The sequence below is a fragment of the Canis lupus genome, chromosome 3 (assembly GCF_003254725.2).
Source record: "Canis lupus dingo isolate Sandy chromosome 3, ASM325472v2, whole genome shotgun sequence".
NCBI lineage: Eukaryota > Metazoa > Chordata > Mammalia > Carnivora > Canidae > Canis > Canis lupus.
Genome location: NC_064245.1, coordinates 7,597,901 through 7,742,079, shown reverse-complemented (window position 1 = coordinate 7,742,079; position 144,179 = coordinate 7,597,901). Strand labels below are relative to the sequence as shown.

General features: G+C 40.5%; 1 protein-coding gene and 1 long non-coding RNA gene across 2 annotated transcripts; both read right to left on the bottom strand.

Moving 5' to 3' along the window:
- Positions 1 to 37,517: 37,517 nt before the first annotated feature.
- LOC112653376 (uncharacterized) lies at positions 37,518 to 137,877 on the bottom strand. The gene is made up of 12 exons (XM_025437485.3): positions 137,793 to 137,877; positions 133,385 to 135,688; positions 126,613 to 126,804; positions 116,484 to 116,651; positions 109,896 to 109,997; positions 97,274 to 97,384; positions 88,026 to 88,204; positions 51,977 to 52,134; positions 50,118 to 50,160; positions 48,104 to 48,290; positions 39,916 to 40,051; positions 37,518 to 37,932 (listed from the first exon to the last, which is right to left on the bottom strand). The coding sequence occupies exons 2-12, from the start codon at positions 135,537 to 135,539 to the stop codon at positions 37,833 to 37,835; spliced, it is 3,531 nt and encodes a 1,176-aa protein (XP_025293270.1). The 5' UTR covers positions 135,540 to 135,688; positions 137,793 to 137,877; the 3' UTR covers positions 37,518 to 37,832.
- On the bottom strand, positions 80,844 to 84,525 carry LOC125754820 (uncharacterized). The gene is made up of 2 exons (XR_007409682.1): positions 83,298 to 84,525; positions 80,844 to 81,137 (listed from the first exon to the last, which is right to left on the bottom strand). It is a non-coding gene; the product is annotated as an uncharacterized LOC125754820 (long non-coding RNA).
- Positions 137,878 to 144,179: the final 6,302 nt, after the last annotated feature.

Genomic DNA, 144,179 nt, shown 5'->3' with positions numbered 1-144,179 from the left:
AATAAAGCCAGGTTGGTCAGGTCAGTACACTAACTGCAAGTGAGTTTATATTGGTTTGGCTCTAAGACGGGCTGCCCCTTGGTGGTGGTGGTGGTGGTGGTGGTGGTTTGTAACTTGGAGAACCTCAAAGTCTTTAAAAATAATATGTAAGACAAAAATGACTCACCGCAAACTCCATGGTATTTGTGAATAGTGCTGTAGCCAGATTCTGGTGTTATTTTGCACATAATGTTTGAGCTATAGCTGGGTAGGCTTCTGCAGGCCCTGAGGAGTGGGGTGTGTGTGTGTGTGTATGTGTGTGTGGTCTTTGATGGGAAAGAGGAGTGAAAGGCCGTGGTGGGAGGGGGGAGAGGGGAACAGGTAGGGGCAAAGCTGGGAAGTATATCTGAATGGGCCTTGCAGATTTAGTATCCAGGGCATCTTGGGAGACAATTAACCACATTGTATTTATGTGGTATACATGGGCTGGAATGTAGCTGGTGGTAGTGCCTCGGTAAATATGGATTTGGTGCTGAATACTACCCAAGAGGTTGCCTGCTTTAAAAAAATAAAATTAAATGTAAAGGGTGGTTTCATCCTTCCTGAGTACTCTTAGTACAAAAAAACAAAAACAAAAGAACAACAACAAAAAAAAATAGAATTTGCTTCCTGAGTCCAGTGTTAAATCTGAAATGTGGTCTGAGGCAAAGAGAACCAGATTCCCTGCAAAGCCTTAAGTGAGCCCTTTGTGCTTGCCAGCTTTCATTGAGTACACGGGTTGCCCTAGTGATGAATGTCCTGCTTTGTGTGGTCTCAGCATTTTTTTCTGGAGAGGCTGTTTTTAATGAGAAGGTGAATAGAGGGGGCTTCTTTTGAAACCAGGATAAGAGGAGGGCCACTTCTGAAAATGCAAGCATAATGGTGCCATTCCTTATCACCGAGAGCTGACAGTCCCCAGAGACTGCCTGCCTCCCCCTACCCGCTCCCCCCCCCCCCCCCCCACACACACACACCCTTCTCTTCTCTTCTTTTGGCTAATTGCTGTTTTGGTTTGGCCTAGGGTCTCAATCCCTGGAATCTTCTTTTGGAAGTGAAGAGTAACCAACCAATCAGATCCCGCTTTGTCCCCCTGGCCTCCCGTTCCTTCCTGCAGAAAGGGAATGTACTCCTGGTGTTTCAGGGAAGGACACACCCAGGCTCCTTTCTCCTACCTATTTTAAAATGCTGCGCTTTTTCAGATTTACCCACGCGCTGAGAATTCTGCTTCAGCCTGTTTGAACACCCTTTCTCCTTCAGGATCCATTATGCGGGGCAGGAGTGGGAGGAAACCATATAATTGCCATATTTTAAGACTCGCTTGGGGCTAGCTTTGATTGAACACACACAGCAAACTCTTGATTATCCATGCTAATGGAAGGAATAGTAATTCCGACCATACCCAGGGTTTCTGACTTTGAAATGTGTTATGGGATTTTTGGTTTTTTTCTTTTTTGCAAGTGGTAGCAGGTGGCTTACTTAGAATGATAGTGAAATGACTTTTGTGTTGCCGATGTTTTTGGTAGGCAAAAGGGTGAGAGGCGCCCTTCTCGCTCCTGCCCCCACCCCACAAACTCACCTTGCACGGACTCCTATGGCCTTCAGATTACATGATCCTTTTTATTGCCCCCCCTTTTCTTAACTAAATGAACTCTCAGGAAATGGGTGAATGGGGAAGGTTTACCTGACAGGTAACCAGTACAAGGAACATACTGTCAGATATTTACATTTAAATAGGAGTTACCTCCAAAGCTAAGGAAACAAAACTTCCTAATATTTCTCCAATATTTAATAATTCCACAAATAGGGTAAGCTCCACTCTGGTTGGTATTGATGGTGATGATTATTCTTGTTTTGACGGTATGCATTCTTATTTGTTTTGTTTACCAGCATTTATGATAGTGCCGGGAATACAATAAGGCACTTGCTGCATTTTTGTGGATCACAAGAAAAACCTGGTAATTTTCAAAATACTTCTTCATATACCTTTCTTGGAATTCCTATCGCTCTTCTAGAATACAGGTCTCAGAGTTGTTGTGATGCTTGAGATAACTAATTCTTGGTTTAGTCCCTCCTTTGTACATAGTCAACTGCCTAATTCATTGCAAATTTTCAGTGGAACATAGGATGATGGAAGGGTTGGGTTTTTGTTTTTGTTTTCATGGATGGTCTTGTTGAACTTTTACTACTTTGTTGATTTGTCAGGCAAACTTGTCATCATCTTTCTGGAGACAACTCTCTTTTGGAGCTACGTGGCGCAGTGGCATGCTGCTCACGGGCCATTCCTACCCTGGACCCGATCCATCACAGTGTGTCCCTGCGCAGAGTGACCCCAGCTGTGCCTCACTCCAGCCTGTTCTGCTTAATAAACACAGTTAACCAAGAGGTCTTTTTCAGCCTTGCACCATGTGAGTTGAAAAGAAACCAGAAAGGAGGGGATCCCTGGGTGGCGCAGCGGTTTAGCGCCTGCCTTTGGCCCAGGGTGTGATCCTGGAGACCCGGGATCGAGTCCCACATCAGGCTCCCGGTGCATGGAGCCTGCTTCTCCCTCTGCCTGTGTCTCTGCCTCTCTCTCTCTCTCTCTGTGACTATCATAAATAAATAAAAAAAATTTAAAAAAAAAAAAAAAAAAAAAAAAGAAACCAGAAAGGAAGGGTCAACATGGACTCGAACCCCTTTTCCTGGAGGATCCTCGCAAAGGAAGCTGAGATGACTGTGGAGCCTGGAGGTGGACAGCTTCTGAGTCCACCTGGAGGAGGTGGGACGTGGCCTGGGATTAGAACTTTCTTCATGCCTGTGCTGAGCTGGGGACGTGGGTGGATGGTTGGTGGTGGAGCCAAACTAGGGCTAAGTCTGGCTCTGCCACTTATGAGCTCTACAGGTGCAGCAACTGCTTTACATCCTCTGGGCCTCATCTTTAGAATGCTGATAACAGTTGTATCCATTTTATGGTGAGAATACATCTTGAAAAGTTTGCAGAGGGCCGAACCTCATGCCTGGCGCGCACACAATTGTCAGACACTCTGAGGGATGCTCCTCGAGCACCTATTGTGAGCCGGGAACTATGCTGGGTGCCTTTGGCAGGCTCTGTAGTGTCATCCCTCCTTATATCAACCCATTCTTCCAGGTGAGAAAACTGAGGCTCCCAGAAGCTCAATAACATGCTTAGTAACATGTAGCTTAGTAGTTACACAGCCATCCAGGTGCTGGAAAATCTGAACCTGTGTCTGGCTCTTCGTATACACTGGGGCCTCCATGGGGTTGGAGCCAAACAGGTTGAATCCATTCCCCAGTCATGACTCTCAGTAATAAATAGCCCACCTCAGATTATGGGGGAGGGAAAATGCAAGAGCATTCATCAAGGCAGAGATGAGGTACCTCTGGTCAGTTTTCTTCTTTGGTGTTCCTTGGAGTGTGTACTTGGGCCTCGACCCTGGGGCTTGGCAGGGCACAGCTTGGCGACACTTCCTGGCCAAAGTTTTCCCTCCCCAGCCTCCCTGGGCTTGCTGTTGGTCCATACCACGGCCTCCACGAAGATGTGATCGTGGCCTGAAGGTCTGTGTGAATCTGTCTGACACTTCCTCCCAGGGTTGGCATGAGGTCTTTCAGAGAAGGGACTTGGCTTTGGTCACCGCTGGCCCTTCCACAGGTGGCATGGGAGGGACACAAATATTTGAGCCGATTTCCAAATGAAGAAGTCCATCTCTTGTGGGCAGGGTGTAGTCCTGGGATGCATGCGTGGTACATGGGCCACCACAGGGGCCCAGGCTTTCAGTGACAGATAGAGGGGAGGGTTTGGGGAGTAACAGGGGCCCGGGTGCTCTCTCGTAGGCCCGCGTTGTGCCCTTTTGATGTCAGGAGGGAGCTGTCCTGATTCTTTTGCCAGAGAGTGAGGCCATGAGGTGCAGCCTGTGGCTAAATGTGTCCCAGCTCAGCTGCTGCTTCATCCTCATTAGCTCCACTTCAGAGCCGGCCAGAGGGAAAGATTAATTTAGTGACCAGGCTTAATAAATAGATGCTTCTGGTCTTCCATTTCATACATTGCTCTCAGAGGCGACGAGCTCATTGAAGTGCCAGTTTCAAGATGTCAAGGGCAAGCAGCTGGGCTTGGGGAGTGGGGGTGGGGGGGTGGAGCGCAGAGATATTTCTGCCGGGCCTTTGTTCCTCAGCCCAAACTGCAATCACCAAAACTGCAGCGACGACAGGAAAAGCCTCCAGTATCCATTTCCTGCGCAGCCCCCAAAACCACATTTCTGAGCTGGATTGCCTCGGTGAGGCATGGCCACCTATGTGCCTCCCCAAGCACATCCAGCCACCCTGGCCTAAGCGGAGTTGTCAGAACATTTTGATTCTCATCATCATATACAGTTTTTTTTTGGGTCCCTGCCTGGCATCTGACGTAGACATCTAGAATCTTTTCCCACTGGAGAGCGTTGGCAAAGAGTTTCCATCTTGGAGGAAGAGGCTTGTTTCCGGGCAGCCATCTCCAGAGAAAATTGAGTGTGAGGCCGTAGATGGTAAACAACCTCGCCTCCCCCAGGGCCTGGGGTGACCTGAATAAGTTCCAGAGTGAGTCCACGATCGCGGCGTGATCGTTACAGAGCGTGTGCGGGCCCGTGTGTGTGTGTGTAATTGTGATGTATAATTAATACAGAGCTAAAATTAAACTCCTGCATGAGAAGACTGGCAGGCCGAAGAGGCTGAGGCATGGCGGCCTCCCAGAGGCGGCTTGTGTGAGCACACCTCGGCTTGCGGGGCTCCTCTTCTCAGTGGAATGTGTGCCATGGCTTGTCCCTTTGTGCTTGTGCTTGAGTAATGAGGATTTTGCAGCTTGCGCACTCCCCGTCTCCCCTGGCCCCAGGAAGAAACCTTTGTTTCCTTGAATCTAGTCCCCTAACCACTTAATAACTCATTCCTCTCAAGTGGGGAGACTCCCAGAAGGACATAGACATCCCTCTGGCCTTTGCTGGCCCTGACCTTGTCGCAACTCCGTGAGGCTGTGTGGAGCCTGAGAGGACTTCCAGGCCTTGCTCACAAACGCTGCTTGCAGCCCCGGCCACCCTCCTTGTGACCTTGATGACAGGTGGTTGCAATCATTGCCCTTGATTGTTAGTGAAAGTTTGGATTCCTGGAGCAGCTGTTGGTTGGAACAAGCGTCCAGGTAACTGAGCTTAGTTTGCAAACCCAGGCCTCACTTTCGCCTCTGTGTGATTTGTGCTAAGGGTTCATTACTGAAGAATTGAGAGAAAAGATGGTTTCACTTCTCTTCTTCTTCCCTAATGGGCTGTTTGAAACTCACTGACAGCCTTGAACTAAACAAGCAGCTGGCAAGACATGGCTTCTCATTCCCACTTTACTGTTGTCCACACACAGACCCTCTGTTCCTCCTCTGAGCCGAATGCTCATTTCCTGCCAAAGGTCGTACCAGTTCTTTGTGTCATTGCTAGTTGTTGCTGTTCCCCACTTGGCCATGATCTTATTTCTTATTAGTGTGAATAACCTTTGGCTCCTGGTTTCCAGGGAAGTTTTCTAGTAAACTCCCTGAGCATCTTCTGGCAAGCTGGGGTACAGGCTAGTAGCCACAGCATTCTCACATCCTCCTCCCAGACTTCCAATTGGGGCAAAGAGACCCAATTAATTCTCTTCTGTGTCAGTAGCAGCAAGTTCTAGAAGCGATTTTCAAACTCTCTTGCTTTTGTCACTGTGATCTCGAGCAAGCTGTGAAATAACTCTGAACCCTGGGCTACTCATTTGTAGGGGAGACAGAAGCAAAGTGTAACTCTCCCTGCACGGAGCGTTGGCCGAGCACCCAACACCGCTGAAAATCCTCAGTTTATTTTCTCTTTTATGTCCTTGCTGACGTAGGAAGCCCAGCGCTGAGGTTTCAAAAATAACGCATCCTGGAATTGATCAATCAGAGCGTATTTTTTTCAACTGATGGGAAAGTTCACTTGACAAAATTGGTTTGAATCCTACATCCGGTCGGATGGTATTAAGCTGTGAATGTTGACGAGAGAATTCTCCGTGTGGTTTCATGAAAGCAAATGTTCTGGAAAGGGCCCAAGAACTTCTTGAAGAATTTCACGTGGCGATAATAGAAAATAAAGTCCTGAAAACAGTATCACGAAATAACACCGTCGGCTAAATGTGCTGATTATATTTTTCAGCTCACCTGTGATATTTAGAAAACAAAATAAGGAGTGATCGTGGGGCCCAGCGTGTCTACAAAAGCAGACTTAGGATGACAGTCTAGGTGGAGCAAAGGGCTAGAGTTCATTTTGAAATTCTGTTTTATGTAGGAAGCCTGGTGGTTTTATCCAGGCTTGTCACGGATGACTTTGATGCTGATGGAGATGTGGGGCTTCCCTCAAAGCGCACTTGCATAGCCAGCCCAATGCCCTTGGCTTTGGGGGTACTGATAGCCACCGTGGTAGGGCTGCGATTCATTTTTGCCACCAGTGTGCCTAAATTCCATCCAAGATATATTTAGGGCTTCTGTTTTAAGTTTAATTTGTTTAAAACATAGTGTTAAGATTAGACATGTGAAGAATCCCAATGTTGCCAATTTCACTCACCACTAATTCCTAGACTTGGAACGATTTTTCTCTTTGCAGAAACAAGGTGTTTGAAAAAGTAGTTGAGAATTGCAAATGTGGTATCAGAGCTGTGCACGTGCTGTGATTTCTTTCCTAAGACACGATATGTTTGCAGGATCTGTGATGTTTGCTCTCTTTAAGCTTGAATGTTTAAATAAGGGTTGTTTTTTTTCTTTTTAACTCTCTGTTGAAGAGACAGTCAAATTATAGTATTTTCCATACTTTAGGAAAGGTAGTATCAGCATTTCCAAGGGGCAGTAATGTTCATCGGGGAATAAAAGTAGGTCTTGCCTGTAGGTGGAATACCTATATGATTTGATTTGAGGTCACTCTGTCCCCAAAACCTCTTCCTCTGGTTACCCACAGTGGCTGAAACCCTAAGATACCTCACATCTTTGGGTAAAATCACTACAATGAAAATGCAACCCGAGAGAAGTTGCAATGTCTACACTGATTTTGCAGATTCGAATTTTAAGTCTTGTCTCTATGTGCTTATCCTGGGAACTAAGTCTACTTTTAACTGTATGGATCAAGCAGCCAAGCTTTGTATAGACCGGAAGGGCTGACGGCACAGACTATCCTCCAGTGTAATATGCTTCTTAATTGTCTTTCTTTAGTCATCCAATGATATTAATCAAGCAATACTCTGTTAAAGTGGGAGATCTCCATACCAACACTTGAGTGTGACTTGTATTTTTTTACACTCGGTATCAGCTGTTAAACCTCTTTGTTGATCACTACTTCTCTTAATCTCTGTGTGAAAGTGGTTATTCCCCAAGGGCCTTAAGTTTTAGAGGAAGCCACGTTCTGAGGCCTTTGCACGGGAGGTGGTGGGAGTAGTTGGGAGGTTGAGGTCTTTGACAGGACTCCCCCCCCCCCCACCCCAGCTTACAGAGGAAGCAATGCAGAAAGGGTGGGAAGTAACTAGGAAAGAGGGGAAGAACGATTCACCAGGACTTTGCCAGGATCTAGGGACCGTGTTTAGTGCTTCCTCTTTCATTATTTTGTTGCTGCTGGACCGTGTTCTTTGAGGCTGTCATGTCTTAAACCATTTATATCCTCAGACGTCTTTCTCAAGTTGACAGTCAGACACTGGATTCATTATGACACTTTCTTTGGATTTCCATGAAAGTAATGCCTGAGACCAGGACTTGGGTGTAGGCAGTTTATTTTGGAGATGATCTCAGGCAACATGGAAGGAATGAGGGGAGAGCCGGTGTAAAGGTTGAGGGCATTGCTCTAGTCAACAGGGGCTCGATTCTGCTGAGACTTGGCGAGACATGTGCAGAATGCTTCTGAGACGCATCTGCGTGAGGGTAGGAGGCTAGGGCTTCCACCCACTGCCTCTCACATCTCAGTGGCTGAGGACTTCCCTGGGGTGTTACCTCCCCTGCACATCTGGACTGGACCGTGCCTGTGCGTGGGCCGTATGGGCACCCGCAGTGTCAGAGAAGGCCCTGATCAAAGCAGTAAGACGTGCAGATGATGGTGGGCAGGGAGTGCGGTGAGAGGCCTTGACCTACTGCCCACTGAGCGTTCGTCTGAGCATTGACCTACTGCCCGCTGCAACTGTCCTAACATCAGAGGGAACTGTGATGCAGGTACTTAAGGCGTCCAGTAATGCTGCTTCTGGTTCATTCATCACTCTTTTTGTCCATCTATCCATCTCCAAAGAGATGACCACCCATCTCTTTGACTAAACGCACTTATTTAGTGCTCATCCTATCCCAGCCATGAGCTAGGCCCTAGGGATGTAATGGGAAAGCAAGGCATGATCCTTAGCTTTAGGGAGCACATTTTTTTTTAAGGGCACAAGAGTTCATAAAAATTAGCAGGAGTCAATAAAAGATTCTATAAGAGGGACCCCTGGATGGCTCAGCGGTTGGGCATCTGCCTTTGGCTCAGGTCATGATCCCCAGATCCGGGATCGAGTCCTGCATCAGGCTCCCCACATGGAGCTTGCTTCTCCCTCTGCTTGTGTCTCTGCTTCTCTCTCTGTCTCTCATGAATAAATAAATACAATCTTTAAAAAAAGAAAGATTCTGTAAGAATGACAAGCATGGATATTTAGTCTTGGAAGCTTCTATTAGAAACAAAACACGAAGGTGGTTTCGGAAGCCTGGAGAGTAGCCCATTAGACTTCATTTTGACTGGCTTTATGGCGCTCAATAAAACTTAGCTAAATTGGTTGGGACTCTCAGTTTTACCTGGTGAAATTTAGTCTTGAGCAATTTCCACCAAACTACTTGGCACATGTTAGAATTAGTTTTCTGCCACAATATAAATATTTGCTAGAAAAATTTCTGGTTGATGAGGATAGCGTTTCCACCCCATGGCCATCTTCTCTCAAATGCCATTTTCTTTTGTGGCTCTACACACGTCGTTGCTGAAAAACCAACAATCCTGTGAGTGAGATGCCTTGCATATTGCCGATTGTTGAACTTCCAGGCAACTGTGGATAAATAGATGCCAAAGAGAAAACCCTTCGAGGAGGCAGGAGGCAGGGATTAATTAGGGGCTGCAAGCTGTTTGTGATTAACAAGTTTCAATAGGTTTCTTGCTGTGTGAGTGGATTTCCTAAGTTTTCCTGGGTTGGGTCTAAACATGAAACGATTTGGGCTGCCGATGTCCTGTTGAGAATGCTCAGGTGTGCTCCCCTACAGCGCAGCCTCAGATGGAGCCTGTTTAGCATCACTTGCTGCTGAGAGTGGGTTAAACTTGCATCCGAGGTGTCACTTTCTGCCCACTGTGGGAAATTCTTCCCAAATGGTCCTGGGCTGGCAGCTTGCCCCTGCTGCAATCAATGCAGTGTAGTCCTTTGAATCTGGGCACGAGGCCAGCATAGCAGGAGCATAATTCTCATGTGGCAGCGAAAGACGGACATGGGGGGGGCTGCGCAGCATTATCCCCATCTCACGTGGAAACTCTGAAATGGCAGGATTATACTGAGGAATGGACATAAGTGCTAGTGACCTTCCCCCTTGTCTTCAAATAGAAAGAAGATTCCCTGGGTATATGTGGAGAAATTCATTTACCTTTTTAAAAATGCAAAGTTCCCACACTGTGGGAACTACTGCCAGCTGGGATGGTGGCGAACAAGACGGAGAAGGTACATGCTTTCCTGGAGGTTACAGTCTTCTGGGGGAATTGTGAAAGAAACAATAAATTAAAAATAATAATAATAAGGGGATCTCTGGGTGGCACAGGCATGACCCTGGAGTCCCAGGATCGAGTCCCACATCGGGCTCCCTGCATGGAGCCTGCTCCTCCCTCTGCCTGTGTCTCTGCCTCTGTGTCTCTCATGAATAAATAAATAAAATCTTTAAAAAATAAATAAACAAAAAGCAAATGACCGGGTAGGTGCTGTGGGGAGAAGTAAAGCAGGCTGAGGTAATAGGGAGTTCCTTGGTGAGGGGTTCTGAAGGTGGGCAGGGATGGAAAGTTGAATCCATTTAGTGGAGCCACAGAATAGTTGTAGGTGAAAGTCTAGGTGGTAATGGATGGCCTGTGTGGTGACAATGATGTGACTGTAATGGGAAGATTGTGAGTCATCAGGATTTTCAATAGGGTGTGAAGAGCAAAGGGGACAAGCAAGTGCTACTTGAGGCTTGGGAGCGTGAGCCCCTCAGCCGCCCCAAAGTCCTGGGGTGTCGCCAGCAGGAGAGGCAGTTCCACTTGCTGGTAGGAGGCTGGGGTGAGCCTCTTTGCATACGAGGCACAGCGCCGTGTAGGCTGGGACCCTAGACGTAGATGGTGGCTCTCCCTGGGCAACTGGGTGAAGCTCTCTAATTTCAGGACTATGAACCCCCTTTGCACAGTCTGTCATCATCCTCTCCTCAAGGGATCTATTCTCATAGCACCTGCTGCATCTATGGCTTTATCCCGGAGGGAGGATTCATGAGCCAAGACATGCGTGATTTTTCCATTCTATATATATACCTGCTATGAACTGCAGACTGGTAAGCCAATTTTCTGGCTCATTCCATGGTAGGGCGGGATGCAAAGTGTGCAATATGGTTATTCAAGAAACATTTTATTAACATCTGACATTTTCCCCTTTCGCATATTTCTGTTCAAACGGCCTCTCCTTAGGCCATTGTTACCATCCTGTTTAAAATAAAAAGCCACTTCCGTCCTAACCATCCACTCTCTTGTCTTTATTTATTTATTTTTTACTTTTACTTTTTTGGGATTTGCCTTTTCAATTTTACACTGCCTTTTGAATTGGATGCTTAACTCATTATTCTTCCATTTTCTTGAATTTAAGATGGGTCGTGGATTCCCCTCGAATGACATCATCTGTATTCCATGAGTTCTGAAATACTATTTTTTTTTCAGAAGTTGTTGTTCAATTCTAAATTATTTCCCAAATTCCATTATAATTCAGTTTTCGAGCCACAGATTATATTTATTTAACATGTGTTTTAAGATTTTTCAAACATGCAGGATTTGGGGATGATTTTGTTGCTGATATCTCGTTTCATGGCAGGATCAGAGGATGAGATCTATATTATGCTAATGCTCTGGTGTGTGTTGAGTTTTGTTCAGTTGTATTTAACTTGATCAGTCTTTGTGAATGTTACATACATCGTTAAAAAGAATACACATTCTCTAACAGTGCTAGATTTTATGTATATACATTTTAGATTACCCTTGTTAATGTGATATTGAAATCTTCTATATTCTCAAGAGTTTTTATTCACTTGATTTCTATGTTCCTGAGGGTGGTTTAGGAAGTTCTGTCATTACAGTTTTGTATCTTTTCATTTCTCCTGGAAGCGTTTCTCTCATATTTGTTATTATGAATTTTCAAGCTATGTTGTTAGGTGCTTAGAAGTTCAGGATTATTTTATTTATAGTAAATGTCATCTCTCATTATGAAATGCTTCTCCTAATCCCTGTAACATTTCTTTGAAAAAAGCCTAGATATTCAAAACGCAACCTCACTTTCATGAAGTCTAATCTTAGAAAATATTTCTTCATAACTTGAGTTTTGGGGGAACGTAGGGTTAGGTGTTTCTCTTCTTATCATATACAGCTTGATTTTTCATAAGCTCATATAATAGTTTCAGTTTCATTGCCAGTTTTATCACAATTCCTTTGCTTGGATTGTTCTGCCGTCATAAATTTTGCTTTTTAGTTATCTCACGTTTTTCTTGCTCTCCATTTTCTTCTTTTATATTTTTATTAGATTAATCAAGTTCTCTTTACACCTCTCTTCTGCATTTGCAAAAATGCACCCTATTTGTAATCTCTAAGAGTTTGTCCCCATCTTTTAAACCCGGATTCTTAATAAAATGTAAGCCTAACCAAACTATCTGGCAAACTCGGTCCTAATGTTCATTACTTCCTCCTATATTCAAGGCTCATGTTGCTTGGTTACTTTTGTTCTGCTTTTGTGCAAATTTGGCTTCTCTATGAAACAAAAGTCAAGGCAGGATTAGATATGCAAGAGAGTAATCGGAAGAAATGAAGGATAAAGAGGGGGAGAGAGCAAGAAGAGACAGAGAAAGTCTTCAAACCTCATGCACAGCTGACAACCGCGAAAGGAGAGAAGGAAGGAAGGATTCAGTAGCAAGAACCTTAGGCTTGAATATAGTTCTGGAGCGGCTTTGAGGAGTTCCTGAGCAAAAATTTCCCATTTGAGGAATTTCATGTTGTGCAAGAAAGGCCTGGCTCTCATTTCCTGGAGACTAGGCCTCAGAGAGAACAAAGTGGTATATCCAGAGGCTCAGTACCTGGGGCTAGTGATCAACTATGCTCTCTTCAACAGGGTATTTTTTTTTTTAAGATTTTATTTATTTATTCACGAGAGACATACACACGCAGAGATAGAGACTTAGGCAGAGGAAGAAGCACGCTCCCTGTGGGGAGCCTGATGTGGGACTTGATCCCAAGACCCTGGGATCATGACCTGAGCCAAAGGTTGATGCTCAACCACTGAGCCACCCAGGAACAGAGTATCTTGAAGGGCATTCTGAGTGGCACACCTTCATGGGAACATTCAGATCATTTTTCTACTCTGCTAATTCTCTCTTTAGTTCTGCTTAGTTAACAACAATGGCTGTTGTTAACCTAGACATTGAATTTTTACTCTCAATGGTTAACATTTTCATTTTTAGGTGTTCTACTTGTGTTTTTTTTCCCCCCAAATCTGTCGTTTCCTTTTTTTCTCAGTATCTTAGTATTTTCTTATAGCACCTATACCTTTTTTTAAATCTCTTGCATTATTTTAATTATATTTATTTTATAATCTCTTCTGTCTGCCTTGCACTCATCCTGGATAGTTTCCTAATACGTGTCATAACTTGAGAGCTCATCTTCTGTTGGTGTCGTTCTTTCTTGAGGGAATCTAGGGCAGACCGATTTCCTGCTGCCTGATTCTTCTGAGATATTTTGGCTCATGACATATTTACCTGAATTATCATTTTGAAAATTCTGACACTACCCAAGTAGAACTCCAAAGTCATATGTGGTACAGTGTTGGGCATTTGGCTTCTTATGGGATTATTTCTTTCTCCTGCTTATGGCAGAACCATGAGGGAACAGGCTTTTCTGTAGTTTTCAATGACAGATGGGTTGAGTTTTTCTAGTCCCTCTTCTGCTGAGGACGCAGCTCTTTTAGGTTCTCAGGTTTATGCAACGTTAAGCTCCAGATTGTGCTTCACATGGACCTGAGTTCTTTTCTCTTGCCCCTGTGTGTGCATTAAAATCAAAGCCCCTAGCATCAAGTCCTAATTCTAGGTTCCACTACTTCCTAAGCCTCATCACAATGTCAGCTTACAGTTTTATTATCTTGCTTTTCAGTTCCACCTTTGTTTCTTGCATTTGGGGATAGGTATTACTTCCACACAAACTTAACCATAATTTTAAAAGAACAGTTACTTTTTATATGATCTTTTTGAGTCTTTGTAGAATGACATTGCTTATGCTATTCCATTTCTCTGGGTTGCTATCCTAGACACTTATCTCTCTCACCTGCCTTAATTTTCCTATTAGTACTTACTACTCTGTCACAGGGTGAATTCTCCAGAAGCAGTTGCTGAAGTAGAGTGTGGGGTCCAAATTGTTGATTAAAAATTAGTCAATGAAAGGAAACAGGGAGTGGAGTTGGGCACAGGAAGGTCATTTAACCTGCAGTGTGAGCCTGAAGTCTCAGCCAGCCCTGTGGGGAGCTCTGGGGTGCACACTGCTTATGAGAGGGGCCCCTACTGAGCCAAGATGTCTGGGCTTCTCTGCTCCCCTCCCCCACTTAGTTACCAGATACAGACTTCTTGGGAAAAGGTATGGTTTTGAGGAAGGTGGCTCTCTGCCGCTCAAGTGGGTCCTGAAAGAGGTGACAGCTGGAACTGCCTGCTGACTGCCCTTCCCCATGGCTGGATAGTTCTTTCTGAGGACGATCAGGACAGCACGGCTCTGCGTCTACCACACACTTCCTGAACTTATACTGTTTAGTCATTTCTCTATCGTCTTTTAATTTCTTCACCAAAGAATGGAAGCTCTGTGTACAAGGCTGAGCTTGGCCTGGCAGAAATGAAAAGCTGGTATTTGTGGGCTGAGGGAAATTAGTTGGGATTAGTGAAGTGGGCCTAGACTTTGATGTGTCTTGAAGAGGAGGAGGGTTGCATTTATTGGCTAGTGCAATAGTCTTCTGTTGCTGTCATAACACATGATCACACACTCCCTGGCTTCCAACAGCACAAACTTATTATCTTATGGCTCTCTAGGTCAGAAGTCTGGTTCCTCTGCCCTGGGTCTCACAAGACTGAAATCAAGTTGTTAGCTTGGTGGAAGCTTTGGGGGAGAATCTGTTTCCAAACTCATTCAGGTTGTTGGCAGAGCTCATTTTCTTGTGGACATAGGTCTGAGGTCTCTTTCCTTGCTGGCTGTCAGCTGGTGGCTTCTCTAAGCTCATTTGGGCCCCAGGCATCCTGGTCACCTTGCTCTTCTTTCTGAGCTGTTAACGGTGAGTCAAGTCCTTTTCATGTTTTGAATCTCTCTGACTTTCTCTTCTGCATTTCTTCTGTTTCCAGCCTGAGAAACTCCTCTGTTTTGTTTTTTTTTTTTTTTTTTAAAGATTTTATTTATTTATTCATGATAGTCACAGAGAGAGAGAGAGGCAGAGACACAGGCAGAGGGAGAAGCAGGCTCCATGCACCGGGAGCCCGATGTGGGATTCGATCCCGGGTCTCCAGGATCGCGCCCTGGGCCAAAGGCAGGCGCCAAACCGCTGCGCCACCCAGGGATCCCAACTCCTCTGTTTTTAAGAGCTCATGTGATTGGATGGAGCCTACCAGGACAATCCAGGATAATCTCCCCATTTTCAAATCTGTAGCCTTAATTACATATGCAAAGTCTTTTTGTCACATAACATGACATGTCACAGATACCTGGTGTGGACAACTTAGGGAGACATTATGCTGCCTACCATTGCTGAGGAGCAGAGATTATGGAAATTCCTGACATAATGAAAGTGATATTTTAGGAAGATTTCTCTGCAGTGAGGTAGAGAATGGCGAGGGCTAGGGAGACTAGAGGAGGGTGCTACTCTAATAGAAAATGAAAAAGGAATACCTAACCAGATTTGCTGGCAGATACAGAGGGTGGAGGAGCGTAGTGCGTTGCATGAGATACTGCATTTGAAAGGAGATGAGTCTGGTTGAGGAGTTTGGGTTCAGTATTATCACCCTAGTGTGAGGCTGCATAATCCAGGTCATCAGAGGCTTACCACAACTTACCCTGTGACACAGTGGCAGGATTATATGGAGCAGACCCTATATACATACATTTCTTTTCATTTTGAAACTAAAGTCATTCTAGAATGACTAAAAGCAGTCATTCTAGAAACTCTGAGAATGGACAATAAGATACCAATTATCCAGATAGAGAGTAACATATGCAAATCATCCAGAATAAGTTTCTAAGTCCTAAATGACCTATCTGGCTGGAGAGCTTGTTCTGTAACTGTAGGCAACGTATCTTCTACAGCGTGTTTTTCTTAGGATGATGTTAAAAGAAATTTGTATTCTCTTAGTAAGTCAATTGGTGCTGGAGGAATTTCCTTTGGAAGCATGTTGAAGGGAAATCCGCTTAAATACTAATTGTTCAGGAAAATAGCATATGTAGAGATAATTAAGGAATCACTACATTTTTTATTCTTCTTGTACAGATGGTAGAAACAAAGATGAGTCATTGAAGGGCTTAAGGGGAGTCTATATAGGTAGTATCTTAGTTGTCACCTGCTTTCACCAGTGAATTCCCAGTAGAACTAAGAAAAAAATACATTGAACAAGTGGTATCCCAAAACAGAGAGGTCATGTTTCTTTGTTTTCAGCACTGAATTCTCCAGAGTATCTGGAGTGAGTCGGTTTTTGGCAGCCTGCATGACCAGCAATTCTTCTTTTAAACCTGCGGGCCTTAACCTTCAGGTCACTCAAGTTCATGTTGTAGAAAGGACAGAGAGATGTATTTTGAATTAAAGAATGGCTAGCCACAGGGCAGGAAACATTGGGAGGAGAGAGAATGGATTGACCAAGGTGTTTAACTGTACAGAAATGGCATACTTTTCAATATTTGGTGGATTTGCTCTGTTTCATTCACTGTGCTTCTTTTGCTCATCAGCAAATGTCAATTTTTATCCTATCCAGAGAGAAGGCAGCGTTGTCCCCATTAGGCTGTATAGGACAGGTTGTATGGTTCCTAAAATGATACCACTGAGCAACTTTGGCTGAAATTTTGGGCAGAAATAGCTTGTTTGGTGAGTGAGAGGCAAGAGTTTGGAAAAGTGGGAGGAAAGAGAGAAGGGGCAGTGCCAGTGTTCCAGGTGAGGTGTCTTAGAAACAGCAGTAGGGGGTGGGGTATTGACTGGCAAAGGCTGGGCGTGACTCAGGGGCCTGAACCTGGGGTCCCGGCGGCTGTTGAGAGATCCACCATCCTTCTGACAGACCTACGCATGATGTTGTAGTCGTTGCACAGATGTGTGCCTTTCCTGGGAGCTTTCATTAGAATTCTAAAGGTTTAGGACCAGGAGGGTCCAGAAGGGAGATTAAAGGAGCAAAGTAAATGCAAAAGGAAGTAAATACTATCTGGAACAGTTCCTAAAGCAATCCCTAGTAGGACAAGGGCATGGGATGAAAAGGAAGAACTTTTTAAAAACATCTCCTCTTTTCTGAGAATATCAAAATAGAGAGATAGTGAGTCCTCGGGGCTATGAGGAGAAGGAATGTTTTATATTGAACATCACTGGAGCAAAAGGCTGTAGAAGAATATGAGCCTTATTCACGTATTTTTTGGAAATGTGTCAGGAAGAAGGAGAGCATCTCCGTATGCCAAACTGCAACCAAAATAGATCATCTGAGTGAAGGAAATATTATTAAGGAAGCTGGCTTGCCTATTGACATTTATTTAACTCTTTTAGAAGAAAGTATACATTGGCAAGAGCTTTTGGGGAAAAATGTATCTTATTTCCAACTATAAGAAAAGGCAACCGATTCAAAGCCAAGGAGTATTCTTGGACTGAACTTTTGTAGTGCCTTAATTTAGCCAGCTGGCGAAATGCTTTTTTTTTTTTTCAAGTATAAAATTATTTAAACTTTCCAAAGGAAAGTGTTTCATTTTGGTTTTAAATCTGGACTTTATTGTAAAGTTGTCCTGCTGTGAGTTTGCCAAAGTAACCTCCATTTTTCATGATGTGAATATATTTAAGAGAGGTTTTCATGTGGATAAAGGAGGTATGCTTGTCCCTATATACTTAGCAAATAGTGCTATCTTAGCAAGTAGTGAGGGGACTTTTGACAAAGATATGAATGACAGTGCCCTAGATCTATATAAATCATCAGGGATCTAACTCAAAAATTTAATGTTGAGTTAAAAAGCAAGTGGCAGAAGGATATGTATAGTGTGTTATTTCTGGATAAGTATGAAAAATTTGAAAAAATTATGTATATTGTGCTACTGGTTGCCTGGTGTGGGGGAGTTGCCTGTAGGGCAGAGAATAAAGAGAAATGAGAAATGAGGTTGATGGTTGTCAAAGAGAACTTTAGTCCTGCCCTTCCCTTCCCTTCCCTTCCCTTCCCTTCCCTTCCCTTCCCTTCCCTTCCCTTCCCTTCCCTTCCCTTCCCTTCCCTTCCCTTCCCTTTCCTTCTCTCCTTCCCTCCCGGCCTCCCTCCCCTCCTTCTTTCCTTAAAAGAATACAAGCACAAATTGCCTGTGCAGCTTTATTTTAAATTATCCACACAGGGAACGTATTGGAACAGTTGATTCAGTATTAAAAGTTATTAATTCTGAGAGTTGATGGTAGGAACATATGTGTTGTTTTTTCCTGTGTTTTCGGGGCAAAAGATCATTTACTAAAAATCTATATGCATCAGTATCTCTATCCATCTATGTATCCATATCAACGTTCAGTGTTTTTAAAACACCCGTGTTAATTGTGGCACATCTGGTTTCCTTACCAGGTATTCCTTAGAAACAAACAGGTGAAGAAAAGAATGAGAAAAAAGAATCAAATTCATATTCCATGTTCCATAACCAAGGTAAAAATGAGATGGAAACTCTTAGGACAGATGATTCAAAGTGAGAAAATAAAACACGTAAGGGGCACATGGTATAGAAGAAAAAGGGGAGAGAATATGAGCAAAGGGAGTAACAGGGGACAGTTGAAAGCTTATACATATTATAAAGTGAGTTAATTATGTTCAAAGTCAGTCAAGCCAAGTTGCTCAATATCTTGTAAGCCAAATCATGCGAAACCTGTGAATTTTAAAATTTTAAATAAGTGTCATAAGATCCATTAGGCTGAAATGTGGAGAGAATGAGTGTGTAACATCCGAGCCACCTGATGCATGTGTGTCATAATTAGAATAAAACATTCTTCTGTGTGCCTGTGTTTTCTGTGAAGTGAGGTCCTCGAGAGTCTTCTTGAGGTTGAAAGAAGCCTTCTTGAGGCTTAAGTCACCATCAACACATATGTTCCTACCTCTCCTTCTAAGAGAGTGTGGGACCCACCCACAGAAGCTTTGACCTACGAGCATAGACGTCAGCCTTGCAAGGACGTCTCAGACACTCCTTTCTGGTTAGAAGGCAGTTTTTGTCTGGAAAGTTCCCCTCTAGCAACACATAGACCAAAGCAAAACTAATAATAGGATAGTGTGGCCGTGAAGACATGGCCTCTGCCACTGATTATACTGGTCTGTAGTCTCACACTGTCCTGGGGCTTGTAAGTGAAGGTTGTGTAAGTGAAGTCACTTCCAGGGCGGCAGGGGATTACGTGTCGGGTCACGTTTTATTCTTCGGATTCGTATCCCTGTGCTCTTCCTCTCTCTGCCAGGACTGGTCCCGTCTAATCTCAATGCTTCACATGAAGATAGACAGGGTCGTGTTTGTAAATTATCTTGGAGGCCTCTCCTTATCCACTTTCTTCTTCCCTTAACCGGCTGTTTACTTTGAGTAATTTATGCTGAGTGCCAAATGGGGGAGTCTGGGACGAGAAAAGATAGAGTCCAAAGAAAGGGGAGGGACTAACAGGTTCTAGTGAGAAAATTATCTTTGGTACTTTGGTGCTTCCTGCTGAATACATCAGTCTCAACTGGGTTTCGCACTGGTGACCTTGAGTCCCTCCTTTGCTGCAAAAGCTGAACAGCTATTCTGCTGAATAGAGCAGAAATAGAGCTCCTCATGGCGAGTCGTACCAAGTTGAATAAATCATGCCTTCAGAACCTGACCTGATTTTTTTTTTTCCAGTAGAATTTTGTGATCCCCCTAATGGAAAGGCTTTCGAATATAAGGGGACATATGATTTCCTGGAGACGATGAGAGGCTCTGTAACACAGCACATGTGACAAAAGTAAGAATTCTATGGCAAAAGCAAATAGGTTTTATTGATAAGCTGATGGCTTCACAGAAACACCAGGCCGTATTGACTTTAATAAAACATTAAGTGGTTTAATTAAATCATTAATTCCGCCCCCCGTTCCATTTGTCAAAAGACAGTCAATGTAAAAATAAAATGGCTTCTTTTTTTAGCTGCTTCTCTTTCCTCTATAATTTATTAAGATGAGTCTATAGATTGACTTATTGCTATCCCGTCATAAAGCACTTGCTGTCATCTCAGGAATATAGCACTTTAAGCAGGATACAAGGAGGTATTGATCTTAAGGTGACATCTTCCTTCACTTTTCATAAAAGGATTTTTTTTTAGACGAATCTATAAAAGGTGTACAAATGCAGAGGCTTAAGTCACAACATTATTGTAATACCACTAAAATAATTACTGGCTTGTTTCTCTGATTTATGAGGAAAACTCATGAAAGGCATGTGAGCAGTTTTAAAGCCATATAACGGTAGTCATTGCCGATTTTCCCTTAGCATCAATTTTTATTTATGCAAGTAGAACACAGAGATAGTCTTAGAAATCAGTAATATCAGAAGGCTTAGAAATAATCTTCTGGGTCACCCTCCCCATCTGGTAGTCCCACTTCCCAGGACGAGGCAGGCCATTTCTTCAAGTGTTTATCTCTATATTTAAGGGTAATATGCTGTCTTAGCCTAGATTTTCTAAAATCAGATTGACTCAGGAATTACTATTCTGATGCCTTCTTGGGGGGTGGGGTGTAAGCCCAGCGAGGTGAAGGCAAGGCACAAGAGAATCTACAAAGCATTGCCATGTGACGCATTAGGTGGTGGACATCTGTAGGCACGTCGGCCCTGCCTGGGGCTTCTCCACATGGGCTGTGGTGAGTCACCCCAACCTCAATGCTGCGTGGATGGGAAAAGGAAGGGAGGTGTATCTGCATGGTTTCCTCTTGTCTCCTCTTTCACTTTGGTCACTGTAGCTCCACAGGGAGCTAACTCTTCTGTTCCTCACTGTCATGCCATGTGGCCTTTTGGTGCCCCCCTCTCCAAAACCTTATTCCACACCCTGTGGTACCACATTCCATTGACGCTCAGGAGTGGAGGGGTGACGGGACATGGATAGGCGCTCTGCAAGTGGGATTTGTAGGCCATCCAGGCACTGGGTTTTACCTCAACTCTGGCCGGTTGGGGAGCTTGGGAAAAATGGTGGAGATAGGAGTGGGGGCTCCACCCAGGAAGCAGACTGCATCTTTAGGAAGGAGCCAGTAGGGTCATTGTGACTGGTTGTATAACACACATATTGTATTTATTCCTAGATTTACTAACTTCAGACGTGACACGTTGACTGCTTGATATGAGCTGATGAATATTTAACTCTCTTAACATCCCTTTTCTTTTCATTCCCACTCCAATATAGTTATATAGTGTTTTTTTTTTTGTATCAAGTAACAGGCTGCGTTTGCATTATCATGACCAGATAAATTATGTTACTGCTAAGCCAAGTAGTGACTATAATTAAATCAATCTTTCTTTTTCTTTCTTTCTTTCTTTCTTTCTTTCTTTCTTTCTTTCTTTCTTTCTTTCTTTCTTTCTTTCTTTCTTTCTTTCTTTCTCTTTCTTCCTTCCTTCCTTCCTTCCTTCCTTCCTTCCTTCCTTCCTTCCTTCCTTTAGATTTTATAGATTTTACTTATTTTTTTGAAAAAGAGCACAAGAGAGCATGAGCAGAGGGAGACGCAGAGGCAGACGGAGAAGCAGCAGAGGCCTGAGTGGGGTTCAGTGTGGGGCTCCCTAGGCCCTGGGATCATGACCTAAGCCAAAGGCAGATGCTTAACCCACTGAGCCACCCAGGCGCCTCTAATTTTCTTTCTTATATAACCTGTATTTTCCCTAATTATCACATGTTTTTATTTACATTGTTTTCTAAGAACTTGTTCGGATATTTTTTATTGCTGACGGTGATCTTTTTTCCCAAGTCCCCACACATAGGCTATAAATTCCATCCCTCCGCCCGCCCCTTTCTGACTTCCTTCCCAGAGCCCTGGATCTCCCTGCTTTAATCTGGACTGATTGCTTTCCAGGCCTGATGGTGTGGAATGCCTGTTTTCCAGGATTCCAGGAATGCCTATTTTCTGAATTTCATGTTTTCCGTTTTCTTGGATACTCCTTGGTTTTGCTTAAGCGCATCTCACTGGGGCATCCTAAAATAAATATGGTAGACATGACTAGTACCTCTCCATAATCTGCTTTTCTTCCTTCCTGGACAGATAGAGGGTGATGCCTCACTGCCTCTTTGCAGCTATATAGGTCACATAACTGGTTCTGGTCAGTGGGTGGAGAGTAGAAGTGACTTGTGCCAGTTTGAGCCAAAGCATTATCTTTCCCCAATGGAAAAAGATACACCTTGTGTAGAAAAGGTCAGAAGACCAAAATTAAGACTGGTTGATAAATTGCCATGGAAGATGATTGACCCGGACAATCTCTTGTACTCCCATAAATTCTGAGTATTCCAAGAGAGAAACCTTGGCTTTATTAAACAATTGAGATTTTTGGCATTGCTGGCATTCTGGTTTCACCTGAATGATACAAAAGGGTTCATGGAAATGCATTTCTGAGCCATTCCAATCTGAAAAAAATTGTTATTCCCCCCTCAGCTTTAATTAATAACATGACTCCATATAGAATTCTAGAGTATAGACAAGTTTGATTCTATTTTAATTACTATTCCTTTGTATGCAACCTAGCTTGCTTTCTCTGGAAGATTTTAGGGTGGTCTTTTTATCTTCAGTGTTTAGAAATTTTACTGTGATGAATCCTAATGTGAGAGTTGTTTGGTGTTTTGTTATGTTTTTTATTTTTGTGTGTGTGTGTGTGTTTTTTTTTTTTTTTTTGCTTTTAATAAAAACCAAGTCTATTGACTTTCAATAGAGAGTCAATGTTAAGATCTATGGTATTTGTCTCTGATAAATTTTGTATTATACCTTTAATCATTTTCTCTGTTTTTATTTCTGTAATTCCTATTTACTCAATGTTGTAGAGTCTGGAGTGATCTTTTTTCTCCATCTTTTCTGTCTAATTTTATATTTCCTTGTTTTTTTTATTTTTTTGCTCTATTTTGTGGAAGAAAGCATCAAATTTTTTTGAAAGCCTCCATTTTGACTTTCATCTCCTCTACCGAATTATTTAATTATTTTTCTTTATTTTCCCTCTTGTTTTATTGATAAATAATTGACAAAAATATATACATTTAAAGTATACAACTTGTTCATATATGTATACTTTGTGAAATGATCACTGCAATCAGTTTATTTAATACATTCATCATTTCACATAGTTACCATTTTCCCCTCAATTTTAAAATTCAATTTTATTTTAATTTCTGAAAGCCATTTCTTGTTGTCTGTTACAGAATTCTATTTTTCTTTTTCTGATAATGTATATTTAAAAAATTTGTTTTGCTGTTCCCTGAATTGTCTCTCTTTTTTTTTTTTTCAGGTTCTTTTGTCTTCTTGCTATTTAATAAAATCTTTAATTTTGGAGATTTTCTTGAATAATCTGGTGACATCTTGCTTTCTAATCAATCAAGTTTTATTAGTCAAGACTCTAATCAGAACCTGTGTGCCTGGGTAGTACCTACTGACTTATAAGCAGTGGAATAAGTTTTTTGTTGGGAGAGTGCCCCCAAATACTAGTATCCATAGGTGTCCTCTTTGAGGCTATTCACTTTCTCCATAGAAGACTCATCTAATCTCTTCCCTGGTTGGATGCAAGACTGATTGCTAACCTTTTTGGAGGAGGGCAGAAAAAGACACTCCTATCTTGATTATGAAGACTTTCCCTTAATCCCCTCAGGTGCCTGGTATGCACAAGTTTGAGAACTGGTTCAATTTCCCAGAGAACAAACATCTGGCCTTCTATGAATGGGAGAGAGAAGGTGGTTATTGGTTGCAAACTGTGGGAGAAAGGTGTTTCCAGGGAGAAGTGGATTGGAATGGTCATAGGGAAGGAAGAACATCTGTTCAGAAAGGCAGCAGGTGTGAGGCAAGGTGGGTGGGGATCTCAGCGGGGCGGAGAGAACGTCTATACAGAGTGTGGCCTGGCATGAGGTCTCTGAGTCTGAACAGGATAAGAAGGCCATTCTCTAGGGGAACTTTTTGCTATAGGACATTGGAACCCAGCAGTGTGAGGAGAGTGGTATCTGAGTCTGAGCTGGATGAGGAAGGCTTCTGTGTCACGATAGAAATCCAATTAGTTTCCTGTGGCTGCTGTAACAAATCACCCAAAACTCTATGGCTTAAAACAACAGAAATCTAGGGGCACCTTGGTGGCATGGTCAGTTAAGCATCTGGCTCTTGGTTTTGGCTCAGGTCATGATCTCATGGTCATGAGTTGGAGCCCTGCCTCAAGCTCTATGCTCAGTGGGGAGTTTGCTTAAGATTCTCTCTCCCCCTCTGTCTGCTCCTCCCCTGCTTGTGCTCTCTCTCTCAAATAAATAAATAAATTTTTAAAAACAACGATGATGTCAACAGAAATTTATTTTCGTAAGGTTTTAGAGGCCAGAAGTCCAAAATCAATTTCACTGGGCTGACATCAAGGTGTTGACTGGGCCCCATTCCTTCTGGGAGCTAAAGGGGAGAGTCCATATCCTTGCTTTCCCAGCTTCTAAAAGCTGGCAGCATTCGTTGGCTCGTGGCTCTGTATCACCTTGGCCTTTGCTTCTATCGTTAAATCTCTGTCTCGGATTCTGATGCTCCTGCCTTTCTTTTATAAGGACTGTTGTGAATGCATTGTGAATCCAACCACTTGCATCATCCAGGATAACTTCCCCATCTCATGATTTTTAACTTTATATCTATAAAGATTCTCCTTTTTTTTTTTGTAACAGTATAAGGTAACATTCACAGGTTCCAGGATTAGGTTGTGGATAACATATTTAAGTCTATATTTAAAGCTACCACAGATATATAAAAGAATATGCTTGTAAATGCATTTGTGTACAGACACACAGACACACATGTATACAGACACAGTACCTCTGCCCCCTGAAAGGGCCCGGGAGCACCAACACCCAATACCAATGGATACAACTAGTGACTAAGCCTGTTGCATTTGGGTTTTCCGGGAGGTATACTCTGACACAGACTTTCACACCTGCCTCAGTTGGGCTGCCCAGGGGAGTAACCTTGGGCAAGGTGGCTTCTGAGCAAAGGTATTCTCTGAAGTGACTGACGGCTGACTTTCAACCACAAGAAACCCATGGCTTCTTGGAGAAATGGCTGATTCCAGGCTGAGTAGGGAAAAAATGAATCTAGAACATCTTTTTGTGCCAGAAAGTAAGAACATGCTCAAGGAGTGAATGGTATCAACTGGCTGCAAAGCCAGTTCGCATGAACTCCCACTGACCAAATCTGAGATAGTCTGAACATCCATGTAAGTAATGAGAATAATGAATAAAATCAGAAACCATCCGTCCGTACTGATATAAACAAATCGCAACCTGAGCCAAAGGCAGACGGTCAACCACCGAGCCACCCAGGTGCCCCCCAAATTTGAGATTGTTTAAAAAAAATTAAAGTGGCTCCCTCGGCTTTTGCCAGACAGCTCATAGCATTACTTCTAGATTGGTTGTTGATCCTCTCTTGGGCAAAGGGGAATGAGAAAGCAGGCTGATGTAAAGTGCGAAGTGAAGGGATAAAAATCTCCCCTGAGATCTGTCTCCCAAGATTATTTTCCCCTGAAATCCATTCCTTTCTCCTTTCAGCTCCTAGTAGCCTCACCATTGCAACTACAGGCCACTGATCCACTGATGTGTTTTCTGACGTTTTATCCCTGCTGCCTAACCCAGTGCCTGGCATGTGCGGGGCTCCGTAGCCATTTAAAAGATTAATTAATAAAAATCTCTAGATATGAAGCTAGCAATGAAGTCTTTAAAAATGAGTTAGTTCAACCTTCTTTTAACATTCTCTATTAATTAAAGAACTAGGCAGCCAAGATATTTTTTGTTTATTTTGCTTTCTATGTTATTATGTTGAAGGAGGTATTTCTATTTATGGCCTCTCCAGCTGCATACATTTTCCTCAACAGTCCCAGGTAATTAGCCTCCTGGAATGTAATGCTATGTGGCAGGTTCCTCTACTTCAGCTCCCTTATGCTTACCTGCTCGAGAGAGTTATCATCTCCTAAGAATTGACGGAAGAAGATGCGTCTCTAACTTCTCTTCAACCTGTGCTTCCAGATTAAGGGCTTCTCTTGGTTCTTCATGAGTGGAAAACTTCATCAGTCTTATCTCTGGCCAAAACGTGACTTGCTTTGCAAACTTCATCCATGATCAACCCTGAATGCAAATCCTAATAACTACTGTTAAAATTCTAATAATACCTAACAATTATTGATAGCTTCTTAGGTGCCAATCACTGTGCTAATCCTTTTTATGCATTAGATCATTACTCCTCACAACAAGCTCATAAGATAGGTACCATGTTTGCACATATTTTATAGTCGAAGAGACAGATATGAGACTGAGCTTCTCATATGTCATGAAGACAACTCTGAAGTCTTCACGTCGAACCTGGGCTGCCAAGGAGCTGCCGGCCTGGCCGTGATCAGAAATTTGCCTGTCCAACTGAAGTCGACCCCTCCAGGTATCAGCTTGAGAACCAAGCTCACAACGTGACTACTCTGCCCTTTTCCTGAATACCTATTTCCAAATGCAGGTGTCATATTTGTGCATCTGACTGATAGAAACAGGACTCACATCTGGAACCTATGCAGTCACAGAGTCTGGGAGATGTACTCTCTCACTTGTTAGCTCTGTAGTATAGGAAGGAATACGAGAAGGGCATTGCAGTAGATGTGGCCCAAATTAATCCTCCCTGTTGGGCTTGGTTTATGTGCATGTGTGCCTACAGCAAGAATACAAAGGCATTCTGGAGTATGTCTCTCTTTAGCTTCTACTTCTGAATTCACAGGATCCTCATATTGATTATCTTTAGTCCATCTATCCACATGAGGTCTCATGAATCTTTAAGGCCCTTTTCTCTTGTTCCTTTTTTTTTTTTTTGAAGATTTTATTTATTTATTCATGAGAGACACACACACAGACACACACACACACACACACACACACACAGGCAGAGGGAGAAGCAGGCTCCATGAAGGGAGCCTGACGCAGGACTCGATCCCGGGTCTCCAGAATCAGGCCCTTGGTCGAAGGCAGTGCTAAACTGCTGAGCCACCTGGGCTGCCCTCTCTTGTTCCTTTAAAAGCTCTAGTAGTTTCCAAGATGGATAGTTCATTTCATAGCTCTCTTACTTAATTTTTGTAGAATCACAGACTTGCTCAGACTTTGCTCAGTTTCTCAGTCACCTGGAAAAGTACAGTTTTCTGTCTTTCTGCTTCTTAGTGATACACACACTGTGTGGCCAAGCTCCATATCCGGCCAAGACTTTGTGGAAGGGGGAGCTCATGTCTCCATTACTGTTTGTTTTCTTACCAGTACCAAATGAAAGCTGCATCTCTGCGCTGTCCAATAGAAATATATTGTGAGCCACACACATCATTTAAAATTTTCTGGTAGCTACATTAAAACACTAAAAAGAAATAAGTAAAATTATTTTAAGAATATCTTTTATTTAACCCACTATTTTACTAGATTATTATTTTAACATGTAGATATGAAGAATAATTAATAAAATATTTGACATATTTTGGTAGTAAGTCTTTTAAATGCAGTGTATATTTTACCTTGATACATCACTAGTCACATTTCAAGTGGTCGATGGTTACATGTGGCTAGAGGCTCCCTCTTAGATTGTGCTGCTATAGCTAAAGACAACTGCTTACTTGGTTTGGAACGTGGCAGTGTTATGTCTTTAGGAAATCATAGTTATGGGGCAGCCTTGGTGGCCCAGAGGTTTGGCGCTGCCTTCAGCCCAGGGTGTGATCCTGGAGACCTGGGATCGAGTCCCACGTCAGGCTCCCTGCATGGAGCTTGCTTCTCCCTCTGCCTGTGTCTCTGCCCTCCCCGCTCCCCATCATGAATAAATAAATAAAATCTTTAAAAAAAAAAAAAAGAAGAAATCGTGGTTTTGTATCATTGTAACTCAGAGGTCCGTGGAAGGGGAATTAATCTGTTAAATCACTTCTTCCAGTGGTGTAGACATGCAGTGAGAAGCTGATGGCATTGCCATGAATTCTGCTCTTACTTTAGTATTTTAAGCTTTTTCAACCATGTATGACCTAAACGTTGCAGCTAAAGATAACTTTGTGACTGATACGGTTTAGCCTAGACTTCTTAGTACCAAGAACCCTGGAAACAGTTTTCCTTTCAAAGATCACCTTAGGGGATCCCTGGGTGGCTCAGTGGTTTAGCGCCTGCCTTTGGCCCAGGGTGTGATCCTGGAGACCTGGGATCGAGTTCCTGCATGGAGCCTGCTTCTCCCTCTGCCTGTGTCTCTGCCTCTCTCTCTCTCTGTCTAATATGAATAAATAAATAAAATCTTTAAAAAACAAACAAACAAAAAACAAAGATCACCTTAATTGGATTGGATTTTTGGTGCATAAACTACAATGTGGAAAAGTACTTCTTTCCCATTACTCTCGTAGTAGTGAAATGGTGACCTTCTAGATCCCTCAGATGCAGTGGGCCTGGATTTGTTCCTTCTTCCTAGACAAGATAGTAATTCACAATATTTTGCTCCTTCGTGAAATAGAAGGTCAGTATCCTCTAGAAATAGGCATTTACTACTTACCGCATTTCCCAGCCATGTGCCTGAAATTATAACAGTTCCTGTCACTCATGTCCTATGCAAGAAAAACGAGCTTGTCATTGAGGCGAGTAGGCTCCATTCTACCCCAAATTCAGAGTGCATTCTTGCTCTCATTGTTGTCGTTATAGACTCTTAATGCAAGGCCAGTAGCCTTTGGATTTTTGGGAAAATTAATATTTGGATATCTTTTCAACTGAAGTACGACAGCCATTCCCATAGCAGAACTCCTGCTTCTGGTGACCAAGTCATTATGCTTTGGGGATATATGACCTTCAGAAGGGGAATGTCAGGAACTCACCATTTTGTGACTGAGCTCTGGTTTGCCAGGGTTCAATCTATGGTTCTGTCAGTGAGTGAATGGACTTCAGTTCTTTTGGACAAAAAAAAAAAAAAAGAAAAAAAAAAAAAAAAAGAAAAAAAAAAGAAACCTACTGCAATTCTCTGAACATCACCATCTTTTCTCTTCTCTTTACCTTTTCTACATTATTTACAAGAGTTTCTTGCTATACCATAAGGTTCTCTCCGTAAATCTCTGTCTCTCAGATCACTACTGTTATATAAAGGGCTAGTGTCTCCAACTCCATTTTTCTCAGGTAACCTCCAGACAACTAGAGTTTATAGCTTCCAACTGATTTCAGTGTCTTTATCTTGAAATTAAGGGTTAAAAAAAAAATTCTTTTCCTTTTTTTTTTTTTTCTTTTTAAAGGATGTAAATGTCAAATGAAGTGGTTACTTGAGTCTCTCTTTCCTGTTCCAACACATTCACCTATAAATGGCCAGGCAGTTCTTTCTGGGTCATAGTGATCATATAGTAAGGTCTACGTTTCAGATAATTTGGAGTCTCCTTATCCTTTACTGTCAGGATAGGTATTTACACCTCTTTTTCATCATAGTTTCCTTTTATGATTTCACTTATCTTTTTTTTTTTTTTGTCTCTGCTTCAGCACAAAGCAAGTATTTTACTATGTGACAAAAGAGTATACTGAATGTCCATTGTCTATGACACAATTGACCTATGATTTTCGGACTTGTGCTTTGAGTTATTTTTTATTTAGAAAAACACACACACAAAAATGATCTTTTGAGAAAACTGGCAGTTTTAGGGGTGCAACTTGAGGTCTTGGAAGAGGACAAAGCTAGCTCATGAAGGTGTTTAATGTATTAAAAGACCCTGTAACATTGGCAATAATCAACTGAGTCAAATATTTGCTGAGTAAGGAAAAATGACTTAGGAATAACTCTTTGCTATCCTGAAACTATTCTATGACAATGTATTATTGATCAGTGGTAAAAATTCCAGGAGTGGTAGGGAACCAGCACCCAGTTGTACTCTCATTGAATATCCAGCCTAACAAGTTTAGGGACTGGGTAGTGTCAAGAACACATCATGCAAAATGTAGCACATTTCATGTTTTGAAAATGATGATGCAAAATTATGTCATCACAATTAGAGTAATAACGGTGCTTTACTAGCTAGTTAGCAGGTTTAGGATGCCATATCACCTAACTGAATATGTGAGACTTCTGTGTTAGGATGATGCTTACTTTTAATTAAGAATTGATTATAATCCATTCAGTCCTGTCCCCTTCCCAGTTCATCGCAGTTATGGTCTGAAGGCCAAGCCCCTCAGGTATCCGTTATTACCTCATCCCCATTCTGGGCTCAGTATATTTGCCCGTCTGACTCAATCTCCCTGGTCCCTTGTGCTTCCAAAGCTCCTGCTCCATGGTCAGCAAACTTGTATCTATAAACTCTTTTCTGATAATTCACTTGTCTTCCTTGTTCCAGCCAAAATGCAGCTATTCCCAAATGGACTTCTTCTCATCATCTGGATCTCAGTTTAATAGACCTCTCTTGCCCATCTTATCTGACCAGCATCATTTTTATTCTCTCTCTGTGCAAGCTGGTTATTTTCTTCCTTGCACTCATTACTTTTTGTACTTATTAAATCCATCGATTTATTTTATTGCTAGTTTACTGCTAGACTCCTCCACTAGCGGGTCAGCCCCTCAACGAGCACAGAGATCTTGTGTGCCAGGCAACTGTTTTCCAGGGCTTGACATATGTTGAGAATGAATGAGTGAATGAATGACTACAGAGCTAAATTTTTGAATAGACTTTTTAATGATTTATCTATTATTTGAGAGAGAACATGGTGAGGAGGAGCAGAGAGAGAGGGAGAGAGAGAAACTCAAGCCGACTTCCCACTGAATGTGGAGCCCAGTGCAGGGCTGGATCTCATGACCCTGAGATCATGACCTGAGTGGAAATCAAGAGTCAGATGCTTAACTGACTGAGCCACCCAGGTGCCCCTGAATAAATTCTATTTCATTTTTATTTACTTATTTATTTTTAAAGATTTTATTTATTATTTGAGAGAGAGCAAGAATGAGAGAACACAAGCAGGAGAAGCCACAGAGTGAGCAGCAGAAGTTGAGGAAGAAGCAGGCTCCCTAGTGAGGGGCTTGATCAAGGTCCTGAGCCACCCAGGCACTCCTTGAATAAATTTTCAAAATCAATTTTATCTTTGGACTAAATATATGGTCATCACTTTTACCTGATAGATTATTTATCAATTGGGTGATGGCCTATTGCTTTTTATTACCAAAATTCATAAGAAAAAAAATTCCATATAGGGTTGTCAGGTGACCATTTTATTTTACGTGGTTTCTGAAGCACTAAACTTTGTAGAGGGATGTGATGGGGAAATGATCTTATTTGACACAGCGTATTTGCTTTTATCAGTAAAAATTCGAAAATTTTAAAACTATTTCTCTTTCTTTTCACCTTTCTAAGAGTGAATTGGCTAGCACCTGTAACTTCTTTAGCTGAACTGATGTATACAAGTTTCTAAGCTGCATTTCAAACCAGATATAAGCAGTTATATCTTGGAGTTAAAACATCACAGTTATGCCCTGAAGAATGGAAGCCATAGGTGAAGAGGAACCTCCTGCTTTTAATACTTTTCTTTTCAGGATTGTTAATAGAAGGTTTCCCCCATGATTGCTACCATGCTTCAAGGGACATTTTGTTCAATTAAAATCCTGTCATGGAGTTTAAAATGTCTCTTCCTTGAAGGCTTAGGGATTTCTAAGTAAGATTTTCAACAAGATGATAAGCCACATGCACGTGTGCACATGCACAAATGCCTTTCAAAGGAATGAAAGATGGTCTTATGAAAATAAGGGTGGGGGAATGGAAACTATCATCAGTATATATTTGTGGAAGTCCATAGTTAACTAAATCACAGTAAATATAAGAATGCTGAAAGAACTAGTAAATATAATAATGCTGAATATATGTAACTCCATTGGTCCAATTAGTGTCAGATTTCAAGATTTCACATGTAAATAACACTCCAGAGGAAGGTGAAGGAACCGGGGATGAAAAGTCCATATGAGAGTAGAGCAACAGTATTGGATCACTTTACCTTATGTTGCTGCAAAGAACAGAGAGAAGATTCCCCGAAACAAAATTCTAATTTACTTTACAGCACAGAAAAGTACAGCGTGGATCATTTAAAAATAAAGTCATAATTACTGTGACTACAATTGAGCAGATTCACTAAGCAAAACATTTTATTTATATCTACAAGTTGAGAAACTGATGAAGCATAAAGGACAAATATGTATAATCAGTTGGAAAGTTGTCTGAGAGGGGGACTTTAGCAACATAAAGGGTTTGGTGTGGTTCGGTGGCATTCACCCAAGAGAGTTCCTGTTTCAAACTCAACGTTTGCGGCGTGACACTTCATTGCTTTGCTGCTGAATCAACACCGTGGTGCAGCTCTATAAAAGGTCAAGCTTGAATCCAGTATTATTTGAACAGCGTCTACCAAAAGAGGTCTCTCGTTTTATATTCATAATTTTAATTCCAGATTACTATACCTCTCTCATAGTCTTACACTATATTGAAATTTATTATGTGACATAGTGACCTTTTTAAAGCATGGGGTAGTTGATTATACTATTATGACCTCAGGAAAGAACAATAACTTCTCAAGGACTGTCGTTTAAGTAAACTGGTTTTGAAATCTGTTTTGGGGCTGCATCTGCACAAAAATAAAGGTGAGGAGACTAAATATTTGAAAAGCCAAAGGACAATACAGCTAGTTCGTGACAGAGCTGGAACAAGTGTCACAGGCTGCAGGTTAATAGTGGGGGTCAGTGGCGGCCTTTGCTGTGGAAAATAAAGTCCTATCTCTGACCCAGGAACCTCATGCCTTCTGCAAACATCCACGGACTATGGCAGGCTAACTCACTAAATTCTAGAGTCACTTCAATGGGAATTCTTTGGCTTCTAGACCTCCTCTACACCATTAAATTTACTGAAGTAGGATAAAATCTCAACCAGGGGCTTTCCAAAGATTCCATTTTTTCTGAAAATGCAACTCTTCCTCTTCCTATTTCATTCCAAACACACACAGAGTTAGGGCTTGAGAGCTCCCAGAATCTATTTTCTTACGATGTAAACCCACCTTCTTGGTCATGAGTAATTGATCTCTCTGAATTTCTTAGAAGTGGTATTGAAAGAGAGATTATTCTCTCGTGGGGAACTGGACCTGAGAACATATGTACTGGAAGTCGTGAGCTAAAATCATGTTCCTCCTAGTGGATGATGAAGCAGAGAATACCATTTTGTACATTATTCATAAGATGACATATGTCTTACTTTGCCCAAGACGTTCCCTGCTCATATCCATTGTCTCCATACAATTACTGGAAGTGTCTTCTCTTGGGGCACCCGGGTGGCTCTGTGGTTGAGTGTCTGCCTTTGGCTCAGGGCATGATCCTGGGGTCCTGGGATCGAGTCCCACATTGGGCTCCCTGCAGGGAGCCTGCTTCTCCCTCTGCCTGTGTCTCTGCCTCTCTTTGTGTCTCTCATGATTAAATAAATAAAATCTAAAAAATAATAATAAGTATCTTCTCTCAAAATGTCCTGATTAGAAGCTAGATTATACATTATATGGTCACACCGATTTCTCAAGACTCTGATAGCAAATGACAGAAGCTGGACTTGAACCGCAGCTGCCTAGATTACAGTCTGGGTTCACACTTTCCAAAGTGAGAGACATAATTTTCAAGCGCTTGGCAAGAGCGGAGGGATAGCATTTACTGCAATGTGGGAGCAAGTGCTTCTGAACTGGGGAGTCTCCAATATCTCTGGCAAGGGAGAGATCTCCTTCTTGAGTTTGGGTCTCCTGTGTAGGCCCCGTGTTACTGGTGAGAGGCAGAGTAGCTCAGCCTAACGTGTTGGCCCTTGCTATGATTGCTCCGAAGGCTACCTGCCTTCTGCTCCGGCTGCCCACATTATGAATAAGGGGGTGGACAATCTTCATGAGTGGCTGCTGGTTAGAGGCTATGACTGTCATTGGGATTTGACCCCAGTTCCTGCATTCATTCTCTGTACCAACTGAAGTCAACCTGCAGGGAGGAAGGAGGGTGAAGTGGACACACAACGAGCGTAAGAGCACAGAGAGATGATGGCCTGGGGTTCCTCCTATGGTTCCATACCCACCGAGGCTGCCTCTGGGGTGCATTCTTGCCTTAGGTTCCAGAGATGCCAGCATTTCTTCATAATTATGAGAGCTCCAGGCTCAAGTTCTCTCCCAAACCTTTCTGCAACCAGCGATCCTTAAAGTCCTAACCCAACTCAGAATCCACGTCTGCTCAAAAGTAGCAGATTTAATTTTCATCTGTGCTCAGGTCAATGGCTAGATTCATGTGTTTACGCTTTTACCACATGAATATCGAATGCTTAAGGATTGCTGGGTGTTGTGCTAGCTTCAGGGAAGACAGTAAGTCAGACAGACATATTCCCACCTCCCTGAAGTCATCAAACCAATAACTACAAGTGTGCGATCCTCCCCACTCTTCTTCAAAAGATTGATCAAATAATCCACTAGCATAATTCAGAACTTTGCTTATGCATCCTGGGTATTCATAGCCTTCGAAGAGTCCCTGAAGTGAAAAATCTCTGCTCAAGAATGGGTTCCACTCTATTTTTGTGTTTGCTATAACAAAATGGTCCAGTTTCATTCTTCTGCCTGTGGCTCTCTAATTTTCCCAACGCCGTTTGTTAAAGAGACTGTCTTTTTTTTCCCCCATTGGATATTCTTTCCTGCTTTGTTGGAACAAAAAAAAAAAAAACAGGTTTGGAAACATATGAGAGATATTTTAAAACCAAAAATAGACATGCATAAATATTGTATATGTGAGCTGTGAGGTATTGTTAGAGTGGTTACTTTTTTAAAAAAAAATATATGCTTTTACATCCCACTGTGGACGTGTCTTTGAAATGGTTTTACATGGTTGCTGCATGGATCAGAATAGAAAACAGAACTGTGCTATGTGAGCCAAACCTCTGGAGAAAGTATTTTTTCTCAAAAGTCAGGGCGGGTGGGGAGAGATTGTTCTAAGCCCAGGAAGACGCTCGAGAGGTGATTTGGAGATCAGGGATCATTGAGATCCTGTTCTCAGGCTAAGTGGGCAAGGCAAATAAGGAACTAGACTGATAGCCTGTAGCGTTCCTTTCTTAAATCATCCTGCGCTTTGATATTTCTTAATTCATCTTCACTAAATGTAATTCCCAAGTACAGAACAGTCCAGGGGTTTTCCTTTACAGTGAGCACATTAAGGCAACAAATGAGGCAGAACAAGAATTGGAGTGAGACCAACACTACTTAGGCCCATCAGGGACCTCCTGAGAACAATCTGGGCTTAGTTTAGGGCTTCTAGGAATACCGATGGAAGATCTTCCATGTTGATCAAGGAGTTGGGCTAGCAGAGTTTTGACAACTGTAGGCCAGTCTTCGCGACTGTAGGGTTCTGAACAGGTAATACCACAGGGCATACGACCCAGAAAGCCTGAAACTCTACTTCACAGCCTCTCTGTGAAGTCCTCTTAAGGTGGAAACTCTGATAAAATGTTCCTTCATCTTCCCCATCTGTAGGTAGTGAGGTGAAGGGGACAAGATGCCTTCCTTCGGGAAGAGTCTACAGGGATGTGAGGTCTATGTGTAGCCAGCTGACACGCCTTGCTAACAATATGGATAATCGTATTGAGAGTTCCCTGGGGCTACTCACTGTTCCAGGGCTTTCTGTACACTGTTCATTTCTTATAAGATCCTGTAATTAGCCCCATTTATAGATGAGGAAACTAAAGCAGAAAGAGTACAGTAGCCTGCCCCATTTCCCAGCCAGGAAATGAATTTGAACTTGGGCCCTGTGGCTGCAGAGGACATGCTTTAATTTTTCTGCCTCTCCTTCATGTTAGCATCCTGGTGGCAACAGTTCTTGGCCCACATTAGGTGCTCAATGAACATTTATTGACTACCTGACCATGAGACTCCGGGCAAGTTCTCCTCGATTTGCCAAAAGGTGGGCTAATCCTAAAATGGGCAGTGGGGTAGTACATATGTAGAAGCCTAGCCCTGCACTTTCCCCTTCCTTTCAGCTCTATAAAAGATGGAAACCTTGTGGATCTTGAAAAATATTCTTAATCGTAGGACTAAGAAGTTCTTTTTGGGTCACATAACCCTTGAAAGTCATATAAAAGCTTAAAATTCTCTCCACCTAAAAATGCTCACACCCAGTGTTGCCGGTGGGTTCTTTGGTTTGGTTGGGTTTTTTGCATAATGTATGGGACTGTTTAGATCTCTAGAATCTTCCAGGAGCAACAACAGTAGTTTTTGAGGAGTATCTTTGAACTTTGAATCACTTTCAAATGAGTTCAATGACTGCTTAATTTGGGGAAAGTCACACTCACATTTTATTGAGGTAGTTGCTTTTGTTTTTCTCCTTCAGGGGAAAGCTCTGTGCCAGTGTTACAGTTGGCTGTGGTCACTAGCTGGCTGCCTGGTAACGGCACAGTTTGTGCATTCCATGGCGGAGCTCCAGAAAGGCAGAGTGTTCCACTGGGGAGCGGATGTAGAAAGCTCCAGGCTTCTGACATGAACATTACTGATGATGCCCCTGCTGAAAGACCTCATTATTATCATGGCAAATATGGGGAAAACAAAGGGACCTTTGTCAGAACAGAGGGTTATCTGTTATTGTTAATTGAATATTTTTGATTATGGTATTAAGTTGGTTAGAGTATTACAGCATGTCTTTTTTGGGGGCCTGGGCTCATCTGTGCAGCTCCTCTTAATACGGGAACTAAGTAGCACATGCTCACACACTCACAGGCCTCCTTTATGTGAGTTGTGGTGAACGACAGCTGCAAGCTGTTGCCATCTATTTGAAGAGTTCACAGTCTCTTTGGGGGGGCGGAGGTGAAGAGTATAGAAGAATGGCTTGAATTTTCATATCTTTTTCACGTTTAAGAGTCTCTGTAAAGAATAATTTGAATTAACATGGAGTCCTTTAGGAGACTGGGGAGATAGAAACATGCTATATTGCTGGAATCAACATGTTTCAGTTCCCAGGCAAAGCCTAGAAGTATTGGACAACTTTGGCAAGTGGGTGATTCCATTGTGTCTGTGAAACCACACCACGTCCTTGGTCACAATGAAGGGCTGTAGGATGAGTGGAAATAACACTGGATGGAGAGATGAAGACCTGGCTTCAGTCCCAGTTCTGCCATCAACAACCTATGTGATCTTCAACAGGCTACTCCCTCCTAGAGCCTCAGCTATAAAGAAGAGGGGTTGAGCTGTAAAGGTCTTGCAATCTCCGAAATACTATTATTTTGTGAAAAGGCAAGGCCTCAAATTTTTTGTTGTTGTCAGAAGCTGTTCCAGAGCACTTGAAGCTGACAGTTGAACTCCCTGAAATTTATTTTCCATGTTCCATTAGTGAGGGTATGGGACTTCCAACTTCATGGATACACACTGGGATCATTCCACTAAGACACAAGGTCGATACTTAGAATTCACCTTTGAATCTCTCTGAATGTTACTTCCAGGATTAAGAGTAGGACATTCTTGATTCATTTTGTGTTTTCCCCTTGCAGTGTGACCGATCGATATTCAGGTAATAATTCAGATAGTAAGATGATGCATGCCTTTGAGTTTTCTCCCCTGAATTTAGCCTAATTCTTTCTTTATTTTATAACAATAATTGTTATTATTTTCTGTCATCTGGGAAGTCCTGGAGGCACTTGGGCCAGTCCATTGTGAGATAACCTAACAGAGAGGACCTTGTTTAGCTGAATTGTTTACTCACCATTTGAGCCATTTCATTTCTGTGATCTTAATTTTTCCAAATATCAGCTTTCCACATCATGGCTTGTAGGCATTCTAGGAAGCCTACAGTCAATGGACAGAGTGGAGCATTTAGCAAAGAATACAAAAGAGAAAATAAATCAACTTTTATTGTATTTATGCTTTCAAAAGACAGGGGTAAGGGACATACTATATTTTGATGCTAACACTTACAGCCTGATGGGCAAAAATGTGGGGGTATTAACAATATTGTTATAGATTGTCAGGTTAGATTTCCGTGCTTTGGTTCAAAAACAAAAGTATAATCTTACCACAAAGTTTTAGTGTATCTGAGAAATGCTCAGTTGAATGCTATATAATGAAATCATATTTTTGTTTCTTCCCATATTGGTTGGTGATGATTTTGTGGGTCCTTTCTCTTAAGATTAGGGTTTCTTTCACATTCTAGTCTCTTCTAGAGGTCGATTCATGAAGTCTTGAATAGCCTGATGCAAAGGAAGCCACTTTTTGATAGACATTTTCAGAGCTGTAATCCAGCTGTAGAAATAACAGTGCAGGACAGGTCATTAAAAAAAAAAAATGGTTGAACGGTAGGAAGGTGAAATGTTAAAAAAAAATCGTTCACATTTATTTCCTAATTGTTTCTCTGGGTTATTTAATTTGAAATTAATATAGTAAACCCTGATTCTTTGGTTTGGACTGAACAAAATGGTAAAACACCGAATGTGGACTATACAGAGGTAGCAAAGAAATAAAACTATGCTGATGTTGTAAATAGGATCAGAAGAAGGTGCGATGTCTGTAAATAGTGATCACTGGAGCTATGGGGCTTTTATAATTGTTTCTATTTAAATTTCAAGTTCAGTTGGTCAAATGTATAGCCATCAAATATTGCCACGAGGGAAAAATATTCCTTTTTGCATTTGTACTCATAGCACACTCTGCAGGTTAGCTCCCCCCGTTTCCACTCCCTTCTTTTCATTTTATTGGATGATGTTTTATAAAATGTACCATATATAATTTATTCTCAGGGTATTTTAATAGTATTTATTTATTTATTTATTTATTTATTTATTTTTTATTTATTTTTTAAAGAATGGTTTGGGTCAGATACACTATGGTTGTAGGAGTTCTAGAGACGTAACTAGGATTCTTTCCAGCACAGTGTGTCAGGAACATGAATAAGTCAATGTGCTTTGTGATTCTCTGAGAGGGGAATGTGATTTGTATCATTTCTTAAGCTTACATAACTATTTTTGGGGAGTAGGGCATCTTGTGAAGGCAAAATTCCACAAACCACACTTTGTGAAACTGCTCTTATGCTTTGAAACAGTTCTCTAGTGACTCAGTATTGTTTCCTATTGATAATGTCCACATATGGATTTGACAGTGAAATTCAACTATTTGGTCTCCACCCATAGAGAAGCTAGTTGATTTTATCAGACAGGAGTTCATTTCATTGACCCTTTTTCTAATATGACAACTGGAACCTTACCTTCAAAGGAACCATCTTAGTCCGCCACCCAGATTGTGTAGCACCAGCCCAGGGAAAGAGATCTTGGCAAAATATCTAGCAATTCTATATTCATTAACCTCCCACTCCAGCCTATCCTTAGGAATGAGTGGAGCAGACAGGGTTTACATAATGGGAGAAGGCCTGGGGAGACTCTTCCCTTCCCTAAATGGTTACTTGCTGGAAGTCCTGAAATTCTACTTTTAGAGTTTTATTTCTTTGAGTTAAAGCAAGGTATTTGGTTCTGGTAAATACTCCTGAAGATTTTACCATGTCCCCTGTTTTAATAAATGACTGAATTTCTTTATTGATCTTTTTAACCCAATTGGGAGAAAGCGTCTCCCAATTGGGTTGAGGTGAGGGATGGTCTACAAGCAGGTGAGGATAGGAATGGGAGATGGAGGACACTGGATGTCTTGGGGATTGAAATTAGATGGAGGAGGATCCTTTGAGTCTGAGAGAATACTTCCTCTGCCTCATAGTTTTGTCTCTGTTGACCATACCGCCCTTTGTTCCCTCAAGCCGTCATGAACCCAAGCGCCCATTTGTACATGCCACGCTGGATAGTGAACATATTGAATTATATAGGTGAGTTCTATATCCTTCAGTGGCTTATAAAAAAAACAAACAACTGACCAAATTCCAATGAGCATATCAATAAAGTTATGTAAAAGGAGGTAAAGCAGCAAATCTGAATTAATAATTTGAAATATTTACAGATAACTGTTAGTAGATTTTTTTTTGTGTTGAAGTCTAAGCCACCATCTTGGGAAGAATGGTAGAATCCTTTTCCTCTTAAAAAAAGTACTTCTGGAAGAGTCATAGAAGATGACTCTTCTATGCATTAAATTTAAAAAATCCTGAGGAATATTAACTATGGAGATGATGCAAAAAAAAGGGAGAGAGTTAACTGAAGATGCAAGTTGAAGTTGGAAAGTCAAGACTTTTGCTAACAGGACTCTTGTCAGGGCAGATGAAGAAAAAGAAATATGCAGGCCTCGACCTACCGTTGGTTTTCGGTCTTATTTTCTGCACAGAAATAGAAAGTCTTGAACTCTTCAGATGGAGGTTTGAGTTCAATTACTGACTGCTTGGAGCTTAGGGTCTGCTCGTTCACCCTATATCCTTGTAAATACAGGCCACCTACAGAGGGTGAAAGGAAAAAGCAAATGAGAAGAATAGGGAAAGAGTAAGATGGAGAAAAGGAATCTGAAAAAGCACCAAGAAAATTTTGTGTCTGCAGGAACTTCTAATCCAGGTGTCTCATTTTGCAGATGAAAAAACTGAGACTCAGGAGAGTCTGTAATTGAAGGGCCTCCACTAATGATTAATGGCAAGGCTGGTAATGAGGTAGGATTTCCCCATTTCCATTTTTGTGATCTTCTCACTGCATGTTTAGTATTTGCCTTTGGGTTACTGTGGGTCTAAACCATCTACTTTGCCTGGAGGACACATTTTGAAATAAATTTCTTGGTATCAAAGAGTGACACCTGCACTATCACACTAGAAGAAAATTAAGTAATATTTGCTTGGACAAAACCATTAAGACACCCTTCCTGAATAATGAGATTGCCAGCAGTTTCTAAAACCAACTCAGATTCTCACCTTCTTTGTGCATATGCAAAGCACATTTAAAATATGAACCCACAGGGTGATATGAGGGAGCCAACTTGAATTCAAATGAGAATGAATGACTGGTTTTAGAAGATAATTTCTTCACCGTCGTCTTTTGAATCCATGTTAGTGGATATATGTTGTTTGGCCTGAATTTTGTTTCCATTATTTGGGGGGTAGGGAGAGCATATCAGTCTGGAGGAAGATGCTGAAAAAGCAAAACCTTTTGTGTCTTGTAGTGTCGATGCTCTGAGGTATAACCGAATCTCCTATCGATGATTAGATGCTTGAATCTCTTCCTTGTTCTTGCTAACTCTTATTCTAATCCCCCACTCCCCGCCCCAGGATCCACTTCAGTGCCCTATACTAACAAAATACCAAAATCCAACTTGGGTCGCTGCTCTCCCTGACAATTATCCTATGCCAGTAAGGGACTGGGAAGGGAAAATTGAGTCCCTTTACATACGACTCCTTTCATTTTCCTTTTAGTTATATTTGGTGCCATTGCACACCGTCCAGAAGCCATAGTTTGTTTTTTTTTTTAAAGAATGGTGTTTGGACTTGAAAATGTGTTTATTTTATAGAGGGGGTTTAGATGCAATGCTAAACTAAAAACTTTTTTCATTTAAAAAGAGCCCATTTCAAAGCCAACTTCTAGGAAAGCATTCATTTTAGAAATGGTTAGATTTTTCCCCCCTTTGGTAGGCCCCAGTAAAATGGTGTTTACCCTAATCCAAGAGTGAGTGCTGTCTTTGTGCTAATGGACACACCATAAAATTCACACATTTGCAGTGTGCAAGCAATGATTTTTAGTTTATGGAGTTGTGTGACCATCACCCAAATCTAATTTGAGTACATTTTCTTCACTTCAAAAAGAAAGTCTGTGTCCATTTATCAGTCACTCCCCGTTTGCTGGCCCATCCGAACACCAGGCGACCTAACCTCCTTTCTGTCTCTATGGATTTGCTTTTCCTGGGGTGCTCAATATACATGGAATCATACGATATATTGTCTTTGTGACTGGCTTCTTTTATTTAGTATGATGTTTTCCAGGTTCATCCATGCTAGGTCATATTATCAATTCCTCATTCCTTTTTATCGACAAGAGATATTCCATTGTGTGGGCATACCACATTTTATCTACTCATTAGTACATTTATCTACTCATTATCTACTCATTAGGACATTTGAATTTTCTTCATTTTTTAAGCTATTATGAATAATGTTATGAATATTTGTGTACAATTTTTGCACAGGTCTATGTTTTGAGGTATATACTAGAAGTGGAATAAGCAATGTGCTAGATGTTTCAGGACTAAGGGCCACCTGAAGACATATCCACGGATAGGTTTGCTGTCTTAAATCTCTTCTCCCAATAGTAGTACAAAGTTTTTCTATTACTGCACTGGTTTCTGACTTCTTTCTACTTGTGAGATTTCCCTTTCTCATGTGTCTGAGCAGACATGAATATCCTCTCCCATCCCTACCCTCTTTGAGAACAGATAGAAAGTTTTGTCCAAAAAGATGTGCGCCACAAACAGGAAAGTTCCTAACCCCTTTTCTAACCAGTTACAGGGTAGAAATGATTGGCAGTAAAGACATCCAATTGCAACCCCATTACCTCATTTGAGGTGACCTCACTGGGCCAGTCTCTCTGGATTAAGTAGCAGCAGTAAATAGCAAGCTGGCACAACATTTGAACAGAAATTTCTCACAAGAACCTTGCAAGCATTAAGTGTTCCATTTGTTGCAATAATGTAAAATATGTCTGAGGAGCACACACAGACCTTGATGTGATTTATTCAAGAACAATAGTTAACAGTCACGATTTGTTACTTTCAGCTTTTGCTGAAGAGAGAGAGAGAAGGGAAAAGAATCATCAAGTACATGGTGAATGACATGGGGCTTGAGGGCTATGAAGAGGCATTTGGCTAAAGGGTTTCTGGAATATTCACACTGTGGCTTTTTAATATTAGCCGGCCCAGGCAAGCCAGTAATGCATATCGTTAGGGTATGAGCACTTTCCTTGACAGTAAGCACGGACTTCAGGGAGCTGACTGGTGCTATTTGTTCAACCCTGACAATACACATTAGAGGCCTACTTATCTAGCTGGAAGTAAGATGTGAGATTCGTATCTAATGTGGTTTTCACAGGAAATTAGAGCCATATGTACTTTCCCCTCATCTCACTGTTATCTTTCCCAGCCTTCTCTTTGTGGCTCCCAGGATTGCCTCACTACCTCAGGTGACTGTTAGAGCCAGTAGGTCATGTCCCAAATACTACAGATACGTCTAGAAGTGAGAAATAGCATAGGAGGTCTCCTGGATCTCTCATCAAGAAGAGAAATCACTGGAATAAAATCAATATAAAATGAAATGGAAATAAAACAGTAAGGCAACTGAGATGCTGTGGTTGGGGGGTGGGGTGGGGTCATGTGTCTGAGAAGTGATGGTCATAGAAGCCTGAGTCTTAATAACATACATAGCAACTAATCTGGTAGGCGGAGGACAAGGATAATTGAAAGGAAAGAACCTTTTTTAAATACCCTAAGGTACCGTATGTAAAAGAGACAGTGTTTTTGTACCTGAATATTTTCCAACCTTTTTGGCTGTGATCCAAAGATGTTAATAAATACAGAGCTCTCCATGTTTTCATACAGTTGGCCCAAAAGTTTTGTGAAACACTGTGATGTACCATGATATTTTCTATTCAATTAAATTCTATTCTATTGTGTTTTTAAGTACTCGTCGCAACCTGCTACGTTGACTGCATGACTCAGTAATGGGGTAAAAACGTGTAGTTTGATGATTAATGCTATAAATAGCAACCAACGCCTGCTTCACAGTGCTGGAGAACAAGGAACCAAACAAGGGTGAGATATGCAAGAGCTAAGCAGAACTTGGACAGTACAAGGAGAGGAGGAATTAATAGATCAGACCAGCGCAAAGGTCATTCATTTAGCATCCATCCAGAAGAACTGAAAATAAGTATTAGGACTTTGTATAATTTTTATGAATATAATTTTTCTAATTCCTTGCATATAGAAATGATTACATGAAGCTGAGTATTTTATTTTTTATTGATTAATTGATTTATTTTAGTGCCTGTTCATGGCACAGCATGGGTTCAGCCATTCTCGGTAAATTTCTCTACTGCCTGTCCTCACAACTCCTGGTTGTTGTGATAAATAGCTGGACTACACGGATCGTGACTATGGCAGTCAATGTGCCAAATTCCAGAGACTACTTGTTTGAGACTTGTTTCTGGCAGAGAGTGCTCTCTGTAGCAGTATGGCTAAGAGTTTGGGCATAGGATTTGGATGACATTTGTTCATATTTTGTCACTTAACAGCAGGGGGTGGGCACATCAGCATGTTAGTTAACTTCTCTAAGCCTTCGTTTCTCTCATATAATGGGGCAATAACAGTGGTGGTTTGCAAATATTGGCTTTAGATAATGAACATAAAATGCTTATCTAAGTCCCGGACACATAGGAAGCATTCAGTGATACATGCTAACTATCTCCCTCCAACCCACCTGAGCAGTTGATCCAGTTCTCTAACCACCCCCCCGCCCCCCACCAAAAAAAAAAACAAAAACCCAAACAGACCATGTGGCTCCCCAGGGCAGTGATTCTTAATGGACAGTGGAGAGAGGCATTTCTATTTTGGGAACTTCCCACCGGAGATTTGGATATGCCTCCATGCTAGCTTGGGTTTCCTGGTGCCATATCATTGGCTATGAGCCTCAGGTCACGATGCATGTGAAAATGTACAAGACTGGAAAAGACTCTTCCAAAAAAGAATGTAGACCTCAGCTCAAAATTCCAGTCTGGGGAAGGGTAAAGCACTCCAGAAGAGCTCCTGCCCAGCCCCTTCATGCTAAAGAAGGGCGAGCTGCTGGTTAACCCTCCGAGAGCTTCCATCCGGACCCAGCAGCTGTCAGAATGACAGTGAGAAGGAGGTGGCAGGAAAGTGCATTTTCTGGAAGAAGGTGCATGCTCAGGCAAATTGTATTTTTTATTTGAAAAAGAGTAAAACCATGTAAAACTCAAATCACAGGCCTCTATTTTAGAACATGGCCTAGATATAACATATTCTTTTGGAATTTCAGTAAGAAAATGTTCTTTTAATCCATATTTAAGATAATTGAAGCTAGAAATGGAGGGCCTGTGGACATAGGGATATTTAAGATGTACAGCTGGGTAAGAATGAATGGATTTGGATTAAATATTTTTATTAGTCACAAAATGATATATTTTCAAGGAAGGAATTTAAAAATAGATAGAAATTAGATGACTTCTTAGGGCTAGAAAGGGCGTGAGATAGCCAAAGGGCTAGACATTTGATGGCCTGAGTTCTGGTTTTGCCTTTGAATTGGCTTTCTAATCTTCTAACCTTTCTCTATGAAGTGAGGGGAAGACAAACTACTCACACTTCATGGGAATGATGGCCATTTGCAGTAATTTGATTGTTCATTCATTAAAAACACATAAATATAGAGTCATCTTTGAAGCATATGGTCCCTTAGAAGAGATAAGACGGCCATCTAGAGGTAATGCACAAGGTAGAGGGCAATAAGTGTCACAAGATGGGTAAGTGTGGAAGTTCAGAGAGGGGGGATGCTTTGTCGGGGACCATATGGGGTTGCTTAACACCATAGCAGAGATGGCTGGTGACCGAATAAGCATTTGAAGGGCAGTGGAATCCGGCCAACTAGTGTTGAGGAATTGGTAGGTATAGAATGGTTCCAGGAGGAGGAACTAGCACAAGCAAAGATGTGTTTCAGAAAAAAGAAGATGTGTTAAGGAAATAGAACATGTGTGTTAAGGAAATAGAACATGACCATGTTTGGTTAGAATGCAAGGTGCTCTAACACAAGGATTGGAAAAGAAAACCAGAGAGAAGGATTTTGGGACACAATATAAAACTCTCGAGTGCTCTGGAGGTAACAAAGAACCTTGGAAGGTTCTGGAAAGATGTGTGAAATGATTAGAGCTGAATATAAAGAAGATGTCCATTTTTTCTTCCCTATCTTTTTCTTTTTCTTTTTGTTGGTATAACTTAGGCTACCTGGGTTCAAATTCTATCTTTATCATGTATTATTAGCCAGGGGAATGTGAACAAATGATATAACCTTGCCAAGCATCAGTTTCCCTAGTGGTAGGTGTGATAGTAACCTATCTCATAGGAGGGTTATTGAAATTAAATGAAATGATAAGAAAAAACACTTAACAGAGGGATCAGTACAAAAACTATACTGACTAAATGGTAACTCTGCTTTTGCTGTTCTTATTTTTAGGCCATTTATTAGTAGCCATTTTCTAGCTCTCCAACTAGGACTTTCCAAAGTAGGGCCTCTGACTTTTCAGAATCAGGGAAGCCACCTAGGGCTGTCATTACTGTTTTAAACGCGGAGGCCTCTGGGCCCTAGGGGTCTGGTATTTCAGTTTGGAGTGAGCTGAGCATTCCATCCTAAACATTTCCTCTCTATCTCTGGAAACAATCTCTTAAAAATGAGCTTCGTTGATTCAGTCATTAAAATGATTCAGACTTTTGCAGTGATTATTTTAATTAATTAATTAGCTAGCTAATTGATTGATTTTAGAGCGAGAAAGAGAGGGAGACCTTGCACATGGCGGGGGGACTAAGAGGGTGGGAGAGAATCTTAAGCAGACTCTTTTCCTGAGCACAGAGCCCAACTCAGGGCTCAATCCCAGCACCCTGAGATCACAACCTAAACCGAAACCAAGAGCTAGACCCTCAACCAACTATGCCACCCAGGCACCCTTGCAATGATATTTTATAACAAAAATCCCAGTCCATGACTGCTTTGGAGGTTTGTTTTGTTTACCTTCATTCTCATCCTGGTATTAGGTACTTAAAACTATGGATTTGGTATTGAATAGAAACAGCCTGTTCGGGAAGTGCTTAGAGATGCTGGGTCCCTCTGAATAGTTGAATAATATTTCGGGTTATGTTGTGATGCTCTCAAATGGAAAGGTGAGTAAGTGAAAGAGAATCACTGTATCGCTCATCCTGAATGAAGGGAAATGGAACATAGTGTGATGTTCGCCTTGTACTTCTTTCGTACTTTCCAAGGAGGCTGAAATGGTCACCAGATACTTCCAACTTGGCATGGCTGTCTAGCTTAAATAAAAATAAGCATTAATGTTAAAAAAATTATTAAGTGACTGAGATTCCAGGATGTTTACTACTACTAACTATTTAAGGATAATTCATTTGGTGAAAAAAAATCCAACTGCAAATAAAATGCCAATAATCTCTTTTGTCTAAAATTATAGGAAGGCTAGGGGTGCTTGTCCGGCTCAGTTGGTAGAGTGTGTGACTCTTGATCTTGGGGCTGTGAGTTCAAGCCCCACGTTGGGTATAGAGATACTTAAAAATGAAATCTTTAGGGATACCTGGGTGGCTCAGCAGTTGAGCATCTGCCTTTGGCTCAGGTTGTGATCCGGGAGTCCTGGGATCGAGTCCCACATTAGGCTCCCTGAAGGGAACCTGCTTCTCCTTCTGCCCATATCTCTGCCTCTCTTTCTCTCTTTGTGTATCTCTCATGAATAAATAAATAAATAAAATAGTTTTTAAAAATCTTTTAAAAATTACAAGAAAAATAATCTCTCTTATTGAAAGCAGGCATACTTGTTTTATTAAATTATATTGCTTATATACCCATTTTGTACATACAGCTTTTAGAATACACAATTTAATCAATATATAAGATATATACATTTTGTATAGAAGGGCTTTATATATAGAGCAACCCCTAATAGCAGTTACCTCATGTAATCTTTCCAACACTCCTGTGAAATATATAGGTGTTTCCATTTTACAAATGAGGAAAGTAAGTTCTAGGCAGTTAAGTAACTTGCCCGAAAAAAAATTGACAGTTAATGTTATTTTTGTTACTCACTTGTCCAGCATTGGGAATACTGAAGGGGGAGTTACTGCCCCAAAAAGCTATTGCCACTGATTCTGAATGTCATCAGTGACCAAAAGAATGAAGGAGTTTATTTTTTGTTTTTTGAGACAATGAAAGCATGGGATGAAAACTACAGGAGCTGGAATTAGCTTGGCTGTGTTGAGATCTCAGCTTCATTGTTGACTACTTGTGATCTTGTCAAGCTAAGTAGACTCCCCAGCTAATTTTCTTATGTGTAAAAGGGGAATAATAGTAGTATCTCTTCATTGGATAATGAACTAATTATCTTTAATTAATTAGCACCCAGGCATCCCTAAAGATTTCATTTTTAAGTATCTCTATACCCAACATGGGGCTTGAACTCACAGCCCCAAGATCAAGAGTCACACACTCTACCGACTGAGCCGGCCAGGCACCCGTAGCCTTCCTATAATTTTTGACACAAGAGATTATTGGCATTTTATTTGCAGTTGGATTTTTTTCACCAAATGAGTTATCCTTAAATAGTTAGTAGTAATTAGTAAATGAACTAATTTAGGTAATATAGACAGTACAAGGCTTGGTAAAAGGTCCATAAAGCTAGGCTGTCACTACTATTATTGTTGTAATGACTATTATTTCAAGCGAAAGTTGAGTCCATACCTGAAGCCTGGGTGGAGCGAATGCTAGCATAGAGGTACAAGCAGCCGTCCTTCAGAATGCAATAGTGCTGGACCCACATATCTGTGCTTCTGTCCAATTGGTGCAAAAGGCCCAGGCACTCCGGGTTCTTGATAGCCAGGGGTGGAAGGCTACTGTTGTGCAGAGTGACATCTTCCCAGACATGGGTCTGTGGGTGTAGCACAAAGGGATCATCTGAGTGGTCGCCCTGTGCGGGTGGTCCCTGACTCCCAGAGCCAATGATACCAGCACAAAGGCTATTTGACTTCAGAGAAGGCACTGCCCTAAGTGATTCTGTTGCTAAGGCAATCGAATACTTGAGCAACTCGCTAGAAAACCTGAATTTATCCAGGGGCTATGGAGAACTTCTTCCTTTCCATGCCCCTTGACATCCTTTCTCTTTGGTTTCTATTCTAGTGCGAGGAAAGCAAAAGAGTATCAGTGGTATGTAGAAAGGATGTGGAAACGGGCACCCCAGCAAAGACTATGTCTACGCCCTGTCTATAAATGCTGGTCCCAATGTGCTATTTCACTGGCCATTCGGATTGTCCCCTGAGCCCTGTTCCTGGCATGTCTACTGTGTCTAACAGCAGCCCTTGGCTCCTGCTTCACTTTAGAATTCCCCTTTGTACAAAGGACCAAGTTACATGCCCCAGGGCAGCCTTGGTATTAGGTTCTCATGGTCAATGATGTGGAAGGTCATGATAAATTGAGATCTTCGGGCGGGGGAGGGCGGTGGGAGCTGTGGGTCCACGGGCCTGAGAGGCAGGCTTTCCCCCGTAACTTGACCTGAGGCAGAGGACACAGTGCTTTATCTCTTTATCATAATGCCCTGCCAAGTGCTGGCCAGTTTCGCTTCTTTATTTGGCTTCATTTTTGCTCTTTCGTTTTAACAAGGCGGTGCACAAGATTTCAGGATGCAGAGCTGACTGTATTCTTTGCTGTGAAATGGAAGCCTGCTGGGAGTTTGGGTGTTCCTTTTTCATTCTGCTATAGATGCTCTGAGTGCATTAGCAGAAGAGATCCCTCTGAAAAATATCAGGCTCATTAGGATGACGCATTGGAGAGATGGATGAGTGTATTGAGCATTGTGTTCCAGGTAAAATGAAACACAAGTCCTGCTGTTTGTCATATGATGATGCCAGTGATTGTTCAGAAAGGACAGTTATAGGACACAGGGCAGTACATGTAAGCTCAAACAATCCAGATTTTCCTGAATGTACAAGAGCCGGAAGATAGGGAGAGAAGATAATGGATTGTAAATACCTTTTTGCTTGTCTGGCATTTTGTAAGGAAATGAGCATATTTAAAGGTAATCTGTAACCTTACTAGAAATGCTGTTCATAGCATAAAAATTAAATAATTGGGTATTAAAGCAATCCCAGCCCCTCGCCCCCACCAGTGAAAGCTCGGAAAGTGGGGTATCAAATGTCTTAGGGGCTAAAGTGACCTGTTGATCTCATGAAGTTAGCTATCACTTTATAGGTCAAGCCTAACTTAAAAAGTATATTGCGTCAAGTCTGGGAGTTTTGCACAGGTAGGAGCTGCGGAAGGTGGGCTAGTATGCATCCTAAACAAGGATATGAACACTAATTCTGAACATAAGACATTCATTTTCTAAGAGGCCGCTCAGCCACCAGCACTGTCCCAAGACGTCCCTGAGACCTTGTACTTAGGGAATGAAAAGAAAACAGAAGCAGGGGTTTAACCTCCTGGACTGCTCTATGTGAAACGGAAATCCCACCCCAATTTGTGACTACCCAGCGAGTTCACTGAGAGAAATGTCACGCAAACTCACGAAAATAAAAAGAACAGCAGGAATGCAAGTTCCCTCATAGAATCTGAATAGAAAACCCTGTTAGCTTAAAATCCTCTTTGCCAGCTTTTAGAGATCTGAGAAGTCCTAGGGTGAACTGCATGACATCTGACTTGATCCTTTCCCCCTTGGGAGAGAAAAGCAGAATGAAAGCTGAGATGAATACCACGGATACCTCACCTGGCGGACAGGATGGGTTGCTTTGTCCATTGCCTCAAGCCACCTGCAAGACAGTAAGATGTGAGGCTCTCCGGTGGGGGCTGGATAAGAATCATTTGGAGGGGCTTGCTGTTCTCTCTGGAAACCCATCTTCCAGACAGAACCGTCCTGAGGCTCAGATACATCTCACTGCTTGAAGATCATGGTTAAAGGCAACACATTCTTGCAAGATTGGTATTACTAGAGGCCAAAATCCCACCCCCAACCAGGCATATTTAAAATTAATTACTGTTATCCTTCTCCTTGCCTATAGTTCAATTAGTGCCTAAGAGAAAATTCATCCATTCTTTTTTCTTTCTTTTTTTTTTTTTTTAAAACCAAGGTGTGTGAATTTATCACCACTAGCAGAGCTGGTAACAACTGGTGTTATGAACTGGAAGGCACTGGCCTTTACAACATGGAAAGACTGGCAGACAGTCACTGTCCTGAGCTCCAGCCCTAAGTGTTCCTTGGACGCAGTGGCCACTTTCAGGACACCGTTTCGTACCCCTACTGGAGGACTGAATTTCCTTAGTCTTGTCTCCTCAGCCCCTACAGCCTATCTGTCCCATCTCATTTGCCAATCTCTTCCCATTTTCTTTTAAAACCTGTAATTTTCAATGAAACCCTCCTGCGTGCTCTCTTCCCCAGAGTTTGACTTATTCCCTCTGCCTTCTTTGGTTCCATTTCTTCTTTTGCAGGCCTGTCTGATCTCATGCCACACTCTTTAAGAACTCCTCCCTGGTCCCCACTTGGAGAGATCCTCATTCCCTACGGTCAATTCCCACGCCATTTTGTCTTCTCCTCTAGCACTTCTTAGTTTCTATTTTGCATTACAAATGTTCAACTGAATGCCCTATCTTCTTGGTTCAGAGCTTGTTTGAAGGCAAGAATTGGCACTTAATCATACTAATCATCTGTGGAGAACTTAAAACGGTGTCTTGGGCACATCAGCTAGCCCACAAATATTTTTTCCATGAATTGAAATACAATCAAGTTACTGTTATCATATTTCCCTATTTGTCCTTTAAAGCAACATGCATTTGAACAAACAATGTTCCACAAATAGGAACAGTATTTTGTTCGCCTAAGAGGTTTCCAACCTGGCCCTCCATTTAAAATTGGAGCTGAGTCCAAATTCTCTTACAGAGACGTGCCATTGACACTACACACTGTGGACCTTTATCTCTTCATCAGTCTCCCTTACTCCATCCTCCCTTCACCCTGAATTAGCAGCCCTCACCCTGAAATGTTCAGCTGGCTCACTGGATTGACCGATGATCTCCATTCCCTTAGGGTGATACACTGGATAATGATCTAAGCCCCTACTTGCTCGGAGGTTGTAGGCCACCTTCTTAGAAAGCCTGCACACTTCTCCCCCTCCAGTTGAGTTGTATGCTTAAAAATGTCAACTAGATCCATTCCTCCACAAAACTACATTAATACTATTTATTTTGCTCGTCTCCTCGTGGTGTGCTAAGTTGCAGCCCTACTACATTAGTTTTATACCTGGGACTATCCATCTGATTAGCTTAAAATATATAAATTTGATAACTTTGAGAAGCTAGATGTGAACTATGATGGTAATAAGCTTTTTTAGAAGATGTGGAGTTATGAGAGGAGCAGATGTTTCTGTTCTTTAGCAATTCTGTTAGGAAAAAGTGGAGGAGGGGAACAATGAAGAACCGAATTTCCCATTCCTTAGAAAAAGTTGATTGGCTTATGCTGTGAATTTGCCTTTCCCTTCTCTACTTCCAATCCCCCAAATCTATAAAGCTGCTATTGAAGAAGCATTCCTCTGCCCCACGTGAAGCTGGCAAGATCAGAGATTAATGAATTACCTTTTCATTTCTTGGTTCGACGTTGCACAGAGGCAAAAAGCTCGATTTCCAGACTGAGGCACACAGTTAAACACAAATGGTTTTCCCAAACTGCTATCCATGCCAACTTCTGCACCTTCTAATTTTATTATTTCCAGAGGCGGGCATTTTCCTTCGTCCTAAAATTAATAAGGAAGAGGTTCAGCATGGGCATTGTGATTAGTCAGGTAAGGAGAAAAGGAGTCGGGGAAGGAAGACTAAATTATTTTTAATTGATATAAACATATATATTATTTATATATATTTAAATACATATATAATACAAATATATATAATAAGAATACTTTTGAGTTGACTGTATGTTCTGAAATGAAACTATAACCCCACTGAGTTTTTCTTGATTATGTTCTCTGTGATATATTACGTGAACTCCAAATCTCCAGCTATGATATTTTTCCACATCACTTTTGAATGGACTCTAATAATATGCATTTTATTTATGCCATCTGGGGAAAGTTGAATTAATTATTAATGCCCATTTTTTTCCCATGAGAAAAAAAATAAGAGAAATTCACTTTACAATATATGTGGTTGGTAGTGACATGAGATCTTTAATTTTCTACGATGAACATGTATTCCATGTGTATAGTGTCAGGCCCTCTTCTACATTGTTCACCTCTCTACTACAAAAAAAATAAAAATAAAAAATAAATTGTTCACCTCTCTTGGCTTTTCTTCACAAATGCTCATGAGGTCGTTGCTTTTATCATCTCTATTTTACAGATGGGGAAACTGCAGCACCAAGAGAATAAAGAACACTTCTCTTTAAATGACAAATAATTCTGTGGATCAATATTTTGTATATTTATTTGACAATTCCATCTCAAAACATCCTGTCTGTTAATCCTATCTTTTCTAAAAACAGCTATCTTAAGGTCTAATCCCTATACCCTGAAGTCACGAACTGTATGGGTACCACTCAGCGGTTGTTCTAGTCAGTGTACAAAGCTGTGAAACCATTGCCACCATCTAGCTTTAGAACTTTTCCATCACCTCCAGATCTTCTTTGAGCCCATTGGTAGTCAATCCCCACCCCCCAACCCCCCCCCCCCCCCCGCTCCTCCGATCATAGGCAATCACTCATCTGTGTTCAGCTCCTATGAACTTGCCATTTCTGGACACTTCTGTGGTCTTTGTGATTAGCTTTTTTTACTTAATGCAATGCTTTCAAGTTTCATCCCTGTTGTTGCATGTACTAGTTATTCATTCCTTTTGATTTCCTGTTATATGGATATGCATCATTTAGTTCATCTGTTCATAAGATAATGGAGTTTTTCTTTCTATTTTGGTCTGTTTTGAATAATGCTCCTATAAACAGTTGTGCACGAGTCTTTGGGTGGACACATGTTTCCATTCCCTTCGGTAGATTACTAAGAGTGAAATTGCTGGGCTGTAGGGTAAGTTTATCTTTAACTTTACTGGAAACTTCCAACCCATTTTCCAAAGTAGCTATGCCATTTTACGTTCCCGTAAGTAGTGTATGAGTGTTCGGGATTCTCTCTATCCTCACCAATGCTGCGTAGTGCTTATCTTCTTCATAAAGCTGCCATCCTACTAGGGGTGGAGTAGGATCTCCCGGTGATTTGAATTTGCATATTTCTGATGCCTGATGGTGTGAAGCGTCATGCAGACCAGAGGTTCTTAATCAATTTTGGTAATGACTTTAAGATCCAGATGAAAACCATGGACCCTCTCGCCCCAACCCCCCCAATACATGTGTGTAAATACATGTGTGTACATGAATGCACACATGTGGGTCCATGCAGATACCTAAGTGTATACGTGTGCATGTAAATGCATATGGGTAGATGGACATATTATTTGACAAAAGGTAGTATCTCAGAGTGTTATGGCACTTTAGTTTATAGAGCATTTCCATGGGCTCTGTCTTTTTGTTTTTTATGACTCTTCTATAAAATAGGAAGCCACTAGTATCCTCATTTCCTAGAGGAAGAAAGTGAGTTTCAATGATGGGCCCCAAGGTTACATAGATAGAAATAGACCTTACATACTGGCCTTCTGACTCTGTCTTCCACACTACTTCTCCCATGTGTCTGGCTCTTGGGCCATGGAAATTTGGGAGCCTGCTGGATCTTAGAGGCAGCTACTTGAAGGCCGTGGTATTCAACATTTTGGGAGACAAGAGTATTTCCTGAAGCCATCAACTTTTCCAGGATAGAGACAGAGATGCAGAATTTTGTTTCGTTTCAGTAAATATAAGGAAGGTGGCACATTTTGCAATAATTGTGCATGGTCAATACTATGACATTAAAAGCCAGAAGAATATATTTGTATTTGCTTTCTTAAAGACAAAGGCTTTATGTGCCTATACATAGTGGCTACTTACTGATACCATTTTCTTGGTAGCGTTGCAATCTACAAAAGGACCTAGGGAAACAAATAAGCCTGGGAGTTTTATACTCTTGAGAAGTGACAGATGTGGTCATTTTCTACGAGCAAACATTCACTGGATCTGCTTTCTTTGGGCCCAATATATAGATAAGATGAAATGTCGGTCTCTGAGTATTAGCACCATCAGGTTCCTCTGGAGCGACCATGTTCTCCACGTCCTTTGCTGTAGGAGAATGCACAGGGTGACACTCGTGTGGCATGTGACACACAATCAAGAACAGGAGCTAAAGACACTTAGGCTCTTTCTCCTCTGCTCAAGTAGCAGCTATGTGAGAAGAATGAATGATTGATGAATGGATGAGATTAAAGAATGAATGCTACCGTCTCTTGCATGGCCTCTCTCCTAGCCCAGATTCCATTTTGACTAATCTCAGCTGCTGCTCCATTGTCCATGGTCAGGGGCCTGCTGTGGCCCTGGAGGCAGCTGCGGAAAGACCAAGATACAGAGCCTGTGTGGTGGTTGTGGGCACTCTTGCAGCTGTGTTGACTCATCTTATTCTTTTCTCCCCATTTCACCCGTCCAAGAACTTTAAACTCTGGTCTCACAGAGATACAGAATTTGGGAAAGGTTCTCCTTTTAGTTTAATCCTAACAGTCTCTAGTTCCGTACTTCCTGAGCAAATGTTTTCTAGAATTAAGAGCAACTGGAACCCCCATTTTTGTCTTACTGCCATGTCCTTGGGATCTTCAACTTTTCCCTTCAGCAAAACTCAGTCCCTCCGTTTAATTCTTAAATGGCTTCTGTTTGATTCCTTCCCTCTGGCTCTGCCAGAGGTTGTCAGAAAGTCTCACTTATGTCAGTATTGAAAACAAGAAAGGGTTCTTTAAGACCGGTTTCCCCACAACTTCCTATTCTCCTTCCCAAGGCATGGAAAGGCTCTCGCCTCATTTTTCTCTTCCTGAGCCAAAACAGAGGTCCAGCTGCTTCATGTGTGCAAGATTGAGGAGAATAGAAGGGATGCTGAATAGAACAATACCATGGAATTTTTTAGTGAGGTCCAGAAGCTTTCGACTGGGAATACAGGAACTTGGGCTGTTGATGCCAGGTGGTCTTGGATAATGTTGACATTGCCTATGGTGGAAATAAGATTTCTATAGAAATAATTCTAAAGGTCAGACTGTTCAGAAAAGGGAAATAGTAAATAATAGTAACGACAAAACCCAACTCAGAGTGAATCTACTTCTAAATTAAATTATTTCTATAAAGAAAAAATGTGGACAAGGACATTTGTCTCTGTCCCGGGCTCTCTGGTAAAATAAAATTGCCTACAGAGGTTTTTTAGTTATTTGCTTTGGTCAAAATTTTGGTTTAAGCTTGGTAGAAATATTGTGTGGTTTTTGCCTCTTTGTCTCTGGAGAGGGGAAAATGTGGGGACTTTATACCAGCATGCTTCACTTTATCTGAAGGCACAGCCGTGAACATCTACAAACTAAGAAAGAGGAAAAAGGCATCTTTAGCCATGAAAAAGAGCTAATTCTCAGTGGGGAAAACAGAGCCAAAATAAATGTAGAGGGAAAGAAAGCATGTCCTAAAGCAAAAACAGCACATGAAAGGTGCATAAAATACACATCTAGAGTGCTATATTTAAAGCTAGCAGACTGAAGCGAAACTGAAGAGTGAGTGTCTCTTGGAGCCTTATTAATGATGATCAGAGCCTTTTATCTGTAGGCAACAGTTTGGAGGCAACCCCTCCTCACTGGTGTCTGAAAACCATCACTCTCTGATAGCTCTGAGGCCGTGGCCTCGGTCCATGTCATAGCTGATTGGATCAGGAGGGTGGCCAAGCCTGCAAAGGCAAAAAGGAGAGATATGGGAGTACTCCTGCCGTAGTGACACTGGCTCTCTCCATCCTCGATTACATGGAAGTCTTGACCCTAGAGACTGCCCTCCCCTTGTGACACCACTCAACATTATTACAAACGTGTATGTAGGTATTTATTTATTTATACTCTCCTCTCCCCCCCCCCACCCCAAGTAGAACAGAGGACGCCAAGTACCGCGATCATGCGAGTCAAACTCTTGTCTGTGGGTGCTACCGGGTTCCCTGTTGAAGCTTTGTGAGCTTAACATTTCTCTTTCTGCTTTTATCAAGAATTTGAGATGGTGACAGCTCAATCCCCCGGAGTTGCAGCTACTCTTGTCTGAATAGAAGTACAGTTACTGCTCTTTCCCTGCTTTTATGGTGCCTGGCGGCCACCGACACCAGCAGAGATAACTGGCTGCAAACTTGGAATTTCGTGCTTTTCCTTCTCGGTTCGCCTGGAGTGGGAACCGTGCTATAGGCATGATAAATACACGCTGGCAGCATCATGTTGTTTGCTGGCACCAGGGAGATCTGGGGCTCTGGGAAGCACGGGCTGCTTGGGGGACTGGAGGAGTTGGTGTGCACACAGACCGGCTTCCCCGGGAAAGTTAGCTAAGTGGGGGGATGACATCAATGTCAGGGTCCCAGCCCCCTGGGACAGTGTGGAAGTGTCCTTTCTGGCCTCATCACCCGTCTCCTTGGTCACCGTTTTCCTTGGCTCCTCCACTACCCTGAGAGTCTAACCACTACCACCCGAGCAGAGCAGAGCAGAATGGGAAGAGGTTCCTCTGAGTCCTACTCGTGACCTTTCCAAAGTTGTCGAAAAGTTTCCAGGTGAGGTGTAAAATCAGGATATTCTGTGTCTTGAGCTCTGCCACTGAATGTTTGCCCTACAAGCTTTCCCTCTGAACTCAGGGTATGTTTTGGTTTGTAGATGGATTCTAGGGCCAGACAAGCTGGGCTTGAATCCTTGCTTCTGTGGCCGTGGGCAACTTACTTAAACTCTGTGAAAGAGGATTTAGTTAATACATACGTAAACTGTTCTGAACACGACCTGGCACTTCGTAAGTGATGTATAAATGTTAACTTTCGTTATTTTGATTTTTCTTTATTTCTTTTTCTTTTTTCTTTTTTTCTTTCTTTCTTTTTTTTTTTTTTTTTTGGTTAACTTTCATTATTATCTAGAAATTTGATGAAAGTGGAGAGTAGGGACTGGAAAACTTGTTAATTGGAAATCTTTTTCCTTTAAAATTAATTTATTAAGGAAGATCTTATTTACTTATTTGAGAGAGAGAGTGCACAAGAGAGAGCCTGGGGAGGGGAGCTGAGGGAGAGGGGGAAAGAGGGAGAAGCAGGCTCCCCACTGAGCAGGGAGCCTGATGTGATACTTGATCCATCCCAGGGCCCCGGGATCATGACCTGAGCCAAAGGCAGTAACTGACTGAGCCACCCAGGCGCCCCCCAAAGAATCTTTAATATGGGTGTCAGAGTAACCTTATTGACAATGAGTCCTTATATCTGCCCTTTTTTTTTCTCTCTCTCTCTTTAAGAACCACAGGTTACATGAACAAGGGGAAGGCCTTCATCTCTGGGAATCTCTGTGTCCCCATTTGTAAAACGGGGTACCAGCACCTTCCTTTATAAGGATAAAACGAGATCATCCAAGTAAAGTGTACCTAACATTGAGGTTTTTTTTTTTTTTTCCCCTTCCCACCTCTGGGGTCCAGTTTCAAGTGCAAATGGAACATTGCCACAATATCCCAAGGACTCAGGACGCTGCTCCAGACCTAGCAGTGGTTACTACTGAGAGGGGGGCTGGGCTGGTGCGCGGGTGGGGATGGGGCTGGAGCAGAGGGAGAAGGCAAAGAGGGGAGGAGGCTGCGTGATCTCACTGTTTCTCAGAAAGAAATTGTGATGATCTTGGGCTTGGATCCCGGGCCTGGATTCCTGTTAATCTGCCCCTTACTCAGAGATTCGGAGGATTCAGTGTTTGCCCCGTTACGGTTGGACCTACAATCTCCCAGAGCCCACAGGGAGAGGCTGTTGCAAGAGCCAGGCACTTACTAATGGCTCTCTCTTCCTCTGTGACCCTGTCCTGGGGCAGCTGCCTTTGGCCCAGTCCTGCCTCAATTAACATCCTTGCTGTAATGAATTTTTTTTCTCCTCACTATCCTCCCTCCCTCTCTTCCTACCTCCAATGCTGACTGAGTGCTTTGGAACTTTTTGCCAGACTTTGTGTTAAGCACTAATGGGCTAATTTTTAGCCTTAGACTGATTTGCTGGGGTTCAGTCTCATTCTTTTTTTTTTTTTTCTTTTTTTTTAAGATTTTATTTATTTATTCATGAGAGACACAGAGAGAGGCAGAGACATAGGCAGAGGGAGAAGCAGGCTCCCATGCAGGAAGCCCGATGTGGGACTCGATCCCAGGACCTGCGAGTCACGACCTGGGCCGAAGACAGATGCTCAACCACTGAGCCACCCAGGGGACCCCAGTACTTGTAATCTCTTGTTCAAAAGACTGTTTCGTGTGGGTATTATGGGCCTGGGTAGATGCAAGCTCCCTGTGAGTGGAGATTATGCATTTTTCCCCCAGATAGTAGCTAAGACAGGGCTGGATCCAGAAGAAATACTCAAACACACAAAGATCAAAGCAGACAACTGCCAAGGAGCCCATAGTCCTGGTGTCCAGCACCAGGGGCTTTGGGTTAAGAGTGTTTTGCTGTTTCTTCACAGCGATGGCATAACCTCTCCAGAGACAAGTTTTCCTAGTTCTATTTTTGGAGAACTTTTCTCCTCCCTGGAACCATGTGAAGTGCACTTGTCGGGTGGCTTTGGCCTTTTCCATCCTTGAGTCCTCACCAGGATAAAAGACCTGAACCCTGGTGCCCTGGTGCTGGCGCTGGTGCGTCGGGCGTCCCTCCCTCCCTAGCTGCTACCCAGGGGTGGACAACACTGTGGGCTCCTTATCTCAACTCAGGGCATGACCGTGCAGAGTGCTCTTGGCAACGGCTTTAATTCCGAGAACTTGTTGATGATTAGTCCTTTCCCCATGATGTGGGCAAAGAGCAATAACATAGTGGAAAGTGTTCGCTGTCTAGACCGAAGCTTTGGGCTAATATGTTGGTTTAATTTGTGACCCTGTTCCACTTTTGCACAGAAGTAGAATTGACTAGATATTAATTTTCCCTTCAGTGGAAAAACATTTAGAACCTCAGTGCTAAATGGTATTTTCTTATAAAATGCTTTAACTCTATGAGCTCTACTTTTATTCTACTTCTACAGATTAAAAAAAAAAAAATGAGACCTGTCCCAGTTTTGTAGCTTAGAGATACTATTCTTGGATTGGAGACACTGATTTATTGGAAATATTATTGAATATAACAGCAATAAGAATGGGTCTCTTAATTCTCTTCCCATTTGTTCCAAAGATTTTGCTAGATGCTTTTATATATATATAATATATAGAGTTATATATATAAAATTATATAATATATATAATTATATTATATATTATATATAATTAGATAATATATGTATTATATAATTATACATAATATATAATAAATATATAGAATATATAATATATAGTATATATTATATATAATATATGTTATATATAATCATGTAATATATATTTATAATATACATAATGTAATTATATATAATATATAAATATATTATATATTATATATAATATATAAATATATAAAAATATATATAATATATAAATATAACATATATATATTTTAAATTCCAATAGAATCCATTTAAAAAAATTTTTTTTAACAGAATCCCTTTTGGATCTGTGTAGATTGTGAATTATGCACATTTTGAATAGTATTATGCAAGCATCAAGCACAAAATCAGAAATGAGGTAAATACTCCCAAATCAAAAAATAAACAAGAATTCCCAGACTTTTGGACCGCGAGGGCTCTGTTTCCTCAGTCGGCACAAGGTAGTGCTTCTTTAGCTGGAAATCAGAAATCCCTGCCACTCCCTGCCACTCGCTTTTCGTCCTGGATTCCGGCAAGGATGGGAAGACATCCCTTGCACAAGGGCAGTTGTCCTGAATGGCGATGCCAGAGAGCCACCAGCAGTGCAGTGTGACCCCCGCGCACGGTGAGCAGTTAGTCAATGATCACTTGGTGGATCCGAAGGGGATCAGTGTGGTAAGAAGCCCGCGGGGTGGTGCCTCGCTGTTGCACCCGCAGCCTGGGTCCCAGGCAAGGTTCGCCTTGCTCCCTGAGGATGCGCGTAACTTGTCAGCTGCAGCCAAGTACCTCTGAGTGGCCTTAGCTTTATCCTCTCAATCTTGCTCTTAGACTCCTTCCTCTCTCCTTCTTTCCTTCGGAAAAATAGCACATGTGTGAAGGCTTTTTGTATGTAACTTTTTATTCTCAAATAATCATAGATTCACAGGGAGTTGAAGAAATGTGTACCCCTGTTTGGTCCCCCTGACACACACACACAAACACACTCAATCAGCTTATAAAACTGTGGTAGCGTGTGTGTTCCTGAAGGTCAGTAGCTCACGGAATTTAAGTTCTGGGGGGAAAAAGTCTACATTGAGATGCAGTTCCCTTCTCCGCAGGCTGCCGTCCAGGACGGGCTCCCTGGCCTGTCACCAGTGCCATCTCTGCCCACGAGCAGAAGGATGCAGTCGGCAGCCTGGGATTCTTAAATATTTTATCTCTGAATTTAGGTTTTGTACGTGAAGTGTGATGGAACCGTAGAGCGTGTGCCAAGGACCTGGGGCCACTGTGCATGGGTGGTCTGCACCTGCCTGCATCTGTGAGATGGAGCCACAGCCTCCCAGGCCCTGCTCCTGCCTGGCGACCCCCCGTGCCCCTGCTGTGGGGTGCTGGGTGTGCAAGCCAGAGCCTGGGCTCAGGAAAGGAATCCGGGGCCCAGGAGGGTTTGTGTGGCCCGGCAGGTAGCCTGCTGGTTGAGCGGGTCCTTTGATTTTAAATAATGCGGAGCACCAGGACGAGGCAAGACAGAGGCAACTGAAGCATGGAGAAGCTCGTGGACGGCGCTCTGAACGTTGGCCTCCTGCGCAGGCCCCCGCAAGCTGACTGCCTGCCCTCCTGACAACCCACAGCCCGCCTCTCACCGGCCGTGGTGGCCCAAGAGGTAGATTTGCCGGGAAGTAGGAAGCTTCCACTGAAGCCCCGAGGACTCCTGGCTTGGCCAAAGCCAAAAGAGCTGCCATTAACACCAGAGCAACCTTGAGGTCCAGTCGGAGACTCCGAGCTCGAGGACGCCACCCCAGCCACAGGTGGCCCCGGCCCTCCAGAAATGCACACCTGCCCCCCCACCCCCGTCTTAGGAAGGTCTGTGCTTGCTTCCCCCTGAATGCAGTTCATGCTTTCCCCATTCTGTCCCTTTGCTTAAGCCATTTCCCTCTTGTGAAATGGCATTTTACCCACCCCCTGAGGCCCACCTGTCGCTCCTCTGTCCTATGTTCCCCGCCTGTGACTACCACAGTGCCTTTGCACCTGCTTCCTCCGCCCGGGCCATTCCTTTTCTAGATCTCGTACAGCTAAATTATCTTGTCATTTGGAGAGAAGGTCCCCTTTCCAGAGAGGCCTGCCTGAAGACTTGCTCGCAGCTAGCCTCCGTCTCATCCCATTCCTCTTCCATTGATTGTATTTATCACTCTTTAGATGAACTTCGTTTATTTAATTAATTTTTTTATTTTTTATTTTATTTTTTTACTAGCGCAATGATCCTGTCTCCCGTGAGAGTAGGGACCTCTCTTGCCTTCTGCACTTCCGTAGGCCTTACACCACGCCTGGCATACACTTGTCGAACGAAGGCATGCACTTTCCCTCCTCCAAATACTGCATGTTATACTTTCCTTACATGTTTTCCCTCCTCCTCTATGTGATTAGCTTCTGGGACGGGGGCGGTGATTCGATCTTCTCCCTCACAATGCCTAGGAGGGGCCTGGGCTCCAGTAAGTCTTCCCTGAATGCGTATATAAAAATAAATGGTGCAGGGGCAGAGCGTTTCTTTTCTCTTTCAGAACAACTGGACACAGCATTAAGCCAGAGAGATCAAAACTAATTGCTGGAACGAGAAGCACATGCCGTTTAGCATTCATTGCATCTGCACCAAGGACAGCCTCGGAAAAGCGTGTAGTCACCCAAGGGCACATCGCGTCCAGAGTGACCTCTGTGTGCATCGCAGTGCTACTCTCTTCAGGCAAGTGGTTGCCTTTGTGGCCTGTGGGATGAAAAGCTTCCTAAAATAGAGACCAGGGAGGAAGTCTGGTTCTGATGGGAGGGCTCAGAGCAAGAGGGCACCTTCTTTATGAGCATCGGGCATCGGCGTAATTGCTCTGGCAAAGCTCTTGGCTTTTCGTTATTGATTAAAAAATGGACATACTAACCGACAAATCATTTTGGAGATCTGGGGGTGGCGAAGAAGGTAAGGTGTGGCGTTAGTCGACAGTGACAGGCTTGGCGCAGAAATGGGACCATTAGGTCAAAACAGTGTACGTAAAAAACCAGATGAGGGATGTGGTCCAGCTCTCCTGGGTGGGGAGCGCGGGAGGCCCGCGGACCAGCTCATCTGGGTTGAGGTGAGGCTCTTTTTTTTTTTTTTTTTTTTTTAAAGATTTGTGCATATATTTTGGATTTCAACATTAATGTCAAAAATACATAGTATGATTTTACATAGGATTTGTGCTACATTAGAACACTAGAGACAAACATCACTTGAGTATTAAGGAAATCATTAAATATTAAATAACTGAGAAATAAAGTGTGTAAACACTAACTGGGGGGATTTTTGCTATTGCAACACGTCCAATGAAATGGTTTCAACAGTACAAAAAGGATTATTAGGACATGAGTGTTCCCAGTCTACTTGGACTATGGGGATCTCATTCCAGGATTCCTTTAATAAAAACTGGTCCAGGATAACAGGAGAGGATCCTGCAAGAAACGTCTAGAGCAGCGAAATACCTCAGGCGGCTGAGAACAGGGTGGCCAAGCACAAGCCGGAGGATTCAGAGGCCAGAGAGAGGATGTGCGATGTCCTGAGCCTCATTTGCACAACCAACTGCCTGTTGTCCTGCCCCACGGAAAGGCTTCTCCCCCTTAAATGCGGGGCCTCTGCTCCCCAGGGCGCCCTTCACCTCCTTGAGACAGGAAGCCTCAAGCGGACAAGTGGTTTGGTTCCTGGAGAGAGTTAGAGATTCTGAGGGCTTCCATGGGGTGTGGGGTGGGCCCTGCATGTCCCCCCGACTTTTTTTTTTTTTTTTTGAGAATACAAGAACATTTGTTTTTCATCCAGCTGGGATGCCACCTGGCCATTCCTTCCTGCATGCACCCCCAGCTCACTGCAGGTCATCAGCCACGAAGCAGACAACAGCCCCAAGTCCAAGCAGCTCCTCCCCACCCCCCATGAGGCCAACATGTGAAAGGGATCCTGTCCCGCGGCCCCAGCCCACCTGGCCTGGCTGGAGGCCTGGGAAGAGGAAGCCAGGTGGCGAGGTGGGCACGAGGCCCCGGAGCCCCAGGCCCAGGCTCCCCCAGGGAGGGGCCGTCTCCTGTCTCCTTGCTCTGCAGAGAGGCACTCATGTCACCAGCCACGTCCCGGGAAGGCCCCCCAGCCGTGCACCTCTGGGCACCTGGCTGCAGCTCCCAGGCCCTCCCCGGGGCGCTCAGCGCGGCTGTGGGTGCTGATGGCAAGGGGCGAGGACCTGGGTGCTAGACCAGTGTCCCCGGGCTGCAGGGCAGCCCGCACTGTCACCTGGATGCCTGTCCCATTGGGGGGGCACAGAGGGGCCTGGTGGGGCCCGGCCAGCGCTCCCGGGGAGGGGGAGGCGGCCTCTTTCTCTCTCTCCTGCCACCGAGCAGCTCACCCCATCCCTCCTGGCAGGCCCGGGTGCACGGGCCCCTCCAGCTCATTCGCTTCGTCCTCCTCCTGGCCTGGACCCTGTTGACGATGATACACAACCAGAGTTTGCCTTTAGACTTGCTCAGCCGGGGCTCCCAGTTGGCTTTTTGAGTTTCTCTTTGGTTTTTCTCCCATTGGCCAGATGTTTCCGGTCGAGGAGTAGAGGATTGATTTGCCCAATCAGTTAGTTACCTGGTAAAGCAGCACCTGCCTCCCAGCCTGGTGCCCCTCGTGCGCCCCGTGGTACCCCAGCTCCTGCTGGACCGAAGCCTGCTCCGGGAGCTGGGGGCTGCGGCGAGGCCTGGCGGCCGTCCCTCGGGGCTCCTCCCGCCTCTCCTCCCAGGCCTGGGCAGCCCCGCGACCCCTGGGTGGCTGCCGCCCAGCTCCGCCCCGGAGGCCCCCCCACGCCGTTCTCCCCACTCAGAGGCCACAGGTGTGTAACAGGTTCCTAGGGCTGCTCTAGCCCCTGCCACACGTGTAGCAGCCTGGCGCATGATGCATGAATTTTCCTAGAGTTCTAGAAGTCAGAAGGCCGCAGTCACTTCCACTGGGCCCACGTCGGGCTGTTGGCTCATGCCTGAGGCCCGAGAGGACCATCTTTTTCTGGCCTTTTCCAGCGTTAGGAGCTGCCTGTGTGCCTAGGCCTGTAGCCCCACATCGCTGCAACCTCTGCTTCACACCTCCTCTTCTGAGTCTGACTTGCCCACCCCCCTTTTATGGGGATCCTTAGGATGCTATTGGGCACACCCCGATCATCCAGGATAGTCTCCCCATCTCAAGACCCTGGATTTCATCACGCCACAGTGTCCCTTTGGGCATCTAAGGTGACATAGTCACAGGTCCCAAGGACACAGGTGTGGATATCTTTGGTTTGGCCGCATGGTGTGGGCAACGGGACATGTTTTTCTGTCTACCCAGGCATCATGCCGCTCGCCTGGTTAAGATCTGTGACTTCCCATCGCGTGTAAAATCAGTCCCCACCCCAACACCTGGCTTACCAGACCCTGCCTGCTTCTCCGGCCGTTTCTCAACCAGCCTTGCCCCCACTCTCTGCTCCTGTCACACTGGCTTGTGCCTGTTCCTCTTAAAATGCCAGGCCCTCTCCTTGTGAGGGTCTCAGTGCTGCTACTCTCTGGCTGCACTATTCTTGTCCCAGCTCCTCCATGGCTGTTTGCTCTCTTACTTTGGGTCTTTGGCCCCGTATCACCTTCTCTGAGAGATGGCAAGTATCTAACAAGTGTTTCCAGTGATGGAATCCACTGTTTACTCTAAGGAAGGGAGATGACATTGATTATGTGGCTAGGACCTTTTATTGCTAAATGCTCAAATGCCTCATTTGTGGAGCATCCTGGGACCCACTTGACAAAAGAAGAAACTGAGGCTTAAGCAACTTGCCAAAATTTACAAGGCTAGTGAGTAGTAGGATGAAGCCTGAACACAGCCTGACAGCAAACCCAGTACCATTACTATTGTACGTATCTGTGTATTATAGAGAGCGTAGCCAGGAGGGGAAAGCTTGGACTGTGGACTTACACTTAAATTCTGACAATGTCACTTAGTAACTGTGTGACCTTGAGTAAATGCCTTAGTCCTGGCGATATTCAATTTCCACATCTCATATCTTTGTTGGGAAGAGTAAATGAAATAATAGATACCAATAATAGATGCCTGGTAGTAAAGCAAATGCTTAACAAATACTAAGTCGAAAATATTATCAATAGAAACCTGAAGCATTTTTGCTTTTTTTTTTTTTTTTTTTTTTTTTGCTTCCCTCTAATTTAAAAGAAACTTCAGTGAAAACACAATCCAATTTAAAAATGAGCAGAGGACATGAACAGACATTTCTCCACAGAAGACATCCAGGTGGCCAACAGACACATGAAAAGATGCTCGACATCACTCCTCATCAGGGAAATGCAAATCAAAGCTACGACGCGATATCACCTCACACCTGTCAGGATGGCTAAAATCCACAACACAAGAAACGAGTGTTGGTGAGGATGTGGAAAAACAGGAGCCCTCCTGCACTGTTGGTAGGAGTGCAAACTGGTGCAGCCACTGTGGCATACAGTCTGAGAGTTTTCCTCAAAAAATTAAAAATAGAATTACCATATAACCCAGTAATTCCGCTAGCAGGTATTTACCCAAAGAATATGAACACACTAATTTGAAGTAAAAATATATATGCCCCTATGTTTATGGCAGCGCTATTTAAATAGTCAAATTATGGAAGCAACCCTAGTGTCCATTCATAGATGAATGGGTAAAGAAGAGGTGATACACACACACACACACACGCACACACACACACACACACACACAATGGAATATTATGCAGCCATTAACAAAGATGAGATCTTGCCATTTGCACAACATGGATGGATCTAGAAAGTCACAGTGAGTGCTAAGTGAAATAAGTCAGAGAAAGATCTATGATTTCACTCCCATGTGGAATTAAAAAAGATAAATGAACAAAGAAAAAAGAAGCAAATAAATAGACTTTTAACTCTAGAGAACAAACTGAAGGTTACCAGAGGGGGTGTGGAGGGAGAGATGGTTGAAATAGGTTTAGGGGATTAAGAGTAGACTTATCATGACAAACATTGAGTAATATATAGAATTGTTGAATCCCTATATCGTGCACCTGAAACTAATATAACACTGTATGTTAATTACGCTGGAATTAAAATTTAAAGAATAAAAGAAGCTTGAGTGAGAAAACTTGAAAGAAATGCCCCTGGTTAATAGTTCCCCCGTATTTTTATTATTATTTCTTCCTGTCACAAATATTCTCAAGCTGAAACTCACTGAAACAGGTTCCCCCAGCAGTAATGGATATTTTGTAACTCACTATCAACAGGAAAGAGTCAAAATTTATCAGTGTTGAAATGATGTCCTTTTGGGACATTGGAGGTTGAAGAATGAGAAATATTCAAGTGGGTGAGAGAAAATGTCCTGAGACCTAGCAGCTCCTGTTTCCTCATGACATTGTCTCCCTAGTGAAAAATTTCCAGAAAGTTACATTTTTTCTCTCCCATCAGGACGGTAAATAAAGCATCTCTCTTAAACTCCCATGCTAACAATTTCTTTTCTGCCCAATGCTTAATGCTGCCATGTTCAAAAGACAAAATCTGTAAAAAAAATGTTTATATGAAGATGTCATATCCTTGCTTAAGGCCTCCAATGAGTCCCCATAACTTGGAGAATAAAGCCCAAACACCATTCATTGTTTAATAAGACTCTCCAGTATCTCATTCTGCTCTACTTTTCAGAGCTCTGTTTCCTGGCACGATTCCCCATTCCATCACCACTGCCTCACCCTCCACTTTATAAAGAAGGTGCTGTTTGTTGCTCTTCATTCTCACACTGGGAATTAACTGCAAGAATGTAGACGTGTTTGTGTTTGCAAGAGCACCAGGGATAAAATTTATCCCCACATCCTCTACAGATGAGAAGAGAGTTCGCAATGTGGTCTGAGAGCTCAGTGGCCCAAGATTTGGATCAACCAAACCTATGGCTAGTAAATATCCTTATAGGCAGGTAAGATGGTGTTAGAGAATACCAACAAAAGCAAAGAGCTTCAAAACTTGTATCTGAAGTTTCAATGTATCGATTGATTATCAAATAGCTAGTCTGTCCCCATGGGAAGTTTAGTCGTAAGGTCATTTTTTCTTTTTCTTTTTCTTTTTTATAAATTTATTTTTTATTGGTGTTCAATTTGCCAACATACAGAATAGCATCCAGTGCTCATCCCATCAAGTGCAAGAGTCAGCTTTCCAGTGTAGAAGATATCCTGAGAGATATGCCTAAGTCCCCGATATTCATGCCTCTTTTCTTTCATTTCAATTCAACTAACATTTATTGAACACCTATGATGTGCAAGGCTCCTTCTTAAAGACACATAGAGAAGTATGGAGGGTGAATAAATTTAGTTATACTCTGGAGATATTGATAGGGTCTCACGAAGGAGGCCATATTTTGGCCTCTATAGATATCGGAGGGTAAGAAAGCCAAGCGGAAGGCATGACATGAAGAATGGTATAGGAGTTGGAGCGAAAGAGTGTTCTGGGGTAGCAGCAAGTGGAAGGGGACTCGATGGAGCACAGGAGGCACTGAGGAATGCTATGGGGGGGGTAAGTCTGGAAGTCATACTCAGGTTATGGAGACTCTAAATGCAGGCTGAGGAGTTTGACTTTTTTCTATGTATAGTAAGGAATTCCTGAAACTTGGAACACAGAAGTGACACGGTCTCCCATTACTTATCATAAAATACAGAGAAGGAAAAAAAAAGAAAAAAAATACACAGAAGAGTTAGCTGCATGTTTCAGGTACAACAAGTTATTTACCGTAGCTGTTTCTCTAAAGAACACATTTCCTAATTTCTTTCTTTCTGGAGCAAGTATTCGAAGCTCCAAAGAGTGTGTTCCTGAACAAATACAAGAACAAAGGATTGTGTTGTCTGAAAGTCTACATTTTGCTCTTCTTTATGTTCCACTGAGTTTACAAGAATATCAACAGAATATGTGTGCCTGGGAAAGATTCATAATCTTCAGATGGAAAATTTAGAAGAACCTGAACAAAAGAAAAACCATTTAAAAAAAGCACAATGGGTTCTAGCCAAAATTCATCAATCAGTTTCAAAATAAGAGCCTACAATGAAATTTCGGAGAGTCCTACTTCGTGGAAATGTGGGAGCACTTTGAGCCTTGAGGCTACATCGAGTTCTGGCTAAGCCGATTAGTAGCCGAGTGAGTTTGGGGAATATGCTCTCCTTTCTACGTCTCAGGGTTCTTGTCTGTAAATGTAAGTGACAACGGTGTCTACATAAATGGGTTGTTGAAATTAAAAGTTTGTTATGAGTTCAACAGAGTTCAATTTGCTCAGAAGAAACTCTTAATAAATAGTTGCCATTTTTACTGTAGTACTTTCCTCCCGTTTTTAATAAAACTTGACAATGAAAAAATAATCATCTTCTGTATTTCACCTCCCTATTCTGTTAATAGAGTTTTTTTTAAGTTTTATAAGGAACAGAATAGCCGATTCCCACTATTCACAAATTCCATATTTGTGAATGTGCATGCTTGCTGACATTTATTTGTAGCCCCCAAATTAATACTTCTAGTACTTTCCTGGTCATTCAGGAACATGTGTAAAGTTGTAAAGAATTGAGTTGTCTGGTGTTCTCAGCAAAGGTTGAACAAAGCAATGTTCTGTCTCCTTGTTTCAGCTCTTATTTTATAAACAGGTCCTTTTCCTGGTCTATTTGGGCCATCTATTTTGTATTTTTACATTTTTACATTTTGCTTTTGTTTCTTTCTGCTTTGGTGATCTTGCTCTTGTCAACTTGTTTGACATCTAAGGCTGTGATGTGCCTCAGTGGAGGGCTTGTAAGAGCTTGTCATCTGTGTTAGGGAAGTTTCATTCAGGCCTAACTTATAGTGCTGTAGGCGGCTAATTTGATGTTAAAGAAATAACCATATATACTAAATAAGGTGAATTTAAACAGAAACATACATAAAACAAGGTTATTAACTGATGGGTTGATGAAAGCGCTGTGACCGGAGGTGAGTGGGAACCTAACTAACCCTGTTTCCCCTGGGAGGAATGGTTCAGTACTCACTACTACAATGTTTGTATTTACGTCACAGAGCAGAATTCCTGAGAATAATGAGAATCAACTGTATTTTTGAAATTTGTCCTTAAAACAGGGACTACAATAAGTGGTACGGTAGTTGTTTAATCAATAAACACGGTAAGAATATATACCTTTGCAATTTTAAAAGCATTGTTTGAAATTTCTGGAAACTTGTTATTTCTTGGTCATTGTCTATGGCACAATTATACTTATCTCATTTGCTTATGCTTTTATAGCTCTTTGCTATAGTCTCCAAATTTTATACTATCAATTTCATGAAAAAATCAATTAAAACAATATATAGAAGGCTAGTATTTTCATTATTTTATGCCTTGGATGTTTGCTTCAGGCCATTTATGTCTTAGTAACCTTCAATTAAATTTCTTTTTGCACCTTTATTTCAATTGGTTGAGCTTTTTGAGTAATGGTCACAAAATCCTGATAATGGTGGTATTAATAGAAACCAAATACATCTTTTAATAGCGAGACTGTCATTCTTAGTGAACCAGCAGGAAAGGCTGTGTCTAGGATCTTCTTGTGAAACCTCAGACACAGAAGCCCAAGGGCTATGTGCTCATAGATCAGCAGGAAAGTCTAGCTCTAATACCATGTTGTAATATAGATTTTCTTTCATCTTGGTCAGTTTAATATTTTAGAAAAGATCTGTAGGGAAAGATTTTTTTTTCACAATTTGTTTTTGTTTCAACAGTGTTCCTTAAAAGAAAAGATTTAATTTATACATAGTTATTCTCTGGGCTTTATGTTCTTTTAATTTGTTCTTGAAAGCATTAAAGAATTTGTGGACGCTATGCTCTATGAAATAGCCCACCGTGTTCATAGAGACTATTGAAAATGTTAATTAATAACCTTTGCCATCTAAACTATTGGCCTTTGGCAGTCAATTAAAAAAAAATTGAAAGGGACATTATCCACATTGATTAAGACCTTGGTATCCATGGTATGTACACCACAGGGACTGAGATGCGAGAAGAAAATAGTAGAATTTCTATTTTTAGAACTTTACAAATAAAATGATAAATTAAGCTTCATGAATATGTAATAGATAGCTTGTCACTGCTATATATCGTCTTGTAGCCTATACTTGAGGCAGTTACGGTTAGGAAGCTGCACCAAAGTTCCCACTTCCCAAGGGCAGAGTGTGAGTTCCACACTCGGAGGCGTTGACTGCATGCCCATGGCTGTGTGTTCACTTGCAATTTATTGCAATGTTAAATTAGCATGTGGGTAAGGGCATTAAGAAGTTAGATTACCTTATATTAAAAAAATCTTTATAATACTTTAGAACGATATGGGGCAGTGATCTTGAAAATTTTGCACAATACAGTGGTTTGCTGGTTATGTTACCGGAAGAGAATACGTCAAATCTCAGATTCATCCTGCATCGTTTTTCTTTCCTGAACAAACAAACAAACCCCAAACTCCTCACTTGCAGCTTTCTGACCTTTTGTGATGACAAGTAGCTATCAGGAGTGCGTTCCCTAGCAGATATTTGAAAAAATAAGCAGACTTGATTTGCCCCTTGGAGGTAAAGGTCACATTTTAATAATGGATGAGAAAGGAACTGCTTTCGAAAGAAACTCATGTTACGAAGAAAGTATTTGGGGAATTTTTCTCTCATTAATGATTTAGTTGCCATAAAGTGCAGGTTTCGCCTATAAAAACTCATCTCACTACATTGAAGGGATTTGGAATTTAAAAACCTTCCAAATAAGATGTTCTGAATCCATTTGTTAAAAATAGTAAAATGCAGCACTGCCCAGATAGTTTGCATGGATGAGTGACTGACACCAGGGAAGACGGACATTTACTAGCCAAATTTAAATGAAAAACTTTGCATAATCGGTGAATGAGATTGAAAATGAGTACCATGATTTAGGAAGTGCAGCCAATAAGGCACTTCTTGCGTTTAGATCTCTAGCTTTGTAAAGTGTGTATGTAAGTTATGACAGCCACTAAAACTATGTGTGAAAAAATAAACTGGATTCTGGGCTAGGCCTTTGAATTCCTGTCTCACAAGGAGCTAAGCCAAGATTTTTAAAAAATAAGGTATATTAAATGAGTTGGTCTCAATAATATCTTGAAGACAAGAGATAACATAATGGTTCTTTAGAATCTTTAGTAAATAGAAAGTTTTATTTTTTATCCTTTTAAATTTATATTTTTTTTGTGTATGTTTACTAATATCAGAGCAGCATATGAATGTGATTTATAAATAAAGTCCCATATACTGGGGATGTGTGCTTAAATTTTTCTGAAAGATTTATGTAATAGACAGGTTCAGCAATCACTGGTCTAGACTACCCATTCTAAGAGTAGAAAATGAAAAGGAGTTCGGGAGCTTGGATATACTTTTCAATCTTCTTTTCCTTTTTTTCACATTTTTATTTACATTCTAGTTAGTTAACATACAGTACAATATTGGTTTCAGGATTAGAATTCAGTGATTCATCACTTAAATATAACACCCAGTGCTCATTATCACAAGTGCCCCCCTTAGTCCCCATCAGCCATCTAGCCATCCCCCCCCACCTCCCTCCATTGACCCTCCGTTTGTTCTCTATCTTTAAGAGTCACTATGTTTTATCTCCCTCTCTCTCTTTTCCCCCTCCCATATGTTTATCGTTCTGTTTCTTAGATTCCACATATTAGTGAAATCATATGGTATTTGTCTTTCTCCATCTGACTTACTTTGCCAGTCATGGACATTTGAGGTCTCTCCATAGTTTGGCTATTGTTGATAATGCTGCTAGAAACATCGGGGTGCATGTGTCCACTCGAATCTATATTTTTGTGTCCTTTGGGTAAATGCCTAGTAGTGCAATTGCTGGAAGATAGGGTAATTCTATTTTTAACTTTTTGAGGAACCTCCATACTGTGCTCCAGAGGCGGCAATTTTCTTTTAAAACATTTTTTTTTTCCCCCAAGGAGGAGGGTTTAAGAAAAAAACTACTATCATTTGTATTTCAAAAAGAAAAGGCTATTTACCACCAGATAATTAGGAAGGATGTAGTTGCAAAAGGAAGGATAGACCCTTAAACTGCAAATAATTTACTTATAAACAACTTCATACATTGTCCTTTAAACAATTTTTTTCTATGGCCCCTTTGAATAGCACCATGGAGCGGTGCTGGCATGTACATCCTAATTCTCACAATCTTCTTTTTTTCAAATGCCATATTCTTGTACTTTTTTAGGTTTTTTTTTTTGTTTGTTTGTTTTTTTGTTTTTTTTTTTTTGTAACTCATTTCTTAATGCCACATGGATTTTAACCTCTCCTATGACAGTTATCCTCCTCCTTCATGTCTTCCTAACCACAGGGCTCAGGTCAAGCACCCCTGGTGTTATCCTTAGTGAATTCATGGTTTCACCAGTAGTGAGAGAGTGAACATTTTTGCATTTTCCTTTTTTGTTTGCTTTCTGGATGCTTATGGCCCACTCTACCCCCTTCACATTTTTGGTCTCACACAAATACACAGTTTTGGCTCCTCTTCTCTCAGTATGTATTTGTTTCCACCCATCAATTACTCCCAATTATAAAAGCCATTAGAATTCTAAGGCTACCTTTTGTGATATTAGAAATCCTTGCATCTATGGCTCCAATCTTCACGTTCCTATTTTCTTGATTATTATTGAAAATGTCAAGTTACAGATTTTCAGAAACAACCCCTGAAACTTCATTATTTACTTGCAAAACTGGGAGAGGATTTTGACGAAAATTCTGTGTACAATTTCCAGCTAATTTTTTTCATTAGTCATTTGATGTGTATGTTAAAAGAAATAAAGACCTAACAAAACAAAACCACGTTGAAATCTCCACAGAGTTCTACGGCATGCATATTATTTCTCTCCATCACCAATGCCATCTCTTAGTTTCAGAAAATGAGGTAAATTGCAAACCAACTCAGTTAACATTATTCTAGTTTCATCACAATGTCAACAAAGAAAGTATTAATTGTGCCTTCATTTTCAATGTAGGGCCTAAACCTGTTCCCTTTGAAAATTTATGTAATAGAGGTTATCAATTTATGCATATGTGCCAAGATTCCCGACACACAAGCTTATTCACCAGGAGCAGTCAGGGGTCACTTCTAGATGAAATTCATGTTTGGTGCACATCTTGCCCCCTAAAAAATACCATCTTTCCATTGTTCAGTCAACAATTTCCTTCCTGCCTTCTCTCCCCCCATCACTGGATAGTCTACAGTCCTGTCAGGATGCCTCCTGCAGCACTAATTTCCCAGCAGGAAATTCCCCTCTCACCTCCTGCTCCCACTTTTAAGGAAGCGAATTATGGAGACTGGCATTCACCTTTAGAAGTTGTTGGCTTTTGGTATGCAGCAATGACAAACTGACTGGATCCAGGAATAGTGTAGTATTTATTTAGCATAGAAAGAATTCTCCAAGGGGGGGAAAAAAAGGGACAAAATGGAGATTGAGATTATGCTTGGTTATGGAAGCATTGGCATTCTGATGGTGTGTGAAAGAGAGTTCATAAAATAGAAAACGTAAAAAAAAAAAGTGGGGGTGGGAAGAAAGAGGGTGGAAGTGGCAATAAAGTGGCAAACGAGAGGGTATCTTTCCTTCCCTGGTCTCCTGGTGAGGGACAAAGGCAAAACTGTCTTTAGGAGTGACAGATGGAACATTTTCTCTCAAGGATAGAGAGCTAGACCTTGAAGATGGTGAGGAAATTGTGTCAGGTCATGATCTCACATGATCCAGATCTCTACAAGGCTTCTTGATGTTTGACAGTCTGGAAAAGCTCGTGTATCTTTTTTCAGAATAACATTTTAAAATGTGTTAATCAAAACACATAGGATTACACAGGAAATCGATTTATATACTGAAATACCATCTTCAAAATATTAAAGACAAATTTGTGATATAGTAGCACCTGCTTCTTTAGTAACACATGAAACAATAGGATCTGATAATAGGTCTAACGGGTAATAGGCCTTACTTTTAGAATAGTGATTAATAAACTATATTTTATTATATGAGCAATAACTATATATGACATAAGGTATCTATAAAAGTTGATACAACAGCGAATTTTATGATGGTTTGTTTCCTATTTTATAATTGAGGAAAACTTTTAAGTTTCAGATAGAGGTTACCGAAAATAAAGGAGTAACTTTTTTCACCATCCAAGTCCAAGAACCTTTTAATATTATGCTCTCAGGGGTCTTTGGGCTCCAGGTTAAAAACTTCCACATCTGTAGGCTGGAGAGATCGGTCACGACATGGTAAAGGAGGGTGTCTCCAGTGAGATACGGGATGTAGGAATGTTGAAAAAGCATATGATAGCAAGAAAAAGTTTCGGATCACAGATAAATAACTAAGACGTTTCTGAGATGGGTTTTCTCTCCTTGACTCTTCATGCCATCGTCCAAATTCACCCTCTCATCTCTTGCCTGAAGTAATGCAAGGCTCTCTAACTCACCGTACAACTCAACCTCCCAACACTGCCCCACAGTCCTAAAGAAGAGCTCCATTTATCTGTCAGTATGCTTCTGGGGTTCAAAATTACTCGGTGATTCTGCATTGCCCCCCAAACAAGGTACAGCTCTCTATTCTGAATTTAAGGTTTGTTAGTATTTGGCTTTGGTCTATCTGTATGATCTAAATTTCCATTCGTCTTCCCCATATACCTCATGATGCAATCAGATTGGTCCACTTACAGTTCTTTGTTTGGGCCTGAGCACATTCTTGTCCAGCCTTTCCTCAGGCTGTTGCTTCCATCTGGAATTTTCCTCCCACATTATGTGTGCAGAAATCTTACCCAAGTTAAAGTTCAGTCACTATCCTTTGCAAGAGTAGGAGCTTTGTCCTATTCAACTTGGTTTTTAGACTAACGATTAGCTATGGCCCTTGCACACAAAAGATGGTAAGAGCATTTTAAATTAACGAACAAGACAACTGTACATGGGATATTGGTGAAATTCCAAGATTATAGATTTCTAAGTTTTGAATGGGACCCAATGTAGTGTAATTCAGCATTAGGTTTAAAAGAGTAGGAAGGGGGCACTTGGCTAGCTCAGTTGGTAGAGCAGGAGACTCTTGATCTCAGGGTCATGAGTTCAAACCCTATGTTGGGCATAGAGCTCACTTAAATAGGATGGGAGAAAATTTTAGTATTTGGGTAGAAATATATAGGGAGTTGCTCAGCAATGAATTGGAGGTATTTTCTTACTTCTTTGTATGAAACAGTTTTCATTTTATCTGGCTTTATTACTGTATCTTGTTGTTCCTATTATTATCACCTCCCCCACCTAATGAAAAGTGAGAGGATGATGCATACTGGCTGAGAATTATGGTGGAATGAATATCAGCATCAGGGTAAGAGTTCTAGAGAATATCCTTTACAGGGAGGCTATTCTTTTTAAGGTTCCTTTTTACATAATTTTGACTCAGACTTGCCATTTCTTAAATGTTGTCTGCCTTTAACCTGTATGAGATTCTGGTTAGAAATTACGCTAACCAACTCCAGCTTTCCAGTTCCCATAGCACCCATTACAGAACAAGGCAATCTCATGGCTGCTGATGATGTGAGATCTGATGAATTCTCTGTTCCCTATAAATTATTCAAAGGCAATTTCAACTTACCAGAAATGAATTTCCCCGTTCTATGAAAAAGGCAGGTTTTGGTCATTTTCACCTTAAGATAACTTAATAGTACTCAAGACCAAATAGATGGATACAGAATATTTCTCAAGAAGTTTGTCCTGCGAAGGCCAAGCTGACCTAAATTCATATCTCTGTACCAGATTCAAATGCAACTTGATATCTGTTGGATGAAAGAGCTGGGTGAGAATTAACATTAAACTGACCTTGAGTTCTCTCAATTTCTGATGAAAAGTGTCAAGTTGCAAATGTTCTTTCTGTGCTTTCAGAACCCATTTTTCCGAGCCAAAGCGGGTGATCCATTTGCAAGCTTTTTATTTTAAAATTTCTTGGCTAGTATTTTATACAGCTCATTTAATATCTTAATTCTTTGTAATATACCAACACCTCTGACTGCCTCACAAAATGGCACACAACAAGAGATTTGGGGACCGTAGCTTAGTTTGCCTTGTCATCATCTCTGGCCCAAGGCAACAGGAGTTGGGCAGTCCAGGCTACTCTGCAATATTTAGGACAAAGATGACTCAGTTTAAATGGAAACATTATCCTAGTTCTGAGGCAAAGGGCAGATCTGCAAGCAAATATCCTCCACGTAAATGATGATGACAAATGTATCCCAAAGGGAAAAATGCAAATGGCATGCGTACTTCTTGAATAATTTGCCTTAATCGTCCACTCTTAAACTTGTACCCTAAGAATTTCTTGTGAAGAACAAATACACAAATTTTAATTGATGGATTCTCCTTTTGCTGGTTTAGCAGATATTTCACTGAAATAAGGAGATGAGGCTATTTCAGGAAAAAAAAAAAAAGTATTATGGAGCCATCAAATAATTTCTGCCCTGATGAAGCCTCTGACTTTTTGGTTAAAGCATTTGAAGATGTGAATAGTGGTTGAAGAGTCTTTAAGCCAAGGTTGTCGGGCTTCTGAAACATCTTAAGGCCCCACTGCTACAACTGCTGCTACTGGTAGGCAGTAGATAGCCTACTAGAAAAATCTATGCAAGAAAGAAGTTAGATGCTTTCTCTTCAAATTTTGGATGATAAAAAGAAAGAAACCAAGCATTAAGGGTATCAGTCTATATGAGGCAGCCTAATAATCCCACTCTTTTTGTTGGTATATTGGGGTTGGGAGGGTGGAAGAGTTAGTAAAACAAAACAACAACAACAACAAAAAACTCAGTACCTAACATCAGATGGGAGGTGGGTGGGCAAGAAGTCCAAATTTGCTCTTGCTTTTGTGGCCATAGTTTTCTAAGACAAATACAAAGATACCAGTGGATTGAGGAACACACTAATTTTCTTCACCATTCCCAAAGCATTTGCCATGTCCTCATTGTTGTCTACTGCAGGAGTTGAAGGCACAACCTCCCAACCCACAGTTTCACTAATGGAACGTTCTTTCCTATGAGTCCCCAATAACTGGACGAGGTGAGGGCTCAATGCTCTTGAGATTTAGGAAGAGAACATTACTGCCCACAAAACTGTACCATTCGTAGGAAAAATAACACTCTGCCCTTGAAGAAAGCCCACGGTCCTCTGTTTATTCAAACCCAAAAGGAAAAGGGCTCCTTTTTATATTATAGATTTAAAAAACCCACAAATTATAAAGGGAACTATTAAAGATCTCTTTAAAACTCCCTAATGTTTTGCAGGATTTTTGCCGTGAATTACTCCTCCCATATTCTCCCAGAGGTGGTTTAGCCTTTCCCTACTCTGAAGAGCAGCGCCTGTGCTAGCAGAAATAGAAGGCCGTACTATTTGAGGAGCTGAAGGATTGGTAAAATGCTAATTCTACAGAGCATCAGTTCTCAACTTTAGTGTGGATGATATTCATGGGGTGTGTGTGTGTGTGTGTGTGTGCGTGCGCGCGCCTATGTATTAGAATCTATATTCTGATTGTTTATGACAATCCCCATCCCATGAATTCAGATTTGGAAAATCTGATGTGATGCCCACAGGGATGTGACAAGTGCCTGGGTGATTCTACTGTGTGGTTTCCAGACTACATTTGAAAAACAATGAGATGGAAATAAATGTGCAGGCTGTATGAAAAGCGCTTTTTAAGAGCTACTTTGAATCACCTACGGTGCGTATTTGGTGCCCTCTGTTTGTCCCTTTAGTAAATCTCTCCTGCTTTCTTGTGAGGCCTCCTCCCTTGCACCTCGGGGCAGCCCGCAGCCCAGTGTCACACTGCTGGCCTCCATTCTCCTCCACCTCCAAGCTCCCCCAGGCCTGAGCTCCTTCAGGATCTTTCTATATACCAAGTAGTCGGTCTCAAGATGCAATCTGATGAGCTACTTAATGCTTATTAAGGAGGTAATGATTGCCAAGAGCTTAATACTCCCTCCTCAGGGCCTTTGTACTAGTTGTTGCCTCTGCTGAAATCATTCCTCCTCTTTGTTTTATCTTAAATACCATCTTCTCTGACAAGCTTTCTTGACCATTCCTTGAGAACAGCCCCTCAGCACCCTCCCACCCCTCAGCCACTGTCACATCCAAATACTTGCCCACATCTGAAATTAGCTTGTCTCGTTTCCATCTCTTCCCACAGTAAAGTGAAATTCCATGAGTTGGCTTTGAAAACTATTTTTACAGCGTTACCCCCTGGCCTATGAGAACTTTTCAGTAATTATTTTGCCAATAATGGAACGGATGTGAATTGCTCCCAGGAATGTCTTTTAGCAACAGATGACCTGGCCTGTGTCTCCGGGAGTCCCAGGTACTAGGGTCGGTCACCTGGGAAGTAGGCCATTTTTGGAAACTGGCTTCCTTCTAATTTACACCCTACACAGGTGGTATTTTTTTGTAGGGGAAAAAAAGGCAGAAAATCAGAAAGGTGATTTGTAAGTGTCCTTTTTTATTGGGTCTTCCTGATACTGGATAAATAGCTCCATTAGAATATCATCCTAAGGGGTGCTTGGGTGGCTCAGGTTGTGATCCTGGGGCCCTGGGATCGAGGCCCACGTCGGGCTCCCTGCATCGAGCCTGCTTCTCTCTCTGCCTGTGTCTCTGCCTCTCTGTCTCTCATGAATGAATGAATGAATAAATAAAATCTTAAAAAAAAAAAAGGAATATCATCCTAAGAATGTGGTCTTCTTAGGTCAGAAGCCTTTTCCTACATACACTTACACCCTCCTAACCCAGAACCAGCTGCTTGGTGCCATTGCATGGTCTTCTTATGGGAAATTACTCAGAGCTGGAGGCTGGTATCTAGTAAAAATCAGAGAATTTCGGGTGACTATCAGCCACCCTGGTTCAAGTGCTGCATCCTCTGTTGTAAATTATATACTATTTAATCCCCATTTTCCTATTTGGGGAAAGGAGAAAGCCAGTCTAAATTAATTTTCCAATCTGCATTCACAAGAATTTTGGGATTCAGACTATCCACGGGTTGGCTCTGAACAGCCATCTGTGAGGAAGCCCCACCACCTACTGGGCATCTCTTAAATTACAGATGAAGGTTTCGATGAGGTATTTCTGAAAGTTAAGACATGAGCTCATTAAACGTCTTAGTGGGAACTTGCAGATCCCCTTTAATATTGCCCATGTGCATGTCCTGGCTCACCCCCTGCTTTCCGAATGCCACAAGCACCCCTCCATCCATTGGGTATTTATTTGCTCCACTCCTGTGAACTTCACCAACCTTACCTAACAGTTCCTGTCTTAGCCTCTCTTTGGTCCTGCGGCGTTCTCGAGGGGAGGACACGGTTACAGTGTGAGGACAAGAGGGGTGGGTAGGCAGCCAGCGAGGGCTGATATCTGGAGCAGAAGCAGATCAGCAGGCTGAGGTCCAGTTTGGGGCTGTGAACCTGGGAAACGGGTCAGGGACTGTGGTTTCCAGGCAGTTGGCCGGCAGCTTTTTTAAGCCAAGCAGACCTGAGTTTGAATCTGTACTCGCTTATGAGGCATGTGACCACAGGGTAGGGTAAAATGGGTCAAGGAGAGGGCATCTAGTATTTGAGACTATGTGTCGGTTGGTTTACAAATGTCACTTAATTTAATGCACGTAAGAGCCTTATGGGGCGGATGTCACGCCCCGTGGAATGTCAGCGGCCCACTGCTCTTCTCATCCCACCCTCCCTCCCTGGGTAATCTGGGCACGGTTACAATCCCAACAAGCACAGGAGAGCAGAAACGGATGCCTGAGTTAGAAAACAAAGTGAAAGACCCCATCGGACAACTCGTTCTAAGAGTTTGCCTGAAAAAGGGGGAGAAGAGAGAAAGTTGCACGAAATATGCATTCAGGGGAGTCGCCCCTCTGGATGGCAGAGACAAATAGGCCTTTGGATCTGGAAAAAGGAGGATCAAAGATGTAGGCGGACAAGGCCAGACACAGCCAGGGCGGGCCGTCCTCCCACCAAGAGGCTTACATCTAGCAGGAAACTACTTCATAGCAGCATTTGGCTCCACTGACCACTCCTACCTTTTTGAAGCACGTTTATTTCTGGCCTTTGGGAACATAAGACTCGTCTCACTGTCTGTTCCTGTTCACACTCTGATCTGGGTCCTCATTCCTGCACCAGACTTCTGACCGGCTCTGTCCTCTGTCCAATGGCGTTGACCTTAGCTCTCTTCTCTTGTGATCTCCGTTCTCCTTAGTTTATCTCATGGCATGTGGTGCCAACCCTACCCACAAACGATTGACACGCCCGAGTCTCTTGCCAGACTTCTCCCCAGACCTCCAATATCCTGTCTCCCGTAGAGTCACCTGGGCACCTGCAGGCAAGGAAGCACTCTGGTAACAAGCACAACCATAAGGTGCCATCAGAAATCACCTATATTGCTTCCTCCTACTTCCCGGTGAAATGAATTCTGTGAGCCTGGTTTTCCTCTTCTTCTTGGCTCAATCCTTTGGCCAATACCAAGAGCTACCCATTTCCTGGTAACTCTTAGTTTCCTAAAAGTCATACCAAAAAAAAAAAAAAAAAGGATTCTAAGATTGGAGGCCGTAGAGCTAGACTGACCTTCAAAGCCCACACTCCATCCTACTTCAACTTGTCCCCGTTTAGTTTTAGGGCTTTGCAGCTTTTGAAAGCAAATAGTCAGCATCTGGGTACCATTGGAAGGGGACGTAATTTCCTTTCCTGTTGTTGAAGGAAATCAAAGAGAAATAGGTCTCATTTACAAAGAGATTCGAGACACATAACAAAACTCATGAATCCTATTTCGTGCTCCAAATTTTAATCTTTGTTCAAAATGAAGTCTCCCACACTGTTGTGTGTCATTCAGCCCCTTGGGCTCCTCCTCCAACATAGCAAAGTCAACGATCAGAAACTCCCAAAATAGAGACACGTATTTGAAGCGTTACATTGTAAAGCCTGGTGTCTCCCAGTCCCCACTGCGCTGCCCACACACACCCACGCCTGGGGCCTTGCACACATGGAGTCATAGAACGGACAAAGGCTGGCTTGTTCTGCTACAACATACAGAGAATGCTTCCTTTTGTTTGGAACCTGGTTGAACATTCAGTCTTATCCTTCACAAAGTTCAGTTTCTCTCGTGGTTCCTATGAGCTAGAGACCCCCGACTTTCAGGATGGATGGCTTGCAAGGGAAACACATCCATCAGCAATTCCTCGGTTTGACCCTACCCTCAGGAGCACTCACACTTCGGTGTCTCATACCAGAAAAACAATAACAAAACATGTTTCCCCTCATCCTTCCTTTTTTGGCTATCATCAGAACTGCTATTTTAGTGACGGCAGATAATTAATTAGTACAGATTCGATTACTGAGAAAAACAGAAAAGTTGAAGTGTATCTATAAATGCCTCTTCAAATACTTCAGAAGGCTCGTAAGACAGTGACGTATAATGGGGCTAAAACCCAGCAGGGGATGAGCCCCACATTGGGGTCACCTCCTGAAAAGGCTGAGGAGCTAAAAAGAGCTCTCAAGGACTTAAGGGAGTTCAGGGCCCATCAGGGAAGTGGTCGTGACAAGTCAGGCTCTGAGGTAGAACCCCAAAGAATGACCCTGGCAGTTAGGTTGAATGGTAAAGCAGCCCGCCCTCACAAGGACTAATTGCCTTACAATTATTTTCATGCTGGTTAGAAGATGACCTTGGACTAGGGCTTTTGTCGTCCTAACAGAAACAGAACTGCAGAAATGACAGGTAACAGAAACAAATCAATAGGGGATCCTGATAAGGGATGAAATTTAGCATGACTAGGATCACTATGTTCACAGATAAAAGACAAGTGGAAGCATTTCAGCTCATGCAGGTAATTATAAAAAACAAGTCAAATGAAAATTGGGACTGAATATATAATTATTAAAATTAGGAACTTTGGTGGTGGGGGGGTTAATTTGCTATTAAACCAGACAGCTGGAAGGATGTCAGAAAAATCTCTGCAGCATAAAGCACAAAGGAGAGTGTTCTTTTGGCTTTCTGTTGACTTAAGGAAGACGTTGCCCGGTTAAATGCTCGAAGATGCAGGGACAGACGAATGCCCACGGAACAAGGTAGATATGTGGATAAATATAAAAGAATATTGGCTGTATAAAAGCATGTTAATAATGTCTTAGAGGACTTGCAATCTGTATAGAATTAAAATACATGGTAACACAAGCGGACTACCTAGGGCATGGCTAAGTTACATGCCGCGATGCCCATCAAAGAGCATAAGTACAAATTTACATTCAATTCTAAGAAGTTCAAGCACATTGTAATATTTCTGGTGATCGCAGAAAGAATGGTAAAAGACTTACTAACCCCCAAGTTAAGTGGAATTGTAAAAACTATTTAATTAATTGAAAGGAGGCGAGAAAGGTGAAGGAAAGAAACAGAATAGAGAGACAAATGGAAAGTAAAAACAAGGACAGTAGATGCAAACCCAATTATATAAGTAATTACAATAACTGTAAATGAGCTACACACTCTTCAGTCTGCACGTTCGACCGTTTCTCTAGTCTCTTTCAGAGGCAAGCTTTACAAAAGACTGGTCTACAAATGCTGTTTGCACTTTTCCAATTCACACTAATGAGCTGTTTCACTTTGCATAAGCCAGATGCCTCTTACCAAAGAGTCCAAGGACTTTGTAATGCCAAATTCAATGGCTATTTCCTAACACTCAGCATAGCGTGGCCTTGCACAACACTGGGAGACACTGGTGACCTTCCTTTTTTTGAAACTTTTAAAAAAATCTTGATTCCCTGACACACGTTTTGTTTATATTTCTCTGGCTACCCCTCTCAACCACCTTTCCTTTTTCCTTCTGCTCTGTCCACCCTTGGGGTTTCGGTTGAGGGCTCTCTTTTCATCTCACTAGATTCTCTCCTCGAGCAATCTCATCAATTGCCGTGGCCTTAAATACTATATATGTGCTATTCTATAACGATGGAGTATATATGATACCATAAATCCTCTCTCCATACTACATAGTAGTTCAAATTGAACTACTGATCTCACCTTACCCTGTGCCCTTGTCACCTATTCCCTCTTCAGTAAATGACACCTTATTCCACCAGTTACTTTTGCTAAAACTTCGAAGTCATCCTTGAATGACCCTTATATGCACTTTCTCTGCCACATTTAATTCATTCCCAAATACTGTGGTTTTTATCTTTTAAATATATCTGGCGATCTAACCACTGAGCTTCATTATTCCAACCCTGGTCAAGACCAAATATCTCTTCTTGCTTAGGCTATGGTACTAAGCTAACTAACTGGTATTTTTTTTTTTCAATTCCTGTCCTCTTCCAATTTATTCTACACATAACAGTCAGAATGTGGTATGATCTTTGGGAAATTCCTTTGCCTAAGATATTTTGGTGACTTTTTTTCGTAGTTAGGAGAACATCCAACTATCCCTGTCATTGACTCAGGGCCCCATATAACCCACCTTCAACCTAACTCTTTAACCTGACCTGTTGCCTTCCCCACCTTCTCCTTGCCCTCTGACTTAGCCACACTGGGCTTTCTCTGAGATCTTCAAACTTGCCAAGCTTTTTTTCCAACTTGGGGAGCACTTCACAGATCTTTTTTCTGTATGGAGAATGTTCATCCCAACTTCCTGTCTGGCTAATTTTTATTCCCAACCCTCAGGCCTCAGCTAAAATGTTATATCCTCAAGAAGGAATGCATTTTCTATTCCCCATTTTCCTAATTTATACTTGACCTTTCGTTTTGCTTTTGTGCTAGTTGTGAGCTTGTTGATTTTCAGCTCCAAATTTACTTCTCGATATATGCTCCACAAGAATCGATGGAAGGACTTTCCATAGTTCCCTTTCACAGAACACCTGGTGTTAAGCTTTTTTCAGTAGAGGGCGCTGGAGGCACATTGCAGGAGGAAGGATGCTCCTGGTCCTTGCAGTGGCTCAGGAGGGGTCTGCAGTGTGGGTATGTGGATGCCTGGGGGTGTTTTGTCCCAACATGCTGTCCCTGGAGACCTTGCAGCCCCAGTGTGGCCTAGTGATCATTTCCTGTAGCCCTCTCCACATGGACATCCTTCTTATGCCCCAGGCCTCCTGCCCATCCTGGTACACCCTTTCCCTGTGTTCCTTTCTCCTCCTTCCTAGCAGCCCTCCCCATCCCACCACCCTCCAGACAGTCTTCCCCACAAGGACACCTTGTGCCCCAGGCCTCCTGCCACACTGGCAATCCTACTCCTGTCACATACCCAGGCCCAGGCTACCAGCTTCTGTTCATCTCCCCCATCTGTGATGCAAAGGGATCTGTTTGCCCTGTGACCTCACAGTCCATCTGGCCCAGTTTCAAACCAGCGAGCTGCCCTCCATCCAGTGGACTCAACTACATTTCCCAAGGAGATCTGAATGTCCAGCCCTGGAGAGGGTCCTACTTCTGAGTGTGTCCTTGCTTGAATATTTCCCTTGATACCATATAGTATTTTTTTAATAGCCTATAGTTATTCTCTTATCATAGTTTAATAATTCTTTATATTAAGCTTCACTTGTTATTGTACCTTTGGTTGGATCCAGGCTGCTACTGTTCTCCTCTCTCGCCCTATAGTTTTACTCGTAGTACCACTCACAATTTCCAGTTTATTTGTGAATATATTCCTTAATAGCGGTCTTTTCTTTGTAACCATAAGCACAAACAGGGCAGGTACCTTGTCTTTCTCGTATGTGTTTCCAGAGTTTAGCATAATGCCTGGCTCATAAGAGCACTCAATAAATATTTATTGCTTGAGTGAATACTGTATGACTGAGTTCATTTTCCGCTAATTTATTCTGTTATGTTCTTACTGTGCCCCTTTAACTCTTCTCAGTCATTGCCATCTCTTCTAAAGATCAGATGTATAATATTCTGGAATTTGCAGCTCCACAAGGCATCTGATTTTGGTTCTTTATAAACAAAATAACACCTTATTTTTGTATTTTACCATCTCCATGTTAAAACCTACTGTAGCGATGGTGTTCTGTGTCCAAACTTATATAAGAACCACATTTCTTACCCAAAGAGGACTAGAAGCAGTTAAAAAAAAAAAAACTATCTTAATTTTAACCATGATACCGCCACACTTGTAATTTTCCACATAAATTCTACCCCAGGATTCGTGCACTCAAATCCTTATAGGGCCTACTGGGTAATTCAAATAACTGGGCTCAGTGTAAGGAAATGAGGAGTAGTAGGGATTATGGCAAATTGGACAGCACATGCTTCACCTGAATGCATTTAATTAAAAAATTTATAAAAACACTGTGCAAGCCAAACATAACATCTGCAGGCAGCACCAGTCCCGAGACTGCCACCTGGCAAATCCAGACGTAAAGCCCTGGATCCAGGAGCCATTCTGAATTTCAAGAACCAGGAACCTTAAAATATAGGGTACCTGACATAAGTCGCTTTATGTATTTGTTTTGCTGAGAGAAGCCATGAGAGAAAAACTAGCATTGTTTTGTCACTATTGCACGAGAGGAAACAAAAATTATCACTGAGAGGTGGAAAGGACACCTTCTCAGGATAAAGGACTATCCCATCAAAGATAAACTGGTAAGCTTGCATTATTGTTTTTATTTTTGCCCTTTGACTCTAGATGGGAACACACTTTGCCATGGGACTAGCCATGGAAATTCTCAGTTCCATGAGAATTACCTTGAAAAAGCTTAAAAAAGACCATACGGTTTCCAGGACCCCTTTAGGGGGTATGGGGGAAAGAGACGGTTTTTGCATGTACTTTGGAAAATCCTTCAGGGGCTTCTGAAGCATACCCAGGTTAGAAGCTTCTGGTCTGTTTCACTTTCACAGTCAGAACAGAGAGAACAAGGCCGGACCATCATTTCTCATCCCTGCTTACAGAGAATCCTATTTTCCTGCACTGGAGGGAGACAAAGTTTTTTCAAAGTGGCAGAGGCTCACATTCCTACAAAAGACAGACACCTCTTCGTGATTGTCACAAATAAGTGATTCACAGTCTAGGGAAAGAAGATTCTTGGCCATGCTACAATAGGCAACATTATGCCTCATTTTTTGAAAAAAAAAAAAAAAAAAGGTACTGATCTCTTTATTGATAAATTCCTTTCCTCTATCCAGAAAGGAATAAGGTTTTAAATATATATATATTATATTTAAATGTATAAAGAGTATATATATACTCTTATACATACATATATATAAAATACAAAAAGAAAAAAAGCAGCAGCTTGACCTTAAGATACTAGGGCAATGTAAAATAAAGGCAGAAAGAGCTCGTGTCCTATATAAGGGAAACAACCAAAATTCCTGTTTTTTTACATTATTAGAGGTAGGTTGCACCTGTGGTTCAGAGTGAAGCCAAAAGAGCAGAAGACAGTGGGAAGGAGTGAACGCTCTCTTGAACCAGACAGCTTCCACGCTCCTAGAGGAGGGAGTTGCTATTCAGCTCCCATCAACTTGTTTGCTAGGGATTTTTTTCAAGAGAAGTTGGAAATCAGGATTTCTGTGGGAAATCTCTGGATTTTATGATGTTTGCATCTGGTTACGGAAATTAAACGCCATATTGCACAGGGCTAGGAAAACACTTCCACAGACAGGACGTGACCCCTGGGTTAGCAGTCTGAAGTGCACCCCGGAATCCCTCAAGGTGCCTTCCCCAGCTCCATGGGCCCAGGCCCCATCCCAGGCCTGCTGGATGAGAAACATCTGGGAGGAGGATTGGATCTGCATACTCCTCTAAATATTCCAACCTTCTCCTAGAGTTAGAAATTGCTGCTTTAATGAAATCTGGGAAATGAAACAAGGTACTCCAGGCAGCTTCTCGGAGGCTTCAGAAGCCTTGCTAACATCAATCCCCGTAACCTAGGGAACAGTGCTCAGGCACTGCGGTCCAGCGAGATGTTAGCTGCACTTTGCCTTCGCCTACTTTGATTTCTCTAGGGTACTAGGTATGCAGTTTGGTTCTTATTTTCTTGGCTTTGATAAGGAAATTTTCACAGAGGATCTGAAAATAGGAATAAACGAGATAGAAACTTATGCCAGCCTTGATTTATGCAGCAGCAGAGAAAATAAATTACAATTCTCTGTACCTCTGAAGAAGGAAAAGTACTTTAAAAGTCACAGGAGAGAACACTGTGTCCAGACTCCTACAACATGGTACCTCGTAAGACAAGACTTCGGGAACGGGCTGACGGCACTTCCCAGGGTTTCTTATTCTTACCCCCAGTTTACCTTCTTGTGTCTGTAATAGTGGAGGCAGCCGTCATGCTTCAGCACAAACCACCTCTTCCTCCAACCCTTCACAAAGCCCGAGTGAGTCCTCTTATGGAGGTAGCCGCGGCAGGTGGGCCAAGGAGTATTGGGACAGCGACTGATGTCAGATCCCACCACGAGGGTCAAGATGTCCGGACCTACAGAAACGAATTTGGGATAGTTCCGTGGCTGAAAATCTTACCATCAACTGGGAGAGGCTGTGGCTTTTCAGAAGGAACGGGTGGAAAGGGGGTTATTGTTCACGCAAATGGAAAGCACGAAATAGAATCCTACAGGTGGAACGAATGAGGGAGAGTTCCTCAGGGATTCAGTCCCTCGTGTGGATGAGGAAAATGAAAACTGGGGAGGTAATGTGACCTCTTTGACCCATAACTCAGATGGGGCTGACCTGGATGTGGGAGCCAAGGTTCCTGGCTCTTCCTTTCATATTCAACCATTTGGTCTTGTGAGCTTCTCAGGCGGGAGGACTCATGTCTGTTCGTTCTCACTGTCTGTCATGATGTCAAGCTAAATCTTTAACATACTTTGATTTACATCTGACGAAGGAAGGTGGGTGGTGTTTGGCTTTGCTATCTCATGTTCCTTCAAGATAATTATCCTCCTTGACTTGGGTTAGCTAAAGGGAGGATCTAAACCATGCTAATAGATGGGCTGCCCGTATTATTTCTGATCAAAATTTATTAGGAATTCAGAAGTAGACAAATTCTAGGAAAGCTGAGGCAGAAAGGTTTGCACCCTCTCTTTCTTTCCTATCCAACTTCGTGCTGAGGGTTTGACCCTGAGCTTCCAGGTACCTGTCCTCTTTCTCAGAGTGACTTCCTTGGGGCCTAGACCTCAGAGGTGCCACCTTTCCTCTATGATCACTATGGTGCATAGCTGTGGGGGGAACTGTCCCTGTCCCTAATAATATGAGGTCACCAGTTACCAATCGTGCTTTGATGCTGCCAGCATGGAAACAGACTTTCATCATACGCCTACCTCTTGATACCTCAAGAAAATTCTCTGAATGTCACTCAGACAGACAGCAACCCTGACATGCTTTGAAGACTGCAAATGGGGTATGACTTCATTTACAATTCCTCTGGGAGGGAGGCCACATCCCTGAAGGGGGACATTTGGCCTTAGCAGCGCTGACTTCATCATGATGTCTGACATTGAGATTACCGATCTGTTTAGAGCTGTCTATGGAAATGGGGGTCAGTGAGGAGACTCCTCTTATATAAATGACAAGCTCCAACCCAGGGGATCATTCCTGGCTGAGCCACATGGCCCTGAAAATAAAGATTTGTCCCAGAAAGGCTGACACAGTCTTAACTTTAGCAGCACGCAATGCACCTTGGTAATTAAATAACTCTGTGTGTCAAGATAATTCTTCATTGCCATGTAAATACATTTTAATTTATTGAACTGCCCTTAAGCTCCTGTCAAAAACACATCCAGAGAAATTAGAAGAAATGCTCCAGATTGACCGGCAACCCACAAACGTCTTTGTCTTTGGACTTTAGTCCCCGAAGAACTGCACTGTGGACTCATATGCATAGTTGACACATCTGCCAATTTATTTATGTACTGCTGCAGCGGGCTGCCCCCTGAGGTCATTTTCCTCTTGCTTACACAGACTGCATATGGGTTTCTCTGATACTGATCAGGGGAAGCTTGAGTTTCAGCTGGCCGTAAACATAACTTGGTTCACCAGAAAATTCTCTCTGGGGCGGGGATACAGATGGTCCTGCTGCAGCGCGGCGTCATCATATTAAAGGAAAGTCTTTCACATTCAGAGTTAGGACATGATCCTGATACACAGGGAGTTGCCGATTTCCAAGCAGCTGCTGTGCGATGGGGGGTTTATATTCTTTGAGGGGCTATGAGCCCCTGGGTATGATAGACTTTAGATTATTATTTTTTATATTATTTCCAAATTAGATTATTTATATAGTCATTGAAGTGTGTGTGTGTGTGTGTGTGTGTGTGTGTGTGTGTGTGTTAAAAGGACTATTGACAAAGTACAAGCAAACCCTTTTGGTTTTACTACTTATCAATTTACTGGGATCGAAGAACATGGAAAGTTCCTAATTTGGTGCTTCTCAAACAAATGTAGATGCAAATCACCTGGTGCATTTATGAAATTGCTGCCTTCAGTCAGTAGGTCTGGGCTGAGTCCTGAGAGCCCATGTTTGCTGCAAGTTCTCTCTGGATGTTGGACCATAATTTCAGGACCAAGTGGCCAGGCATCTCTCAGTTGCCAAGAGGCTCTGCTCACCAGCCCGGTCCTGGTCACCGACCACTACGCTTCCCTTCCCTCCCTTGACTACGATCCAGTTTCCCCACTCTGCTTTCTTTCTCAACCACAATAGTTTGCAACAACAAGATGATTAGCTTGCCCCCCCCCCCTTACTTATGTCTCTGAGTGTCTCCCCACCTTGGAGAAGGGAAACACCCAGCCGTTGCCTCTCTCTGCTGGGCTGCCCAGAAATCTTGCTGGCGTTTTGGGAAGGGGGAAGACCCAATGGCCTGCAGGGAGAGTCCAGAGCACCGTTTGCCGTGATGAACAAGGTTGAAAAATCCACGTCTAGCAAATACAGTTCTTTGGAGATGACGTCGTCCTTGACCGGACAAGCCCCCCTCCAGCAAACTCTTCTTCCCTTGGCACTTTGGCCTGGAGTTTGGGAAGTTGGGAGTTGTGGGCCAGGTTATTTACAGCTACAGGAGAGAGCAAAACGATTTCTCTTTCTAATTCACACTTTCTCTCTGGATCACTGTCTTCTTATTATGCCACCAATCTTATACTGTGTCAGAGTCGCACCTCTGCTGTCAGACAAACTCCACCACCCTCACAGGCGCCGAGGAAAAATGTGCAAGACGTGTGCGGCCCCTGAGGCTGCGTGGGGGGCCGGCCCCTGGTCAGCTGCCCAGGTCCCAGACTCCTGCACTGGGCTTTGAGTCGAGCTGCTCTTGGTGACAACAAAGGAGCCCCACAGGCCCAAAGGGCTCCCAGGTTGATTGAGCTTCATTGTTTTCCTTTCCTCTTTCTTTGCAGCATTTTCCTTCCATGATTAAATCTCCTATTTTAGCCTGCAAGTAACTGGCCCTGCAAGAGCTCAACGGGTTGGGTTGGGGGTGGGGGAGGACGGGGGATGAGGGACTTCACCAAACAGGGACTCCCATGGAGCTAGTGTTACTTCCCATTGTGATCCCGAACACTTTCTTAAATCTTGGTTTTCCCAGCAGCAAAATTGAGGTAATTTGTACAGGAGTGTGTGGTTCGTATTCTTGAAGAGGATTATTATTTGATTATTTTAATTTTGTGTTATTCCATGGTCTGCAATGTCATGGATATTAATATATTATTATTTTTTTTAATTTTTTATTTATTTATGATAGTCAGAGAGAGAGAGAGAGAGAGAGGCAGAGACACAGGCAGAGGGAGAAGCAGGCTCCATGCACTGGGAGCCGGACGTGGGATTCGATTCCGGATCTCCGGGATCGCGCCCTAGGCCAAAGGCAGGCGCCAAACCGCTGCGCCACCCAGGGATCCCGATATTAATATATTATTTGATGTTGTTGTTGTTGCACAGGACTGTTATTTCAATAGGATCACTGAGAACTTGAGCTTGCAGCATACGGTAGATCCCCTTTCTAATGCTAGTCTAGGGAGACAGGATAAAAGCTGCCCCCAAAATAGACTTGGAATCCTCCAGCTATCACCTCTTGGCCATGCCTCCGAGATGCTGAGCTCAGCACTCAGGCTGGGCTTGCTGCGAGGGAATCACCGGGGAGCGCTCCTTCAAATATCAGAGGTGCAGGCCACCGCCAGGAACTTCATATTTAAGAGTTTCTTGGGTGAGTCTGAGTTTGACAGAAAGCTAGATTTCAGATTTAATGTTTTAAGGGAAGTGATTGGATGTTTATACATCTAAATTAGCAAAGTAGCAACCTGCACTGTCACAAGATTTTTACCAAAGTTTAAAATACCTAAGAATGAAACTGTACAGAAATAGCAGTAAAAAAAAAAAAAAAAGAAGACTTTTAAGAAGTTTGTGCAAACAGGTACAAGAGGCAAGCAGAAACACTTAGGTTTTTGAACAACCTCGTGTTTACTTGTTATTCTTGTTAGACTCTGCTTGGCTATATTTTTCTTTTTTTTTTCTTTTTTGGCTATGTTTTTCAACACCTCTATGTATTCTATGGATTTAACAAGAGGCTCCATTTGTTGCTTGGTGATTATTGCTTTCTTCAACAAGTTGGTGACTTCTCTCCTAAAGAGAACCTCCCCGCCACCCGCTTCCTCCCAACGGCTTGTTTCAAATTCTACACATCCCAGAAATACCCTGACCAATTTACATGCTTGCTAAAATTGAATGTGGAAAGCACTACATAAAAATTAAATTATTCCCCTCATTTCTTTCCCTTTCTCTTCTTTTTTTTTTTTTTTTTTTTTTTTTAGTTTCATGGTCACATATATTCTCACAGCCCCACTGCCTCTCAGCAGTCCTGTTTTGTTTTTTGTTTTGGCCTCCCTTCACCATTACTGCCTATAAATCGTAGAGCGTGCGTGGAGCTGAAACCGTGTGTGGGTGGGTGCCCTGTAGGAGGCCCTTTGCCCGTTGTTCATGAACCTGGCTGCAGACGGCCGAGCCCATCGTCACACTCAGGTCGTTGCATGCAGTTGTGCTTGGAGCACAGACCCCTTTTGTTTTGTTTCACTTTATTTCCTGCCTCTATTCCTAATTCCCCGCACACGGTCTGCTCCCCACAACGGGGCACGCACAGAACATGTTTGATATAAGGGCCTCGGATACACTCCTTTGTGTTTGTCTTTTTATTCCACATAAATGGTATTATGCTAAGATCTCATTCTATTTCTGTCTCTGTCTGTCTCTCTCTTTTTTACTCTAAACCATGTCTTTTAGGCTCTACCCATGTTGCTGGCTAAATGTACATCTTGTATGTTGTTTCAAAGCGAGGCACAGAAGTGTGGAGTATGCATCCGTTGTTGGCTTGTTTACCCACTGCCCTGGTGATGGTCGCTCTGACTGCCTCTGACAATTCTGTCACACAGAACACTGCGATGAACGTCCTTGTGTATGTCATCTCAGCAGTTTCTTTGGGCTTCTATCTGCAGAAGAGCAATTGCCAGGACAAAGGATTTATAGGCGCTTTACTAGACGTTGCCAGACTGCTCTCTGAGATCCAATAGCACAGCAAGAGTACATGGGGATTCTCATTTCCTCATATCCTCACCAAAGCTGGCGATAATCAGATTCCTATCCACCCCCCACCCTGCTGCCCCCCAGTCTGGTGGATCTAAAGTGTCATCCTGTTGTTCACTGAGTTTCTCTGCTCACCAACAAAGTTATTCTCCTAGTTTCCTGTATTGACATTATGTTTATAACTTAAAAAATGAGGTCTTTAATACATCTGAGGTCCACTTTTGTATGTGGTATAAAATATGAAGCATAACGTACGGACGTCAATCCATCCAATTTGTGGTTCTCTGTAAAAATGGTGTAGTAAAAATTTTGCCTCCTCCTCGTCGTGGTGCTACTTTTTCTTACATCAAGTTTTAATAAATATTTGAGTGTGTTTCTGAGCTTTCTAATCCACTCCATTCCACTGGTCTATTGCTGTGAGTGCCACTCTTTTTATTACTTATTATTATGGTTTTACAATATACCTTAATATCTGGTATGAAACGTTCCTTTGTCGTGGCGAGCCCCATTCATAAATGATCTAGCTACTTGTAGACAGTTATCCTTCCACATAAATCTGAGGATAAGTTTGACGAGCTACTCAAACATTTTTAATAAAATTTTATTGAAAAATTATTGAGTATTTAGATTAATTTGGGGGAATTGAGATCTTTATAAAGTTCTTCCACCCATGAAGATACTATATATCTTCAGTTATTTAAGTCTTCTTTTATGTACTTTGATTGAGTCGTAAAGATTTTTTTTTATGAAGCTCTTGTGTGTTCTGGGTTGGATTAATTCTTTCCTACCTGGTGGTTTTGCTGCCATTATTAATCATATATTAGTTTCCTTTTATTTTCTTTTTGGTTATGACTGGTGTAGAAGAACACTACTGATTTTTACAAGGAAACCTCAATTTGGTCGATGTTGCTCTAATTAGTTCTAAGCGTTGGTCTATTGATTTTGTTATGATCAGATAATCTGCAAATAATAACAGCTTTATCTCTTTCCTTCCAAGACCATTGACCTTTATTTTTCTTTCTCGTGTTATTGAATAAGTCAGGACCTTAGATATCATGGTAAACAGAAGTTGTTAAAACTGCCATTATTCTTTTCAATCCCAAAAGAAATCTGCTTGAAGTTTCTCTATTAAATGTTTTGTTGTTATTGTATATACTTTACATACTTTTTACTTTTTGTGGTAAGATTTTTGGTAGATAACCTTTATCAAGTTATGAAAAGAAACTTCTATTCCTACTATTTATGGAATTTAAAATACATATACTTGTACTAAACTTTATTACTGACTTTTCTATTGAAAAAGTCATGCAATTTTTTTTTCTTTCATTCATTAACGTGATGATTTGTACCAAAATATTTTCTTAGAAAGCCATTCTTATTTAGGGATAAATCCTACTTCATTATGATGTCTTATATGTAATTTTGATAAACAGTTTTATTCAAGTAGCTACAATTTTTCTTCGGTTTTGTGCATCTATACACATGTAAAATGGACATATTTTTTTTTTATTTTTCATACTATACCTATCTTGTTCTGGAATCAAGATTATAGTAGCCTCATAAAATGAGCTGAGAAGCATCACTTTTTCCTATGTCCTGAAAAAACTCTGGAATATGGATTATTTGCTCTTGAAAGTTGGAAACACTTCATCCATAAAAGTGACTGGCATCTTGCGCTTATGAATGGAGGATGGAGTAGGGGTGGAAATGGGAGAAAAGTCAGGTGGTCTTTTTTGTTTGCTCTACAAATATCTTTATTGCAGTCTATGCCAAGTTTCTATTTATTATTGCACTAATTTTGGCACCTTAATTACTTTTGGAAAATGTCTTTACTTACCTAGTTTTCACATTTACTGTTATATAGTTGTTCAAGGTAGTATTTTATTATTTAAAATTTTTCCTCTTTTCTTTTTATTATTTTCTATTTTGTTTATCTGCATCTTTTTTGGTTTTTATTATTTCTCAATTAAGAGCTGTGTTATAATCAATGAGTGGTAGAGGTTAAGCCTGAGGAAGAAGTGATCAAGTCCTTGATCCAGCTGGGTTGTTTCCCACTGACTATGAGGAACAGGTGTTGCCAGTTGCCTGGCCTTCAGTGGTTTGGTCTTGGCTGCCCAGCACCACGCCGGGGAGAAAAGAAGCTGTCCCTCAGCGATTCCCTGCAGGAGGTGTTGAGCTGTCTTCTGCTACTGGTCGCACTTCCCATCTCCTGAACACACACAGGTATGAAATGGACTTGTTTTCCCTACAAGTCTCTGACTGTCCTTACCATAGTGTCTCAGACCGACCATCCACCTTTCTGCTTCTGAGGCATCTCCACTGCTGTGTTTGAGGGGGTTTGGCAAAGATGCAGGGAGGTTCCCTGTGGGTCAGGCTCTTCTTGGGGTAGGGAGGCCAAACCGCCCAACAAGGCACGGTGTGACCCCGGTTATAACAGCTGACAGAGCCATCTTACAAATAACCGCCAGGCCTAGCAGGAGCGAGGGTGCTGAGTTTAGCTCTTCTCTAGGATTATCATCTTTGGGAAATCGAAAAGTCCTCTGTTTAAGTTTTAGAGATGCTTTCTGCGTTCCATTAACTCACAGAGTGAGGCTGAATGGTTCAATATTACCAAGAACGTTAAGCTTCTTGGGCAAAAATAAAAGAAGACCTAAGAGTTGAAATATTCCTAAAATCAGGTTTTATTTAACTAAAAAAAATTTTTTTTGAAAAATAATTAGTTGTGAGAAGGAACCTAAGGAACAGCCAGATTCAGAAGTAAGGTGTCAAATCTCCTTATTATAGGAGATGCTTCCAATTCATTGGTAAAATCGCTACCACATTATCTCGATTTCTTATCTCTGCGGCTCCTAGGATAAATATGTAGGTAGCACTTAGAGGTAGTTGCTGCACATGCTCACTGATAGTGTCCTTGGATTCTGGTGCACCCAGCACAGGACAAGTCCTACAGGGCAGCCAAAACCTCAGCTAAATTCTACATCAAAAAGGTACAGAATAACTTATCAGGAGACAAGAAATGTTAGTGATTTTCTTGTCCCGGTCTCCACTCAAGAAGGCTCTCGCTGTGCTAACCCTCAGCGTGATGGCAGCATGAGAAAGGACAAGCAAGACCTAGTGTTCAGCAAGGTATACTTAGGGCACGTGTGGCCCTAATGCACGAATGTTTATACCCCAATTAGTCCAAGAATACATTTCAGGAGCATGGAGATATGTGTGCAGCCTTTGGGAGGCCGGGATTAGGACACCTCACCAAATAGTCCCTTGATGGAACACAGCATTTACCGGTTGTGTATTTGGAAGTCTGGCGGGGAGATAAGGATTTGTCACGTGGTGCCAAAGACAGAAATTTGTTCTACAGAGAGGAAGACAGTTTTAACCTTTCCACAAAATCTAAGTGGGTTCAAGGGTAGGCAGGGGCATGCGTTATCATTGTTCCCTTGCGGGCTCCATCTGGGGCAGGCTTGCTTTAAAGGCAGGCCTCCAGTGGCCCGAGGAGCATCTGTAGGAGCTGAAGATTTGTGATTTCTTTCTTCCTCTCTCTCTTTTAACATTAAAACCCCCAAGGCTCTTAACATCAAAACCGATGGAAAGAAAGGAAAAGGAAAGGAAAAGGAAGAGAGGAAGGAACCAAGAGGCAAGGCAGGGAGAGAGGACAGGAGGAAGAAAGGAGGAGACGTAGTAAAGGGTTCTTGTACTGAGAACGCCATTGCGTTGAGTTTTTCATGGCAAGGAGTTTAGGGACACATTTCTGTAAGAGAGCACATTTTTGAGGCCATTTCCTGGCTCCACGTAGCTGGCTGTGGATCCAGAAGGAACGCGGGGCAGAGACATGGTTTAGTTCCTAGGAGCTGATGAGAAGCAAGGTGCTAAGGGGAGCTTCTGGGGAGAAGTGCATTTGCACCCAGGGTGCAGGGGCCCTCCCGTGTTGGAATGCCCGGTGTAGCCAAGCTCTCTGAGACTTCGGGTGAGCTGTGAGCTGGGGGCTGGCCCACCTACCTTTCCTGGCAAGGTGCACAGCTTCTGCATGCTCCACGCTGGTGACCTCCGTGCCATTGACAGCCAGCACCACGTCTCCCATCTGGAGGCCGGCTTCCTCTGCAGCACTGTCTGTAAGTGGATGGACAACAAGGGTCTCATTGAGGAGGGGTCCCAAATTGAGGGCCCTGCCGTTTGTCCTCTCTCTAAAAGGCTCTGTCTCTAAAGGGCCTCTCTTTCCAACTTGAGACAATTGCCTCTGTCATTAATAAGAAGCAAAATGCTATCCTCGCAGCCTCCCTTTTCATTTCCCGGACGACGCGGTTTCTTTGCACATTCAGCCGGGCGTCTGCATGGCCTCTTTGCAGTATAATAGCCAGGCTGCTCAGAAACTCAATCTATTCATCCTCCAGAAGGTTCAACTGCTAGTTCTCATTCCTTCATTGCTGCTAGGTCTCTTTGTAACCCTGAGAAAATCGCTTAACCTCAATATCTTCATCCATAAAAAGGGGGGTGGGGGCAGTGCTTCTCCGCAGGATTGTTGAGGGAACAAGTAATTGAAATACTTATGAAGTTGTGGCAAAAACAGATCTTGGAGTAGTCAGGAAAGAAAAAAAAAGAAATAAAGAGCTGCTTTCACTTTGATTGTGGAGGCTCCTTTCTGAGCCATCTCCGAAAGGAAACCAAAAATAGTCTAAGCCTTAGGATTTAGGCTTCAGAAGGTGGGGAGGATCTCTCCAGAGGCTATTTATTTTATCTCCTGGTTTCCTAGCATCTGCATTTACTGTAACATACCTAATATTCTCTAAGGGTAAGAGAGGCGTAATAAGTCATTTCAAGGTTAATTCGTTTTAGATAAGCTCTCCCCTATATTGGACCAAGATTCTTTCTGTCGTAGTTTAAATCCTTTTTTTTCTTTTTTTTTTTACATCAGTTTAAGCCCATTTCCTCTTTTTAAAAAATGACTTTTAATGAGTCTTATTTAAAACTTTTTTAGTTTTTGATTCCAGTATAATTAACATGCAGTATTATATTCATTTCAGGTGTACAATACAATGAATCAACAATTCTGTACATTATGCAGTACTCATCACAAGTGCACTCCTTAATCCCCATCACCTGCTTCTCTCATCCCCCCACCCCCAAACCCCCACATACATACCTCCCCTCTGGTAACCAGCACTTGTTCTCTATAGAGTTAACAGTCTGTTTCTTGGTGTGTCTGTCTCTTTTCTTCCTTTGCTCACTTGCTTTCGTTTCTTAAAATTACATACATGAGTAAAATCATATGGTATTTATCTTTCTCTGACTGACTTATTCCAGTTAACATTACACTCTTTATCTCCAATCATGTTATTGCAAATGCCAAGATTTCATTCTTTTTTATGGCTGAATAATGTTTCATTTCATATATATATATATATATATATGAATATGAATATATATATATTCTTTATCCATTCATCTATCAATGCACACTTGTGCTGCTTCCATATCTTGGCTATTGTAAGTAATGGTGCACATAAGGGTGCATATATCTCTTCATATTAGGGTTTTTGTATTCTTTGGGTAAATACCCAGTTGTGCGATTACTGGGTCAAAAGGTAGTTCTATTTCTAACTTTTTGGGGCACCTCCGTACTGTTTTCCATGGCGACTGCACCAGTTTGCATTCCCACCAACAGCACAAGAGGGTTCCTTTTTCCTCCACGCCCTCATCAACACTTGTTGTTTCTTGTGTTTTTTATTTTAGCCATTTTGACGGGTGTGAAGTGACCTCTCATGGTAGTTTTGATTTGTATTTCCCTGGTGATGAGTGAGGTTGAGCATCTTTTCATATGTCCGTTGGCCATCTGGATGTCTTCTTTGGAAAAATGTCTGTTCATATCTTCTGCTTATTTTTAAATTGGATTATTTGTTTTTGGTGTTGAGTTGTATCAGTTCTTCATGTATTTTGGATACTAACCCTTTATCAGATATGTCATTTGCAAATATCTTCTCCCATCAGTAGGTTCCTTTTAGTTTTGTTGATTGTTTCCTTTGCTGTGCAGAAGCTTTTTATTTTGATGCAATCCCAATAGTTTGTTTTTGCTTTTATTTTCCTTGCCTCAGGAGACCTACCTAGAAAAATGTTGCTCTGATAGAGAAATTACTGCCTGTGCTCTCTTCTAGGCCTTTAATGGTTTCAAGTCTCACATTTAAGTCTTTAATCCAGTTTGAGTTTATTTTTGTATATGGTATAAGAAAATGGTCCAGTTTTTCTTTTTTATGTAGTTGTCCAGTGTTCCCAGCACCATTTATTGAAGAGACTATCTTTTTCCCATTTCATATTTTTGCCCAGAAGAAAAAGGAGTAAAAGGCAAACTGATAGGGAAGAAGTATTTTTCTCTATATAGAAAAACTTAAAGATTCCCCCAGAAAGCTACTAGAAGTGATAAATGAATTTAGTAAAATAGCAAGATACAAAATCAAAGTACAGAAATATGCTGCACTTCTATACACCAATAATGATGCAGCAGAAAGAGAAATTAAGGAAACAATTCTATTTAAAGTTACACCAAAATAATAAATAATAAAATAACTGGGAATAAGCTTGACCAAATAAAACTATAAAACACTGATAAAGAAATTGAAAATGACACAAAGAAATAGAAAGACATTCCATGCTCATGGATTAGAAGAACAGAGATTGTTAAAATGTCTATATTACCCAAAGCAATCTACACATTTAATGCAATTCCTATTAAAATACCAACAGCATTTTTTACAGAGCTAGAACAAGCAACCCTAAAATTTGTATGGAACCACCAGAGACCCCAAATAGCCAAAGTAATGTTGAAAAATAAAAATAAGACTGGAGGTATCACAATTCCAGACTTCAAGTAATAGTACATAGCTTGCAGTAATCAGAACAGTATAGTACTGGCACAGAGATAGACACATAGATCAATAGAATAGAATAGAGAGCCCAAAAATTAACCTACAATTTTATGGGAAATTAATTTTTTACAAAGGAAGAAGTAATAAGCAGTGGGAAAAAGTCTCTTCAACAAATGGTGTTGGGAGCACTGGACAGCTACATGTGAAAGAATGAAACTGGACCACTTTCTTACACTACATACAAAAATAAACTCAGAATGAAGTAAGTACCTAAATGTGAGATCTGGAACCATAAAAATCCTAGAAGAAATACTAGGTAGCAATTTCTTTGACATCGGCTATAGCAACATTTTCCATTTCTTCTTTCTTAGACCTTAGCGCTGGGTTCATGTTCATGGACTTGCAGAGCATTATGCAGCAATATTAGGCTGTCATTACCTAAAGTATCCTCAGAGACTTTAAATCTTAAAGTATGACTCAATTGGTGAGGTAACATGACTTTGAATATTTTTAGCAATGACTATGGTTTGTTTAAGTCTGTTTATAATAGTATGGGAGGTCTTCTGTGCTTGAATAAGCAATGGCCAATCAATGTAGGAAGGTTAAGCAAAAAGTAATAAGTGATATAGCCTTCACTTACATAATAGCATCCTTAAGATAAATTAAAGTCTCTTGGCGTGGTTGACCATTTGAATAATTCTTTTCCATAGTCTTAAAGGGCTCAAAGGACTTGCTCATGGGAATGCCTTCTGAATTGAATTCCAAAATGACAATATATGTCCAGAAACAACTTCTTACCAATTTTTGTACTCTGTGTAATCACATATGATGTCTTATCTATAGTAGTTTTCCAATAAATACATAGTGAATGAACAAATGGATGACCTAAAATTATATTTTCAAGAAACTTAGAATTACTGGGGAAAATATATGCACGATCAAAAAGAAAAATAACTTTGTAATATGGTAGTGGCAAGTGTAAAATAAATGAAAAGGTAATAGGTATTATGAAACTTCAGAAAAGGGAATTCTCACTCCCATCAGAGTAGTTAAGAAAGACTTTCCAAAGGAAGTGGAATTTTGTCTGACCTTGATGAATAAATAGATTCTCCTTAATGTAAAGTAATGAAGAATACATGGTGATGTAGACTGCTGGGTGTTCACAAACCCAAATCCTTTTCTGTCTGGGATCACAGTTGGACAGCTTTCCTTGGGCTCTCTTGCAACTGGGTAGGCAATGTGATTGAGTTCTGGCCATTGGAATATGGACAGAAATGGTGTGTGTCACTGTCAGGCCTGGCCTATAAAAACAGACCACCCTTCATATTCTTTTCCCATATACCTACCAGATGCAGATGCCTTCAAGAACAAATAAGCTTAGATCTTGAAATATTACATGGGGGCAAACCTACCCTCCAACCAAGAACATCCACACTGGATAGTTCACGTGAGAGACTAATGAGACTTTATCTTAAGCCATTAATCATTTTTGTTGCCAAAGCTAGTATAACCTCAAACAGTCAGTGATCCGTGAAGGAGAAGTCTTCTGAGCAAAAGTATACGAGCAGAATGTTTTAAGACATGCCAAAAACTTAGTGACTCAGGCAATTAGAGCAGAGGTTGTGGGTGAGTAGGAGCAGTGTGGTGGGTAAGGTTGGAAAGGTAGCCCGTATGTAAAGGATCTTGAGTTTAAAGATGAATTTGTACTTGATATTTTAGCAACAGAGATCCATTAAAAGTTTATGAGCAGAAAATAGATATGCGGTAGTTTTTAGAAGATTCATTTAATATGTGGAAAGATTAAGATAAGCAGATCAGCGAGGATAGTATTATTATAAGAATTAAAACAAGCCTGCAATATGACTCTGGAAACAAGAACTGGAAATGAATGGAAGGCGTTACATGCTGTTATTTATTTAGGTATTTCCAATGCCTAATAATCTTTGGCACGTGGTAGGGGCTTTAAAAAATTTGGCTAAATGTATGTAGGTCTTTTTTTTTTTTTTTTGATATACCGAAATAACCATTGAAAATATTCATTGAGCTGGTGGAAAAGTAACTTTGACAATGAGATATGAGAAGGGCCTGAGAAATTGATTTAGAATTTATAAACAAAGGGACAGGTATAAGGAGAAAAATAAAGAAAACTAAGGACAAAATCTTGAAGAATAAAGAAGAGCCAAAGAAGAACATAGAGAAGGTGCAAGTAGATCCTAGAGAACATGGAAGTAAAAGATAAATAAAAGCAAGAGAAGATTTTCAAGATGGAGAGAATGGTTAACAGTTCTATCGTGGCAGCACAAAAATAACCACCACAATAACAGTTTAATTCCTACTCTATTTGAGAAGTCTAGAATAAGGATTGAGGAAAAATGACTAAATTTGAAGATAGGAAAGTAAATGATAATCACATAATTTTAAGGGGTATGATGGAAGGGAGAGATGATGTTTAAGCTCTTTGTGCTCATGGATACATGCTACATGATTGACTAGATAGAGTCATAAACTGCTATAATCAAAGGTGTGAGAGTTTAATAAAAGGTCTTCTCTCCCAGGTAAAAATTATTTTACTAAAAAAATTATTTTACTTAAATGATCCATCAATGTGGAAATAATTCATTTTTTAGCAAGTTTATTTAAAGCGTAAAAATAAATGGTCTTTCGTATATTCATGGAGTTGTGCAGTCATCACCACAATCTAATTTTAGATCATTTTTGTCACCCCAGAAACTCTATAACCATAGCAGTCACTCTATTTCCCCCAACCTCTCAGCTCTATGTCACCACTAATCTATGGGCCTCCATGGCCTTCCTATTGAGGACATTTCTTGTAAGTGCAATTATGCAATATTTACTCTTCTGTGTTTTGTGTCATTGACTTGGCAACATATTTTCAAGATTCATCCAAATTGTATCAGGCACTATATTCCTTTTAGTTGATGAATAAATGTTTTTATTGTAAGGGCCTAGCACATTTTGTTTATCTGTTCATCAGTGGGTGGGAATTTGCATTGTTTTCACTTTTTGGATAAATAATGCTGCCAAGAGAATTTGTGCGCAAGCATTTTGTTTGTGGACTTATGTTTTCATTTGTCTTAGGTATGTACCTAGGAGTGGAATTGCTGGGTCAACTGGTCACTCTGTGTTTAACATTTTGGGGAATGAACAGACTGCTTTCCAAAGTAGCTATGTCCTCTTACATTCCTATCAGCATTGTATGAGCATTCTGGATTTCTCCACATTCTTGCCAAGACTGGTCATTCTTGACTTTTTGATGATAGTCATCCTAGTGGGTGTGTAGTGATATTTCACCGTGGCTTTCTTTTGCATTTTCCTGTTGACTACTTATATTGAATGTGTGTGTGTGTGTGTGTGTGTGTGTGTGTGTGTGTGCGCGCGCGCGCATGCCCGCACGCACTTATTGGCTATTTCTTTATCCTCTTTGGAGAAATCTCTACTCAAATCCTTTGCACTTTTTAAGATTGTGTTATTTATCTTTGTATTATTTTGAGAGTGAAAATGATACTTGTTTGTAGAAAATTATTTCTGCAGTGTAACCCTTCTTGACAGCTCATTGGATTGCTTTTAGCTATAATTATAGATTGCATTGACTATGTTACTCTGTTTTACAATGCGACCCACAAATTTTCCCTTTATTAATTATGGTGAGAGTTTGAGGCAGTATGACTTCTTTTTTTTTTTTTTTTTTAAATTTTTATTTATTTATGATAGTCACAGAGAGAGAGAGAGAGAGAGGCAGAGACACAGGCAGAGGGAGAAGCAGGCTCCATGCACCGGGAGCCCGATGTGGGATTCGATCCCGGGTCTCCAGGATCGTGCCCTGGGCCAAAGGCAGGCGCCAAACCACTGCGCCACCCAGGGATCCCGAGGCAGTATGACTTCTTGAAGGAGGGAGATATTTCAAGGTGACCATGTAATATCCCACACAGTGGATAGTCCTACTTGAGGCGATTCTTGGGAGCAGTTGGAAGTATTTACGTCCTGCGTGGCACTGGAAGGATTGAGGTGGTAGGAAAACAAGACCAGGGTTTTTGTAAGTTTGTTTCCCTAACAGGATACTTGACTGCATAGTTTTATGTTTATTATAAAGAGTTAAATGCTGAGCTCCTCCATCCTTTGATGCATTTTTACATATAATGCAGAAACCAAAAACTTATAATTAAAATGGGGGCTTGTCCCTTCATTTAAAAAAAAATTGTACTATAACAGTAGTATTTTAAATTCGAGAACTTCCAGAAAGATGGGCCTGTCCATAATTTCCTCTATGGTTTATCCATCCCTAAATGTATAGTTTTCTTTTCAAGTTTGCTTGGTATCAAAGTTGGAACATCTGTTTCTTTTGTTTATGCCAACAGATCTCATAAGCATTTAGGCTTTCATAGAAAATGTTCATGCAAATGCCAGCCGGGTGTGGGCAATTAGTTATGTAAGCTACAAGCAAACTCCCTCTCTGTATAGTTATGGATAATCATTTCCATCCCACCTACAGGTCTCCCTGCTTTATCTTTTTATCTTCAGTGTGTAATTAAGCCTCTCTAGTGCATCCAGAACAATGTTTTGTGGTGTGAATGAGATTTTCAGAAGTGCTGAAAATACGTGTAATTTTAAAGTCCCTCAACCCCTCATTTAGCAGATTTGACTAGACAATGGATTTCAGAGGTTGCTCTTCAGCATTGAGGAATACATTTTAAAAAAAGAGAAGTAGACTCAGCAGCTACATGAATCCCTGCCAGGGCAGCACTTTCTGATGTTGAATAAAATCCTAGGTTAACTATGTATTGTACCATTTCTGCTACAGCAGGGATCCTTCAGCTTTTCCTATTACAAAACCTAGGGCCCCCTAAATACAAAGTCACTTGCAATGCAAACATTCTGATTTGTTTCCCATTTGAATGGATGAGATACAGTTAACTATCTCATTTGAACAGTTACAAAGGTATCAGAAAATAAAGAAATCGTAACACTTTATTAAACTGCATTTCCTTATTTTATCTAGAAAGACAGTCATGAACAACGTTTTGGATATTTTGCAAAAATCGGACTAAACTTATCAAGTCAGACCTGTTTGATTTTTAAAGCGTGGTCATTTTTATTTTCCTTCTGAGTTCTATTTCTTCATTTAACATTAATCTTGTGAAGGCAGAGGTAGAAAGAAGAGAGTAGGGACAGGGAAAGAGGGAAGGGGAGAGAGAAAATGGAGAGAAAGATGAGGACAAATAGATTGGGAAGGTGGGAAACATCCGCCAATAGGTTCCCCATGAATAAACATTTATTTTCTTAAGGACAAATGCCTTTTAAAAACATAGTAAAAACTCAGAAACCACTTTATGATAAAAAGTTGCCTATTCTTTGTGTCTATATAGAAATAATTAAGCCCACAATTGTTTTTGTCATTGTTTCTCTTGTTAATTTGAAGGGCACTAAGGGGTCAAGCAAGGTTGACACAGGCAAAATTTGCCATTTTTATCTTTTGTCACCTGAGTTCCTCTTCTGCTCTTCTCCCCACTTGCTTGGGGTCTCCCCTTCTACACCCAAATTCCACCAACATTTGGGTAAAACCCCTCTCTTCCCCAATCATTAAGGGATTTATTTGCTAAATAATCATTTATATGTTTGAATAACTGGTTAAACTTTAATTGAAAAAACTGAAATATGACTTCCATTGAAATTCATTTGTATCAAAGTAAAAAAGTATAAAATATACCCTTGCATTTGTACTTTTAATATCTAATTATAGACTAAACAAGTTTTTTTTTTTCCCCAGATGAAAGAATTTTCAGCTTAATTACTTGGCCCTTTGCTTTCCTATAAATATGTTAGAATATCATTGAATTTTTTTTTTTTTTACTGATAAAACGAAGTCAAAAACAAAGGCAGCTACGCTTACTAGAATTTTAGTTAGGATTCCATGTAATCTGTTTTAGAAAGAATTGACATCATTCAATATTAAGGCTTAAAAATGATACATATGTCTTTCCTGCTGTTAATTTAGGTGTTCCTCAATTTCTTTCTATATTTTATTATTTTCTTTTTTTTTTTTTAATTTTTATTTATTCATGATAGGCACACAGTGAGAGAGAGAGAGGCAGAGACACAGGCAGAGGGAGAAGCAGGCTCCATGCACCGGGAGCCTGACGTGGGATTCGATCCCGGGTCTCCAGGATCGCGCCCTGGGCCAAAGGCAGGCGCCAAACCACTGCGCCACCCAGGGATCCCTATTTTATTATTTTCAAAGTAGTATTCATTATACCTTCATTAGAATTATTCCTATCGATAGGCTTTTTTTTTCTCTCTCTCTTTCTAAGGCTTTCCATTCCTACCTTCTCTGGAGGTCTTAGAGCTACACTGCCCAGAAGTGCCTTCACCTGCCACACTTTGATAGTCTCACGTCACACTGAGGTTACACTCTCACTAGGAAGTCACCCGTGCCAGCCAGTGACTGAATTTGTTGGGTGTCCTGCCACCAGGCTCTTTCTGGCCAATGCAGGATTTCTCTAATGAACACTCTTTACTCTGGGGCTTCCTGTCCACCTGTCTCAGAATTTTTCAGAGCTATGCTGCAGTTTGAGGTTCTAACTATGCAGTCATGTTTCCTTCTCTGTCTCCCTTCACAAGTGCCAGACCTCCACTGTGGGGCCTTCAGAAGGTTTTTCTGCCCATTTATGCTCTTTTGTCTGTCATAGTGATTTCCTTCAGTCTTTTACACATCTGTTTTCATATTCATGACTTATTTCTCACACAACAGGAAGTCCTTTTATTACCTTAGAGAAATTTGCATCAATTCCCTACTTACTGATGTTTCTGTAAGCCATGAGAAAGTGGGAAAATTGACCTTCAATTGGAAAAGAAGGAAAGGAGGAACAGATAAAAAAAAAAAAAAATTGAGTACATTTGAAAGGGCCAGGGTGAGATTTCTGATGAATGGAGAATAGAGATGAGAAATCTTGAAGAAGATAATCCAGGCCTGCAAGTTTGAAGAAGGTTCAGGAAGAGGAGAGAAATTTTAAATTGGATAAAAATGCTCAAACTTTGATTATCAATACACTAGACCAACCTGTTGTTCTGTGATTTTTGTATGGACTTTTAATGACAAAACAACAGTACTGTTTATTGTCTAAGAGAGACTACAAAAATTGAGATCCATCCCAGAACTCCCCCAGAGCAGCGAAGAATGGGTCTATAATGAAGCTTAATGGAGAAAAAGCTATTTTATGTCAGACATTGAATCCTGCTCAACTGTAAAAGGTATTTGAGATAATGTCAGTTCAACTGTGTAACTAAGAGGAGTTGATGCGATTTTTAAGGTATTGAATGTTTTTTCTTAACAGTTGAGAATGAATTAGGTCAACTCAAGTCATGAAACATTCAAAGGCAATTCTTTGATAAGAATAATAGGATTTTTAAAGAATGTGACTAGATGGAAATAATAAATCAAGAAAAGAAAGAATACCACCTTCGTGTGCACTATGCAACGTTTGTTGGTTTGTGTGACTTGTTTATCACTCGGTGGGTGCAGAGTGTCATGGTGTCAGTATGGCTTGAGGCTGAGTGGTTGTAGAGTTCCTTGAGGTTCCTCTCACATCTTTTCCATCTCTTCTCCAGTATGTGATGGGCTGGGTTAGGCAAAGCAGCATTGTTCCACTCTCAAGTCCAGGGCTCACCCTGGTTTCCTAGCAACTCAGGCAGGCTATCCTCTTGCATTTGGCTTAAGTGAAACAGTTCACAGTGTTCCCTAGGGGACCCAGAAACCCGAGGACATTTGAGGGTTGAAGCCCATCCCTTCTGTCTTTATGACTCTGGTGTGCCACGAGAAGGCTGGAACTGCTGAAATCATTTTGAATCCAAATGGGAAGCTTGTAACACCAAGGAAATTGGGGTCAAAGAATTCATACCTTTGATGAAATTGAGCTACAGAAACAAATCAAACACCTGCGCTGTCTCAGAACCTTCAACTTTTGTGAGTCCATAAACTCCCTTCGTGACTTAAACCATTATCAGTCAGATTTCTTACTAGTTGCAACAGAGGGTCCTAACTGATAGAAGTCACAGGGAAAGAACTCTGTTTCCGGGGATAGAAATTCTTAGATCCGAATCCTGCAGTTGTCATGATGTAGTTGATTAACTTTAGGCCAGTTGCTCAACTAGTTTAAGCCTTAATATATTTTTCATCTGCTAAATGGAAGTGATCATGTCACGTTTCAAGTTCTGTTGCATTGATTACATGGGAGGACATATATCAAGTGCCCTGCTCATAATAGGTACCCAATGAATATGATAGCTTTTATATTTAAAGTAAATTTAATTTCCATTGTGATATTATAAATAAGTAAATTTCCTTTTTTGAAAACATCAATTAATGTGTAATAGACATCCAAACTACTTAAAACTGTTAGTTCCCTCTTTCTTAAAGAAGACAAATCCTCTGTGTTACACAGAATCTATGCCATGGATCACCTGGTAACTTGTACAAAGAACTTTCCATAGGAAGGGTTCTAAAACTATAAAACTTCCTTGTTGCATGAGGAATATCTCACTTACTACTTAGATACTCAATATTTCTTTCCTTTTATCCCATGCACTGAGAATTCATTGGAAAATTCTGTTCATACAAAGAATATGTGATGGTCTGACCCACTGTTTCCCACCGGTATCACCCAGGACTGTGGAATGCTGGACTAGGAGGCAACAATTTCATGAGCTCAGCTGTCACTCCTCTGGCCTTTCCCAGAGCTGAGTGGTCATCCACTTTTTAACAGATCTGAGAACACATTCCCAGCGGAATCACAGAGCATACAGTGGAAGGAACACCTGAATGCTGACAAGCAAAGGAAAATGAAATGTGACCTCGGGTGATAATGGCCCAGGGAAGGAATTATGGCACAAGGGCAGAGCAGGAAGGGTTGTAATACTGCTGGGTGGTACTCCTCCCTTCCTCTCTGCCCTATGCTCCCCAGCTTTTATCCCTAAGGTTCTCATAGTCATTCAACAAGTATTTTGGGGCATCTCCTCTATTGCCTTTAAGACACTGCACAAAGTAGTGAGGATAAAATGGTGGATGAAATAAAGTTTCTGACCTTGGTGAATTCACAGTCCAGATGGGGACGATAATGTAATTCAGAGACACCCCCTCCCCCTTCTCAGCCCTGGGCCTCTTCTAATGCAGCATGCTGGGTGTAGATAATCTTTATCTTATAGTCCTGCCAATCTTAGTCTTCTGGCTCCATTTTTTTTCATAAGCTTGACCTCAGATGATTCTTCCATTATATAGGTCAGGGAGTAAAGGATCTAATGTTGATGAGGTATTTATGAATTTCTAATTGGCTTATTAGGAAATAAAGAAATCTGAGAAGCTGTAAGGAAAATAATTTGGGGGCAATGGAACTCCTCCCAGGAACTATTAGATACAAATAGATTGGCGATTGCCAATTCCTAAGACCCTTCCTACCTGCAGAGCCCTGTAGCCCTGTTTCCACAGGTACAGGTAGGGCTCTTTGTAGGGAGACCAAGGCCCGATGGCTACCAGGGGAGCGTGTTCCATCAGGAAAGCATGGTCTTTTAAAAAGTATTTGATCGTGATGTGGGCTCTTTGAATCACCACGAGTTTTGATAAACTGAGATTTAGAAATTGCTTCTATTGCATGTGTGTGCTTTATGGGATATATCAAAGGCTATTTATCATGTTGTGTGAGGTTTGAGACATTCGTTCTGCTCTGAATGCAAGCTGCTATAGCGAGGCAACTTACTAGCATCCACTTCGGTGACCACGATTGGCTTGGAGAATTCAATTCGGAATCCCCAGGGATAATCACCGGTTCCTTTGAACAGCTTCACGGTTCGCTCTCGAACTGAAGGAGAAGCAAAGAGGGCATTCTTTTGAGTTACTCTTTAGATACCACAAATATGGTCATAACAGTAGATAGCATTTATTGCTGGTTTATGACATGCCAGACCTAATAAAAATGTTCTAACCACTTATTAGTATTATCCAATTTAATCTTTATATCAGCCTGTTATTCTTTTTTTGGAGAGGAGGAAACTGAGGCACAGTGAGCTGTTTTTCGGTTTGTTTTGTCTTGTTTTTGCTTTTGTTTGAGAGAGAGAGTGGGGGAAGGAGCAAAAGGAGGGGTAGAGAGAGAATCTTAAGCAGGTTCCACACTCAGGGCTTTATCTCACGACCCTGAGATCATGACCTGAGCTGAAATCAAGGGTTGGATGCTTAACTGACTGAGCCACCCAGGTGCCCCCAGACAACGAGAGGTTCAACAACTTGCCTGGGTCATATGGTGAGTAAGGGGCAGTGCTCACCACCCCACGGCCGCATGACTCCCGAAAGGCAGCTCAGCCTTACAGGTCTGAGTCACTCAGGTGCAATGTCCTAACAATAGGACTGGTGTTGCAAAGTTATACATGGAAATAAGAAAACAGAATCCTCAGCTGTACATTTAAGTCTTACAGGAACCCAAAAAAGCCTGAATAACTGAGTTTCTCAGAAAAAGCAGGAACTGCTGGGAGGACCTTGCAGGTATTGTAAGTGTAAGATTGCGTCGTACTGAAGGTGGGGAGTTCACAGTAAGAATTTATGGATTTTTACATTAGTCTAATGATCTTTAATTGATGTAGCCTTGCTATTTCTCAGTCTGATTTTCTATACATCTGCTCCATTTCTCCTCCTGCTACCTTCACAGCCTCTTATCTATATAAATGTGTGTAGATCTATGTGTGTGTGTGTGTGTGTGTGTGTGTGTGTGTGTGTGTGTGTTTCTTCATAGCTTCTGCTCACTAATGAGTTTGGCTTATTTATAACTTCTGCTCACTCATGGACCCTCTTGACTTTTCTCTACCTCAAGATATTTTAACTTCTGTGCTCAGTACCATAAGGGCATCTTCCCACATCAAATTTGTGAAAGTGAGAATCTCACAGGTTGAAAACATCTCTGCTCATAACTCTATGGGCTGTTACTCTTCATTGGTGACAAAAGGACAGGATTGTAAGGCTGCAAATATGTCTCTGCAGGTCTGTTCCTTTTATAGCAGGTCAGTTTACATAACAGGAGATGTGGACATTGTAAGCATTTTGTCTTTTACTGTATATGGACATTTTGTTTTTTATTTAGAAGAAAAGTTATGCCTAAGTCATGTTAGAATATAAAACTGAAATAAAACATCTGAAGGGATTATGTGATCTCAGATGGATCCATTTTTTTAAATAAGTGTTGACAAAGTTATCCAATGAAGAATGATAAACAAAAAGCTTCAAAATACTGAGTGTTGGGTTGTATTTATGGTCAGGTTCACCAGAGAGAATCATTACCTTAATACTGGAAAAATTAATCTGCCCCCAACAATTACACTTTATGATGGTATACTTAATTGGGTGAGTTTTCTTTTCTATATGTTAATATCTAAAAAATGATAAAGAATAAATCATAATAAAGAATAATTAATGATAAACTCCCTGAGCTCCATAAGTGAATTATTAGTAAGAGGCCTATTGTTAAGTCTCTGGGGGGAAAAGTCAGGTAATTAATTATAAAACAAGAATGCTTGTCTATTAATAAGGACAGGGCAAATTCACACCATAAAACATAATTTAATAGAATCCCTTTATATTAAAAAAATAGGAGAATTTACGGGTAATTTATTTTTCTGCTTCTTTCCAACCCTTCTTTGATATTTCTGTATTTCAATTCTCATGTCTCAGAGAGTTTTAGATCTTCCTCTGGACTGGAGATCAAGGACATTTCTTCATTGAAGGTTGCATCCTCTTTAGATCCATATTCAAAGGCTGTTATGGAATGCCTAATGTAGGCAAATTATGGATAGAATTAGAAGCAATTGAGAGGTCAAAGGAACTCTTAAGAATTTAAAATGATTGACTCCACAATTATATTTTGAGTAGGAAAAAAAACCCCACTCCAAATTTCCATTTGATGAGGAATCTCTTCCTGGCCGTCCCTGACCTTTGAAGATACTATTATTATTAATTTACATTACAGTTTAAAGATTTCTAATTACAGAGTTTGTAAGAAGATTTGCCATTGCTTTATTAAATTTTCTCTCAGCTATTCTGAGGTAAATTAGTGGGGTTTTCTAAAATTAAATTTCCTATAAGAAGTGACAAATACAGTAATAAGTTAGGCAATATATCCACATGTTCTTGGATGTGACCTCCTGCTTGGTCAGTCAGCTAGGGAGCAAAAATATTGCTAAAAACAAGGAAATAAGCGTCTCTGTCTTTAGTGATCCATTATAACGTAATAGTAGAAGTTATTCATTCACAAACATTTACTAGGTATCTACTGTTTGTCCAGGTGTTTTCCTTTGTGTTACGATTGTAATGGTAAAGATGGGCAAGAGACTTTTTCTCATGAACTTTTCATGCCAGACCCTGGCTGCCAAAGTTGGCAACCATTTAAAGAGAAGGATAGGCTCTTCATGTACATTCCTGAAGGAATGTTTATCTTTCCAATTTGTCTGAAGAAAATACACTGTTTTACTGCTGTTGAGAACAATATGGGGAAAACATGGCAAAGTTGCCAGGAAGGTACTAGTGTAACCCAATCCTAAAGCTCTTTCCTCTGCTCTGCTCTATGCTCCTGGGAAGATTTCCATCCTTTTGTTAATCTCCTTTTGGCCGTCATTTTATATCACTGTTTTGATTGTCATTGACTGGATCTCAGTATAATTTAAGGGACAGAAATAAGAAATTCAAGGACACGGAAATGGATATTTTCACAATCTGCAACAGGCTGGTAGCCAATCAGGGCAGAAAGAAGATCAGAAATCCTATTTCTGACCTCGGTAGAAATCATTTCTAACATCTCATGTCAAAATGTTTTGCTCCCTCTAGGTTACTCTCTTGATACTGTCTTCTGCTTTTGACAGATTGATTACCCAACAGATATTTGTTTAATGGAATATATTTATTGTGTTGATTCAAATCAAATCATGTTCGTTGTTTTGTTTTCATATTCCATGAGACTGTTAAGATAGCTAATGCTTTCAAGGCTGCAGTGATAGTGCTTTTTTTTTCTTTCTTCTTCGTTCAGGCAAATTGAATGTCAACAATGTATGTGAAAGTATAAACAATTCCATGAAGTCTTTAAATGGTGAACTCAACTGTAGCATTCTCCTGTGGAGAGGAGACAATCAAAATATGTTGCAATATGTTCCTCTCCCATCCTCAAGACAGTTTTCTCATATTTTAAGATTTACAGGCCTGGTTTCCTCTGCCACTGTCTGGTAGATAATCTATGAGTGCCACACAGCTGCTGAAAAGCCACAAATGAATGTCATTGTCTTTTCAGAGACTTTGTGGGCACATCTTCAAGTAATTTTTCCCCTCAAATAACACACTTCCTTGGAATCATCTTGTTAGATGTAAAAGTTCAAAGGAAGGGTAAATATTTCCATAAAAATAAGACCATTCACATATTAAAAATACCCTAAAACTTTTTTGTTGCTCCTTCAATATGCTTTTTTTGTTTTTTAATTTAGAGGGGGGGGGGGAGAGAACACAAGCACAAGGGGCAGAGGGAGAGAAAGAGAGAATCCTAAGTAGGTTCGATATTCAGTGCAGAGCCTGACATGGGGCTTGATCCCAGGACCCTGAGATCATGACCTGAGCCCAGACTAAGAGTTGGATGCTTAACTGACTGAGACACCCAGGAGCCCCTCAATATACTTCTAGAGTGATGCAAACCTTTATCTATTTCTTCCATTTATAGAAGGGCTCTTTTAGGGGATTAAGATTGATTTTTTTTAAGTGTAAAATTTGTTCTCATGAAATACATGCTGGTAGATATAAATTAGTATGTCAGTATCTTAAAATGCCATTAGGTTGATAAAGATATTTTTCAGTTAAAAAATTATTCATTTGTCTCCAGCTCATCTTTCCTCTCAATCTCCGTTTTCTTCCATTGATCTCTCAATATCATGTAGTTAAGAACATCAGCATCTGCTAACGCTTTCAAGTCTTGGTAACAGTAAGAAAGAACAACTGCTACATTCTTGAACTACATTTATTAAGTTTCATTTTAATAAATAGTATTATGAAACTCACTTGCAGCATTTAAGCATTTTGTTTTTCTTATGTGTGATATATATATATATATATATTACATGGGAATGCACATCATATGTATATATCCACACATAAGGGAAATTTTTGGCAAACTTGAACACATTTTTTTAACCAAAGTGAATAATAGTGAATCAATCAAATGCTTTATTTCTTGATGACCATAAGCAGTTGCGGAAATGGCAAGAATGTGCTTTTTTTACAGGTATCATATATCATGTGTTAGCCAAGATATTGTGGGGGAGTAATTGTATTTTATTCATCTTATGTTTTCATACCTGCCTGCCATAAACAAATTGGCAATAAATACTCATAAATTTACTAAGTATCAAGTAATAGCAATTGTTTAGAATTCATAGAGAATATATATGAGTACATACAAACGTGAATAGATATTTAACATTCATCCAAAGTTCTCATGATAATTAAGAAAAACAGGAGTGAGAGAAATAGTCAAGATAGATAGAAATTGCTAATTATACTGATCACATATATAATTTCATTTCATTTTTTATAAGCACCATAAGACAGAGAGATAATAACAATAAATGATTTTTCAAAGGTCATGTAGTTGCCAAATTTCTGAGTAGTACTGAAATCTGGGACTTTTTATTCATTCATTCATTCATTCATTCATTCAACAAATACATATTCGCTTCCTATGATGAGGCACGCAGTGTCCTAGGTGCTTGAAATACACCAGAGAACAAATAGAAATCTGAACATCCCAAATTGTACTTTCAGTCAGGTGGTCTTTCTCTATACTATTCTATTACTCAAATAAAAGTTAAATATACAAATAATTTAAAACATTTATTCCTAAATCCTCATCATTTCTTTTAATTTTCAAAAATTCCAATCTGAATTCTTTGAATTTTTAGATTTAGAGTGTTATACTTACTTTCCAATGAATTTTAGATTTAGAGTCTTATACTTACTTTCCAATGAATGGTTAAGCTAATTATGATATGAATATAAATAAATATTCTAAATTCACAAAATATTGTATTATTTTATGCATGTACATAGGAACTCATTTCAATTTACCACTTTGCCTGTACTGAAAATAATAAGTACATCTTTGTAAAATCTGTTACTTCTCACTGTGTATCTTTAACAACTTCCACTAGTGCCTGAACCACAGTAGACATGATATTTGTTAAATGTATGATTGTATAGTTAATTTAAAACCTTATTTGCACCCCAAATCTTTGCTTGCTCAAGTTAAATTGTTAAGTATTCATCAAGGTCATTTATATCAATAAACCATAAGTTTAAAAAACCTCTATACCTTAAATTTTACAGCAAAGATTGCATGAAATAATTTCACATGCTAAAACTTGTAATTCAGGTATAAGTGTTTTTTTAATCATTAGGCTGTTATTGCATTGGAGAAATATACATAGTTTCAGTAAACTAAAAATTTCATAAAAATTATGAAATTATTAGAATGCTAATCAAATCTGCAAAAACACATTAAAACACTTATATTAAGTGAAGATATAATGAATAAATATTAAAAGTAAAAAACAGGCTATAAAATCTTATGTCTCAAACTATATACATGATAATATCAAATACATATTTCATGTATGTTTAAAAACAAAACTAGACCTATGTGTAATATCTAAATAATAATTTAAAAATGCAAAAACAATGAAATGGTTATATTTTGTTGTTGGAACAATAGATGTTACTTGTTCATATATATATTTTTAAATAGTCTATTTTTTTTAATAGTATTTTTAGGGACTTCTGGGTGGCTCAGTGGTTGAGTGTCTGCCTTGGGGTCAGGGCGTGATCCTGGGGTCCTGGGATTGAGTCCCAGATCGGGCTCCCCATGGGGAGCCTGCTTCTCCCTCTGCCTGTTTTTTTGCCTCTCTCTCCCTCTCTCTGTGTCTCTCATGAATAAATAAATAAAAATCTTTAATAAAATAATAAAATAAAATAAAATATAAAATAAAATAAAAGAGTGTTTTTACCCCTAGAATGGAAAATACTCAACTCTTCCTGCATTAATCTTTACACCAACTTTGGAATTACAATTCAATGTTTGAATGAGCTCTTAACACAGTTTTACTTTTAATAGCTTCAGATTCTTTCACAATATTAGGAAATACATCGTATATGTATATATACGTCCCTCACACTCCACCCTGTGTGCATTTTGCCCACTTCAGAGACTTGCCTGGAGCTTGGTTACAAGTTCTCGAAGGCGTTTATTTTATACCATTAACTGTAGAGTCCTTACCAGCTACCGGTCGGGGTTTTTTACTAAGACATCTGGGACTGTCCTCAGGATCCCCATCATCTCCTCGGAAAACCCACGCTGCTGAGTGGAAATTCTCCGTGTAGAATCCTTTTTCCTCAAGATCAACTCGAAAGCCAAGATCCAAAGAACAGCCATCTTCTGAGGTGACTGAGGAGCAGAAAGGGGGTAACGTGAATCATGCCCTGGCAAGAAAGGAGATGCACCCACGCTGATGGCCAAGGTGGGAAAGCAGCCGAACCTGTGCTGGGGAGACTCTTGACTGAAGGCAGAGAGTCTTCCTCCAAAACAAGGGGCTAAGTTTATTAGGCAGTTCTTTCGGGAAGAACTTGGATAACCTTAAAATATCATAAATAAAACAGGCATTGCTGAGGGGCCTAGACGCTGGAAGTCAGTACCCTAGAGAGAGTACTCTGAATTTTTTTGTTGAGGAAAATCTAGAGAAAATAATTATTTTGAGATTTACATATTAATACTTAGGGGTCAAGAGGAAGCCATGTAAGACAGAATGAGAATCTGTTAAAAATTCTAAGCATAAGGGAAAAAGAAAATTGCTCTTGTCTTTCTGTGCTTTGAAGAAGGCACTGCAGAAACATGCATTCCTGAAAAACTCTCTGAGGTCTTACCTTAGAATAAAGCAAAGAGGGAGGCAGGTAAAGTTTCATTTGACAGTTTCATTCGTAGCACTTTTGAATTTCTGTGTATTTGTGAGTCTCTTGGCTAGTGTGGAAGGCTGAGCTAGTTAAGACACTAACATCGCTCTCCTGTATTTGCTTCTAAGTGTTCCTTCGAGGCCCTGTTTAGGTCATTCAAACCTGAACAAAGTCATGCCCCCAGGCCTTTCAGTCTTTTAAGCGTGCAGAATTAAGAAGCAGTGTTTCAGAACCAAAATATAATTTAAAGAAAAGCCTAAATCCGTGACCTGCATTTCTCAGGTATCATGAAGCAGGGGCAGGGTGTGGTTGAGACATCACAGAATGCTTCTTCAATGACACATCACTTCTCTTTCAGTCTCTTCTCATAGACTACATATAGTTGTTCCAATTCCTTTTTCTCAAAAAAGAGGTAAAATCTCTTCTTCCTTCTCCTCACCCTGTCTAGCAAGGCCATAGCACTGCTTCCCTTATAGAATACACCCATATTGATTTGGTTATAAATAAGAAAACCAGAAACAAAATATTGCATGTAGTAATAAAAATCTATTACTTCTAATAGTAGCTTCCACTATTACCTGGAATAATTTGATTTTGGGGGAGGGGAACAATTTATGATTGATCTAAATAAAAAATATGATTGAACAGAAGCTTTGCTTGATTGATCACAGATGATCTTTACATGCCATGGTGAAAGGGACCATTTCTCTAGTTTTCAGTTTCTTCTAATTTAGAAGCACCAGTTCCTTCTAGTTCACTGTGTCTTTGAGCTCCCTGGATTCTTTCCATCCAAGTCTGTTTTGTTTGTTTGATGGACAAATCCTCCATTATTGGTGCTCTTAGACATTCATATCTGGTATGCATTTCTTGAGAAAAAGAAACTACCGTAAGTGAGCTGGGACTGGCTCACAGTGGTTCACAATAACTCACTGTGCACATTTTCCCCTAACGTTGCAATTCAGGGAGGTCAGGCTGGTAGCTTGACACTGGTCAGGGTAGGAGTGTTTATGCAACAGAGACTGGCAAACATCACAAGTCAGGGCTGTTTTGTTTTTTGTTGTTTTTTTCCCTCCCTTTGGAGAGCTACTTGTTAAACATTTACCAGTACCCACATGAAGCAACACAGAAATCAGCTGTGTAACTTTCCCACATTCAAATTCAGGCCAACATAGCACAATCGTCTAAATTAAAACAATGACCATGTTTTCTTTGAGGTGAATTCTGTTTTGAATGAAAATGTGAACAATTTGTTTCACATTAGACATGAGGGAATTGAATTGTCTGCCATTTTATTTCTCAGTTTATCTAAGCCACAGACACTCACGTGGTGTCTCTTCAGAAACTTCGCAATAGAAACTGCAATTCATTTGGAGCTGCTGGAGCTAACATTGTTTAACGTGTGGTTTAAATTCTATCTCATTTATAGAGTCAGGATATGCTACTAATCCATGACTTAAAACCTGACAGCTTTATCGAGCATCATTACAGCTGGTGTTTCTCAGTCTGTTAATCTCACTCATCTCTGACTTCCTACATAATAACTGGAAAAGACATTAGGAATGACATATTTATGTATGTGGACACAGTTGATCAATGCATCTAGGCTGTGGGGAATGCTGACTAAGGCACACCAGGTAAATAACTTGAAGGCTGTAAACGAAAGTCAGAAAGGGCCTGCAAAATGGAGCTCTGATTTTTATACTCTCAAATGGCTCCTGTATCACAAACAGATGTGGCAAGAATTTGGGTCTAATTGTGTGAGGACACTTGATAGCATTTCCCTGATTTCATTCAGCTACAAAAATTAGTCTGGAAATGGCTTTTCCAAACATTAGCTGCCATGGAAATAAGAAAGGAGGGGATGGACAGAGAGAGAGAGAAAGAGAAAGGCAAGCAGGCACAAGAACTCTGTTTCTAAAAATAAGAGCTAACAATTACATTGTGCTTATTACATCAGCCTTTACAAAATACTCGTTTATGAATGATCCCAACAACACTATAAGCAAAGAACTATGTTTTCATCTTCACTTTCCCAAATGGGCATTCTGAGTCATGGATAGGGTAAGTGAATCATCCAGTCGCTCAGCTACAAATTAGCAGTAGAGCTGGGTTTCAAACCCAGATAGCTTAACCAGGAGTCTATGCTCTTCAACACAGCCCACTACCTCTGGTCGGACCACTCAGATCTGAACCTGGTTCATCTCTGAGAAAGTCCAAACAGGGTCTCACTTCTTGTGATACCACTTTATGATCCCCAAATAATACAGTGGAATGAAAGACATATGAGAATGTCTCAGGACATCTGGAACTGCATTGAGCATTTTATCCTTTTTTATTCTAAAGAGCAAAAAGAAGCGTTTTAGTTTTTCAAGAGCAAAGAAGTCCAAATCCAATTTCAGTAATACCAAGCATATACAAGAGCTCTTTCTGTTTTAAGGTTTCATTTATTAAAAGGCTCATCTCCACAAGCCAAATTTTGGAGACAAAGTTTTAGTGACAGAAGTACATTTGGATTTGTTTTTTTACTTGGCTCAAAGTTCCACCGGGGCAGTTGTTGAGAAATCTAGAAGCTCAAAGCTGCAGCAGGTGTGTGGCTTGCTGCTTCATTGGATTTTATCACAAATTTTATGTCTCAGTTTATGTAAGGGTATGTTGATTAGCTCTGTCTTGGTAACTGAATGAACAGAAAACTGTTCATCCACATAATCAAATCTGTTTGTAAATAAGTGAGCTGTTTTAACAGTATCTTGCATTCTGATAAAAACAAAGATCACTATAATTTAAAGACCTACCTATGCTTGGGGAAAAAATAATAATAAAGATAAATCCATGAGCCCAGGAATCTATGTACTTTATATTCATAAATATTAAAAATGTAACTGAATATTTAAGGCCAAGGATTGGAAAAGATGCTTTAATACTTTAAAATCCTGCAGGGCTTCTCTAACTTTAGCAAGTACTATGTAGAAAGTAACTTTGCATTAGGCTTAAAGCTAGAAAGACAGGTCAATAAATTGTTATAATTCCTTTGGCTAATTTTCCTACCATTTAAAGTCAAATGTCACAGAGCTAAAAAAAAATGCAAAAAAAAAGTGATTTTTGAAATATGATGTGTGAAAGAAGGCATCCTACATGCAGAGTCAAAATTTTTTAAAGTTTTCATCATTTTTATGTCAATCAAGATGGGCGGTAACATTCTTATATAATTTACATTCCTACTTTATCATTACATAGTATTCCAATATATCTTCCTCTTTATTTTCCCACTAACATCATATTTATCCAATTAACATGGTCAATCTTTTAAAAAACTCAATCCTCACTTCAGTCCACTTGTCCATCTCATTCCTACTTACCAATCCACAACCCCATCCTTCTGTAGAAATTTTGCCCACTCCTCAAATCCTTCTTCCTTGAGTCCTCCCCTTCCCTACATCCAGAATCGCTCTCTCCTTCCTCTGAACTCTCTAACCTCATCATGAGTTCCACATCTTATCTATCCCCATGGAGCCTACCCTGCACCATAGAGCAATTCTTTTAAGTTAATTCAACTCAATAAATGAGTAAAACATGAATGAATGCACCTGAAACCATTTAAACTGCAGATTCATGTCAAATGTTTCATGAAATCTCACTTGCTGTACAAAATAAAAACTACAAGGACAAGCATCGAAGATATAGGGATTCGACTAACATAGCAGTGTAGTCAATTATACTTCAATAATAAATTGTTTATAGAAATACTGAGGTTTGTTCTTAACTGTCTGCAAGAGACGACACTGCTGCATGCTGTCAATGTACCACTCGTGGACGTTTCTACACAGCTTAAACAAATGTGTGAGCTCAAAACCTATTGTTGCATTTGTCTGTGTGTCAGGACCATAATGAACATTTGCCCTCTTTGGTACTAAGAGGGTCCAAGGACAAGAATCATTTGTCCAAGGACAAGAATCATTCAGAAGGATTCTTCAGAGAAGATCAATGAGAGGACAGGAACCATTCTTCCCGGGGACTTTATATAAGGACCTTCAGCAGAAGTGGACTATGTGTTTCTGGTATTCTTATTTATAACCAAATTGTTCTTCCTTTGCGCTCTTCCTTCTTAGCTTTTACGATGCGTGGATCCTGATTAATGCTAACGGATTGTTGAATATCTTGATAATTTCAGTTGCATGGGGTTTAGAGGTAGGAGCTGCAATTGAATTTTCTGTGGCATAAAAGTGAGGAATTCCAAAGGTCCAGAAGGAAGAAAACGGAATTCAATCAATATGGGTGTATTCTATAAGGGAAGCAGTGCTAGGAAAGGGGCTCCTCGGGTGACTACAGGGCAGCATAGGAGCCTTCAAAGTAGAGTAGTATCTAGAGGAGATTTCAGGTTATTTTCCAGGGAGTATGTGATATAAGTCCTCTGTGTGCCCTTGAATGTCTTCAGAAGGTTCTCCTTCTCACTCTCGCTTAACGTGAGTATATTCTTTGCGGGACCCGAATCAATGGGGCCAGGGGTAGTTGTATCTGATTTATATGCATAATACAAGATTTGTATTCATAGGTGAAAAGAAACAAAATTATTCATCTCAAGACTAGGGATGATTCTAGTACACTGTGAACAAAACCTCTTTCCTCTTTCACAGCCTGAATACTGAGGATCAAAGCCACCTAATCCCATACACCTTACTGTCTAAATTAACATGACCTTATTCCATAGACTTTATTAACACAGTTTTATTTTCCCTTGGACACTTGGCCAGGTGGATACCTTCACTGTTCATTATAAGGAACTTCTCTCCAAACCACCACCTCTTCAGTAGAAAGCACCAACAGAAAGTTTATTTTCTTAGTCTCTTTGAAACCCTCAACATCCTCATTTTGCCTTTTCTGTAAGTCTTGACCTGTTAAACCATGATCCTTACCCTATTCTAACTAAGCTCTCATAATGAAAGATCTACATTAAACCAAATTTCTAATTCTCAATAAAATCAAGTGTTGCCTTTCCCCCTCCAAATTACCATCAATGCTCTCTCCAGGGGGTATCTTCTGTTCTCTCTATAAGCAAGGAATAGTTGTCTTATCAATATATAGTGCGGGTGATATTTGATTATTGTTATGAGGATAGAGCACTGGTGTATCATCATAAGGTTATGGGATGAAGGAGACAGTACATGCAAATGAGTGACTTGAGGAGAGTTTAATAAAAAACACTATTTATAAAGTGTGGGCAAGACTTAAGGAAATTAGATGTGGTAGAGTGGGATTAAGACCAGTCCATCTAAGACTAAGATGATAGGGGGACGCCTGGGTAGCTCAGCGGTTGAGCGTCTGCCTTTGACTCAGGTCATGATCCAGGGATCTGAGATCGAGTCCCGCATCGTGCTCCCTGTGGGGGAGCCTGCTTCTCCCTCTGCCTGTGTCTCTGCTTCTCTCTCTGTGTGTCTCATGAATAAATAAGCAAAATATTTATTTTAAAAAAAAGGTGATAGGGGGAGGAAGCAGGTACCAGTTACTAAAATCCAGAGCTGTAGAAGGCAGTGTAGATGGCATTACTTTATAGGGATACAACCAATGGTTTTAGGGACATAACCAGTCTTTGGCACACCACAGGGAAAGACTGGAGCAACAACAACAGGACCTCAGTGTCCTCATTCCTTCCAGGCTCCTGCTGATCTTTCCTGTTGGTCAAACTCCACAATAAGCCAGGGGGAAAACTAGCCCCTTGATATAGTCCATAGAGGTGAGCCACTTAGGCCCTAATGTAAGATGCAGAAGAGTGGAAAAGGAAGCTAGACAGGCAAATGGATACTATTTGCAGATGTGGGTTCAAGAAAGAGGGGTAAGCATAAACCCAGTCTCCCAGTTTGATAAGAATGCTAGAAAACATATATGTGGATAGATCCTCATTCTTGCAGGGTGAAAAAGTGTGATAAACTAAAAGTGTGATAAATTAATTAAAAAGTTAAAAGTGATTAAAAGTGTGATAAATTCAATTACACATGTGTAGAAGCAAGGGTTACAGCTGAATTTTTTTGTATAATGAAAAAGTATTTTAAAGGTCAGAGGAAATCAGGAAGGAGATAGAGGGGAAGGGTGTGTGTGTGTTGCACAGTATGTGTTTTAAGATGTATGGATGTGTTTGAAAGCGAGAAGGGAAATAGTATAGCAGTAATGGGGAAATATCTGAAATCCAGGATCAACCTATAAGCCATAAAGGTGAAATCATAGCAGAGAATATATGTAAGAAAAATTGTTTCCTATTGAAATATATTTGACATAGAATATCATGCAAATTTAAGGTGTACCAAAAAAAAAAGAAAAAAAATTTAAGGTGTACCACATGTTAACTTTTGTACATTATAATATGAACGTTTGTATAATGTAATGTGATTGTCATTGTAGCATTAATTAGCACCTCTGTCACATTACATAATTGTTCTTTTCAATGGTTTTGAATAACGAAATTCTACTCTTTTAGCACGTTTGATGATGATACAGTGTTGTCTGTGTTCACTGTACTGTACATTTTATCTCTAAGACATATTTACTACTCATTGCAAGTTGGTACCTTTAAACAACATCTGTCTTATCCCCCGATTTCTTTCTTAGCCCTTGGTAATTACCATTTTGCTCTTTGTTTTTATGAGTTTGGCTTTTTTCATTCCACATATAATTTATATACAGTATTTGTCTTTCTCTGACTTATCTTTGAGAAAGTTTTGATGCAGAACAGTGGGAACACCACCAAGAATGATAGAGCCAGAGATGCCCCAGGGTGCAAAAAAACAGGGCACTCAACTGGACCACCACGTCAGAAACAGCAGGCAGTTTGAGGTCCGCACATCACTCACATTGAACTCCACCGTGGGTCAGGTAGTGGCAGTGATTGCGCTTGTCTTTAGCCACGAACAATGAGTGTGGGAAAAAGTTAAGGACTGAGAATAGAGGACAATCAGATGGGATATGGAATATCTTGTGCGTGAGTAAGTCATTTATTGCCACCTGAAGTGGGAGGCTATGAGAGGAGACAGGAAAATAGGATCTGAAGAAATTGTATCTGAGAATTCATGAGAGTTGAAGAAAGATATGAGTCATCAGCATGTAATAGCCTATGGGATGCCAAACATGAAAATATATTAAAATCCACACAATGAAATACATATTAGAAACATCTTAGAATACCAAGGCTAAGGAGAAAACCCTACAAGCTAATAGAGACAAAAGTTGGATTAATAACAAAAGTTTTGAGAATGAGATTGGATTTAGACTTCTCATCAGCACCGATGGCTCCAGGAGGACAATGAACCAGCCTGCTCAGTAGTTTGAACCTAGAATTCTGTACTGAACTATGCCAAACTGCCATTCAGAATTAAGAGGCAAGTAAATACATCTTCAGATGTATCTAGACCAGTTTATCTCCCAAAGAATCTCTCTTAAAAAATTACTAGAAGATTGTTACAAGATTGTAGTATTATGAAAAAAAGATTCTCTTGAAGGTAATTCTGGTGTATAAAGCAAGGATAAGGAAAACTAATGAAATATTATTAGGTATTGGTTATTTAAATATTTCTTAAAAATTTGAACCAAATTCTGCAATATTTCAATATCGAAACTGATGAGGGAAAAGGGGAATAGAAGTGGGAGGAAAGGAGCATTACAACAGAGATGTGAAGCAGTAGGGATACTTATTGGAAGTCTACGATAACAAAGGTATTCTTCAGGGAGGTATCTCAAGAGTCTAGGAACAGAAGAGGGATAATAAAACAAGCTTATACAGTAGTATATGTGAAAATACAAATTTAATATTAGAAATCCAGTCCTTGCTGCCAAATAAGAAGATATAACTGGAAGAATTAGACGTTGACCAAGGGACAAGAATGAAACATTTACCAGGACCAAATGGGCCACTTAAGTTGTATTCTTCACTGTTCACACGACTGTAGGAACACTGTGGTGGGATAATAGAGGGCAGTGTCTTATTATTTAAATATTGTTATGATTTTGCCCGCAGGTTTATAGCTACATTCAATTCCTAATCTGTTACTCACTCTGGATAAATTCGACTGCTGCCTTCAGGAATTGTACTTGTGTCATTCTATCAGCTTGTCTGTAGGAATAGCCTAGAACAGTCACTACTATATCAACAAGACATCATTCTCTGCAACACAACTCCTGGGTTCCTGGACCCAATTGTAATGTGTGTGTGCATGCACATGTGCATGTGCCCCACACCAACATGCAATTCTCTGGACACCTAGCTAAAAATTCCAACCCTCTGAGCACATTGGTAGAGTCCTCTGGTCATCAGCCCCACCTAGGTTATCTAGGGCTTTCCCAAAGTCACCACAATAACATAACAAAAGACACCTTTATTGTTGTCTTCATGGGGAATTCTAAAGATTTTAGGAGCTAGGAGCCACGAACCAGTGGACCAAGGCCAACTTTGTATGAGGATGAATCTGAATGACCAAATATATATTTTGTATTTCTTATAAATCACAGTATTACATCATCTTTCTTTTTTCTTTTCTTTTCTTTCTTCCTTCCTTTCCTCTCTTGCTTTTCCTTCCTTCCCTTCCCTCCTTCCCTTCTCTCCTCTTCCGTCTTTTCTTCCTTCCCTCCCTTCCTCTCTTTCTCTCTCTTTCCCTTCCTCCTTCCCTTCCTCCTTTCCTCCCTTTCTTCCTTCCTCCGTTTCTCTCTTTCTTTCTTTCCATTTGCTCTGGTTTCCATATCAGTGTTTATCATGAATAACTGATATGTTTTGTAAATAACACGGAAATGATGAATGTCTACTACTTGGATAAGTATCTTCTAACAACTAGCTGCTAGAATTTTGGAGCCAGATTAGTGGTGGTATGTGTTAAATGTACTAATGTTGCCCTCTATTTTCTTTAGCACATTATTTTCCCTTCAGTTGGACTTCCTCACTCATGACCTACCTTCCATTCTCAGTTGCAATTGCTTGTGGGACTGGGGTATAATGCTGTTTAATAATACTCTTTCAATACCAAGAGAAACACCATCTCATTAAAATACACATCCACTTAAAGACAATTCCTCATTTTAGAAATGTTAAAACAAGAAGAAAATTGTCTCTTTTCATCAAACATACTAATCTTAGCTTTTTACATTATACATATTTGTGTAAGCCAACTCAAATTCTTTGAAATAAGGGACAAATTTAATTGTGTAAAGAATCCTATAGTTAGTTATTTCATTTTCTAAAGAGAAAAGTAGCCTTCATATGCAGTTGTGTGTTTTGAAGGAGGTAATTTACCAAGTTGGGATTCTTTAGTGCATAATGAAGCATTGATTATTCCAAAAATAACTTTTATATAAAAGCTTATAATCTCCACATTGCCATGTTCAAGCAGTAGGGTTTTTATTCTGTAGGTAAGAGGGAGGGGGCCTGGGTAGCTTTACCTGTTGCTTTGCTCTGGTTTTAGAAAAGAAGGTGATTGTCTACTCACTGGATCCTTCAGTGATGTTGCTGGCAAATGAACTCTCTCCTGCTGAGCTGCATCTTTTGCCATCTTTGAACTGCTGCCTCCTTCTGGCCCACTGGTCTATTGCTTCTTCCTGGGAACCATCACTGGCCCGTGTACCTCTTGGAGCCAGTTCCTGGGATAACTTGCGGAGGTTATTTATTTCCAAATTCCAATCTAGATTAAACCACATTAAAGTAGGAAAGTGAGAAACATTTCAAGATAGAGTTTCAACTATTCCAGTCTTTGAAACAGTATCACTGTAGACTAGAACTAGAATAATCCAACTCTTTCATGATTCACTTTTTAAACTTGTATTACTTGAAAAAAGTCCATATAGACTGAAGTTGGGGGATCACTATGCACTACCTCAGTTGGGCTCAATTCAAATGATAATTTTTGGATACTGGAATATGCCTGATATTATATTAGTTATTTTAGAAGAGCAAAGTTGATAATTATGCCCCCTGAATTCTCAAAAAGAAGACAAGATATTACCTGAATTAGTTAAATTGCAATCTATGATAATAAGCTTATTATTCCATTCAAATCCTTTATGGTTTAACTTCCATTAATCACAAAAATACTAATATCATGATACTTTTCTTGCTGAATGTTTAGATTCAAAATAAGGAAAAGGGGAAAAAACCAAAATGAATGAGGCTTTGATAATTTTATATTTGATTAAATAACAACTTGAAATATTTGATATACTTCCAAACTGCTACCTTCTGTGATCATAAGCCATGAAACTGTGTATTAATTAGAAGAAAGAAAATTACAAATAATCTAATTGCAGTAAATTCAGATTTTAAGAAAATAACGAAGTAAAATAAAAGAAAAAATAGCAAAGTACATAATACCTACTAGGTAATTTTATAGGCTGGAACTGGTTAAGATGTTACTTGCTTTTACTTTTTGACACCGTATGAAAGGCAAGCCACATCGATATAAAATGAGACCAAATCCTAACTTTTATTTTTATTCTATTCTAAGGAGCAAAGGAGTTTTAAAATTTGGTCTTTGTAATTAAAATCTAATTTATGAGTATCAAAGTTTGCTCTTACAACTATTTAAATAATAAATGGGATATATACATGAATAAATTATCTTCTTGGGGCACCTGGGTGGCTCAGTTGGTTTAGCATCTGCCTTCAGCTCAGCTCATGATTCTAGGACCCTGAAATGAGCCCACATCGGGCTCCATGTTCAGTGAGGAGCCTGCTTCTCCCTCTCCCTCTGTCTGCTGCTCCCCCAACTTGTGCTCTCTGTCAGAGAAATAAAATCTTTAAAAAATTATCTTCTTTTTATATACAATTATTAATGATCCATTTCTATAACAATTTAAATTTTACTTATCAGGGACAAAGACCTAGGAAATGGGAAGAGTCATTATCCAATTCCTCTAATCTTCAGTGAGTCTGCTGTTGACCCCTACCTCTTCCTGAGGAAGTAAGAGCAGGACAGAAAAATGACATTCATTCTTTTTTTTTTTTTGACATTCATTCTTTATTTACTGTTCACTTTATATATGTATAGTTTTTTGTTTTTGTTTTTGTTTTTGGAGAGAGAGAGAGAGAGAGCACACATGCATGCCACGGGAGAGAGAGAATCCTAAGTAGGCTCCACGCTCAGTGCGGAGCTTCATGTGGGGCTTGACCTCACAACACTGAGATCATGACCCAAGGTGAAATCAAGAGTCTGATGCTTAATCGACTGAGCCACCGAGATGTCTCATGTTCACTTTCTATATATTAATTTCCACTGTTACTGGGGCTATAGTTATGAACAAGATTACTTTTTTTTGCCCTTTGGGATTTTTTACAGTGGTAAAACTTTTAAATATTCTCTGGCAATTTTGTTCAGTGCTTGTGCTAGTTACATTTGTTGAGATTAAGAGTCCAGGTTGACTCTGAAGGCATCCAGGAGATAAGAAGGAAAATTTTCTAATGTCAGCTATTTTACATTTAAAAGTACTTTTTTCCTGAACTTGCTGAAGAAAAAAAAGTTCTATGAACCTAGCAAACTGTGTGATGGCAATATGGCCCTGTGATATGGTAGGAAAAATTTTCTTCTAGCCTTTTCTTATCTACATAAATGAAAAGAAATTGTGTGCCCTATAGTATGTTTTGAAGTGTGATTTGAGAACCACTGTAAGGCCCACTGAGATCAAAGTGTCGTTCCCTTTGTCCTGGTTGGCATTCGTAGAATCTCAGGTTTGTAAAAATATATAAGGTAATTTGGTCTAATTATCCTTTATATGCTTAAAACACCTTAACAAGGTTTCTACCAAGTACTCATTCAATCTAAGCTTGAATGCTTCCCATACTCAAATATATTACCTGTTTACTACCTAGATGAGCATAATCCTTGAATATTTTGAACTGATAGAAAGTTTTTACTTGCTGAATTGAATCTATACCTCAGTAACTTTCATTTACCTATAAGCTTCTTCCTGGTCCCATGAATATCCAGTAGGTGTCTACTGAGCTTTTCTAGGAATCAGGCAATGTGCCTGGGGCTGGAATGAAGACACTCAAGCATCCTGAAGTACTCTATTAAAATAAAAACTGTCACTTTGTAGGAATAATATGTTAACCCATTAAAGAACACCACCAATGTTTTATCAAGCATGAGTGTAAAAAAGAAAGCTATCACTTTGTTAAAAAAGAAAAAAAGAAATAAAGAAAGCTATCACTTTGAAAGCCAAAGGGAGGTCTGCAAAGTGAGCTGGAGACCAAAAAGAGGAAGATGCTTAGCTGGAAGGAGCCCTGCCTGAAGAAGGCTAGGCATTGAAGCTGGACCCTGGGAATACTCATCCAATGTGAAATGTTGAAATGGGCACCACTGTGGAAAGTTCCAAAAGTTAGCTTATTGGAAATTATCCCAACAGCTATATTATGCTAAAAGAAAAGGACTATTTTCTTTCTTCATCTTTTTATGCCTAGAACTTGTTGCAGACCTCGCAACCACAAATGTTCTCAGAGCTGCAGTACTCTACACCATTTGCCTTGGTGTTGGCTTCCAGAATCAGTCCTTCCTTGAAACACAGCAAAATAAAGTATCTTATGTATGCATGCAACTATTATATCATATTACAGGTAAATGGCTGCTTAATTATGGATATTTCTAAGCCACGTAAAATGCCATTTAATCCTTCTCATTCTCTCCTTGTCATTCTTGCTGTTTAGCCTAGTCTTGGTTTCTTCATTAAAATATTTTATGATATAATATGTCTGGTTCTTTGGCAGAGATCTTAAAGATATATTTCAGTCTATTTAAAGCTGAAGAAATGAGGCCCTGAGAAAGCTCTTTACTCAGGCATATAGAGACTTCATTTGGCAGGGGAAGAACCTAGGATTTAGTTTTAAGAGTTTCAGACTTATACCCTTTCCTTTATTTTTATTTATTTTTTGCACCCTTTCCTTTATATGACTGGTTCTTTGACCTCCTGCCACTTGCCCATACCTACCTGCATTTTTTAAATCTAGTTCAGAGGTCATAAATTGTTTAATCTGTATATTGTCTTGAAAGTCTTATAGTCTAGAGATTCATTCATTCATTCATTCATTCATTCATTCATTCATATTTATTTATTTATTTATTTAAAATCCACATCTCCAGCTATCTTCTGAAAATACAGAAGACCTGGCTGTACTAGACCTGTATTCTCATTCCCTCGGGACAGAGCTCCGTCTAGGTCACCAAAATTCCATTATTTTTCACTGCAGTCTGTTTTACTCATTCACCTTATCTCCCTGGTTCCTGTAAGCAGCAAAGACTGTGACCTCTAATCTAGCTAATTTGCAAGCACACACTCAGAAGGGTGGAGGGAACTACACACTGCAGTCTTCTTCAACTTATGATAGTGTTCTGTCCTGATAAATTCATTGTAAACAGAAAATAGCATAAGTTGAAAGTGCATTTACTGCGCTTAACCTCCTGAACATCACAACTTAACCTAGCTTACGTTAGGTGTGCACAGAACACTCACATTAGCCTACAGTTGGGCAAAATCATCACACACAAAGCCTATTTTAATATAAAGCATTGAATATCTCACATAATTTATTGAGTACTGTGCTGAAAGTAAAAAAAAAAAAAAATAGAATGGCTGTGTGGGTTCAAAAGGATTGTAAGTACGTGAATTGTTTATCCATGTGATCATGTGACTGACTGGGAGCTGTGGCTGCCATTGCTCAGCCTCACGAGAGAGTATAACACCACGTATCACTAGTTGGGAAAAGATGAAATTCAAAATTCAAAGTACAGTTTCTACTAAATATGTATCACTTTTATAGCATCCTTAAGTTGAAAATTTTAAATTAAACTGTTGCAAATCATGGACTGTCTGTATTACAGTTAGCACTCATGCCAGGGATTCTTAATCTGAGATAAGAATCTCAGACAGAATCTGGACAGAATCTGAGGAATTGGAGGACACTTCTGCATATTTAGGCATAAGTCAATTTATGCCAAATTTATATATATCAAATTTATAATTTTCTGGTGAAGCAGTATAAAGATGTCCCAGTTCCTCAAAGCAATATATACTCTGAAAAGATTACAAAATCCTCGCCCAAGGTGTCAATATAATAATAATAATAATAATACCAAATAAAGTATAAAAATATTCATAGCTCTAAGAGAGTCAAATCCATACAAATATTTAAAAATTTAAATATCTTTTAATACAAACATTTACATTTCTGAAGCATTTCCCTGTTTTTTTTCTTTTTTTGATTTGTTTTGTTTTCATATACGAACATAGAGTTTTGCACAAAGAAACCCAATGTGACTTCCCTGAAATCTTGCATTCAACAAATATTCATGGAGCGCCCACTCTCTAGGATAGCTCTGGTGTTGTGGATAAAGCAACGATTGAAATAGAGAAAAAAAAAAAAATCCATGCCCTCATGACTACATTCTTGTGGGAGAAGACCCAGCAAATAAACTAGTAAACTATATAGCATATTAGAAGGTGGCAACTTCTGTGCATAAAAGTAAAACACAGAAAAGGGATAGATTATACCTGGGCTGGAGTAGAAAAGGTTCAGATTGAAATTTTAAATTGAATAATCTGAGAAGGTCTCTCTGGGTACTGAGAAGGCACCATGCGAGCAAAAATTTGAAGGTATGAAATGAAGCACGTGGGCATATGGGGGAAGAGTGGTCTAGGGAGCAGGAGCAGCCCCAGCAAAGGACGTGATATAGGGTCTTGCCTGGCAGGTTCTAGCAACTCAAGGAAGTCAATGTGGCTGGAACAGAACGATCCAGGGGAAGAGGAGCAAAGGTGCCAGAGGGAGAGTTGTAGGAACAGCCTTTTGGTGAACCACAGTAACACAGGGAACTGGTAGCTGGAATCGTTCAAAGTCTACTGAAAGTGCTGCATCAGCTGGGGGAAGATTCTGACTTGAATTATTAATTTACTTAAGGAAATAGGTTTTGCTGGGAGAGGTGGTCCAGGGAGGGGAATAGCTTTGGGGTAAGGAGAGCCAGCCTGGAAGGGAGGTTCATCTAGGCGAGCAATACATCTGTTCCTGGAGACACAAGGGCCCTGATTGCAGGTCTGCCCCTTGCTGACTCCAATAATTATGGACTGAGGCAAATGGTAGGGTTAGTACCATTGACCCGGTTTTCTGGAGGTAGGTCAGCCCCGGGAAGCAGTCACTGTGACTATGGATCTTGGCTTCAGGGTGTTCATCCTAAGTGGTGACCATACAGCATTTGTGTTGTTTTAGGATATCCATCTTCTGTACAGTATGTTTCATGTTTCTCGCCAACACTTACATAACTGTGCTTTCTGTGTTTTAGTTCTACTTCTAAATTGTACTAATTCTGTTTTAAAATTTAAGGATGGAACCACAAAGAAAAGAGAGTTTCATCAGTCCCCACTCTCCCTGCTGGATATGTCAGGAATGTTATGGGCTGTTTGGTGGGGAAGTTTTTACTCTTTGGGGATGTATTTTCATATATAATGTGGAATAATGCTAACAGGACATGTAAAATATTTTTGACTTATTGCAGAAGAATGACAGGGCTCATCTTGAAGTGGCCAAAGTGATATAATGCTGACCCAAGACTGAAAGCAGACAGGGCAATCCCATGTACTTAGAGACAAGCTTCCATCGCAGCCCTCCCAGGCTCTGGGGAGCTGCTGGGTTCTGTCAATGTTCTGAGCAGAGCCAGCCAAGGCATGGGGGAGGCCAGAGGCCCACCTGAGGTCAGGCGCCCCATGGACGGCTCAACCAGGATTAGCCACGGCCGTCTCTGGTTTTCGTCCTCTGCTTTGATTACTATTGCACGTGGCCTCCTGAAACATGTATGTCGTCCTTCTGCAACGCCACAGTAAGCTTAAGAACACATTTTATCGCAAACATATTCTTCCTATTATAAATATGCTTAGCTTGCAAGAAGGAGAGAAATGGCAGATTATTTAAGAGTGGCAAAAGGCTAACATTTCCTACCAAATTGATTTGGCAATACATCAACCTTTTAAGGAGAAATTGATTTTTTAAAAAACTTTATATTAAACTGCAGCCTTGGTGATTGTGTTATGTGCTATTTATGGGTGGGGTAGGTGATAATGTAAAGAAACAGGCTGATATATGCTTTCTGACTCTAAAATACTCCATCTATCTTCATCCATAAAGAGAAAAAAGAATCCCAAGCAATAAAAAAGCCCTCATGTTAAGACTTTCCAAAGCTCAAACATGTAAGAACAATGAAAGTTCAAGATTCTGGACGGCCACTGTACCTGTCAAGGCTTTCTGCTTCTGAGGCGACAGCAATATGTCTATTTGGTGATAGAAAGTTTCCTTTGGATCATTTCTGTCTTCTTCGGAATTTGGCTCTGTTGATGTAATCCTTTGGCACCCTGCTGGCTCCTGTTTAAAGCTGGTTAGTCCAAGGCCCTTTTCATCTTGGTTACCATATTGCTCTGCATCACTGGTCAGTGTTTCCTCGATGACAAACTGATTATCTGTAGCACATGCTGCGCAGTTGAACTCAGTGGTGTTCGGGAAATCCATTTGAAAACCAACTTTGTCATGATTCTCATTTGCTAGGTCTCCAAAATCTCTACGGCATGCATTCTTTACTCCTAGCATTTCTGGGCATTTGTCTTTTTCACCCTCTCCCAGAGAGCTGGGTGAGTCTTTAGGAATTTTCGTTCCCATGGGACAATTGGAATAAACTGTGCCTCCTTTATCGTTTTGAATAATTAATCTTTGCTCTAACTCATCAGTTATTAAGGTCAGGACTAGCTCTGTTGTTTTGCTGGCAGCTGCTATCTCTGGATGACTGGCCTGGGATTTCGTTGGACCCCAGTCCCCTCTGCTGTGGCTGTTGGCGTTGAGCGGGCTGCCAGCAGAGAGGCTGCTGGAGGATGCAGGGCTGAGCGTCGGGCCCTGCGTCCTCTTCGGTTCCCCCACTTGCTCTGCTTTTGTAGGAGAGTCACTATGTAAAGTGGCTTTGTGAAAGTCTCTGTCAGCCTCACAGTTTTTCAAAAAGTCAGCCCGGTGATCAAAGGAAAATGTCTCCCCAGGGATTTCTTTAGGTTCTGGAGGTCTGGTGGCTTTGTGGGATGGGCTGAATGAGGTGCAGGACTTCAGAGCACTTGGACTGGAAGGCAGAGATGAAGAATTTGATGCCTCACAACAATCTGCAGGTGGAATTTTGCTGCCTTTGCAATAAATGCTGGCTGCCTTCTCCCCTACAAGCTGCATGCTCACCAAAGATGAAGAACAAAAGTCAAAGTCTTGGCCATCTTGAATGGAGAAGATGTCAGTAATGGCACTCGGTGTAAAATGCCTTCCCTCTGTGCTTTGCCTCCTACGTAGGTCTGATATGAGATTTTCTGACGTCTCAGAGATGGCTTTTCTCTCTCTGTCCACATCCTTGAAATCCTCAAAAGGCATTTCCCTTAAGTTTGTATCACTTAAACTTGTGGTCTTTAGGGTATCTTGTGAGGTAGGAAGAACATTTTCGAGAACAGTGTCAGTCTTGGAGAAGAAGGGTTTCTTTCTGAGGTTGTTCTGACTAATTTTCAAGTCCTCCTGCTGAGTGATGGCCAATTCTATCTCATCGTCATCTGAAACTGAAGATATTGTATCAGGCTTAATCTTCTCCCCCTCCGGGGTTGAGCACAGAAAATCCACAATTGTATCAACATTTTTCTCCTTCTGGACAGCAAACACAATAGGAGGAGAGATATTTAAACCATCTGAACTCTGATGCTTCTTCTCAAGCTGCCATTTTTCAGGGTGTCTAATATCAGCTTGTGCAGAAGACCTGGAACATTCTTTAGTAGTATAATTGGAGGAAGTGTTTCTGTATTTGGCCATTTCCCCCCTTCTTTTAGGATGGGTTATATTAATGGATATATTTTGTTTCTTACTCATATATTTAACTTTAATCCCTTTGCCTACAACGCTTACTTTTAGTGAGGGTCTCTCTGTTCTGGCAACTTCTTCCGATTTAGGTGGCATCTCAGGCTTTAGTTCTTCTACCAGTGTATTCCTATATCTAGAAGAGCAGCTTCTAGAAGTGTAGCATCTCTGAGTGTGTCTAGAAGAGTAATGCTGGTGACATTTTCGACATCTTTTTGTTGGGAAGAAAAATCTGTTCTTGATTTCTACTTGCACGCTGAAAGCCCCACATTTCACTTCTGTAATAATTGTGCCTTTTGCTGGTTTAAAGGCTTCTGGGGTGTTTCGGAAATTCTGCAGTGTTTTTTTTCCTGATGATGGTTCTTCACAGGCATTAAACATGGTCCCAGATAAGACTTTGTCTTGCTGATGAGAAATGGATGAAGAACGAACATCATTTTCCTTTTCCCTACTTGTTTTGCTGTCAGATGAAAGTTGTTCGTTATCTTTAGGAAGAAAAGGGGAATTCTGTTTTCCATTCATAGAAGCAGATGTATGCTCATTTTCATTTTCCTTAGATTTCCCTAATGTCCTAGTCTGAAGAAATACAGCCTTTGGGGCATCTCTTTTGACTTCCTTTTCAAGTTCTTTTATATTTTTGTGGTATGCTTTAGTGGCAGGTTGAAGTTCACCTAGTAAAGAAAAAGCCAAAAAAGAAAGAAGAAAGAAAGAAAGAAAGAAAGAAAGAAAGAAAGAAAGAAAGAAAGAAAGAAAGAAAAAGAAAAAAAAAAGAAAAAAGTTTTCTGTGTCCATTTAGAGAGCAGATGGGATATAAATTCTAGGGTACAATTCAGTGCACATTCTTTGTCTCCTGGGTAACATTTTAATTCATTTCTAGTATGTAAAGGTACTTTCCATAAATATTCATTTCTAATAAATAGTTTAAATCAGTTATCTTAAAATGGGGGAATGTTGCTTGGTAGTTCTAGGAAATAAGAATGTAATTAAGCTTTAAAACAGAGACTTCTGAATTGGGTGCAATGAACATTTGCGAACAAATTTACGCAAATAAATTTTAAGAGACTTCTTGATAAGGAATAATTTGCCACGATCAAGTATTTGAACATGGTGTTATAATACTACATATAATACTACTGTAATATAAGCTAAATCCAGCTTGATTTAATTTGAGAAGGTATAACAAATAAAGAGGCCCAAGCATGGGTTATAGAGAACCTTTTAAATAGATCTGATATTTTCCTTTGTCCTGGTGTAGGGCCTTTATATAACACAGAAAAGGTGTCCTAGTATTGCCAGATGCTATCATACTTCAGGAGAGAACTAGAGTCTGGATTTATCATATTGTGAAATCTCCTAATTTCTAAAGATTGCGTCACATTTTAAAAAACCCTCTATAGATGGAGGCCAATAAATTTAGGGACCAGCGTTGGCCCAAGAACTGCCAGCTTGGAACCTTTACTTATCTTCTACTTTATAATTTTAGAATATTTTGCTTGAAAACTTTGTGAATCTAAGTATGAGGTAGCAGATCTTGTGTAAAAAAAAAACAGTGGACAAAATACAAAGATCTCATATGTTTTAAACTACATCTGAGAGTATTTGGAAAGGAAAAGAAAGAATGGACAACAGAGAAGTCACAGAAATCTATGAATCAGGTCTCTATGGAAATAATTTTAATAAGTTGATTAAGCTAAAAGTTGAAAAATGTTATTTATGATTATTTTAAATGTTGTTAATTTAAATACAATTTTGTATGTACCCATATATAAAATCATATTTTATAGAAGTATTTGTGTAAAGAGTAAATCATTAAATTCTCTTTAACCAGAGAAAGAAAAATATCCTACCAAAGTTTGGCTAGAGGTGGCATACAAGGAAGGAGTGCAGAAATATAATTACTGTTTCAGAATAAAACAAAAGAATCATAGGCTTGGGAATTACTACTCTCCAACTTTAGGTTCTCAAGCACACTGGAGTTCCCACTTGTCTTTCGTCTAGTCTGAGGGAATGGCTTTTCCCATGGCAAGTACTGAAAGAGTTCCCAGCAAGCCTGCTTACAGCCTGAGAGCTGTAATGTAGAAATCGTGGGAGAAAAGACATGGAAACATCTCTTTCTAAAGCCCTTTTACAATGGAGCATGTATACCCTAGGAGTTATATATGGTGGCCTTCCAAAACTATAGATTACAACTTTTTTTTTAAAGATTTTATGTATTTATTCATGATAGTCACAGAGAGAGAGAGAGAGGCAGAGACACAGGCAGAGGGAGAAGCAGGCTCCATGCACCGGAGCCCGATGTGGGATTCGATCCCGGGTCTCCAGGATCGCGCCCTGGGCCAAAGGCAGGCGCCAAACCACTGCGCCACCCAGGGATCCCTATAGATTACAACTTATTCTTAAAATAACACCCTCATGCCAAGAACAGTTCAGTTTATAGCCCTTTTCAGTTTCATAATTTTATAGTTTACAGCCTCTTTCAACTGACTACATTTCAATTTCTTTGAGTAGCAACATAGAACTGAGATAGTTATAATAATCATCCATTGATAATCGATTCTAAGAATAGGAGTCTCAATAGCCTTTGAAAAAGTAAATATGTATTTTTAAATTTTTATTATTCACAATATATATATACATACCAAACTTCTAAATTGTTTTATAACATTTATATGCATTTATCTTCCTACTTTAATAGACTTTTTGTGGTAAAAAACAAAGTACAGAGCTGGGTAGTTCATTTTATACGCAATTATAAAACCAATGAATTAGACTTACATACTGTGGTATTCAAGATTTTCCATTTTTTATAGGCTTTTCTTCTTTTCCTTCTTATTTTGGGGACCTGAGCATCTTCAGCTTTCACTGTCCTATGAAAGTATAAAATTTGAAATTATTTTGTGATCAGAATTCAGGTTTAGTAAAATTACTGACAACTCATCTGCCAACTTGATAGCATAGTATCTTTCTCTGGTATCCGATAGTATGCTTTGAATACATTTTCTTTTCATAATTATATTTTCCTTTCCTGTTTAATTCTACCCTAACTATTTAGTGCATTATTATATACCACGTGAACATTTGAACATGCATTTTGTTACATGTGTAGGCACTTAGGATGCAAGTTATAAAATCATATTCTACTTAATTGATTTTTCTTATATATTCTAACTTTCCTTGGCCTATTAGAAATATATGACTTTTTGTGAAGTTAATGTAAATTTATCATCATCAGACTTCTAGGCCTGCTAAATTGAGTGGGGTAGGGAGATGGAGAGATGATCTGCTTCCATTACATTATCACCATACACATTATACTTAAATATAAGATTGGATGCACACTATATAGTCTTCGTAGAGGATAAAATTAATTCTGTACCTTTATTGTGAAACAAGGAGTTATTTTCCCTGTTGATGTTGTCTTAACTACTAAAAAGTATTGCAGAAGATATTTGGGGAAGATGCAGCCTCCTAACTTCCACAGTATCACCTCAGTAGGCACCTGCCTGTGCTTACAGCTATGTCTGATTCAATTGCTTTCCTTTTAGAGGATTAAACTGTCTCCAAAGATGCAAAGAGAAATAGCTTCGCTCTGAAGCAATTGTTTTGAGTGTATTTAGGTAGACTATGCCTTTGGATACCTCAGCAGAGCAGTTCAACTTTGATCTGTTTTACACATAACTTAAAAGAAATGGGGCTATTTTGTGGCCAGTTTTGGCAAAAATTTAAATTCTTCTTAACTCATCTCTGTCCTCAAAATCCCCTGTATCATAGTATGTGGTGATTTCAAATCGTTTTTCCTCCATAAACTCAAAATCTCATAACTTTCTGAAAATTCTTTTTTCCTTAGGCAACCTTTTTATATAGAGCAATTGACACTCTTCTGGCGTCTTCCAATTATCCTTTCTATTCTTTCCCCCAATAGGCACAATTAAGTTCCTATGGCTGACTAAGCAAGCAATAATCCTTTCTTCTTAGAAGGCCAACGTGGGGGTTGGGTTGGGGAGAGGATTACAAACACATAATTAATATCTTTCTTTTTTTTTTTAATCCCTGTCTTACACACATTAGGTTTTCTAATTTAAAAAATGCTTCAAAAGCACTTGACTAAGTTATTGATTATTTCTCTCTGGTCCCATATAGTTTGAACAGCAAATTATAGGCAGTTCTTCTGTGTTTAGTAGAGAGTAATGTGGGCTTTGACTCAGAAGTTCTGGGTTGTGGTCTGGCTTTGCTGCTTATTCAGGGAGGGTCATGCAATTTGTGAGGCTGAGTTTCCTTGGACTCAGACAGAAACGGTAACAATTTTCACCTTACAGAGTTGTCTTGAAGAAACAACTGAAAATGTGTGATAAATAGTTCCAGTCAACTGACATCTGTCATTCTTAACCTTACATTGGAGTGTATATACCTATCTCCTAGACACACATTAGAACTGAACAGTGCCTGACATTGGGAGAATATCCATCACACCAGAGCTGTAAGTGAATGCTCAAAGCTGATCAAACCATCAACTCTTAGTGAGCTAGACTATCTAAATGAAGTGTTCAAGATCATCTCATTTGAAATTCTCATTGTGTAGAGGAAAAACTGATGCCCAGAGAGTCCTTGCTTCCTTTATCACCTTAATAGTGGCAAATTGAGGACTAGAACCCAGGCTGTTAGGAATTAAGCTAACTCTCTCTTTGGGCCGATATATAAGATATAGATGCCCTGAGATTGCTTCTGATCATGCAGAGCAAACTGTATAATCTTACTGCTCTTAAGCTCAGAATGAGTGTGACAACTTTGAGTTAGGAAACTGTACTGTTGAACGTTCAATATATACCTGCTATCCAGCACAGGACCTGACACGGAATGGGCACCTAATAAATATGTATGACTAAATGAATTAAATGGACAACTCAATCTGCATCTAATTATGTATTTAATAATGTACCCGCTTGTTTTTCTAAATGTATTCATTCCTATTACTTTGTATTAATTTGTTGATTGTTAATAAAAGTCTGGTTTTAAACAAATACACTGCTGATTTTTTCCCCCACTAATTATCTCTCTTGCTCTCTATTTCCATAAGAGGTACTGAAGTCAATGGTAGTGCCTGGAATAATTGGTATAAGTCCCATGAGCAGTCTGGAGCAGGTGCTACAAATTCTAGTTTACTTAAATGGCAGCAAACATTTCCCCCATTTGCCTGTTAAAAAGGGCATAGCTGCAGTTGACATGGCCTAAACTGACCCCGAGCAAAATGAGGAGTTGGAGGCTTCCTAGTCAAATCACTGTATTCACTCCTTGGCCTCTCCTCCTTTTAGAAAGAGCCTAAGGAATTTACAGAGAGACAGGGTTTGCTTGGGACACCAGAAAGCAGGGGCATCACAGTTCTAAAAGATTAAAGAATTTGGTATTTGATACTCCAAAAAATTTCAGGACAGTCACCACTGGAAAAATCAGAATATTGTTTGATTTCCTTATACATGGTTTAGAATATTTATTTATTTATTTATTTATTTATTTATTTATTTATTTATTGTTGGTTTAGAATTTTTAATTTTGCATAGACATCACCATCATTTCAAAAACTTCCCTACAATGATTTAATAATATTTGCATATTGGGGCACCGGAGTGGCTCAGTTGAGTAAGCACCTGACTCTTGATTTCCACTCAGGTCATGATTTCAAGGTCACGAGATCAAGCCCTGCTTAAGATTCTCTCCCTCTCCCTGTGCCCCTTTCCCTGCTGCACACGTGCACGCTACTTCTCTCAAAAAAAAAAAAATTGCATATTTCCTATCTCTAAAACACTTTGTCTTTTTTCTAACCTGCCCCTATCCCTGCCCCTCTTTGCACTCTCCATGATGATCTGGACACATGATCAGAAGAAGAAGAAGTTGACTGAAATTGTTTCCCAATACCAAGACTGCCAACATCTTTGTTTCATTTATACCATATACTATCAAATTTCTCTTATTTGGAAGATAAAATGGTCCCTAGGATGTTTTCCTGCAATTATTCCTCTTCTCTCATGTAGCGTCAACTTTTGTCTTCTGTTGCACCATTCTTATGTCAGAGTACAAACATTCCCTGACCCCTCCATCTACTGTCACACGCTGCTGTTCACCTTTACAGCAACATGTCTTGAAGGAGTTGTCTCTATAGTCTGACTCCACTGTATGTCCTCACATCATTTCCCAAACCTACTCCAAGCAGTCTGTTACCTGCCTAACCTGTGAGGAGCACTCTTGCCTTAGTCCCCGGTGACATCTATATCCAAAGCTAATAGTTCCTTCTCTGTCTTTTTTGCTCTTTTAGCAGAATTTGATGTAATTGATCATTCTATTCTTCTTGACTCTATTCCTTTGTTTAGACTCCACGGTGCCATGTCCCCCAGTCCTTGTCTTGCTCTGCTGGCCATTCTCTTTTAGATGCTTTTGAGGGATCTTCCCTCAGTCTGGATCTAATCTTAGGCATATTTAGGATTCTCTTTGCTTCTTCATCACCTCTCTCCCTAGGAAATCTCAATCATTTTCATGGCTTTAAAATCACCTATAGGAGTAATTCTAAAGTTCATAATTACACACCTGACTTCTTCCCAAGTCCAGCAAATCCTGAATCTTCCCACCCTCTGTTTAGCTCAAATCAGGCACTGATATCTCACCACCTTTGACTCTTCTCTTTAACTTACTTTCCTGCTCAAAACCATCAGCCAGTTTGCCCTACACTATTTCTAAATATCTTATCCTAACATATCCATTTATTTTCTTCTCCTTGCTACCACCCCAATCTAAACCTCCCTCCTTCTCTCCCTAAATATGTGTATATCTATGTGTGTACACATGTATGTCTATGTAGTTTAGATGTTATAGAAGAAGTTTTATATATATGTTTTAAAAATCCAGACTACAATAGCTTTCTAATGGATTTTCTTCTATATTTATATCCTTTGATTAGTCATATAGCCAGCAGTTTTAAAATATATAAATTAAATCATGCCATCCTCCTGCTTAAAATTCTCCAATGCCTCTCATTCCACTTCAAAAAAAATTCTAAGTTTTTTTCTTTACACATAGGCATAAAATACAATTTTATTCACAAGTAAAATATATCATCACTAGACCTTGGGATGTACATTAAAGTATCCATTCTACTACAGGTTTCCTGGATTTATATTTTTCATAAATGTTTATTTTGTTCTGTGCAAAATTGGTAATAAAGCTTAGAAAAGTTACCATGATTGCTGTTATATATCAGCTAAATCCTATCCCAATTGAGACCTTTATATTGGATTTTATAGATCTTTTCTCTAACTGGGTTTTGACTCATTACTATAATTTACAGAAGAATGAGGAAAAATATAAATAAGAAATATCAACAATATCTTTCTACTGCAGAATTATATAGTGACACCATTATTCTGAGACAACAGTTAGATGGTAAGGATTTCTTTTTAAAAGTATTAGAAAATTTTACTGGTACTACTTTTCCAACAAATTATTTAAAAATTCCCTATTGTATTGCTAAGCTGAAGTGTTTTCTTTGGAACATTCAAAAGCAATGACCTATTACCAATAAGAAGAGAAAGAGTTATAAAAGGGTAGATAATGATCACTATTAAAATTCTAGAAGGAGATTGAATGTGATGTCAAGGATACTTCAATTCAAAAAAATGAAAGAAAGAAAGAAAGGAATTCAGAAGGTTAAATGCTTAACTTCCAAGGTAGCATACTGTTTCTCTTTAATGACTTTAATATCCATTGTCTCCAGTTTTCTGTAGAATTTGAAAGAAATCTTAGTGTATTTCTTATGGCTTCGTGTCCTTGATTTTAAACACAAAGCCTATGTTCTCTGTCCTAAGTGTTGAAAGGAAATGTAAAACACATTATATAAAACATACTATGGAAAGTTCAAGGGGAAAAATATTCAAGGAAAAGAAAATTCTAAAATTTCCATTTGATTTTGAGAGTGTACCAACGTGTCTTCTACTGGAATTCCTGATTTTGAATGGCATGGATTTTAAACTATATTATTTTGGCCTTTATTTTTAAAGAGTATATAAGGCATAGGAAGAATAATACTGGAAAACGGTTGTTTCAGTAATGCCCATATAGATCTCTGTAAATTCGCACTCAGCTTCTATGGGGCTGCAAAATTGAAAGTTTACAAACTTGGTTGCTGGGTAGTAATTCTTAATGGATAGTTTGCTGGTGTCTTGAAACTAAACAGCTTTAGTTAAGACCATTTAATGGAGTCTCAGTACTGTTGCAAGTTGTTCTTTACATTTCCTTTCTCTGTGCTGTAAACATTGAAAAGCAAATCCATGTCTATATACATTTCTATACATTCATATGGGTAAAATATTGGACTCTATTAGGTTAAAATTTTTATTTTTTTATTTTTTATTTTATTTTATTTTTTTTTAGGTTAAAATTTTTAAATAGAAACATACAAATCTCACATTCAGTGAAACTGGCTTTTCCTTTCCCCAGGCACACAATAAGTCAGTTGTTGATGCTCACAGGTAGTGTTCGCGTTCTTGGTAATCTGTAAATTTTGAGTCCACTGGATATAAAAGAAATTCAGTACTAAAATTATTATCTTTAAACATAAGGTTTGCTGGAAGGCCATCACCTTATTTGACCCATAATTGATCAAACATAACTTAGAGGATGAGGGTGATGCTTGGAGAGCAAGAGGCACACCCTGTATCAGTCAATTTAGAATCTCTGCAGAAATGAAATGCAGATAGAAAAGAGCATTGCACAGTGTGGAATTTATTATTGTCAATATCACTATTATTAATATTTTAAAAACTGGATAAGGAAAAATTTCTATTAGTGAACCAAAAGGAAATTGAGCTCAGTCTTTAATAAAGTTTGATAAATTAACACCCGTAAAGGAAGGGAAGGAAGAACTGAAAATGGAGATCCTTTATACTTCTGAAAGTGTCTGCCCTTTGTTCGAGGATAGATAGGTGTGAGATCACCTACCCAACTCCCTCGTAGCTCATCAGAGGAAACAGAGAGGCAGCAAATTGCCCAAGGAAATGTAGTGCTGAGACGCTGTCTCACTTCCTTTCCCACCATGGCAAGACTCTGAATGTGAAGAATTTTTTTACTCAAGATGTTTGAAAGATGTTTATTGCTTTATTGTGTTAAACATAGACGCTC

Excerpts from the sequence above, each read along its gene's own strand:
- LOC112653376 (XM_025437485.3), bottom strand. The coding sequence starts at position 135,539 with ATGAATGGAAAACAGAATTCCCCTTTTCTTCCTAAAGATAACGAACAA. Across the intron at positions 126,805-133,384 it reads GAAGCAGAAAGCCTTGACAG|ATTGGAATTTGGAAATAAAT; the intron begins GTACAGTGGCCG and ends GGTTTAATCTAG. Across the intron at positions 40,052-48,103 it reads TCGCTCCACCCAGGCTTCAG|GTGGCCTGTATTTACAAGGA; the intron begins GTATGGACTCAA and ends CACCCTCTGTAG.